The 141,356-nt window shown below is 44.2% G+C and overlaps 5 protein-coding genes across 6 annotated transcripts; all 5 read left to right on the top strand.

Moving 5' to 3' along the window:
- The first annotated feature begins 12,014 nt into the window (after positions 1-12,014).
- ERGIC1 (endoplasmic reticulum-golgi intermediate compartment 1) lies at positions 12,015-72,175 on the top strand. The gene is made up of 10 exons (XM_071570541.1): positions 12,015-12,158; positions 33,168-33,229; positions 40,379-40,451; positions 50,608-50,702; positions 51,305-51,429; positions 53,839-53,943; positions 57,500-57,560; positions 58,691-58,791; positions 61,479-61,601; positions 68,455-72,175. The coding sequence occupies exons 1-10, from the start codon at positions 12,139-12,141 to the stop codon at positions 68,560-68,562; spliced, it is 873 nt and encodes a 290-aa protein (XP_071426642.1). The 5' UTR covers positions 12,015-12,138; the 3' UTR covers positions 68,563-72,175.
- Positions 72,176-72,907: 732 nt separating this feature from the next.
- Positions 72,908-78,178, top strand: RPL26L1 (ribosomal protein L26 like 1). The gene is made up of 4 exons (XM_071570542.1): positions 72,908-72,932; positions 74,474-74,646; positions 75,558-75,698; positions 78,009-78,178. The coding sequence occupies exons 2-4, from the start codon at positions 74,479-74,481 to the stop codon at positions 78,135-78,137; spliced, it is 438 nt and encodes a 145-aa protein (XP_071426643.1). The 5' UTR covers positions 72,908-72,932; positions 74,474-74,478; the 3' UTR covers positions 78,138-78,178.
- A 1,894-nt stretch (positions 78,179-80,072) lies between these two features.
- Positions 80,073-91,259, top strand: ATP6V0E1 (ATPase H+ transporting V0 subunit e1). The gene is made up of 4 exons (XM_071570348.1): positions 80,073-80,222; positions 82,187-82,234; positions 88,008-88,135; positions 90,757-91,259. Exons 1-3 carry the CDS (start codon positions 80,119-80,121, stop codon positions 88,099-88,101), a joined length of 246 nt encoding a protein of 81 aa, XP_071426449.1. The 5' UTR covers positions 80,073-80,118; the 3' UTR covers positions 88,102-88,135; positions 90,757-91,259.
- A 2,141-nt stretch (positions 91,260-93,400) lies between these two features.
- On the top strand, positions 93,401-119,269 carry CREBRF (CREB3 regulatory factor). Of its 2 annotated transcripts, none has more exons than XM_071570002.1 (9): positions 93,401-93,488; positions 103,247-103,423; positions 104,320-104,445; positions 105,489-106,572; positions 109,248-109,442; positions 111,428-111,617; positions 112,059-112,132; positions 112,519-112,641; positions 113,414-119,269. In XM_071570002.1, exons 2-9 carry the CDS (start codon positions 103,415-103,417, stop codon positions 113,527-113,529), a joined length of 1,917 nt encoding a protein of 638 aa, XP_071426103.1. In that variant the 5' UTR covers positions 93,401-93,488; positions 103,247-103,414; the 3' UTR covers positions 113,530-119,269. The 2 variants fall into 2 exon arrangements, with proteins under 2 accessions (XP_071426103.1, XP_071426104.1); XM_071570003.1 differs by having other exon boundaries at positions 103,250-103,423.
- Positions 119,270-120,883: 1,614 nt separating this feature from the next.
- BNIP1 (BCL2 interacting protein 1) lies at positions 120,884-126,672 on the top strand. The gene is made up of 6 exons (XM_071570438.1): positions 120,884-121,008; positions 121,086-121,178; positions 121,642-121,733; positions 122,595-122,696; positions 123,404-123,522; positions 125,653-126,672. The coding sequence occupies exons 1-6, from the start codon at positions 120,925-120,927 to the stop codon at positions 125,847-125,849; spliced, it is 687 nt and encodes a 228-aa protein (XP_071426539.1). The 5' UTR covers positions 120,884-120,924; the 3' UTR covers positions 125,850-126,672.
- Positions 126,673-141,356: the final 14,684 nt, after the last annotated feature.

Genomic DNA, 141,356 nt, shown 5'->3' on the forward strand with positions numbered 1-141,356 from the left:
GCAGCTCTACACAGATTCTGCCAGATGCTCATTCACATCGACATCACTCAAAGTTAAACAGCAGTGACTGTAAATACAGCAAAATCTTTGATGCAAAATATTGTTACATTGGGAAAAAATCCCCATATAGAACTCCTGGGTTCCATCCACAGTATTTGCATTGCCTCCCTATCACAACTTAATCTCCCCCATCCTTAACTCGCTTGTTTATAACATTGAAAAAAATAATATTTAGCTTTCTGTTGTGGGCCATCTTAAGAAGTGGTGAATCTTCAGTGCCTGTGTGAAAGAGAACCAAATTAGTATTGCCTGAACAAATGAACTATTTGTATTAATGAAATAGTACCAATGGGATTCATATTATTTCATTTATGTCCTAGCTTTCTCAGCTTTTGCAGAATGCTAAAAATCAACTCTAAACTCCTTGTGTCAGGTGAAAACTGATGCTGAACATGTCATGATGCAGGTGTAAGGGAGTTTTATGGGTTTTTAGCTAAGGGAGCACACATAGTGAAGCCATAACACTGCTGAAGTTAATGGGAATACTCATAGTATATAATACAAAACAACTCCTTGTACAGCATCTCAAGAGCCTCACTGAGGCATAACTAAAATATCAAATCAAAAAGACTTCCAAACACTTCCTCAAGACAAGACTGGTAGGACAAAATTTCAGTCTACGGTACTTGAATGTATAATGAAAAATCCATTAGTGACTCACTTTTTCTAAGGATAGAAGGCAGCATACCTTATGAGTCAGCTTTCTGCTGAGAAAAAAGTCCTACCTTCAATGGAGCAGGAGCTACACTGTTGAAAAGAGCTCAATTATTAGCCATTACACGGTGGGACAGAGTGGGGAACAGGTAATGAAAAGAGCAAAAATACATGAAGGACTTAGCTCATGGAGGAGCTCTTAGCATCACAAGGCTGACCTTTAAATTCAGTGAAAAATTAGAGTTGAATCAATTCATCACCTGTCTGGAAAATTTACTGCAATTTCTCTGAAAGTCAAAGCACAGCACTGATGCTGTAGTTGCAATTCTAACAAGAGCAGGGTTAAAATAGGTAGGACTGCTTGCCACAGGTAGACGTCTGAATCAATTGGAAAAGGGATAAAAAAGGAAACAAAGGTAATAAACCCAATACACTGAACATACTAATTATCAAATTAGGATGAGTGCAAGGGATGTGAAATATTTGCTATAGTGTATGAGTCAGATAATATCTACAGATAAAGAAACAGAATCTAATACAAGAGAAAACGTGCTGAATACTGACAAAAAAAAGTTATATGGGCTCTGAAATGATTTGAGGGAAGTTACCTGCATCTCCCTGAAGAGAACTGCATGTAGTAAATGAAGGAAGTCACTCTTCTCTGAGATATGGGCTAGCAAGGTACACTTTTTTCATCTTCCACTTCAGCTCCCAAGTCCTTACTCAAGCAAAACTCCCACTGGAGTCAATTAAATCTTCTTACTAATTTGGAACAACATAACTAAGGGAAGAGAAATCCTTTCAAGTTTGCAAGCTTTTTCACACCTTTTGGCTCCCTGAAGTCATCTTCAGCAGTCAGACTATGCTTTATCTGCTCACCATACACATACACATGAGTCATGGCACCCTAGAAATAAAACAGCTAAAGAGGTCAACATTTTGGAGGTTGGCATTCTCTCTCAGATTAGTTTTACACTAGATTAATTCCATTGTCTTCAGTAAACTTCAGCGTGATTTTTGCACGGGTGAGTCAGAGCGTTTGGCCCTCCACCTGAAATAATATTATCTGTGACTCTGGAGATGCACAATTCAACTGAGCTGCTTTTTCACGCTTCCACTCCTCCTCAGGGCTTCTGCCTGGGACATGCTGCCTACACAAGGCTGTTAGGACAGAGAATGCAGCATTATGCCACTTGGCAACAGGATTTTTTCTCATGCTTTGGATAAGCTAAATTAGTTTCTTAGCTATATCAGAGATGACCCATAAATCTTACTAAGATGCTAAAACTGACTGATTTCCAGTGAGAGAATTCTCTGTCTAAATTCAATACTTCCCCTTATCTTGCTCCCCCTTACAGTTTACAATCAGTGGCTCAATCATTTTTGCCATAAACAGGAAAATGCAACAGAAAATTTTTTCCAGGCATTGCTGCTGGGAAGGAATCTTCTGTTTCAGGGGCTCACTACCAGCTTTGAACTTTTGCCCTCTCTGGGGTAACCACAGTTACTTTACCCCTTTTCCCTGCCCTGCCTCGCAGTCAAAGGGGACATGGGAACGCAATGTCACTGACGTGAACTTTACGTGGCCCCACTGGTACACGGGACTCAATGCAAGAGGTTCCTCATTTACATAAAGCTCCAGTCATGACTCATCTCTATCTTCTACAGCTCCAGCTTGTCACTGTGACGAGTCTCCGGATGGCAAGTGAACGCACTGTGTCGTTTGTCATCACACGCTCCCAACGTCGGCTCGGCTGTTCCAGCTCCTGCAGTGGGGAAACAGCAACATGTAAAATGTGCACAGAAAATTTCCCTGCAGTGTGGGAAACTTTCATGTCTGGCTTCTCGTACTTTGTTAATTGTCAAACTCACACTGTCACAAGTCAACATCTCAACTTCAAGCCTTTGCTAACTGTAGTTGAGCGTACATCAAGTGTCCATCAAATCTCTGTCCTCCTGGAGAAAGGTCTTACATTAATTAACATAATGATTTACATAATTTCCCATGCAGAAAACTAAGGCCAGAGGGCTCCCTGGTCAGAACTGCTCAGAAAAATGGCTCAGAGCTGGGAAGAGGACTGAGGGATGTGGTCCTGTACAATAAACCAGTGGTTACTCATCTGAGAACACCTCTCTCCATGTCGGCACAAAAGGCACAAGTCTACAACAGTGGGATTAGATACATGTCTGCTGTAACTCCCCTGGACAAGAGTGGATTTCAATCTTTTTAAGCTTTTAAGTTTTAGGCTTAAGGAGTTAATCTCTCTGGATAGTCTATGTTCTCCATGGAATGAGGTTAGTGCTCTGAATTGCCTCTGGAGGAAACCTTTCCCTGCACATAGGCCTGAGAAGGAATCTAGGAAAATTAGTTTCATCAGGTCAGTATTAACCTTTGTGAATGCCCTTGAAATGAAGTTTTCATTTTCCTGATGCTGTTCACACGACTGTCATTAACAAAAACTGATATGGAAAAAGGACATCAGGGAAATTCCATTGAAATAAATAGAATTGGAAAGTTGTCTCTTTTTATTTTTTTGCATAGGGTTGTTCCCATGATGATTTCAGGGAAGACAGTGTGTGAGTAAGAAGATGAGGAAGGGGCAGGGAAGCACCAAATACTTTCAGTGTACACCCTCAAATACTGAATAAAATCTGAAAATAGTTACAGTAGAATGGAAACATTTGGGACAGAGAATGGAAGAAAGTGAAACGCAAATGATGAGAGACTCATGTTTCAGTGCTGGAAAAATAATGATGAACAGGACACTCATCTTTATATGTTTGTTATACCCATACTATGAAGCCAACCAAAAGGGAAGGGGCTAAATATTGCACCAGTGAACCCAACCCAATATGCCAAGGTTTATTACCTTGGGCTCAATTCTGTGATAACCAAAACCTGTATATATAATTCAGATTGAGTACAGACCAAAGAACTTCCCTGGCCATTATAATTTTGGCAACAAATATCGCAGAATGATGAAATATGAACTTCAAGAGAACAGAATATGGATGTTTTCTAGGCCTTCTTACTCACAGAACCTTGCTGAATGACTGAAAATTGCACATCAGGCAATCACAATCTCCCCAAATCTCTGACATGTTCCCTTCAGCAGCCTCTGACTCCAGAGGTGAAAGGGTACAGACATCTCTACACCATAGGATGCACCATAGCCAAACTACATTAACATATGGCAGCTAAGATTAATGTTTGGAAGTAGCCCAGTCTCTGAGTCAGACTGATCCTTTCCGTTCATAAACTTTAAAGTGCCAGGAAAAAAGTTAAAAAGTCCAATTAAAATAAATCCTGGCTAACTCCAGGCGTATTATCACAGCATGAGGAGGGCAGGATTTTGTTGTTTTTTTCTGCAAGCAGCTCGAGCAAGAAACCTTGAAGTGGCCTCACAGGAGACAGGGTGAAAGGGGTCTTCTTTGGGGAGGGTGAAATCTGGAGACTGCTGGGCCTGGCTTCCTCTGAAGGATGAAGGAGTTTTATTGAAATGTTTATCTGTTGCTTTGTTCAAGTCATTTGGTTTAGTGATTTCTGATTTTGCACACTGTAATTCGAAATGGACCTTTCTCTTGAGCTTAATTTGTGATAGCTCAACTCCCCTGGTACATCTCCTCTTTGCTTCTGCCATAAGCTGAAACTTATCCTCACATCTAAGTTCCTGCATAAGCCTGCCTAGTACCTTCTCTCATTTGTTCCCAGTTCCCTAAATCATACCCTGCCAATGACACTTTGAAATTGCAGAGTCCATGGGATCCTGGTGAAACCAACACAAGGCTAGAGACAATGATTTCTAGCTTAATTCATTAGATGGTTAATAAAAACGCTTTATAGAAGATTTTGTGTAGCCACGCCCTGATTTCTGCAGCAGATTTTTTCACACTGACAAAACCTCCCCAATCCACTGACCATCACAGGCACTGCCAAGAGACCAAGTAAGAATGAGGAAAACACAAGTCCCATTTGCAAAAGAGGCAGCAATTAAAAAACCATATCCTCGCGATGAAAAAGATGAAAAAATAGGTATGTACCTCCTGTCTGTAATGTCCCACTGGGTTTACTCAGCTCCCTGAACACCACAGGGTATCTGGAGGAAACCACTGAGAATGCTGATATGGCAGCACAGAGGACATGCCAAAAGTAAGTCAGTGAAGTGCTACTCGACATCTTTCACACATGGCTGGCTCCAGTGGGTCCAGCGATGGGTTAGAACCTGCTCAGCCACAGCAGCACAACTGGCTGCCCCCAGTGCATGGCAGGATCTAGCAAGTCTTCCAACATAGCTTCCATTGCCTTATTTGAAAAATTCCTCCTTGTCAAGCTTTTGTTTTGGTTAACTTGTTTACTGCCTGAGGGCCTTTGTGATGACCCAGTGCTGCTGTGCCCTCACATACTCATTGCCTTGTAAAACGCTGGTTTCCATGGATTGCTGGCCACAGGATAGCATTCCCTTGTGCTAGACAGAGACCTGAGCACAGCCTAACTATTTGGGTGTCTGAGCTGGCTTCCACAGCTCATACCTAAAGAAGCCACCCATGCTGAGAAGGTCAGCCTTGATGCAACCAGCCAGGCACAGCATCCCCAGTTCCTGCTGAGCTTGTGCACTGAGTGCCCACAGAGACCGTGCCAGTGCAGCGTCTCTGGGAGAGATCCAAAATAGCACTCAGGCACCAAAGTGGAACTTCTGCAGACTGCTGGCGCCTGTACTCATGAGAGCAACCCAGGAAAGCTCTGCCTCCCCTCCTCAGCTACGTCAGATGCTGTAAGTGCCTACAGCTTCTGGGGAAAGCTTCCTTAGGCGCCACAAGGTCTGGTGCCTTTTTGTGCCCAGCTGCTCTGGGTGGGCTGAATTCTGTCATCTACTTCTTCTTGCCTAAGTCCATACAGAAATCATGTGGGGGGTTTTGCCATGAAAGTCCTAAAGACCAAATTTCCTAGGCATGCTGTATGGGACAGAAGGGAATTTAGGAGTACATAGAGGTATTTAGCATCAGTGAGTCATGAACCCCTACACCAGGATCAGGGAACTGTCAGTATCATCACTGTTTCCCAGCTAAAAACCCTAACTAGTCACTCTATTTTGACACCAGAAATCTTGTGCTCCTGGTTACACCGTGGCTCAGCTTTCAGAAGCTGGGCAGAGTACATTTTTCTCCCTTATTCACATGCCCTCAGGTTTCTCAGGGCACTCCCTGTTCAAAGGTCCAGAACTGGCTTCCAGGGCAGCACTTGGTGAGTATTTAAAGCAGAGGGGTGGCTCATCTGCCAGGCATATTTTCACAGACAAGACTAACTTAGATGTCAATGCCAAATGTGTTACTTAAACCCATAAGCAAACACTTTTTTGGTCCTCTATGAGTTTCACAGTGAGATATTCAGAGGTTCCTTTCTCCTGAGCATTTTCTACAGTGTACAGGCTACGTGCACTCAAAACCTGAGGGTCAGAGCTATTCCTCTCCAGTGTACAGGGAATTTTAGGCATTTAACTCACTTGAGAGCATTGTCCCTTTGAGAATCAGATTCTAATCCTCAACTCTCCCTTGCTGCTAATCTTAAATCTCTTTGAGATCTGGCCCTCAGTGTTCAAAGTCCTCTATCACAGGACTTCACCCTAGTTAACTGTTAACTTGCATTTGGCCATGACCTTTGGTCAGGTGTTTGCAGTTTCCTGAACTACACAGAACACTCACCGATATAGGATGCTAGGAAAGCATGAGGTAAGCCTGAGACAGGAGCTGAAACTTCCCTGTGGAGTTCCTTTCCATAGTGGAAAAAGAAATCAAACACAAAATTGTTCTGCTTGCTGTGACTTTCCCATAGCAAATTCCTTGCATCCAAATGGTGCCATAAAAAAACAGTTGAAAACAGACAAAGAAAAATGGCATTAAGACAAGGGTAAATTTTCTAGGGGTTTTAAGAGTGGCAGATTCCCCTTAGCATTGCCCAACAATGTACTTGCTCACTGTACGGGACAAGGAAGAGGCCATGTGGTTGCACAGACCTCCTTCTTCATACTCAAACGTACACATGGCAGCTGTATACAGTCCTGTGATCTATCAAATAATTAGATTATTTCTTCTGCCTAATAATATTTAGATTATTTCTTCTGTTCAATTGAACATGGAGAAGAGAGGTTGTTGTTATGTCTTCTTAAGAAAAAAGCTCAGCCACTCAATGAAGAAGGAACTTACACAGTAAATTGAGTAGATGTGAATTTAGTCTATTCTATTTTTTAAATCTGATCTCCCAAAAATAGCATAACTTATGTGATAATGATAAATACTTACTACACTTAAAGACTTAAGTTCTTTAAAGCAACTCTTCAAGCTTGCTTTTTTGTTCTCTGGAATTTGAAAAGTACTGCCAACATGTAGCTTACCAAAATCCTAAGAGGAAGGGCTGAGCTTTCATCACTGATTATACTTAGCACAGCACTTGTATTTGAATTCTTCACCTCCATGCGCATCCTGTTCCTTCAGAAAGATTTCCTCACACACTGTTATTTATATTTTTAAAATGCCTTATAACATTTTCTCTTCATTCTCTACAGTGTTTTTTCCTTTTCCTGAATGGCAGTTGTGTTCAATGCCCCATGCAGCCAGAGACACGCCCTGCAGAACACAACACATAATCAAGCACACACGCCCTGCAGAGCAATGCGCTCACTCCAATTCCCAGCCCACCCCAACACAAGCGCTACAAGCATATCCTGTGAATAAAAGCACAGGGGGAAATGTCCTGGGGTGGGCCCTGCCACACAGCATCCCCCCAAAAAAGCTGCAGTTCAACTGAGAGCAAACACAGCAGAAGTACAAGTGAATAAGCACTGCACCTTCTGTAACAGTCACTGCACATTCCCAATTGATGAACAAAGTCTAATTGACCTAAATGATGACTGTATGTACCCAGCTTTACCTTTAGCAAACAACGCTGCTCATGACCCAGTCACAGCACAGTTTTCAATGCAAGAGACGCAGCATGAGCCAGAGGCTAAAATAAAACTCAGCTGTGTGTAAGGAATCACAAACAAAACAAAAGAGGAAACATGTATGAGTGTTACAGGATATTATATTATCCAAAGCCACACTGAGCAGGTAAGGATCAAAGTTATACTTTTCTGAGAAAGACAAAGCTTTGAGATTATACAATAATAGATACACAAAATTCATAGAGTCATAGAATCAGAAAATATCCTAAACTGGAAGGGATGTACAAGGAGCTTCCAAGTCCAACCTCTGGCCCTGCACAGGACATCCCAACAATCCCACCATGTGCCTGAGAGCATTATCCAAATGCCCCTCCAGCAATGGCAGCCCTGGGAAGGCTGTTCAGTACCCAACCACTCTCTGGGGGAAGAACCTTTTCCTGATATCCAACTTAACCCTCCCCTGACACAGCTCCAGCCATCCCCTGGATCCTGTCACTGGTCACAGAGAGTAGAGTTTGATGTTGCCCTTACACTGCCCTTCGTGAGGAAGTTGTAGACAAATATGAGGTCTCCCCTCAAGTCTCCTTTTCTCCAGGATGAATTATCAATGATTAATATAAACTCTATAAGTTAATATTAACTCTATTAATGTGAAGTTAAAACTAAATAATGTATACTGTAGAAACTTAGAATATCTTAGAAACCTGAAGATGAATCATTTTACCTGTATAAACAAATTTATAACATAAACATATAGGAAGATGATTCAAACAAAGCACTTTTTGGCCACTTGTTTTTATAGTAAGGAGGTATCAGCTTTGCTGTTGTGAGGCATTAGTTAGGAATCCAGATAAAGTCATCCATGATCTGATTTATCTATAGGAAAGTGAACTGGAATGAGGAAAATATTATCTTTTTTGCATGAATTATGAACACAGAATTATGAATGAAGGGATTTGTTTGCTAATTATAGAGCTGAAGCTGATCTTACTCTGTAGTCTTTAAGTGAGTCAATTCATCCCCTTGTTTCGGTTTCTTCATTGTTAATGAGTTCTGAAAATACTGCCCTACTGATTTCAGAGTAGCAGTTTGGCTCATTTAATGATCCTAATGCAATTTAAAGAGAAACTATAGTTTTAGGTCTACTGCTCTCCGGAAAACGTTGGTGTTTGCTCACATGAAAAAGAAAGTTAACTTTTAAATCAGTTGTCAGAATCAGTTTACTCATTGCAGTTCTAATGATTTGACAACCACCTCAAATAAACCCCTTGCTTTTGGTTCCCTTTCTAACACACAACATGAGCTAAGCTGCCGCACCCAGCTGGACTGCCGACAAATTCCTGTTCTTATCTCAAGCTCGAGAGAAACCTTATGTAATTAAACAATATTGTGACGAGGGTCTTATCTCAGGGCATTAACTTCTTCTTCCCTTGGCAAGGATGTAAGTGAGCTGGACCCAACTGGAAAGTGGCTGTGAGCCCATTGCTTTCTTCAGACTTTGACCTTTTAGTGAAAAATAAAATGTCCACAATGTGAGCTCTTGCTGTGTTGTGCTCAGAAGACTCAAACATGCACGAGGCAGAACTCTTCAAGGCCACCTCCAGATCCGTCTGCTGTACAAGTGAAGAGGTTTTGTAAACCCTTCAACACTCTCTTGGCTCCTGAGAGTTGATGTCTTTGCACAGGACAGTTAATACCAGCTAATGATGTCGGGGCCTTGCCAGAAGTTCAATGAGCACTCAGTTGTGTAACTCTAACTTGATAGGCACTGTTTGTTTTGGTTTTTTCCACCACAGATAGTACCCGCTGGCTATGCCAATGCAATTGGTTGACCTCATGAGAAATGAGAATTGTCTCATTAATTTTAGTGGGTTGTCCAGTTTTGGAGCACAATGCAAAGTGCTGCAGGATTAATGGCTGATCTGTGAGCAATCTGCTGAATATGCTTGCACAATGCATATGGACAATTTAGGTGTCTGAGATAAAATAAAAAGAGAATTAGCTATTTTTATCTATTCCCTGGGGGCTTCTGAGTGGTTATACCGTGTTATCTCATACTAGTGATTCCTCCAGTTTAGTTTTTAATATTCCCAGCAGGAGTTATTATCTCTTCCTTTGAAAGACTATGGCATTGATTAACAACTCTGACTCTTTGGCAGTTTTTCTCTGCTTGTTTTGATCTGAATTTCCTTTTTTATCCAGGTATGTGCCTAGTTTCTGGGTGAAACTGAAAAATGGAAAGATGTGCATCTCTAAGTAAAGAGACAGCAGAAGGAAGAGGAAGAAAGCTGCAGAATCAATTAGAAATGCAGCATGTTGCACACAGCACATTTAGATTGCTGTCATTTCCCTCTGTCTTTTGTCAGGCTTTTAGACTTAAAAAGCAAGAGTAGCTGTATTTTGTTCCTGCACTGCAATCTAACATGCACTGTATGTGAGTGACAGCAATTCTGAATACAGCATGGTCACATTACCTGCAGAAAAAGTCCCCAATGGATGCTATTAGCTGGCAACACTGTTATGGGAAGGCCCTGGGGCGATGCATGAAGCATTGCAGGATTAGCCACGTGCATTGCACTGAACCTGGCAGGGATGCAAGAAAAAAGCATTCAGACAAAATGGCAGGACTGAGATTTCTCACCTAATAAATGGGGAGCTTTTTCTTATTTTAATCCCATGCATCCAATAAAATTGCAAAAAAGATTTTCAACAGCAAGTGAGAGCCATGCTGGCATCAAAGGAGCTCATAGAATCATAGAATGGTCTGGATTAGAAAGGACCTTAAAGACTACCTTGTTCCACCCCCCTGCCATGGGCAGGGGCACCTTCCACTAGACCAGGATGGTCCAAGCTCTGTCCCACATGGTCTTTAACACTTCCAGGGATGAGGCAGCCACAGCTTTTCTGGGCAACCTGTGCCAGGGTCTCACCACACTCACAGGAAAGAATTTCTTCCTAACATCTAATCTAGACCTCCTCTGTCACTTTGAAGCCATTCCCCCTTGTCCTGTCACTACAGGCTCTTGTAAATAGTCTCCCACCCTCTGCTGGGAAGGACACATGCAGAGGTGCAGGGATGGGTGTTCTTCCTTCCTTCATGGGCACTTGGAAGTGTGAGACTCTTCCCCTGCCTGTCACCGTGGCTTGACTCTGTCTCCAGACACAAACACAGGCTGTTATTACTGCGATGCTGAGGATGCAAAATACACTTGACAAAGCCTGAAACTCCGCATCCATGAGTGGCCACACTCCAGCCTGGGGGCCAGGGCAGTCCTGCTGGGCTGGTGGCCGCAGCCGAGTCTGCAGGCAGGGCGGGAGGGCTGCCAGGAGCCCAGTGACTGCGGGCAATGGCTGTGGACAGCAGGCACACTGAGTTGAGCCTGCTCCACCTGTGGGGGAACAGGTGCTGCACCTGTACAGGTGCTGAGGTCTGTGGGCACCGACAGGGCCCTTGGGATGCAGCAAGGGGACAGTGGGGCTGGCAAGGCATCCCGGGGGGCTCCCTATACTAAGCACTTCCCCCTGGCTTGGGCACTGGTGAGGCCACACCTCGAGTGGTGTGTCCAGTTCTGGGTCCCTCATTGCAAGGGAGACATTGAGGTGTTTGAGCATGTCCGGGAAAGGGCAATGGAGTTGGGGAAGCGTCTGGAGAGTCAGTCCTGTGAGAAGCATCTGAGGGAGCTGAGGGTGCTAAGCCTAGAGAAGAAGGGGCTCAGTGGAGACCTTCTCACTCTCTACAACTCTACAGGATAGGGGAGCCAAGTAGGGGTGGGGGAACAAGTGACAGGAGATGAAATGTCTCAAGTTGTGCTGGGAGATGTTCAGGCTGGACATCAGGAATAATTTTTTCACAGAAAGGGTTGTCAAGCATTGGCAGAGGCTGCCCAGGGAGGTGGAGTCCCCATCCCTGGAGGTGTTCAAGGAGTGACTGGACATGGCACTCAATGCTCTGGTCTGGTTGACAAGGTGGTGATGGGTCACAGGTTCGACTTGCTGAACTCAGAGGTCTTTTCCAAACTCAGCAATTTTGTGATTCTGTGATTTAATGCACAGGTTGGACCCGATGCCTCGGAGGTTTTTTCCAACCCAAACGACCCCGTGATTTCGCGCTGGCAGCGCCCGCAGGGCTGAGCAGGGCGCTCCGAGCCGCGGGCACGGCGGGGACCCCGCGAACTGCGGCGACCGCGGGCTGGGATCGGCTGCGGGCTGGGATCGGCCGCACCCCGCATCCCGCATCCCGCACCCCCCATCCCGCATCCGCACCCCCCGTCCCGCATCCCGCACCCCGCATCCCGCATTCCCCATCCCGCCGCTCCCGTAACCCGGCGGCGGAAGCCCAGCCCGGCCCGGCCGCCCAATGGGCTGGTGCAGCGCCGCGCCGGGGCCGGGGCCGGCCCCCGTCACTTCCTGGCCCTGCGGCGGCGGCGGCGGCGAGGCGAGAGCCGGGGCCGGGGGCGGCGGCGCCCGCAGCCCGCCCGCCACCAACATGCCCTTTGACTTCAGGAGGTGAGTCGCGACAGAGCCCGCCCGCCCCGCGGGCACCGGCCCGCCCGCCCCCGCCGCTCCCCGCCCGGTGGAGAGGGAGGGATGCGCGGATGCATGGATGGGTGGATGGATACATGGATGGGTGGATGCATGGATGAATGAAGCAGGTGTGGGCAGGGGAGGCTCCGTCCAACGAGCGGCTGTTGATCCACAAGAAGGTTGTGCAAGGCCGGAGGAGGGGTGTGGAGTTTGGGGCTCCCCGGGCAGGACCTTAGGGGGTGATGAATGTGCGTGTCCCACGGGGCGCTGCAGTGGGTGTCGGGGTGAAATGCAGGGACCCTTCTCCTGCCGCGCATCCTTGGGGTCCCATGGTAGCTTTGCGGGGTCACGGTGGGGCTCCCACAGCATCTTTAGAGGATCACGATGGAGGTCCCACAACAGCTTTAGTGGGTCATGGTGGAGGTCACACAGTAGCTTTAGGAGGTAATTTCTTATTGTGGGGCTCCCACAGGACCTTTCTGAGGTCACAGTAGGGGACCCACTGCAGCTTTAGGGGGTCATTCTGTATCATGAAGTTTCCACTGTGTGTGGAAAGTAGCACCATGTGCCTGATGGCTGGAACCAGCATTGGCGCCTCCACCTTTGGTTTTGGCATCTTGAGTAGGTGAGTTGTAGGATTTGGCTTTTCGATGGGGCTGCTGCATCCCCTGGATCATTGCAGGTAGTGTCAGGTACCAAAGCAGAAGTGAAACAGACACCTCTGACTTAAATTGAGCTGAAATAGCAACTGCGGGGTCATTTTCTTTTCGAGCAGTTCTTGAACCAACAATCTGTAACTTTCCAAGTTCAGAGGTGCCATGGGGAAGATGCACAGATGAGTTTTCTGATGTAGATTTTAATAGAGCATTAGTATTACAAAAAAACCCAAACATGCATCTTTGGGAATATACAGTTGTTGCCTACAGTCCTTTCCATGTAGGATCATCATGACCCGTACATGTGATCCCTTTGAGATGGCAGGGGGAAATGGTGATTATGCAGGTTTTTAGTTCTCCCAAATGAAAGCTGTGTGTTTTATTTTTGCTGTAATTCTAAACCAGGCCTCTCATTTATACAGGCTGACAGGATCTTGTGTGATCCATGGGGCACTGTTGAACATGGAGGCAGTTGCTTCTGAATGAGAACTTGTTGAAGCTGGAAACAGCATCTGCTGGATCATGTGGGATCTGGGGCCCAGAGCCTCGTTTCTGCTTTTGTTTAAAATTTGATAGAAAAGTTCTACTCAGCTTTGGAGACATTCTGCCAGCTGCGGATCCTATTGCCATCTGTTTTCAGACTTGTAAAATACATGAACTATAAGGGATCCTGGGTTGTGGCTGTCACTTCGTAATAGCACATAAAGCAAATGTTACTTCTGATGTCTTTGAAAATGTAATTTTTGTTGGGTCTCAGAATATGCATGTGGAAACACTGGCTCACCGAGAGCATAATCATCTTAAGAGACAGCACTAGTGCTTCACTTTGGAATGGAACAAAGACATTAAGTAAAGGCTAAATTGTAGGGTTTGTTTTAATGAGTTACAAAAACAGAGGCATGGTTGAGATCTGCATTTTAAAGATTCACAATTGCAACTAACTTCTTTGTCATTCAGATTGGAGGATTAGAAACAGACACTTCAAAGCTCTTTCTCAAATAACGTAAGCTTGCTGAAGAGTTCAGCTATTCTGCAAAGATGAATTTTTAAAAGGCTGTCATTGATAACAGGAATTTTATATTTAAAGTACAGAGAAACTAATGTCACATGCAACAAACCACTTTCCTGTTTTAGAAGCATGAACAGAGTTCAGGACCAAAATGTTGTAAAGGTTAGAGCCCTTTTTAGCTGTTGTGGGTTTCGTTCATTGTGGAGTCAGTGGAACAAAATCTGCTGAGGCTGGAAAATTTTACTGTTGTAGGTGAAGTGTGATGTGTATGTTTAAAAAAAAAAGCACAGGTACTTCCTGTCAACTCTGTAATGTACAGTACAGTGCTCTTAGAGAAATAAGGTTACCACCTTGGGTGAATTTCTGAATGAAGAGGTGATGCTTTTCATTATGTGAAATGGAAAGATTTTCTCTCAGAGACTTCAGCTGGATGTTCTCTGCAGGCACAGTTTGGCACCCTGCGTTTAGCACACGCTTTGGAGTGGGTGCTAAGCCTGTGTATGATCAGAGGATTGAATTCTTAAACAACTTGTAGAAGTGCCCCTACACATCTTCTAGAGTCCAAAATCCAGAGGTTCTAAGTGGAAAGGAGTTGTGTTCTTCTGGAGGCCACAGATTTCACAGGTCTGTGTTGCTAATGCAACTGAAGGAGACACTGTCCTTAACTGCTCTGCCAGGGCGTTTAGGAAGGCAAGGTCTGTACTCAGAGCTTCTGTTTTTGATGTTTTAGAGTGGCAGGATATTGACAGCTGACATTAGGTGTGGAGAGGGGCATAGTGGACCAGATACAAGTTTGAGCCTCAAGCTCTATTTCCACACAAAGAGCCCATAATCAAATATGTCCTTATTCTTCACCAACTAAAAGGCAAAGAAAGTCTTTCCATCCATGGGACTAAATCTCCTTTCTCTCCCATAGAATTATGGGTTCATATCTGGCCTTACTGAAGAACCCAAAGTGCTTAAACATCTTTCTTGGAAGTTGTCTCCATCTGTCAGTCTGAGCCGTGTTGGTTCATGTCATGGTTCCATATTGGAAGTAGCTTGTTGGAAGTAGCTTGTTTTGTTACTTGTAATTTTTTATACTATTTTTTTCCCTGTAAGACTTTTGTTTTCTTGACATGTTGGTGGTTCCCTTTGCTAATACCAAATGCGTTTAATTCATAAATAAAACAATAGTTTCACAGTAATGACATGTAAATAATAATCCTTCTGTCTCAAGTATCTTTAGAGTTTTCGTAATACTTAGTACTTACCTAATGCTTTTCATTTTTCAAAGCATTTCATTCACACTAGTCTCTCCAGTCCTGCTGTGATGTTGGTATGGAACCAAGTTTTCAGATTCCAGATTGGAGCCCTCGGTGCACGTCTGTTCTGTGCATGTCACAAGCCACCAGCCCTCCTACAGAGCTCCTAAATCAGTTTGTACTTCTGGAAGGCCTGGTTATTTCCTTTCTATTTTTTAAGCTCATTTGTCTGAAAGAGGCAGACAGATTTTTCCTTGTTTCCCGTCCCCACGTTCCTTAGAACCTGTATCAGCAAAGCAGCTTCCTACCTATTTTCTGAGGGATTTTGAGTTATCTCACTGGAGCTGTAAGGGTATTTCCCACTCAAGCCTTTAACGCTCTGTGTCAGCTGCACACTTGCAGCATCTGAGGTTGGTTAACATCATAATTAGATTAAACTGTAAGCTTGGGTCATCTTGAGTGGTGATTGTGGGCCAGGTTTCTCACATGTTGTGTGATCCAGGTAGCAGGAGGCTGAGCTGATTCTGGGTCTTCAGACTGCTCTGCTGTTGAGAATTACATAAAAATGAGGATGAAAGATGTAAAAATAAGTTACTCCTTTATAATCGATATGGACATGGTAGAAAAATGGCTGCAAGTTCTTTTGACTCTGGTGGCTTTTCTTTGCACCTGCTTATTTGCATGAGTTACTGATGAGTTTGTAAGATACTGAAACTTCTGAACTATTTTGGTAACTTTAGTTGGTTAGGCTGAGAAAAACTAAAATAGACCACTCTGAAATCAAGTTTTTGTTCTAATTCTGGGTAATTCTCAGTTGTGCCCTGGCCATCTGTTTGGCAGAGAGTGGCAAATATCTGTGAGTCCTTATTTTTGTATTTAACTGAGAAATTCACAATTCATTTCCCACAATTAATCACTGTGATGTTTTCATTAAGGATTTTGTTTTGGTTGATTGGTTGGTTTTGGGTTTGTTTTGTTTTTTTCAGTGTGATAACCTGTATGAAGAAACAGTATGTTATACCCAGATTTTGGATGTCATGGGGAAGGAGCCAGGCTTAGAAAGAATTTCAATTCAAATGCTGGTTTAGTGTGGAAGGCAAAGACTCTTATTCCATCTGCACAGTACAATATTCCCTCACTGTCAACTGTTCGTTGGCACATCTATGATAAATCATATTTTAATGTGGGTATTCTGATTCAGATATACAGAACATTTTTATTGTTTTGGGACACAGGCAGGTCTTTGCTTCAGTTCCAGAATGTCTTTTTTTAAATCCATTTGTTCAGTTGTAACTGAAGCTGGCACACTTCCAACCTTATTTTAGGAGAGGGCATATATTTGGTTTTAAATGAGACCTAGGAGTTGTGATGGTGATAGGCAAAGTGATGCTCAGACATCTCACCTGGAACAAGTGTGAAATCAATTCCTGATCAAATTAATGAGGACAAACCAGTAGATTGAAAGTGATTTTGAGTCTGAGGAGAAAAATCTTTTCTGAACCATGCAATCCCATGGACAACTTCTCATTCACTTCTGAGCTTAAGAAAAATAACTTAGTTTAGTCTTCAGGCTTCAGAAAAGAAGAAACAAAGCTGACTTTCATGATCCTATCATTTTCTTTTTGACAGTTTTGTGAGGGTCACAACTGAAAATCTTTCTGTAGCCCCTCAAATCTCCCTTCAGCTTGTCTGGGATTTGTTTGCCTTGTGTTTGAACATTTGCCAGTGGTGACTACGTGATGCCTTGGCACTGCCTAATAGATGTCAAATGTCAGTGTTTGCTCAGGAATTTTTTCATTTTGCAGTGTGAGCCAGTGTTGGATCCTGGTGCTCCGTGCTCGGTGCACCTGCTGGCACCTTCCCAGCACCTCCCTTGAGTGGCTGCATCAACACACACTCCCTCATTTGGCAAAACTACTTGCTGAATTTACTTTAGAGGAGAGGCACCATGAGCTCATTTGTTAGCAGGTGCACCGTGGTGATAGCAGCAGGTAGGTGTGTTCTTGGCTGACACAGAGTGGGGAGGATGAGAGAGAAGAACTAACAGCTCAGACTGGCTGGTGTGGCATCTCCTGATCTGATGGATTGTGCTACTGGTTTGTGCAAGCAGTGGCACATCAGGCAGGGGCTGTGTGTGCCCTGTGCTGAGCTGTGCAGGGTCACTGTCGCAGGCACAGGCATTGCCACTTGTACAATGATTTGGTTCACGGTCTTAAATCCTGTGTGTGGTGGAGCTGGTGGGCAGCACCTCCTAAATCAGTGTCTACACCTGTAATATTGGCTGTAGCACAGCTCTGTGTTGGGTAGTTGCCTTTCTACACTCTGCAGGACCTACATGTCCTCTCTGACTCCTGCAGCAATATCTGAGTTTTCCAAAGTGAATTTCATCCTGAACTGCAGCCACATCTGGAGACCAAGTTCCAGTTCACGTTGTGTAATGTCCCTGGTAAACAACCCTTCCAAGTGGTGTTGCTGCCACCTTACGTAATTACCAAAGTGGTTTTGGTGCCAGGCAGTACCATGACTAACTTTGTTTCAACAATAGCCCTTTGAGGGCACCTGAGAAATTAATTCTGCAGTCACAGCAGTCAGATGGGCAAGCAGAGCTGTACAGACAGAGTCTATTGATGTTTGTGCCACAAATAGCTGATTATACATAGAGTGCACGTATGTAGATACTTCTTCCTAAGTCTCCCTAATGCATCATTTATCCTAAAATATAGTTGGAGTAGAGATTTTTTCCTGAGTAAGTGTGGAAACATTAGTCTATCTTTGTAGGAAAGTTCTGTATTGTTCCTTCTGAGCTTTTTACTGTCCTCCGTTGTTCAGTCCTTGGTGACACAGATGCTTTCTTCATGCCATCATAGTTCATTGCTGTGAAAATGTCTGAATCACACTGTAAACAGAGCTGAAGCAATACCCCCAGCGTGGACTGGGCGGCTGTGGATGTTGTTGAGCTTGTATTTTGAAGAGTGCTTGTGTATTTTTTAGGCATGTAATTCAAATGGTGGAGGTGGTGAGAAAAGAATAGTCTTGCAATGAACGAAGAAATAGTGGAATGGTCTTGTTTTTTTTGTCTTCTATCCAAGCACAAGCCCTGAAGTGTTGTCTAGGTATTCCTGTACAGAGCCAACTGCTCTCAAAATGGAAAATTTGTTCTGCCAAAACATTAACCACAGTCTTGCCACAACCTACAGAATCTGTCTTAAACTGAAATGTTTTGAGTGTTTTAGTAGTAATCATGGCAAGACACACACACAAGACTAGTTTGTGTGACAGTGTGATTTGCTGCATTTGAATTGTGTGTGTTTGGATCTTTGCTTTGCTGTTGGGTTTTTTAAGGATATTTCCAAATCAGATGTATTTAGTTTCATTCAGAAAAGCCAGAAAGATTTGCATTTAATAGAAGAGCCTTCAAAATGCCCTATTAGTGTGTGTAGGTAAGTATTACTGCTGACAGGATTTCAGGAGGTCCTGGCTGCTTAGTGTTTATTTAACAATCATATCCTAAAGCAGATCATTTGGCTTCCAAATTGCTGTCCATCGCCAGTCCCTGTCTGAGCCTCAGTTGCTGATTTGTTTCTAGGGAACCTTCCTGTGCTGGCTCACTCTACAGAGCAGTGGTTGAACAGTTTTCCCTTGGCCTGGTCCAGCATGAGATTGTGAGCCTGGATAATGTCTAGGAGTTTTCCTTATTGATCTAGAGAATTCTCTGCTGTGCAGTAGGATATGGATTGGTCTGTGCACTTTTGAGGGAAGCTTTATGAATATGGAGCCATTTCCTTCACACATCGCTTGCCTTCTTTTTTCCTTCCCCAGATGGCATATTCATGCTCTTTTATATCAATCTCTGGTTTTTGTGCTGAGCAAGTGCAGCTGGGACTTAAAGCAGAAAGTAGCTTCCACAAATCAAATTTGCACATTTCTGATGCTAATTTTATCTTACCAGATCTTCAAAGTGTTCAGCAGTACAAGGCAGTAACAGAGTCTTACTGTTTTGTGATTCCTAGAAGCTGTGGGAAAGACTATGGTACAACTATTTTTTTTCCGTAGCTCTGCCCAGATTATGCTCCAAGTTGTGCATAGGGAATTTGTTGGAAATCACTGTCTGACTCTGAATTTTATTCAGTGTCTGCTGGAGATCAGGATCTGGTTTGTGGGGAGGGCTGAGGAGCTGGCCAGTGAGGGCAGTAGCCTGGCAGTACTGGGAACCAGCAGCTGTGGGCAGTGGGTTGTCAGGCATTGGCAGGGGCTGCCCAGGGAGGTGATGGAGTCCCCATGCCTGGAGGTGTTCAAGGAATGACTGAATGTGGCACTCAGTGCTCTGGTCTGGCTGACAAGGTGGGGATCAGGCACAGGTTGGACTCAATGACCTTGGAGGTCTTTTCCAACCTAAATGATTGTGGGATTCTGTTAATGTGGCAGGAGATAGAGGAATCCTGAGCTAGAAGGTCTCAAACTGGGTAAGGGAAAGATATTCAGGACTAGAGGGGCTCACAAAGGATGGAATGGGTGGCAGTGTGATGGTGGGAAGTGTTGTGATGTGCTGGAAAGCTGCAAGAACAAGAATCTCTGAGTCTTAAGTTTATAGTCCACTTAAGACATTCAAGTATCTGCACAATTAGTTGGTTTTTTTGAGCAGCCGTGTATGTTAATGATCTCTCTGATCTCCAGAATATGCTGCTCCCACTCAGGAGTACAATGGCTCTTGTTCACAGTCCAGAGAAGGGCTGGATCCCTTTGAATACCAGTCTCCTTACTTGAACATTTTTTCTTCATGACACTTTTCTCCTGTTTTGATGAAGCAGAGTATAATTTGTTCACTTTATTAAAAATACATTTCTCTTCCATCCTTCATTTTGGCACCTGCTTCACTGCCTAAAAGGATATAAAATGCTTGCTGGCAAGACTCCACCTTTGAGTATTTGTGATTATACTTTCCTCCTCCTCCAAATTTCATTTGAAATATGTTAGAGCCTAACATTTTATTTGGAAGGGAAAAAAAGTGATGTACCGCTTCCTGTCTTCCATTCTTCAGTGTCAACTAAAGTAGTTGCTCTCCTGGCATATTTCACCAATAGCAATTGCCGTGTGTGTTCCTGGGCAGCAGAGAGCAAGCTTAATATGCACTGAAAGAATAAACCCACAAAATTTAGAACAAGCCTGACAAAAAGGTGTTATGCAGGACAGCACAATGACTGGCAGGAGGGAGGAAACAGGAGAACCAGTTCCTTGGAACGGAATCAATTTAAATCACAGCAGAATATATGAATTTTTTGTACCCTTTTTCAGCAGCTGTTGTGGAGATTCGTAGTTTTATGTCCTTGAACTAAATGGGTTTGTTTTTCTGTCCCTGTGCAAATCCTTTGCCTTACCTAAGTAAGCAGCAGGCCAGATGACATAATGCTGCAGAGGCTGATGCCTCCGATGTTCTCTTAGCCCCTTTCCATGAGTGTCCAGTTACCCAAAGGCTGGATTATATAATTAATGACAGTCCTCCTGGCCTAACCCTGTTTTCTTGTTCTCAGTACTCCTCCTTGTTTCAGAAACTTCCTCTGTTAGTTTCATTATGTTCTTGGAATTAGAATTAAGAGGGAGGAGCCGGCTGGCAAGGAAACCTATTCCTACATTTCATTCCTGGGCTTAAAAGTGTGGAGAGCCAGCAGGTCAAAAAAAGTACTATTTGCTTTGAAAAGTGGTGTGATGTTGTGAGTGAGAAGTCAGTCACACAGAATTTGAAAACGGCAATCTTCACTTGCTTGTAGTCCAGATAAACTGGTTTATTAGCCCCTCAGCCTGCCTGTCTAGTCCTTCCCATATCAGAACTTGCTCAAAGTGGTTCAGGGTTAAACGGTTTCCGATGTAATTCTGAAGCCTTGCAAGTTTGTCTATTAAAGCTCAAGTTTTGCAGTGTGTGTTAATACACCATTGTGTGTAAATGAGGACCAGCTGATTACTTAATGATGTGTGTGTTATCTGCTGTTACGCAGGTGTTAATCTTATAAAATGTGTTAATAACTGCTCGGTATTTACAAGTATCGAGTTATTAGTCCTGCTTTGAATCTGTGTTTTCATCTCAAACTCACATTCATGGCCAGGCTTTGGTGTTTTCATATTCAGTGTTTACTTTTTGTGTGAAACTGAGATTAACAGGATCACTTATCTTACTTTCCACATGCTTCAAAGTTTGTGTCCCAATTCACAAAACCATGAATGTTGTTCATAAACGTGCTCTCCAGGCACAACCCTGTTACTGAACCAAGGTTCAGCTCTTGCAGAGCACATCCAGTTTGTTTTCCTAAGCCGCCTTCCTGCAGCTTTCCATGTACAGACCTTCAAAGAATCACAGAATATTCTGAGCTGGAAGGGACCCACAAGGTTCATTGAAGTCCAACTCCTGGCCCTGCTCAGGATGTCCCAACAATCCCACCCTGTCCCTGAGTGTGTTGTCCAATCGCTCCTTGAGCTCTGGCAGCTTTGGGTCCGTGCCCACTGCCCTGGAGAGCCTGTTCAGTGCCTGACCACCCTCTGGGGGAAGAATCTTTTCCTGATACTCAAACTAACCCTTCCCCTGACACAGCTCCTGCCGTTCCCTTGGGTGGAAGTTGGAGCATTTCTGAGTGATGCTTCATAAATTTGCAGTTTTTAATCCACATGCTTGAGGAAAGGTGGGCAGTTGTTACCAGATGCTGCTGTGCAAAATGAACAAGCAGAAGAAGAAGGATTTAATTGACTGGAACAGAAATTACGCAGTGAGTCAGCGCTGGGAGCAGAACAGAATTCAGGTCTGTTGATCCCACTGCTGCATCCCATCCCTGGGATCATAGCGTGGCTGTCCCAGAGCTGTCCTGAGCTGCTCTCTGCACATTATGTTCTCATCTCCCAGCAGACAGGAAACAGCGAAATGTCATTTAAACAAAGAATGAACAGAATGAAGGGCTCAAAATCAGTAGTTCCTATTTTCTTCCTCTGCTCCTGACTTCCTACCATTGTTTTCCCATTTGGTAAAACAGATTTCACCTGCTTTGTTGGATTGGAAAAAGAGTTGCTGCTTTTTATCTGTGCTGGATTGTAGGAGCTAGGTGTGTTCCTGCAGAGTTGTCAGAGCATGCACTTGTCTTTGTGTGGGAAGAAAAGCATCAGGAGCTAAAGAAAGGATTTCAGAATGAAATTTGGAACTAATATTTCTCCATGAAAATAGGAAAAGTAGTGCTTCCTATACATGTGTAGAGGAAGGATAAGAATAAGGCAGCTCTAATTCTTCAGTCTATTTTACGATGAATTTACTTGTGTGCAGAAATTGTTCTTTCCTTGCTAGAGCTGTGGAACAAAATTCTGGATTTTTGCCCAGTACAGGTATAGGAAGGACTAGAGGAAGCTGAAAATGCAGAGGGAATTGGAACTCACTGCTTTTTTAGAATAAAGTTAGAGTGATTTTACTTAAAATGATATGCTGTTCTTGATGTTTCCCCAGTTAAAGCCCATCCTTTCCTAGTTCAGAGACTTGCTCCAAACTGCTGGTCAGACCAGGTCTGACTTCTTCTTGTAGCAGCTTTCAAGCACATGGAGTACGAAATCCAGCCCACAGCATTGCCGAGCAGCCTCTCTCACCTGCCCAGCTGTCTGCTCATTCCTCTCATGTCTCTCTGGAATTTTGTGATGTCCAACCCCTCTCAGGGTCACCAGTCAGGGGAGAGTTGTGTCTCATTTGTTCCTTTATCATTCTTGTTCCAGATACCAGCTGTTCTCTAAGTCACTGTTCTGATTATTTTACATATTCTGTTTGGCACATGGAATAGGGTAACTGTTCTTTCAGGCCATCTCTGCATATCCCAGGAATCAGCCTGCTGTTTCACTGCTGAATAAAATCAGTTTGCCAAGTAAAGAGGTTAATCTTTTTGTCTCTGGTCCTGGGCACAGTAGTTCTAGGTATGGTTTTAACAACTGTGAGCAATAAAATCCCTTCAACTACTTCAAACAGATGTCTGGGATTTTATTTTTATTTTTTAAGTAAAAATGGTATTTTTTTAATCAAAAGAACACCATGTGTGCAAACCAGACTCAGCTGTGTTGTTTGTTCTACCTATACATTTCCTTCAGCTTAAACAGACACATTGAAAACTAAATTGATGGGCTTACATTTTACCCTTTATGCAGAAGTGCTTTTCAGGATCTTACCACAAGTGTCTGCTGTGCTTTATAGGAAGGAACAAAGCCAGAAAATATGCTCTGTTAGAGGTACCTGCCTGCGTTCGGTGGAGTGAGGGTGTATGTATAAGTCTGCTTGGTTTTATTTAGAGCTAAATGTCCTCTGAAGAGGTTAAAAGCCACCTGAGTGCCTGATGGCTTGTGCTCTTCAGCTGGTGTGGTTGGGCACCGACTGCTCGGCAGCTTTGTTGTCAAAGTGGGGATGAATTGTTCCAAAATCATTATCTGAGAGCAGTGACCCAAGGAAACAGAACAGTTGCTGCCTGTTAAACAACTTTGAAGCTCTTAGCTAAGGGATTTGATTTTTGTTTTGAAATCTTTTATTCTTCAAGTAGCATTGAAGTGTTCTCTATTCTAGTTTCTCTTAGTTCTTTCTAGCACATTGTAATCGATTGATATGCTTCAATTTAGGAAGTGAGAGAGATAAAGTCCTGGGGTAGGAATTTCAGGGACCACAGTGGGTCATCTGGTCCCACCTTTCTGCTCAAGCAGGGTCATCCCAGAGCACATGGCACAGGACCATGTCCAGATGGTTCTGGAATATCCCCAGTGAAGGGGACTCCACACCCTCTCTGGACAGTCTGTTCCAGTGCTCAGTCCTTGCACATGAACAAGTTCTTCCTCATGTTCATGTGGAACTTTCTATGCATCAATTTCTTCCCGTTGTCTCTTGTCCCATTGCTGGGCATGCCCGAGCAGAGCCTGGTCCATCCTGACCCCTCCCTGCAGACACTGACAGACATGGATGAGGTTCCCTCTCACCCATCTCTTCTCAAGGCTGAACAGTCACAGCTCCCCTGGCCTTTCCTTGTAAGGGAGATGCTCCAGTCCCTTCAGCATCTCCGCAGCCTCCCTTGTACCCACTCCAGGAGGTCCATGTCTCCCTTCTTAGTCTAGTAGAGCGTCTGGTTTACTTCATATTTGTGTTGTGGAGGATGGGGAGTGTTTCAGTGGGTGATCACAGGCCCACTGTACCTCGGAGTGGTGGGGAGGGAGGTTTTCTCTTATGTACTTGGTACTTCTAATTCTTACGCTTAGGTTAAATGACCAAAGAAGGTGCCTGAGAAGTGAACAGATCACACAGACAGAAATGCTCCTTGACACTGAGCAGCATGCCTTTGGTGGGAAGGCTTCTCTAGAAATACCACTGGGGATTAAAGGAAGGGTGTTTCTGTTTGGTCTTCAGTCTCCAAGCTGAATGATCTTGCTCTGACTACTGTCAGAGCTTCCTTTTGATTCCATGATTTCACATGGAAGATAACCAGTGTGGCATCTTTAGTTTTCCCTCCACTTCTGCCTTCAGGCTACACTGATCTGGGGAGGGGGAGAAGGAAAAATTCTGAGACAGACACAGTGGATAAATTCTGATCTCCACTAAAGTATTCCTGGAGAGAGAAAATGGAGTCTGTTTGTGCATAGTCATCTTTCAATGTCAGATGGACTTAATCCAAATTACGCTTTTCATGGCTGAGTTTCTTCCTGCCTCCCATGTCTTCCCATATAAATGATAAAGTGTTTTATGCAAAGTGAACTGCTGGATTCTCAGCTCTAAGTGGTATCTGTGCTAAGAGCCTTCATAGTAGCAGGTGTTGAAGGAATCTCAGTCTGTAAACTCTGCTGTCTCTAGGGGTGCTTCTTCCAGAGGTGGTAGCAGCAGGAATGTGAGGAGACAAAGCAGTATGCTATCGTGTGCTGGGGCTGGTGGAAGACTCTTTAGAACCAACATTCCAACTCATTTCATGTGCACTTAAACGTGTTTCCTGAAGTGGAATTGAGGTTGTTCATTCACTTCTCACTTGACACCTGCCTTGGTTTCCTGAACTGCTAATGCACTTGCTCTATCATGTAATCCAGTTTAAAAACATACAGTGAAAGAAATCTGGTAGGAAGAGCTGATTGTCTGTCTTTGCATCAGATCTGTAGCTCCTGTGGGGAACCAAATAAAGAGGAGGGAACAAACCATCTCTGTTTTCTGTCTGGAATACAGCAATATAACAGAAATATTCGAGGAGGCAGGTAGGAAGTGGTAAGAGGAAGAACAGAAGTGTACAGAGTCACAAATCCCAATGTTATGCCCTTGTCTCCAGAGAAAACTAATCTCTCTCAAAGCTGAGGATGATTTGTCTCCTTAATCGCAGCTGAATAGAAATTGTTACTTGGTTTGATTCACTGATGTCTACATGAGGTAATTAGGGAGTCTGGTGTAATTTTGAGGGATGTGACCTAAAAGTGAATTTATTTAGAATGTCTGAATGGTAGATGCTCTCAGAGAAGAGAAGACACAAGATGTTTTCTAACCTGTTATCAAACAGACCTGCCTCAAGACAACTCTTATCAGAGATCAAATGGTTGTTGGCATAGGCTTGACTGTCCAAGGTTGTGATTGGCAGCTGCCTTGCTCTTTGTGTATCTTCCACTGTGCATGTAGCTTTTTTGATGTAGTTTCCATCAAAAGCAGTCTGAGATTGCTGTTTTGAATAAATTTATGTTCCCAGAAATGCAGTGCAGCATTTCTTCTATCCACCTGAAAAAGAAAACTAGTATAACAAATAGAGTGCTTCATCTTCTTTTGACAAAAAGGACTTTTTTTTTTTAAGATTGAGTTTTTTAAAGCTTAATGTGTCTGCATGGGCTACCTCTGTGTCACTACATTTCTTGGACGTGGCAAGTACAGCGTGTTATGGTAGAAATTCTCTCTTCCACGTTGTAACTCCGTTTACTGGTGAGTGTGTAATGAGTGGACTTTGTAAGGAACAGGCGAGTTCTTTGTTAGGTTAGTCAGGAATTGGCGTGTGTGTGGAGAAAAAGTGACCTCATGCCTTCTCGAATTCTTGGTATTTGAGGTCTGCAGCCATACTCTGATCGCCTTTTCTTCGGTTTGCAAGAAGGACTCGACAAATGGAGAAAACCAGAAGCAATATTTTGCTCAAATTTGTCTCCAGTTTGCAGCTACTTGCTGTTGAACCGGAGAGGGGGATTACCAGCATATGAGCAGAAGGGTAAACAAGTTTGGGAAACTGCTTTAACTGGCTTGTATTCCCCTGTGGAGCGGCAAGGAAACAGTTCTTGCATGAAATAGTTCCTCAAAGACCAGGTTAATCTTGTTTCACTTTGTGGAGCAGAAAGCTTGGCATACAGATGCAGTGTTGGCTGCTGTGCCAGGTCTGAGGTTGCTTTCTTGGTGCACAAAAGGGTGAGGGGCTTTAGAGACAGTTTTGTTTTCAAAAAGGCTGTGAAAAGGCAGACTTGTTCCAGGTTTCTGATTTGGGCACCTACCTTGGGAGTGAATTAACCTGCATGGCAGATACATCAATACTGTGTGAGAAAGGAGAATCTCCACAGAAGTCTGAGTGGTACAGCCCAAATCAGTGCCCCACAGCCTCCCACTCAAGGGCTGATGCCACTAAAGAGGGGTTGTTATTTCTTTGCTTTGTGCTGTGATTTAAACTTGAGCCCTTGACCAAGGGCTTTTGTTGATCCAGGAAACCATCTCAGGTTGGGAAGGTGTATTTTTCTTCATTTTTTTGAGAGGCATCTGATAGATTGTGATGGAGATGTTGCTCCCTCTTCTTAATTAATGAGTGTTTGTGCAGCACTGGGTCTCCAACATGCTGCATGTTGGCACACAAACACTGGCTCCACAGTCCTTCAAATGTCTTTCTGCAGTAACAACATAGTCTCTGTAGTGCTTTCAAAGTTAACTTTTCTGTTTTTGATAATTCCCCCTTTGTGTAATTTCATCACATTTGCTGTAGAACTGCCAGTTATTTGGTTAACTTAATAGTGAAGTTCTGTTTCTGTTCCTCCAAGTTGTTCCTTGAAGTGAAGTTATTTGTTTGTGAAAGAAATTCATTCAGCAGCACCAGCTTGTCTCTTTTTTCAGAGATCTCAAAGCTACTGATGTGTAATAGAATGAAGGTAGTTGTTCACTCTACACAGGACTTGTTACTGAGAGTGAGTAATGTCACCAGGAATTAGTCACCTCAACTTCGAGTGTGGTATCTGCTGAAAAATAGATGCCACTTCTAGAAGCTGGTTAATATGGGAGGTGGAGAATCAAGTATTGTTTCAACATCCACATTCTTCTGTGTGAATCACAGCCATGGACCCTTTGCTGCTGAGACAAGATGACATGATGGATTTACACCACCATTGACCTGCTAAAGGTGGAATGTCAGTCATGATACTGATTGTTTTTTAATTTTTTTTGAATCATCTTTGACATGAAAAATATAATTTGCTGTAATGGATGCTCATGTCCTCTTAACTTTCAGGGCATGCTGCAGAAGTACCTATGATAGAGCCAGTATGCTTCAAAAAGGCTAATGTTTAAATATTCAGTTCTTCTGGGGTAAAACATAATCTGCCTGAAGAACAAAAGCATTTTTCCTCTGTCTCTGAGCATTAAAGCTAAATTTCTGAATCATCTGAGGAGAGGAAAGGGAGGAAAATTAATCTGTTTGCTTCTGATTTACAGTACCTGAATTCTATCTGTGACCAAGTGCTGCTTCAGAATGTGTTGCTTGATTAAGTAGAATCCAAAATACAGTCCAGGAAACAATCTCTCCCTTGCCTCTTAGTTAAATCAGTAAAACTAGACCTTGCAGAAGGGTATGTGAAAATGTGCCAGTGCTGCTCACTCCAGAGTTGTGTTCAGTGCTGCCTGGAGCTAAAGCTTCTGGTGTCTCTGCAGGAACTTTACACAGTGCATCAGTAATTTAGGGATAAACTGCTCTTGGGCCAGGATCTGGTTGGTCCCTTTCAACTCAGGAGATTCCATGATTAAATTTACTAACCATCCAGTTAGTTCTACTTAGAAGTATTTTTTTTAACCTCGAGTTCCTTCCTTCTTGCTCATGAAAAGGTTAGCAGCGTCTTACAGAGATGTTACAAAAGCTCTTTTCAGATTCCAGAGATGTCAGAGAAGAGTTTTCTGTTTGGAGGTGTGGTAATCTTCAGTGAAATAATGTATTTATTACTTCATTTCCTGAAATATTTCTGATCCAGACTTGAAGCTGTTCAAGTGTACATAAAGCACGCCCTGGCAGAAAGCCCTGCCTGTAGCAGCTCCTGCTGAGGGAGTGAGCTCATCCCCTTCTCAGGTGAAGTATCTACTCTAGAAAAAACTGCTGTGCTTGGGTAGATATCTTCTGCCCTGTCAACCATCCAGCCCTGTCAATCGCAGAAATTTGAAGGGAAACTCAGGAATCACCCCAGGGCTGATGATGTCAGCTCACCTCCTTCGGTTGGGTTTGACCTTCCATTACCTCTGCAGTGCCAGCCTTGGACATGATTGTGGCTCAGGTGAGCACTGCTGGGTCTGGCTCTGGTTTTTAGACACTTTGATGCTTCCTGTGGCTGCAGGAGATAATGAAAAGCAAACACGAAGAGCAAATGTGTGATGGCAGCCCAGAAACCCCCCGTGTGTGTCCTGGGCTGATCCCACAGCGTGGGGGGATTCTGCCCCCTGTCCCCTCAGGTGAGACCCCACCTGCAGAGCTGCCTCCAGCCCTGGGGGCCAGCACAGGAAGGACATGGAGATGTTGGAGCAATTCCAGTAGAGGCATCAAGATGATTAGAGAGATGGAGCAGCTCTGCTGTGAGGAGAGGCTGAGAGAGCTGGGGCTGTTCAGGCTGGAGAAGAGAAGGCTCTGGGGTGACCTAATTGTGACCTCCCAGTACCTGAAAGGAGCCCAGAAGGAAGATGGAGAGAGACTGTTTTTACCAGTTTGTTGACATTCCCATTGGGAACGTGAGAAAGTTTTTTGTCTCTCCTTTCAGGGAATGGATTGAGAAAAAGGTATTGTAGCATTCCCTCATGTTAGGTATGAATGTTGGATCCTGCGAACCTCTGATATTGCCAAACAGCCTTTTTAAATTTCTTTGTTTGCAACCCTGCTCTCCATTGAAAGAAAAGACAGTGTAGTGTGTCAGGAAATTCCTTTGTTATACTGATGACAGCCTAGTTCTATCTTTAGCCTCATATTCTGGAATTGCAAGGTCCAACCTCCTTTTTATGACCTGGAGGAAGAACTTTCCTAGCAGTAAGTTTGTTGTTTCCACTCTGAAACAATTAATTGATTAACTCAGAGATACTACTTCACCTTACAAGTCTTGCTTTTCTGAGGGGAGGAAGAAAGTTGCCAAAAGCTAAATATAAATATTGTGCAGTGGAAAATGCACATATGCCTGCTCTCTGACTGTGAACTGATGAAAGCTGAAAGCAGCATGAGCTGCTGCACAGGGCTGCAGGTTAAGGGAGTTCACGTAGCAGGGACTGCAGGACATGCTGTAAATCTAGACCCTGGTTTCTCATGGTCATTTAGGATATGACTGTCCTAGTGGATGTTCCCCATGTGGTACTGTGTGTTCACAGTGTGGTGCAGTGCTGTGAGCTGGTTGGTACAACCCTCTGAACATCCAGTCTTCCTCCAGTGTTACTAGGACTTTGCACTGCTTTGAATGGAGCAGGAATCTGTAAGGCAGCTTTTGCAATAGACAGAGCACAAGATTCCTCTCTGCTCCCAGGGTACAGATGCTCCTCCAAGTGACCAATGCCTCAGGAACCTGGAGGCTTGTTGGAATTTTTACTGCAGGTGCTTATAGGAACATCTGACCTGAGGGCAAGTAAAACCTGTTCCCCTTTACCACTCATACAGCTCCATGGCCTCCTACCTCATACGTTACAAATCATCTGTGCTGTCTAATCCTCATTCTTTCCTCTTCCCAGGACAGTGTAAGTGATCTCCTGAAGTTGCTTTCAGCTCTGTGAGGTAGGCAAGAAGCCAGTAGCAAAAGGAGAAAGGTCTGTCAAGTGGAAACTAGAACTTAATCAGATTTTTAACCCTTAGGCCTGATTGGAGTTTTGACAAATTTCTGATTTCTTTGGGCTTAGGGTCATTTGTTATAATATCTCTTGTCTGCTTCACAGATTTGTTTGAGACGTTTGCTTGATGTACTTAGTTATATAATTACATGTAATGAATGAAAGCTTATTTAGGATTTCATTCTCTTCTCATTGCTAGAATTTAATTTTCCTTGTGTCTCACAAACATACTTTTCAAGCTGTCATTAAATCCTATGCATTTCATATTTTCTTCTAAGTTGGAGTATAAATCAGAGTTTCCTGGCCATGCCATGTCCATCATTCTTCTCAGAGTTTGATGTCTTTTGGGCTTCCAGCTTGCCCTTCTCTGAATGTGTAAACACAACTGCTGTTTTCACCAGCCAGGATCAGATTGAATAAATTGTGTAAATTCTGGCCAATATCAGATGCCTTATGGGAGGATGCCTGGTAGTCTGAAGAGTATAAAAATTATAAACCCTCCTAACTCAGAACATGTTTTTTCCAAGCAATTGACTGTCTTGCCAGGACAGTTGCACATAGCCAGTCCTTTTTCCCTTGGGCTGGTAGTCATTTGGGCATGAGCAAAATTTAGTCAGCAGTGTTTGTCTCTTATTCCAAATGTGTCTTTTTCAATTTCCTTGTTGCTGATTGTTGTGATGATTTCAGCATCCCTGTGCAAGCTTAAATACACCTTTCCTGCTTGCCTTCTCTTCTCCCTGAGTGAGGCTCTGGATATCATCTTTTAAGCTTCTGCCTTTATCCATAAGACTTCAACTGAGCCTTCTTTCTTCCCACCATCCAGTCTGCTCTTGTTGCCTCTTTTCCATACATTGTCCATCCACGACTCTGTGATATTCCATAGTGTATCCTTATCTAAAGAGATGTTAAATCTACAAAACAAAGCTATTAAACCTTTATTCAGTTTTCCTGTCTTTTATACTCTTCTTGTATGTACCTCTACACTGTAAATTCAGACCAGGATGTGCTTTGCCTGATGTGTGTCATGGTAGTAAAAGAGAGGGAATGTAACATTGTGGTAGGAGAGGTGGGAAGCAGAATAGCACAGGGAGTGCACTGCTCCCTCTGCACTGCCTTTTAAACACTTAAAGCCAGGTGATAATTGTGGCTGGGAGCCACTGATCACTTTCTGCAGAGTCTTTGCCTAATCCAGGCTTACTTATGCCATGTAAAAGTTAATTTGTGGTGTTGGGTGTTCCTTACATGATTAAAATGGCAGCCTGAGAGGAGAAAACCCTGCCATGACATCAACTTTCCAGAGAGTTGTTTAAAAAGCTAGATTTTTTTCTTTTAATCCTGTGATGGATCATCTTTTTAATACTAGTAAATATTTCTCATTGTAAGACCAAACTTCCTTTTATAGTATCCACATACTGCTGTTTTTACTGAATGCAGCCTGGAGCTGTTCCCTATTTCTGATAGTTCGCTCACACTCAGCAGCCCCTCCGTGTTCACGTGCTCTGTCTCTCTCTCAGCTTTTTTAGCCTTGTTGATCTATTATTGTGACTTTGGCCAGATGACACCAGTGTTCAGCATTTAATGGGCTGAGAGCAGGAACGAGCAGCAACTTCCTCTGCCTGTGAGACCATGATGTCATCAGCTACTTTGGGTCCCTTTGCCATCCACTGCTGTTGCTTTGGTGTATGTGGAAAGAATGGGAATAGCACTTTCCAGATGTTCTCAGGGCAGCTGGAAAACCATAAATGGATTGTTTGGTTCAGGAATATTGCTGATCTGTTTAGGACATGGCAGTGAGTAGAGTCATAAAAACGTACAGCTCCTGAGCAATATTGCTGTCAAGCGTATCACAGTGGGTTGTTGGGATGTTAAGTAAATTTGTAGCTTATTCAGGATGTGAGCTGGGCAGGTGAATGATCTTTATACCTTCTCTGCTTTCCCTCTCTTCCCTTCCTTCCTCCAGCTTCAGCTCCTGAATATAACACAACCATGTCCTTCTGACCTCATGCAAGGCAAATGCTGTTTTTTTAAATCCAGAGTGTCTCCAAGTTATCTCAACAGTTAAAGAATGAATAAAACAAAGATGATATACTTTCAAACTCCCAGTATAGTATTTGGTGTAGTAAGAGCTACTGAGTAAACATGGGGGTGTTTCATCTTGGTGCCACATAGAACAGGAATTTGGGAGCCAGTGCCACTCCAGGGCTGGAAAAAGCATCAGATCTCACCCACTTGTGGCATATTCAAAAAAACCTATTTTGGGGGGAGTAGCAGTCACTTCCTTCTTTAGGGTGGGTGGGTGTTTATAATGCATTAATTAATTTTTATTGGGTGATGGAAAAACTGATGTCAGACCTGCTTTGTGGTTGGGCATGAAGGAACACAAAGTGGCAGGAAATAATACAGCCAACACATAAGGGCAGGGAAAGTTTAACCATGGGGAGTTTAAAATAGCAAAGCTGAGCCATATAGATATTAAAAGCTATGACTGAATAAAAACAACGGTCTAATATTAAACTGGATTTTGCTGGGGGAGTAGCAAACTTTTTGGGTTTATTTCTCTTGTGTATCCAGTGTCCAAGGGATGTTCCTTGTCTCAACACCTGGATTTCTGACTTTGGTGGTGTTGTCTGTTTCTGGCTATTGCAGAATACAAGCTATGAACTGCAACATAGATTGTGTCTCACTGTTTTGTTGCCAAACATCTTTATGCAGGAGTCTGCAGAGTATCCTTTTCCTTTCAGAGTGGTCTATAAACTTGTCCAACATGGCTTCTTCCCTGGCTTCTCTCACAGTTCAGATTGCACAGGTCCATGACAGAGGACGGAGGGAGGTGCTTTGGAAATTGGAGCCAGGACAGAGTGCAGTTACATAATTGTACAAACGCAAAGGGGGTTTTGTTTTGTTTTTCCTTCTCATATCCTCCTGCATACTGAAAAAAATGTTGTTGGAAAGCAGGGTGGAAAAACTTCGGCATCATTCATCCCTGTGGGGACTTGAAATGTATTGAAATGTTCCACCTGTTTATGGCTGTTGCTTTTCCTCTTTCAGGTTTGACATCTACAGGAAGGTGCCAAAAGACCTTACACAGCCAACCTACACAGGGGCCATTAGTAAGTAACTTCTTTTTGATGTCCTTGCATACCCCTGGTCTAAAATTAAAGATTGTTTGGCTTCTCTGTCTCCGGGGAATATTTTTAAAGGGATATTAAACATTGGAAAGGGTGTCCTCTGTTGCTGAAACAGCTTGTTTTGCCCAGTCAAAAAGTGGAGTAACTTGTATGCATTCAGAATTGTAGAATCACAGAAAGGCCTGGGTTGGAAGGGACTTAAAGAACATCTTGTTCCAGCTTCTGCCATGGGCAGAGACACTTTCCACTATCCCAAGTTGCTCTGAGCCCTGTCCAACCTGGCCTTGAACACTTCCAGGGATGGGGCAGCTGCAGCTTCTCTGGGTAACCTGTCCCAGTGCCTCACCACCCTCACAGGGAAAGATTTCTTCCTAATATTCAACCTACATTTTTGCTCTTTCAGTTTGGGCATTCTTCCTTGTCCTGTCACTTCAGTTCCTGATGAAGGGTCCCCCTCCAGCTTCCTTGTGACCCCTTCAGACAGTGGAAGGGGCTGTGAGGTCTCCACACAACCTTCTCTTCTCCAGCTGAACAGCCCCAGCTTTCTCAGCCTGTCTCCATAGGGGAGGTGCTCCAGTCCCCTGAGCAACTTTACTGACCTCCTCTGGATTTGCTCCAACAGTTCCATGTGCTTCTTACGTTGATGGCACCAGAACTGTAGACAGTATTCTGGGGGAGTCTCACCAGAGAAATTAAATTTTGACAACAAAAAATGGTAAATATATATTGCCCTGAAAGGGAACTCCTGAAAACTGGCACTGAAATTCCCATTCTGTCATCTCCTGAAGTAGCTAGAGAGCCTTTTGCTGGTCTCTCCCCATCAACAGAAGCTGGGAGTCTGCTCCAAACACTGGAATGGGGACGACTTCAGGTTTATTTACCTCTGACACCCCCTCAGTCACTGTGAAAAACTGGTGTTAATGTTTGCATTCACGGTGAATGTTCCTGGGCTTGTGCTTGCAGAAGAGATTTGAGGAACTAAACCACTGCAAACAGGGAATCCAGGTTCTGGATCCACAGGGAGCAGTGTGGGGGGCCATGTGCGGTGGCCAGTGGTGATGATAATTTGGCAAACATGAATTTTGCTCACAGTGTACTCAGGGTATTAATCTAATGATGTAGGTGGGACTAATGAGCACAAATCCTATTTTATTGTTATTTGTTGTGCTTTTAAATTATTAAAATTGCTCAGTCAGAAACCATTTATAGCAATCCACTCTCACTCCCGTGTATCAATGCACAGACTTGGGCTGATACAAATCTCTTGCCTTGGGCCCCTTTTCCTTCCTTCCTGCTCCTGAGAGAGGCTGGAGGCTGAGTAATGCAATTTCACACAATTATGTGCACTGAGCTTTTGCGCAGGGCAAACATCGATCAGGTTGATCCTGCCAGGCCTATAATTACCCTTCTAATGCAGCTTTCCTGTTGCATTGAGCAGTCACTTCCTTTGATCATGGAGCTGTGCTCCATTCATCCATTCTTACAGATGGGTCAGTAGTCTTGTATGTCATTGCTGATACGAGTGATGTCACATCCCTTGGTGACAGCAGATAGAACTGAGTCAGGACCAGTGAATCAGTGGACATGAAGGAAAGCCCTTTGTGGGCTTAAGAAACTCCTTGCTGTGAAGATGGTTGAAGACTGGAACGGGTTGCCCAGGGTTGTTTTAAGCCTCTGTCCTTGGAAGTACTCAAAACAAGTAGACTTGGCTCTGAGCAACCTGCTCTGAGCAGGGGAGGTGGATGGGATGATCTCCAGAGATGTCGCTGCCAGCCTCAACTATCCTGTGCTTCTGTGAAGATAACACATTACCCTAAATATTTGCTGTCAGAGTCCTTGTCCTCCGTGTTCTCCTGACTGCTGAATTACTTGTATCCTGACTCCCTTTTAGGCTTTGCTGAAGTTGTGAACAAAGGGCTTGACTAAAACTGTTTGGGAGTTCACAGGTGGATGAGATTTAGTGTTTTGAAAGAAGGCTTTGAACTTGTGAGTGATCCTGCCTTCCCTTCTGTTTTGGAAACTAAGAGTTCCCACAGTGTAACTGGGCTCCCTGTGAGAATTTGTCTTGTTATGAATCACCTGCAAAGGAGTATTTTAGAAACAAAAAAGCCCATCAAAGGCCATCCAGTGTTAGGCTTTCTGATCTGCAGTAAACAGCTCAAGTGATAAGTCTCCTGTGGGAAGGCTTGAAGGTTGTGAGTCAAAATTATTAGCTGACTTATTTCTCTGTATTATTATTTGCAGCTTCTCAGGCTTTGATTTTCTTCTCTAACTGGTTCTCCTTCTTTTTCTCAGAGTGGTTTTAGCCAGGCTTTAGATAGAAGCTTTTGAACCACACAGTCAGCCAACAAACTGGTGGCTTTGCCTGTGAGGATCTGGTGAGCAGCTTTCCTAATGGGCTTTCTGTCTGACCAAGCCTGTGGCTTGTAATTTGAAAGCCACTAGTTTTACGTGTTGTAGGAGGCCATGAATGAGACCAGCCCAATGCCAGGCCTGTCTGAAGCCAGTTTGAAGCCTGGGAAGGTTGCATGATTTTGTGATAAATGCTTTAGGAAAGTCAGCTCATAGCAATATTGGGGGCTTGAGCGTAGGGGAAGGTTCTGCCTCTCAAAAAATCTTTCACGTTTTAGTAAACATATGAAAAGAGTATGACTGCAAATGTATTTTGGCTTTCTTTAAGTCTAAGTTTTACACAGCAGATATAAAATAGCCCACCATAGTCAACTATTAATTTCGGCCTTTCCCACGTGATTTCTGCTGAAGATTTAGTTCAGTATCCCTTCTGGTGCTGAAGGCTTTCTGAAATAGGAATGAATTCAGTGCAGGATTTCTAGTGTGATTTTTGGATTGTAAAAAGGCCTTTTTAAAAAAAAGTTTGAGGTTTATTAGGGAAGAAGGCATAGATCAGATTACAGAAGAAAGGAGATGGAAAACAGCAGCTCTGCTTCTGACACCAGGGCTGAAGAGGCCAGGGCTTCGAGGGAGGAAGCATCTAAGGGGGAGTAAGTGTTCAGGAACTTTGGTGGACAAGAGCAGGTGATCTCAAACACGAGCAAGTTCAGAGGTCAACTGAGGGGGTTATTGAGGCTTTATTAGGTATGGTTTTGTAATTTCCAGAGGTGCAGTGAACACTGTGTACGAGGTGCTTCAGCTCCATGTAGCAAACCTTCCAGCTCTGAACAATTTTTTGTGAATGAAGTGACCAGAAACAGTCCATTGCAGTTTACTTGGAGTGAGGTTTGTGTAGAACAATGTACCCACTGCTGTGGACTTCTCTGAGAGGTGTGTAGAAGTTACTCATTCCTTTTTCTCAACAAAAATCTTTACGCAGCATCCCTGTGCTCTCAGCCAGTCATGCCATCCTTGTCCCTCTTCCACCAGTCCCTGCACGCCTTCCCACCCCTGTGTAGCATGTCCCTGGTGCCACACAGGGCCACTCCAGCAGACCTGAGTAATGTTGTGACAGCTTGGCCATGTTTGGGTATGGAGGCAGCAGCAGCAGCACATGCTCTGGCTGGCTGACAGTTGGCATCTGGCTGGACAGGAGCAGTCAGACACAGCTGCTGGAACTATCCTGCTATTTAACAATCCGTGTGGATGCATAGTTTGCATGCACATGTTCTATGCACACATGGAAATGTTATCCAGAAATACTCTGTGCTGTTTGGGGGCCGGAGTTTTAAATACACATCAGGAAATATCAAAGTTATGATTCACATGGTGTCTGTAACAAGACCCGTTCCTTGCACTTCATAACAGTTTGCTCCATTGAATAATAAATGCTATTAATTTTATGCCTTAATATAGACATAGATCCACGTTCTCAGTCTCTGTGATGTGTTAAACACTTCAACTTTCTTTCATTTCTTGTGGGGAGGGGTGGAAGAGCCAGTAATGTACGTAGATGGGGTATGTATCAGAAGGGATATGTACAAAAAGGTTAGTGTAGGAATGAAAATCTTGGCAGAATTTCCCATCCTTTTGGCATTAAAGATTAGCCAACAGCAGCATGTCTCTAACCTTTGATATATTGATTGTGTTATCATATTAGAGATTTAAGGAACCTGTCTTAGATGGTCCTTCGAGCTCTGTGGGAATGTTGCAGTGCTTTTGCAGTTAAGCTAAGCTTTATGCATGAATTGTTTGATTCTGTCTGATCCTAACCTTTAATCTACTTTTCCAAATATCATGCAGTTGTCAAATGTGGGTGGTAGAACTGCACATTTGCATGGCAGCAAGTGAAAGCCTTCACTTAAGCAGCTGAGGTGCATAAATTCTTACGATGGGAACATTGTCTGTACCCGCAGCTCCACACTAAGGACAGGAGCTCATGCTCTGCATCTGGGAAAATACTGTCTCTGGAGACAGTTTTAACACACAACACTTTCACATGAGTCTCATACCAAAGACACCCCCTGTCCTGAGAATGTGTGTGTGCCAGAAGAGTTTAACACAGGAATGGCCATGGTCAGTGCAAGTGTCTGTGCAGCCCAGTGTCCCCTTGCCAGGAGTGGTCAGCAGCAGGAGCCAGAGAAGGAGCACAGGGACAGGTTAAACACTTCACCAGGCTTTGCTTAGTTGGTTTCTGAACTTCTGACCTAGAGGTGGTTCCTTTGTGTTTAGTAGCCTTCAGTGGATTTCTTCTTCAGGGCATGTGTGATTCCTTTTTTGAAATCTTACAAATCTTATTTTTAAGCACCCTTAACAGCTGTAGTCAAGAATCTTCAGAATTTAATTGTGTTGTCTAAAAGAAAACCACCTTCTCTTTAACCTCCCCTTTCCCTCTTGTTCTAATGATGAAAGAGACAGTGAGTGGTTGTTGCCCATTCATCTCCTTCAGATCCCTCATGATTTTATGTCCCACTCTCATGTCCACACTCAGCAATCTCTTTTATGGACTGAAAACTGACTATGCAGTTTGAAGTCTGGCAAAAGCATTGAGGAGCTTTGAAAGTCAGTCCCTGCCAGGTACTTCAGGGCATTCCTGCAGAATTTTTGAGATGTAGGTTAGTGGAATTTTACTGTGCTGTATTTGGTAAGTATTGTCATGAGCCTTCCCTGCAAGAGCTGACTTGGAAGATGGACTTGAGGCAGTAAATACTTTCTGTACTGGAAAAGAAGATAATTTGATGATGCAAGTGGCAGAGAAGAAAGTTAAAAAATTGGAAGAGAGAGGAAGCTCTGGGAGATAAGTTAGAGTTAGTAGTACCAGGCTTGCCTGGAAGTGCTTGAGAGCAGAGAGGTCTGGCTGTGGAAATCCCTTTATGGGCTGGTAACAAGCAGCGAGGAATATGGGAAGTGTTTAAAGAAGAAAGAGTTGTCTATGTGAAACTCTCCCCTGCATTCTCCCAGAGCTCAGAGACCTCATGCCTCTGTGTCCAACAGTATGAAACACTGGATCTATGAGTGTTGTGCCTCAGTTGCTTTTTTTGGGCTCTTACATGGGTATGTGAGTTCTTGTAAGAGTTTGCTGCTGTGCTTTGGGCAGACCTTTCTCCTCCCCCCACGCTGTGTGGTGTCCTGTGCCAGGGGCTCAGCTGGGTCACAGCCACAGTGACCTTCCGTGTCCTGAAAGTCAGGACTTGGAAGCAACTGTGTGACCCTCTGAGGTTTTTCTTTAGAAATTAATATCGCTTATTCCTTCCCATTTTCCTGCTGGTCTTTGATTTTTTTTTCTCTTTCTTCATCCTAGCTAATGGATTTTTTGGCATCTCTTTTAATGCCTTGTGCTTTACAGAGGGTCAGTAAACGAATCCACCTTTGAAATTCTTCTGATGAGGAAGGGGAAACAACGCATTTCTTTTTCCTCAGAACTATCAACTGACTAACCTGAAGAATGAGGCACAAGGCTTTAGGTCACTCAAGGGTCTGTCTCAGTACTTGCCCTCAGTACCTCCTCTTTCCTTCCTGTGTGTCTCATAGGAACAAGGGAGTTTGGACTGGTGCAGTCTTGTGATAAAATTATTCCCCAGTTTGTTGTTGCCTGAGCTTCCCAAAGGAATGGGTATTCAGGCTTTGTAGGTCATGTGGTATAAAGCTGAGGAAGAGGGTTTTTCTTACCTGTTTCTCAATCCTAATCAGCGGCTCTGGTAAAGTGGCCATTTCAGAGTGTGCTTGGTCACTGCAGCTGTGCTGGGATGGAGAGATGAGCCAGACTGAGCTCTGGTTGTCACAGCCCTGGAAGTGCCTGCCAGTTCTGCTTTACTCTTTTCTAAGTGATTTAGGGTGAACTTGCGTATTTTATTTAATACAGATACACATTGCAGCCCTGTCTCCTTCACTTGGCACATCCTTGTCAACTCCAGTCATTCTTGCTCCATCCCTGTGTGGGTCAGTAACCCTGTCACTCCTGTGTGAGTGTCACTGCTCAATTGTTTGAACAGTTTCCTGATGAAGAGTAACCAGTAACATGCCAGTTACTTTGGGTTCCCTCCTTGGAACTCCAGGCCTGAATTCTTAGAAAAGACATGGGATGTGTTGTCCAGGTACTTCAAAATTCCTTCACTGGGAATTTTCCCTCCCTGAAGAGTCAATATATCAGCAAATGGAGAAACTGGAGAATATCAGACAGTGGCTACACTAGTCCATTATTGGCATGTCTCTGCTCTACCTGCTCTATCCAATCCAGACTGTGAGGTGACTTACATAGACCTTTGGAACCTGAGAAGGAACCAAAATGTCTCCTAATGCACAAAACACCATGTTAGCTGACTGTATGCTTTGAAAGCAAGGAGATGCTGATTCTTCTCCCTTTCTGGAGGTAATTAAAACCAGTAAAAATTTGGAGCAATGGCTGCAAAGAAGTCATATTGTCAAGAAACTCTGTAAAGAGGGAGAGCTGGCAGATTATGTGCTGGAGATAAAGAATGGAGGAGCCATGGGGAGATGGAATTCATGATGGGAAAAGTGGCCCAAAAATGATGATACCCCTCAGGATGCTGGATATCATAAGAATTTCGATGAGGTCACAGCTCTGGTGGCTCCTCTGGGTCATGAACTCTAAAGAGTCTTAGTTTTCAAGTATGTCTGAGTGGCAAATACATAGGGGGAATGATATGCCTGTGTGAAAACAGTTTTTGTCTTTGCTAGAGATACAAAACTGACCTTTTTCTCTCCTTGCCTCCGTTCCAGTCTCTGTCTGCTGCTGTCTCTTCATACTGTTTCTCTTCCTGTCTGAGCTCACCGGATTCATAGCCACTGAAATGTAAGTAAAAGTCATGTTTTCCCTTGTTTGTATATATGTGCATAAATTAATCTTTACAGCTTTCCTGAGAGAAATATTCCTGTAATTTCACTAGGTTACTTAGTTGCCTGATGAGGTTTGGATTCCTTTTGGTTGAGTCCAAATTCCGAAACATTCATTCTGTTTTTTAATTTACTAAAATACACTAAGCAAACTTGGTTCTAAAATGTTTCTGATGGAGAAAACTGTTCCAGACCTGCTTGATCCTTTAGTAGCTGTGTACTGGATTGTTCTGTGAGTAGAGTGAGTATTTTACATGTGACTACAGATCACATCAAAAGCCTCTGACCCTTTTCAGTGCTCCAGTGATTGGGTGTAAGGTAACATGAATGCCAAGATGATCAATGCCATCAAGTGCAGTTTCCCTCTTCCTCTTTGAGCTATTGATTTCTTGTCCTCATCTGAGATTTGTTTCCCCTCTCCCCCTCAATAGGCATTTTCCTTTGTACTTGTTTGATTCAAAGGGATTCTCAAGAACTCATGTATTTTTCATCAGTGAGGTGTTTAAATGTGTGGTTGGATTCACATGGATCTGAGACTGGGGTCCCATTGCAGATACAGTGGGTTTTCTGACAAGGTGTTTTCTTTCCCCTCCCTTCCCTGTGGATAAAATGGCTATCACATGTTGCCAGTCTTCACAGGATACTTCTGGAGATGCTTTTTGGAAAAATGAATTGCATAAAATATGAATAATTATTATTAGTTTAATATCAACAATTCCTTTTTTTAATGTCAGAGCAGAATCTCTGATACATGCAGATAGCTTTATTCATGCCTGAGTTCTTTCTTCTTTCTGTTGAGCCTTACTTGGAAACCTAGTTGACAGGTTTTGCGCCTGAAGACAAGTTGTCCCAGGTGGAGAGAGCTTTGAGCAAAATGAAAATAATTCCAGCTTTTAACAGTTATTCATAGAACAAGTATTTTAGTTAATCAGATTTTTTTTTTTCTGTTCTCACATTTCTCCTGCCATGAAGTAACCTTCAGTAACTTTGAACACCAGCACCTTTGTTTTGGGCTCTAGGAAACATTCTCCATCACCCTGCTGATGCAGCATTGAGCTCACTAGACTGTGATGCACAGTTCCTGGATAGTTAGGAAGGGTGGAACTTCTGTCAGACTCACATGATGGTCCAGGTAGCAACAGATGTCACTGCTGAGCAAAAGGCTCTGAAATGCACTGGCCTCCTGTGCTGTATTTAGATGGACCATTCTGATAACCATGAGGCTCTTTCATTGTTTTTGTGCAGCCCTGTCTTAGGTCAAGAATATAATTTCAGGAATAATTTTAACCTTCACTAATGTTTAACCTAAAGACAGAAGTGTAATCAAACTCTAGCTAATTTTTTGTGCCTGTTGCACCTTTCATTCAAAGATGGTATCTTAGATTTCTTACTCACTCACTGTTTCTTTGAATTCAGTCCTGTGTGTTTGCTTGTGAAATACTGGGGTCACCTTATCAATCACTTCACAGAATTTCCTTGTAAAAAACAGATAAAAGCAGGACAAATTGCTTCAAGTTAAACAGTGCTTTTTCTTGCTCTCCTCTTAGATCTCATTCTCTCATCTGGTTTTCTTTTTTCTTTCAGTTAATGCCTGCAGGAGAAATTAGTAATATTTTCCTAATTTTGATCCAGTTATTTGAGTGCACGTGCCTTTATGTGATACTTCCCTGACTAGAAATTTCTTTTTGAACAGCAAAATTGTATGATTCTCTGAGGGCTCTTCTTGCTTTTTCCTTAACAAGATGAGACATTTTCCACAAAGATATTGGAGGTGCTGTAAGTTCCTGCATGCTCTGCTGTCAAGTTCCTGATTAAAACCTCAGAGAGTTGATAACTGCCTTTCCCAGCAGGAGCTGTGTGGGGAGGAGGTGTTTGCAAGCAATAAAACAGTAAAATTTTAGAGGGGGTGTTGTGGAAGAGTCTGAGACAAATGACTGCAGGAACCTGGTTCGTCATGGACTGTCCAACACAACAGCTTGGAGAGTATGAAAACCTCCTTCTGATGAGTTACAAGTCATCAAACTCTTGCTGGGAACATTCACCCACAGCAATTGTGAAAAGGCTGCCCCGAAACAGCAGAAATACTTCAGAAAGTCACTTAAAGTGCTTCCCGGTTCAGTGACTTCTGAAGCAGGAGTAAACTTTTCTTTTTCCGTTTCTTACTCATTGCTTTCTCTTCTGAGAAACCCAGTACAAGTTGCTGTGAGTCTCTTGTGCTTTCCTTTCAGCCCAGTATTACTGGCAGTGCATTGTCACAGCATAGTCTCATCATTGGGAATAAGAAGCATTCTGGGAAGGTGTGGGAATTCTGTGCCACCACTTAAACTGGGTGGTAGCAAATAATGGGAGATTTTATCTGACAAAGGTTTTTGAGCCTTGTTTGCCCATGATTCAAATACTTAGGAAGGTATGGAAGATCCCTTATGTGCAAACTGTTCAATTCTCATCAACTTTTATTGCAAGCTTCAAGTTTCTTTTGTATTGAGTCTCTAACAGATATCTCACCCAGAGTGAAGTGTCCAAATATCAGCCAGGATCTGAATGATTAATGAGAGTGTGCAGTTACATGGGATGAACTTTCCTGCTTTGCCAGTGCCAGCTGTGCTATGAGACCGCATCACTCTTTCTCCTGTTGTGTCATATTTCCCTTAAAGCACTCAACAAAGCCAGACTGAGTGGGGATAGCTGCACATTTTTGATGGCAAAGTGAAATTGAGAGTGCTTGGCCTGGTTCCTTCCATCAGACATAGCAGGTTCTTTGCTGTGGACTCGTGGTTATCTCCCAGCACGATGACAGCAAGTGGTTGTGCGTGGTGTGTGTGCATGGACAGCCTATGCAGGGCTAGTCAGCACCAACCTCAGCAGTGGTGCCCACAGGATTCACTGCCTGACTCTCACCACCGAGAGGTTTCTTTGGTGTCTGCATTTGAAGCAAGAGGTTACTGTGGTTTGTAGAGCTCATGTTGCAATGTGAGAAAAGAAGGTCTGCTCTGCACCACACTAACCCCTAATACTTGCTGGCTTCTACCCACTGTTGGACTTTCTTCTACATTCATATGACTGTAGCAACTTAAATTCCTGGTATTACTAGAAATCTCAGTTTGGTCACTCTTGCCCAACCTCAAAGCTGTGTTTCCTTGACCAGCCCATTGTTGTAGCATTTATAGTCTCAACTGCTCAAAACTTGTCTGGGTGGCAGAAAGCCAAAAAATGACACCCTCATCTCGAGGGTCACAATCATAACACTAAACCCAAACATTACCTATGTGGGGAGGACAGTGTGCATCACAGTAGCTGTGTCATAACTCGTGTGGGCATTTCTAATGAGCACTAAGATTGTGTCTGTGCACAGGAGCTGACTCCAGTTAGGAAGTCAAACTAAGACTCTGCGTGTTCCAGCAGACACACAGGAAGTTCATGAAGCAGGTAACACTCTGCAAAGGCACATCCTATTTTGCTGCTGACTGTTTTCCTGTGGAGACCAGCACTGAGCAGGAGAGAAAACTCCAAGTTGCTCATCTTACAGATTTATTGTGTGACCCCACCAGACCTCTGGGCAGCTGTGAAGGAAATCAGAGCTTGGTTCTTAGGTGGGGCTACATCCTTCTCAGGAAAAACACAGTGAAGGGCTGGTGAGGGAACAGGTTTTTTCCTTTGCTCAGTCACAACCCATCATTACCATTAAGGGGAGGGCAGGTTTGACTCTGGAAATAAGAATCTTGATTTATTTTTGTTTTTTTGCCAGCCAGGCTGACAGTTACTGAAGACTTAGTCCAAACTTCAGGCATTGGAAGGGCTGCCCAGGGAGGTCATGGAGTCCCCATCGCTGGAGGTGTTGAAGGAACAACTGGATGTGGCACTCAGTGCTCTGGTCTGGTTGGCAAGGTGGTCTTGATGATCTTGGACTTGATAATCTTGGAAGTCTTTTCCAATTTGAATGATTCTGTGATTACAAACCAAGTACCTAGATGATGAATCTCCTCAATTCTGTAAAAGACAGCTAAAGAAAATGAGGTTTCTGTTCTGCATTTGAACCTCTGCAAAATGAACAGCACCAAACACTGTTGTCCCACTGAGCCAATGACTCAAATGGCTGAAGAAATGAAGCTAAAGTGTTAATTGTGTCTGGTATTTCCTGGGCAAGATGAGAGTAGTCTGAGGGCTAGAAATGGCTCGTCCTGCCTTTAGCAGCCATCCTCATTCTTCCTGCTGCTGTGTTGCAAATCAAAAGCATAGAAATCACCTATCTCTCTTCTAATTAACTCAGATCTGTGCTAGACGTTAATAGCTGGCAAGATGATAATCTTGCAGTTTTATCACTGTAATTAGGTCATGAATTATGTCCTGTTAGATCAATAATAGTTTTCCAAGTATTCCATCATTAAGGAGTAAAGATGTAATTACCTAATCTCCTCTGCCTTGCATTGACAGACAGGGGAAGGGGTAGGAGGGTATGAATATGGTGCTTGTGATGTTGCTGCTCAACACTAATTCATCTGCCACAGCAGACTGTAGAAAGCAACAGACTGTTCCTGACCATGTTTTCTTTCTTTTTTTCTTTTTTTTTAATAAAATAACAGACAAAAAAACTGTCTGAAGTGACAGGTTTGCTAATTGGAAGGCTGTGCACCCCCTGCAAGCCAGTTAATTACTTAAGGGGAATATCTGTACTAAAATTATTGCTTTTGCAAAGAAGTATAAATCACGGATCATAGAATATCCTAAGCTGGAAGGGACCCTCAAAGATCATCAAAGCCCGACTCCTGGCCCTGCACAGGACAGCCTCAACAATCCCATCATGTGCCTGAGAGTGTTGTTTGTGACCTCTGACAGGCAATACCCAAATCATTTATTCATTTAAGGTGACTGGATCATTCACTGCAGACCCTGCTTGCTTTAACCTTACAAAAAATACCTTGGCCAGTGTATGAGTATCCCACAACTCAGCCCCTCAGCTGGGCTGTCATCCCATACAGCACACCCTGACTGTTCGTGTTGAGTCTGTCAGGAGTGTGGGAGGAAGCAAAACACCGGGAGTTTCATAGACCAGTGTTACTTGTCCACATTGGATTAATTTGCATGCCCAAGACCAATCCTGCAATGAAGCAGAATTGTTATCAGACATGTCTTCAGAGATGTTTTGTCCCATATCTCTCCAAAGTGTGTGAGATGTGTCTTGTGGCTCTTGGCCCATGAAAATTTTAGCAGCCTGCACCTGCAGCAGGGTGTGATCCTGGTGCAGCCAAGGGTTTCTTCTGATGGAAACGGTAATCTTGGAGCATAAGCCAACAGGTGCCACAATTTGTGTGTTCTCACATTAAGCTGGAGATGCAACTCCAACTCTACCAGCTCATCCAGTTGAGGCAATGAAATGCTGGAGCAAACTGGACCAGCATGGGCAGTACAGCCTGTAGTCAAAGGGGAATGGGAGTTGTAATCCTACTCTTGCCACGTACTGACCTTGAGACAGACAGTTTTCTGTAGAAGGATGTAATACTTAGCAGCCCTGAGAGTCAGGCAGGTAAGAAGCTTAATTAATGTTTGCGTAGTAACTTGGAGATTACCTAATAAAAGGTGTTATACATTTGTGAGGGGTTGTTGTGCTGTCTGTGCCCATGGACGTGTGTGGGTTACAGGAAGCGGAAGGTCGTGTCATGATGTCACTTGCAATTTCTGACTCAAATCTACACTGACGTCTTTTGAACCCTTCTCCTTCTTCCTGCCTCCTGGAGAACTGTAATTCCTTCCTTTGTAGGACAGTGTGTTTTCTGTGCTTCACAGCTGAGCTGAGACCTAATCTGGGACAGAGACCTTCACAATGAAGCACTGATTGAGATTCAGGACACAGAAGGAAGATCACAAATGGCAGAGCAATAGACACTTGCAGAGTTTATTACGCAGTAGAGATTTGATGACCTGCTTATTGTTTCTTTGCACAGACTGAGAAGAAGATGTGTTTTTGTCCTGTGTTGGGTCTTCTCTGGTCTGGTACAACTGGGAAGATGGTAGTGCAGGACTATCAGCTTTTTGATGGTTGTATTTCTGGAAGGTGGTTTTTTTAGAGCTGAGATGGCAAGTGGAGCCACGAGTGCTCATCTGAAAAAGTCTTTTGAGAAGCCTCGGGCTGCCTCAAGAAAGTATAATTATTTTCCCTCTTAGGCTTGGGGTCCTGGAGACCAGAGAATGCCTCCTGGGAGTTGGAGGACAAGGTAAAATGCAGCTTTCTGGAGTAAGTGGTTGTATTTTCTCTATGGCTCATGACTTGGGAGGAGAGTGCCTGATTGTTTGCTGTGAAAGAGGGAGTAAAAAGGCTAAAACTTGAAGCAGAGACTGAGGACAAGGAGGGCAAAGGAGAAGGAGGATGTCCTTAGAGAGCACCCAGGCAGAGTGTGAAGCTCATAAAGGTCGATGCAGTGCATTCAAAGGGCTGCAGACTCTTCAGCTTTTGAAGTGCTCAAGTGTCTAATGGGCTGCTGGGTGGAAATAGGTTACTGGGGTAATTTTGTTTCTGGGGAAACAAAACTGTTGTGTCATAAATCTGAGACCTAAAGCATGGAGAATGGGTCTGACTTTCTTTGGATAAAATCTTAAAGCAGGGCCGTGCCCTCTCGCTGATGTTGCCCCCATCCCTTCATGCCATTTGCATGATCTGCACTCCTGGCCAAAGGGTCTCTTCAACTTTTTCCATATGATGCTGGAAAAGTTTGTAAGCAAACAAGGATAAGCAACTGAGAAGCACCACTTAGGAATGTGAAGTATTTCCAAGTGGCTCTTTCTAGAAGTGAAGCAGATTCCTTCTGTGTGGATCATGGCTCCTGCTGCGCAGAGAAACTTTCCTCCCTTTCCTTAGATCAGTGGTGGAAGGCTCCACGAGGTCAAGAGGTCCTCCTCTCACCTCTCCTGTTGCCCTCATTGTATTTCCAGAGCTCTGCACCTCACCCCTGCTGTATTGTGCTGCTTTTATTCAAATATTCCTTAGCAACAACCAGTGAAATACCAACTCCACCGTGCTTGGGGTATTTGGAGAAGGTACACACCGTCCTTGGAGTCAGAGTATGACCCTGTACACTGTCTCTCTGAACAGCCACAGGAGCAGCTGCATTTACAGTGTCCTTCTGCCTGACCTCAGTTTTTGTTTCCTTTGTGACCATCCCAGATGCACTGTTAAACCACTGTTACATCTGGAACACTTTATGTTCTGGGAGGGACAGCTGTAAATAAGAGCCAGCTTCACTTCTTCCACCAGAGACATTATTCCTTCAGGGAATAGGAGAGTGGCTGGAGGTGGTAAATAGTGCTTTTTGCAGCATACTAGGATAGTCTGATTTAATAAAAGAGAGACTGTGTTTTGGCTTCTGGGTCCTGGGGAGGAGGATAGGAAGGAAGGAAGGTGTGAGTGCCAGTCCTTTGCCAGCTCCATCCAGACTTGGATGGCAGTGGTTCATGGGGAGATCTTTGGAAGTTTGTTTTACCTGTGAGGTTTCCAGAATTCCAATATTCCAAATGTTTTGTAGTGAAATTTCCAATTTGTTGAAAACAACATTTCTTCTCAGGTTTTTCCCAGCTATAGTCTGTGGTGTGTTGTCATTGTGCCCTTGGTTCCCTGTAGTTAGAGGGAACCTCAGCAACACACAAAGGATGCAATTTGGAGCCCCTGATAGGAAATCTTGCCACATTCTGATGCTGCCATGAGGAGGCAGTGGTTGGAGATGGGATAGAGAAGCAAGACCCAGCCGGCTGGGTGCTCCATGAAAGGCAACACTGCAGGTTGAAGGGAGGGGAAGGAAGGATCTCCTTCTGTCATAAGCTGTCAGATGTCTCAGGAGTGATAGATATGGTTATGAAATTTGAAACATGAGTGGGAGAGGGGCAGGGGGCTACTGGGTGAAGAGGAGGAGAAGGAAGTGGCTGTGAGCCTTGCCCAAGGGACAGGTTGAGACCGTTGGTCCAGTGACCGGACTCCAGGACAGGAAACCAGTTTCCTTTATCTGCAGCTAATGGGCTGTGTGACGTGGACAAACTGGCCTACTTCTCTTTGCCTCAGTGATCCAGTCTGCAACCAAGTGACCTCACCACTGGCCTTCCTATGCGAGAGCTTCCATAGGCTCCCTGTGCACAGTTTATCCTGTGATTTCTACCAGTAACCACCTCTTATCACTGAAAGGCTCACACGCCTTCGCTGCCAGAGAGTGCCTGGACACATAATTTCTGACAGGTTCGGAGTCAGAAATCAGCAAATGCAAACACTGACCTTGCTAGAGCTTTTTCCGAAGAGCTGGGATGTTCAGCTGAGCTGCTGAACCTGCTATTCTTCCAGCCCTGAACACTCCTTTTGGCCACTCGAGTTGCCCGTGGCTTTGGCTGGGCATGGCCCCCATCTCAGACTGCAGAGAGCTGGGAAGATGCCAGGCATTATGAAATAGGTTGGCTGGCAACTGGGATATTGAAGGCAGGACTTGGGGAGCACTGAAAGGTGCACTGCTTTGGGGGATTAATGCCTGTCCTGGCTGGAGCTGCTCCTCCCAGCCATATTTGGACATATGACTTAATCCCAAGCCTACCCAATCTGTCAGTAATGAACACGTAGAAGACAGAGTGCATTCCACCGGGGAGAAGAGAGCTCAGCCAAGAAGATTCTAACTAGGTCACTGATGAGCAATCTTTCCCCTCCCTCTGTGTCATTTTTATTAATCACTTGAAAAATAGGTTGAGTAATGATTGCAAGCAACTTGTCAAGCCAATTAAAAACAGAGAAAGGTAGGGCTGTGAAGCTGAAGACAAATGCTGTGCTGGTTTAAAATGAGTGTCTGTAAACCCCACTGACCTGTGAGTAATTGCCTCCAAAAAACTGGCAGTGTGTGTATTTCTCAGTGTGAAGGTTTGTTTCTTCTGAATCCACAGGGCAAACAGTTCATTGTGGTCCAGAGATGTATCACCAGAGCAAAATCTCTTTGAATCTCTCTTGGAGCTGCCTTAGTCTGGTTTGACTATTAGCATATAGACTCTTCAGCAAGGGCTTGTCAAAGGGTTTCATTTGCTTTAAGCTTGAAATAAAATAATACAGAGCACTTGCTAGTGAAGGTAGTTTATTTTATGTAGCTTGCTTGAATGTAAGTTCCCATAATGGCTTTCTAATCTGTCTGACTGGAAGCTAAATGGCCAAATCTTCTTATTTGTTGAACAGCATTGGACTTTAAGGGAAAAGAGCTGCTAGGCAATCTCAGCATCATCTTGGTTCAGTGTGTTGAGTTTCCCCAGAGTGGTTTCTCTAGGTCCATTCAGCTAATTCAGCATTGGGTCTTTTTCATTTAATTTTTATGTGTCAGAAGGATTGTATATGCCAATAATAAATATTTATACTCTTAAATTCCTTTTACTCTCTATCTGTATTTTGTCTCCTGTGAAGTACGTGCCAGCACTGTGGGTGCTGTGAAACAGCATTACTCTTTGGGAGACTGTTGTATGGTGTGTTAGATCCTGCTGTCCAGGATGTTTCTTCCCATCTGTTCCTGGCTCCAGTCCTCTTCTCCTCAATTTTAGTCGTTGCTTTTGGTTACCATTCATAGATTGAAATGTGATATTAAGGAGGAATATCCAAGTATGCCATTCTGCCTTCTCTTGCTGCTGCGCTGTCAGCTGCGTGGCAGTAACAAAAGGCAATTAGTGACACAAATAAGCTTTCCTGGGGGATGGTTGAGAGCAGCCTTTCTCTAAAACTATTTATCAAACAAATGGAGAAGCACATGCTTCCCTCCTTCCTGAAAGGAGTAACAACCCAGGTCAGTGGAGGGCAGCTTGGGAGCCTGCCACGTCTTCAGCAGTAGGTTCTTGTTTTGTGTCACCACTGGATGCTCAGGTTAGGGAAGGGGGCAGGAATTTAGCTTTCTCTTGGGGCAAGGAACTTGTTTAAAGTCCCCTGTACTTGCCAAGTAGTAAGTAAAATTGATTTGCCTCCATGCCACTGTGGAGGTCTCTCCCTGCTCTCTGTAACTCTGCTGTAGCCATTACAGTCAACCCCTGGCTTCCCAGTCTTTTTTTCTCCCTTTCCATGCAAGTTTTTGGTTTTTCCCTGTGGAAATGTGTGCCTGAACCCACCTGTGTTTTCTGCCCTCCAGAGTGAATGAGCTCTATGTGGATGACCCAGACAAAGACAGTGGAGGTAAAATAGAAGTGAATCTGAACATCAGTTTGCCAAACCTGCATTGTGAATGTGAGTACCTCTTCTCACTTAGCAATTTTTCTTTGTGTTTTAAGTAGTACTTGAAATGAACGCAGACTGGTACAGTGGCCCTTCTTCTGTAACAGAGAGGATGGAAATCAAGTAGCTGCAGCCTTTGCCAGTATCCCATTGCTTTCTGTTGCAGGCCAGGACACTTGTTTTCTTGGACCTTGTGCTCACTCTGTGGCCTGTATTAGTGGCTGCTCTCCCTCACTGGCTTCTTTCTAAATCTCATTTCCTTTTTTTTTATAGTAACCTTTTTGTGTCTGGGAGCAAAAAACCTCCCAAGTTTCATTTGTAACTGAATGTACCAGCTGGTCATTGTTTTTTCCCAAATCACCTGCTTGTCTACCTAAAGGTTTTCTGTTTGTGTAATTAAATTGCAGTAGCTGGCAGGACATAGTAGGTATATTTGTGTCAAACAGGCAGTGTGAAAATTTTGGTGACAAAGTTCTTCCTGGTATAACAATATTTGAAATATCAACAAAAAAGATGTGGGTTTTTTCCCAGTAAAAGCAATGCATGCTTTTCCTGTGCAACTTTCCTGTTCTTTTGTTTTGATTTTTTTGTCTTCTCTGTTCCCACCCATGCAGTGGTTGGACTAGACATCCAAGATGAAATGGGAAGGCATGAAGTGGGTCATATTGACAACTCGATGAAGATCCCTCTCAATAATGGGGATGGCTGCAGATTTGAGGGCCATTTCAGCATCAACAAGGTGAGAAGGAATGACAGTGGGTGAGTGTGTGCTGGCAGGGGAAATGCTGGCAAGATCCATTTGTAAAATGCTCTTGAAAATCTGTGTGTCAGTGCCTCTTCTGCAGTGTGTAGGTTTATGTCCCTGATCAGTGGGAGGGTTAAGTCTCGGTGCTGCAGATGATGTGGGGAGAGGAGGCTGTGTGGCCAGACCCGCAGGGAGTGTGTTAGGTCAGAATTTTTCTTCACTCTCTAAAACAGATCATTGAGACAGAATTGCTGAACAGCAGAGAGCAGCTCTGTGTTGCAACCAGTGCTGCCTTTCAGTGCAGCAGCCGAATGTTCAGGGGATGTGTGAGCTCCCTACAAATGCCAAGTGGCTTCTGTGTTTACTTGTCACAACTTCTGCACCTCCAAAATGTGACTCACTGTGGAGAGGTCTTTGGCAATATCTCTATCCAAGCCCTCTTTTGTTCTGAGAGCTGCAGAATGACAGGAATGTTCCCTGCTGGAACAGAAGTGGCTCCTTGCTGGGATGTTTGGAATACAGCACGAGGCTTCTGCACATGCTTTGTCAGGATGCTCCGCTTCTGTCTCAAAGAATGAAAATCCAGGCCTGGAGGAGGCTCCTCTCTGGGATGGGTGTGTTCAGGATTGAATAATCTTGCTATGTAATGCTGGAGATGACTAGCTGGGGTGGGGGAGTCAGTACTGGGACCCACTGATGTCCTAAGAAGAGCACACCCTTCACTCCTCTCCATGTACCACAGGCTACAAAATCCTGCTTCCTTCTTTTTCTCCCAGGTCATGCTAAATCATATCTAAAAGTAACAGGCAGAACTTCTTACCGATTCTGTGGCATGAAAAGGATTAGGGACTTAAAAAGAGGACATTTGTTTCCTCACCTCTAAGCCACCAAGCTTGCTGGCAGCTGATAGTGCACAAAATTGGGAGAGAGCTTCTTGAAAGGTAGTTCTTGTTCAGATAATTCCCAAAGCACGGAGCTGGAGGATTTGTCTGCTAGATGTGGTGTGTCCTGCTCACCAAAGCAGCACAAAAGAAGAGTGCTGTATGTGGCAGTGAGGACTTTCCTTCACTGCTTAATTTGTGTCTCATACAGTGGCTGGGGCAGCTTTCAGAGGGAGGGGACCTGATCCAGGACTTCTGGCTCTGGCAACGTGAAGCATTTGTGTACAACCTGGAGGTCTTCATTCCCTTGGCAGGAACTGTCCAGGCTTCTGTGTGAGCTGGGATCTGAAGTGGGACCCAGCCAGGCTTTGAAACTTGACCATGGGTTGTACTTGGGTGTTACTCTCAAACCTGAGGAAGGAGGACAAGGTGACAGTGAGATGATTGTGTGCCACTTACTGCAGATCTGCCGCCCTGCTTATTGAGCTTGTTTATGACACAGCTGGTGTCCACACCTGAAAGTGTTCCCAGGAGTGCACTGCTGTTCCTCAAGTCATTACCTTAGCTTTCCTGAAAGCACATGGAAGCGGCATGTGGCCTCCCGTGGCCCTGCTGGTGAGGTGTCTCTGAAGGGAGCACAATGGGCACCGGTTGTATAACAGTCCTCCCACTCTTTTCTTAGGCCGTGCCACATTGCTGCTCAGTGCTGCTTAATTTCACAACCTTATTTCAATAGAAAAGTATTCTTGCACCCTCCATAACAGTGATTCAGCTGTATCTGCTGAAAGACTACACGGAGTAGGGCTGGTGACCTGAAAAGTGTGTGCATGCTGAAGTGGTCCCATCAGAATGACACCAGTGCTCGCTTTCTGTCTTGGAACTCAGTCCTTAAGTGAAATTTGTATTTTCCAGGACTTTGTATTTATCTCCATTAAAAAAAATTAAAAGGACGGGCTCCTGCTGCCTCCTGCCAGGGCTAGAAGTCCTGGATTAGTTTGTATGGGAAGGCCCTTTGGGTTTGGTGGGGTTTTTTTTATTTGCAACTCAGGCAGAATCTCAAATGCAAAGCTGCTCAGGACCAGTACTGCAAGAATATATCTACAGCCTTCTGGGCTGTTCTGCAGCAGTGGGGCCCATTTACAAATGCAAGATGTGGGAGTAAAAATTAAGCAACTGTTTGTTGCCTGTCAGAGACAGGAATTTTATTTTAATGGGGATGAAAGACATAGCCTTAAGTGTTAGGAATCCCTGAAGTTGGGAGTGATCCACTCATCACCTTCTAGTCAGCAGCACTAGCAGTGTGAGGGTGCCAGCTCTTGAGTTGGAGGATGTATCCAATCCAAATGTTGATCAAGTGCGGGGAGGTATCCCTGAGCCTTTCTCTGATGTGCCAGAGGTTGTCCACTGCTCAGTAGGTACAGCCTGGATGGATCTAGGCACTTCCATGTTATATCACAGAGCCAAGCAATGCCTTGAGGGGTAAAATATGGAATCCTGTCTTCCTTGTCTTGACTAATTTTAGGTCCCTGGTAACTTTCACGTGTCAACTCACAGTGCCACTGCACAGCCCCAGAACCCCGACATGACTCATGTCATCCACAAGCTCTCATTTGGGGACAAGTTACAGGTGAGTTCTCTTCCTTCACAATTGCCTGGCTGTAGGGGAATGCCATGAGAGTGATTTAATATTAGACACTTTGGTTTTATGGAGGGGCTGTGTACAGTGTGGAGAGGCCATAAGAAAGGAATGCCTGGGTCAGCAAGCCCATCCCTTGCGTCCATGCAACATCTGGAAGAGTTCACAGCTGGTTCACCGTCATGACTTCAGGGAGGAGCAGTGTCCAATATCATAGAGTAACTTTGCTGTTTTCTTCTGAAACTGAAAGTGCTTTTTGAAAAGTATGTGGCTGTATTCCTGCAGGGAGTAGGAATGAGGATTCATGGCTCAGCAAATCCTGTTTTCGGTATTAATAGAGCAAACAAATCTTTCTGCCTTTGTGGAGGAGCAGTGAGTGTACTCAGGGAAAATGTGTGCTTGCTACTGTCTTTACCGCAGCACCAGTCAAGTTCTTTTTAATTCACTTCACTGTACTTATGAAGCAGACACTATTAGTCAAATTTGTTCTATGAGACACAGGTTAGACTTGGAACTGCCAATTCCCTGCTGGGAAGAAGCTGAATGTGTGCACTTGCCCAGTGGATAGAATTTCACCAGGTGTTGCAAGTTATGTAATATTGTCTGATTTCTCAATAAGGGCAGATTACAGCACTTCTCTAGCCTACTTCCAAGGAGCTGGCATCACAGGTGGGAGTTATACATGTGCACACCCAGTTTGCGACTCACCCTAAACATTGCTTGCCCGTAGTCTCTCTGTAATCTTCTTTCCTCAGCACAGACGTCTCATTAGTCTGCTTCTTGTACACCCACTTCCAAAACCCTTTTTCATGCTAACAAGTCTAAGCGTTGCTTTGTAGTCTTCGGATTCTGCTCCCGGCTTCTTTTAGGAAATATCTTGTGTGGGAACGGTGAAATATTAGCATATAAATAAGCTTGGCTTAATGTCTGTAAAGCACACTGAGATTATGAAAAATATTAGGTAAGTGCTAATAGGGAGTTCTGCAGTTTACGTGGGAAATCAGTGCTCTGAGGTAGCATTCCCACTGTTTTATCATGGAGTCTTGGAGTAAGGGAGCTGAAGTGTGAATCAGCATGAAGGAGGAGCCTGGACAGCTGGGGGCAAAGGAGCAAGTGTCTTCAGTTCTGGGGGTGAGAAACCAGTCTAGCAAACATGTAGTTGGCTCCTGATTTGGACAAGTTCAGGTTAGTATTTTCAGAGTTCAAAATAACTACTCATCATCTCCATACACAAGAAGGGAGCACACAGGTGCTGCTGATCCTGTAGGCAAACAGGAGTTCAACAGCACAAATTACAGAAGGATATGTTCACTAAACAGCTGCTACCAAGACTCAGCAAACACTGAAAGCCAGTGAGTATGGAGAGCTTTAAACCTGTCTAGATACACCTTTGAATATTTTGGGTTGTCTCCACCAGCTTTGATGTAACACATGCTTATATTTCTTAAAAGAGGGTGAGAAGCTTCTCATTCACTTGTGTCATCTGCTGGGAGTTAGTTCTTTGTAGGTTGTTACTGCCCCTGCCAAAATGATCTACGAAGGTATGGGCTGTGTTCTCCAGAAAAACCAGTCTGTTTGAAACAGAGATTTGAATCTCATCTGCCATTGAATGAACTTCAAGTCTTCATCAGTACTTCATGCACAATAATGGCAGACTTTTTTGTAGGTTTTCCCCATTTAGATGAGGCCGAAATTGAAGCCAGTGAGTTCTTGCATGTCGGATAACCCTGTAAAGAGAGAGATATGAAAAGTAGGAGATTATGCGTTTTTAATTGTAGATTTCTCTGGAGTGCTGGATCATGGTGTTGAATAACTCTAGTTTTAGCCTTGTGAGGAGTCTTGCCTTCCCTTGATAGTTGCAAGGTTGGAAGTTATTTTAGCCTGCTGTTGGTCTCTGCCCAAGTTATATGTGCACATATGTTATATGTCAATGCTTTATTCTTCCATAACATGGACCTCAAAAAGCTGCTGACCAGGACCTTGGACACCCTGTGCTTTAACCTCAACAAACACATGCAAAAGACATATAACTGGACAAATAGGCAGTGACCAACAGCAGAATGAAATAACTTCCAACCTTGGACTGTCAAGGAAAGAACAAGACCTCTCACAAAGTTAAAACCAGGATTATTCAACACCATATCTAGCACTCAAGAGAAATTATGATTAAAAAGGCCCAATCTCCTACTTTCCACATCTGTCTTTACTGGGTTACCTGGCCTGCAAGAACTCATTGACTTAAGTATTGGTCTCATCTACATGAGGGAAAAACCTACAAAAAGTTTGAAGTGGAGCTTAAAGTCCCTGGCTCAGATATGCTGTGAGAGACTTACTTCCTGTACCTGTACCAAGAATAGAACATAATACTGTAGCGTAAAACTAAAGAAGGGGCTTCTCTTTCTTCATATGCCTTTTACAATGAGTGAAGGATAAGTACAGCCTGCACATGTAGCTTGGAAATGGTTGCTGTTATGTAAAATATCTGAAATGCAACAAAAGGCACTGCAGCAGGTTCAGCTGTTGCTTTTGTTCTGCTCCCATTACCAGCACCTTCCACTTGAACTTTCTGATGATTTTGTCTCTCTAGAATTTCCCTTCTGCTGAGCAAAACTGGTTTGTGTGCTGCTTCCTCCAAATCCACTCCATAGTGTTCAGAGTAGGGAAATGGCCATCAGGATGAGACAAACACATCCACCTGCTCTCAGTTGTTGAGAGGGTCTGGGAACGAAATTGCATTGCCCTGTTGGTGAGGAGAAACTCTGTCACACCCATGCCCAAATACTTCTTCCAAACTCTTCTTCCCTGTTTGACTAAGGTCAGAAATTTCCAGGCTGTGGAGTTGCCTGTCCTTTCTGTGTAGCTTTATGTACCTTGTGTGAGTGACACGATGTCTGACCTACAGCTCTTGCTGAGAGATTTGCCTGTCTGGCGAGTTCACAGATTGATTATTCTGTTGATGAACATCAGACTGCAGTATGGCAAAGGCATGGGATGGAAATCCTGTTATTCTGAGCAAACAGATACTTGCATGCTTGGAATCAGATGCAGGAAGAGTTGAAGGGATGGTAGTGCTGGCATGTGTCCTTCCCATCTCCAAGTGCACAGTGTGATAGCTGGGCTAATGAGTGCAGGCTGTAGAGCCCAGCTGCTCTGACATGAGCTACCTTTGCAGGAGAACTCAATTTTAACCTGAGTGTGACTCTCATTTATTTCTCTTTCAGCCTGATAAATGAATGTCACAGTTAACTCTGCAAAGCTCTTAGGAAATGTCTTAAAATGAAATTTCACAATTGGCCTCTTCCAACTGCAATTCCTTTGGCTTTGGAGTGGTTTTGGAGTTTCATCTTGTAAAATGTTGTGAAATCAACTTTTTTACTTGGAGCCAACCTCTGAGATGATGGTCACTGAAAGATATTTTAGGTCATCTTTTACTGGGTTGAGGCTTTGTTTTTGGAAAGGTGGAATCAGGCTGTTCAAGTTACAGGATAGGGAAGCAAAGATCAAGAGTATCAAGTCAGGTTTCTTCATGTGTGTTTTTCCTTTCCAGGTCCATAATGTTCATGGAGCATTCAATGCCCTGGAGGGAGCAGACAAACTCAGCTCAAATCGTATGTATTCCTGGTGATTACAGGCCTTAGCCACTCTCTGCAGGAGGGAAAACAGGGCCTTTCATGCAACACTGGTGTATCCAGAAGTCTTTAATTTGGCTCTTTAGCCAAAATGATCCAGATGTTGCTTACTGACATGTCCGTTTTCTCCAGTACTACAGAGAAGGCTTAGCCCAAAAGGTCCTTTACAGCTCTTCTGCAAACTGGACATCGTTTCCAGCTCTGTTAAAACTGACTCAGAACTTTGGAGTTTTTTATCCATATCCTATTCCTATAGTTATCCTTTACTGCTGTCACCACCACCAGAATTTATCCTTATTCTCATGTTGCAAGTTAGCTCCTACCTAAAGTTTTACCCTGTGGCTGAAAGGAAAGGCATTTTCATTCTCCTTTGTGACCAGCAGAGAAAGGGAAATTTCCAGTGCATGCTACAATTCAGCATAGAGTTTTTGTCTCAAGTGTTCAGGCTCCTGCAGGAGATCAGTCCTGTCCATTTCTTGGAACAAAACTTCTGTGGGTGTTCCTGAAGCTATACAATTGTGGTTTGAGGGTTTTTTCCTCCAAGAGCCAAATGTCATTGTGTTACACTTCGCTAAAGGATCATGCAGAGAAGTCATTTAGAATTCTGTTTTAGAACTGTTTTGCAGACACAAAAAATGGCACAAACCATTTAAATAATGAAAAAAATGGTTAAGCAGCTGTAGGAGAAGGAAGAAGAGAAAGAAAGATGGATACACAAAGAATGGAACTACACAGATTGTGATGCCTCAGCTTCTGTCAGAAGGAGCTCCGTGAGCTGCAGCTGTGACCTTAACTAGTTTCTGATTTAACCAGGCTTTTGTGATGATAAATGTTACCATTTATAGTTGCAAGCAGTTAGGAAGGTTCAAGTAACCCAAACCCCGTGGGCTGTAGTCCTGTAAAAGTGATGGGTGGGTTCTGGTGTCATCCAACTGCCTGACAAAGTTTTGTACAAAGGACATAAATGTAAGATGTGAAATTGTCGCTTTGGCACAAAACTTGAGATAAAGATGAGGGAGATACCTTTTTTGTGATTTCCTTTACTTTGAATTGTTGTGTAGGCTGTGATTTCTTGCTCTGAGTGCATTCCTGTCCTTTCTTGACCGCAGCTCTTGCATCTCATGATTACATACTGAAGATTGTCCCGACGGTGTATGAAGACATGAGCGGGAAGCAGCGATACTCCTATCAATACACGGTAGCAAATAAGGTAAAGAGGCAGGTAGTTCTCAGGGAAGCTCCTCATCGCAGCCCAGTGGACGTGTGGAGGATGTTCAGTCACCATTCCTTCCCCCTCCTGCTCTGTGCTATGCCATGTACGTGTGTTTGTAGGTGAGCAGTAGCCTCTGCTGGGAGAAGGAGGAATTGAAGCTCTTTGAAGTGGGGCTTCCTGGTGCTCCTGTGCTGACAGTTACCAGGGTTGGGATTGGGAGGGCTTGTCAAAGCAGGTAGTGGTGTTGTTTTCATTGCTGTGAAAGGTATTCTTCCTCCTGACTTTTTCATCTGTCAGTTTAACTGAGCCAGATTTCTGAGAGGTTTTTACACACTGCAGGAGCTCTTGTTGTTTATGTCAAGATGCATCTGAGTGAAAACTGTAATCCAGCTGAACATAGAAAACATCATTTACACCGGGTTGCAGTTATAAAACACTCTCATTTTTGATGGATGTATCAGGCACATAAATTAGCCCAGTTTTTAGGTTTTTACAAATGTTGTTTTCTGACATTAAGCTCCTGAACCTCTAATAGCAAATACATACTGGTTGACTGTTTCACAGTGCCTGCTTTGTTATAGTGGATGGTCACAGAATCACAGAATCATTGAGGTTGGAAAAGACTTCCAGGATCATTGAGTCCAACCTGTGACTGATCACCACCTCGTCAAGTTGACCAGAGCTCTGAGTGCCACAACCAGCATTTTATTAATAAAATGTGTAGGAAATTTTTTTAAAGAAAAAAAGGACCCTATTTACTCTTTAAGATGAAAGACATCTTTCAGTTTAAAACTAATTTCCAGTTGTGTGCTAAATGAAAGTCCAGAATCTGTTAATAATGTCTAATTACTGCTAGTTCACCGTAACTGATAATCAAGCACACACTCTCCTGGACGAGTTCTCAGATTAATGTTTCTGTCTTTCGGCCTTGCCTGTATGATGTGTCCCAGGGATTTGGGCATCTCCTTGTGTTCAGATTGCAATGTATTTGTTCTATTTAATGTCACAGCTGCTGTTCTGATAAGACTCTTGTGATAGGAGTTGTGAAAGTAATTTGGAAAATAGACATGAGGTGCTTGTGACACTTCTGTGAGCTTGGCTGCAAATGTGGCCGTTTGGCCAAGACTGACTCATTAGGGCAGGATTGCTGTGGGGAAAAGGGGAGAGGAAGGAAAAAATGAGGTCAGTTCTGTTAAAACTGAAGTGCAGAGAAATAATGCTGCCTCGGCATTTTCATCTTTTGGTTCTTCAGTCCTTTACTCCCAGACTGATCAGTGGGAAAGAGAATTGGGAGGCCATTGGAATAGTCTGGCACAGAGTGATAAGTATGAAGAGATGAAGAGAGTCTTAAGAGTGGACTGTGTCTTCTCTCTTACCTCCTGCACCCTCTGTTTCCTCACTTCCCCAGATAACCACAATCCCAAGATGTGCCACAGAACTCCCAATGAGAGCCTTGAAAATAGTATGACCAGGGAATTCTTTTGTCATCCACGGGAAAAAAATAAAGAGAGGGAAATTTGGGATTTATATGAGGTTAATGAAGAAATGCTGTTTCATTAGCTTCCTCAGAGCTCATGGAGAGCAAAATGGTATTTTTTGTATCATGCTCGTGAGTATCCTATTGCTTGTCTTTTCTTCATCTTTCTGAAGTATCTGCCTCTGTGTAGAGGAGATTTGAAAGAGAAGAGGTGATCTAAGTTGGCAGCATGTCACAGGGCTAGAGAATGAAAGATAAGGCATTGTGTGCCATGCTGGGGCATCCTTGGATTGTTGGGTCCCTACCCTGCTTTTCTTGGGTTTTTCTTCAGTCTCTGAATGTCCTGATCATTGAAAACTGCTATCTATTTCCACTGAGAGCACAGATAAAATATTAGCTCCAAAAAATGTGACTTTTGATAGTAATATGATGTTAGTATCTATTTTGTATGGGCACTGTGCAGTGTGTTTTGCTGTGGGGCTGGCCTGTGGCTGATGGCTCTGTACCTGTTAGGTAAGAAATGGATTAAAGGAGATTAGCACTGGCAATCTGAAGAGTCTATCCCAAACCAGCCTGGGATATTTTTGGAACCTTTGCCAATATTTTTCTCTATACAGCTCCATTTTGGCTTTCAGCATGGTTTTTAAACGTGGTTTAAACATGATTCATACTGAGTGGGCAAAGGATTCCCCTTGTTGATCCCAGTGGGAAGGGAGCCTTACAGAGGAGGGCAGGGACAAGGAGGAATTTTCAGGTTCTTGCAGACTAGATTCCATTGCTTTGATAAATATCCCAGTATATGATTAATATACAAAATATATACAGACATATACGATTGACAGTACAAAAACTTCACCTGCAACCACTTAGAGGCTGTTTGTATTTAAATAGAGCAGCTCCAAACCAGAGAAAAAATGACAGTCCTGTTTACTCCTGTAACTTTGAATGAGGGTAAGAGTAATCACCATCACCCAGCTGCATATCAGACTATATACCATTATCACTCTATAAAGAGCTTGTTTTCCTGTTTGATAAGGATGGGGGGTGGGCAGTCATACAGGAATTCACTGTTTGCTTCTTTACATCTGGTCATTAGTACAAGACAGTGGAGTAAGGGCCAAATCCACAGAAGCTATTTTATTGCAGGCACTCTCTAGAATGAGATTGCTCACATTTCCTGCCATTTTTCCTCCACTTTCCTTTCCAGGAGTACGTAGCCTACAGCCACACTGGCCGCATTATCCCAGCCATCTGGTTTCGCTATGATTTGAGCCCCATCACAGTGAAATACACAGAGAGACGACAACCTTTGTACAGGTTTATCACATCGGTGAGTTACTCTAAACCTCTAATTTTCCCTTCTCCTGCCTGCTTTTCATTTATCTTCTGAGCCTTTCTTGTCCAGAAGAATTGAGTTTCTGCTTCAGAGCATTGTGACATGATGGAGATAAAGGAGCACATCACTGCAGTTGTACTGAAGTGTCAGTGAGGTGACTGGTAAGTCCTATGCTCTTGACAACTTGATTTAATAGCTAGGCACAAAAAGAAGGAAAATTATGCTATTCCAGAGGTGCCAGGCTCTGCCTAAGCAGGATGGGCTCTATTGCAGCATGTCAGAAACTTGGAAGTAAGGCTAACATTGTGTGCAGTAAAGCTGCAATAAACTGCTTGCTAATGATGAGATAGAATGTGCAGAGAATCACAGAATGGTTTGGGTGGGAGTGACCTTAAAGCTCATGTTGTTCCACTCCCTCCCATGGGCAGAGACACTTTTCACTAGACCAGATTGCTCTAATTCCCATCCAACCTGGCGCTGAACACTTCCATGGATGGGGCAGCCACAACTGCTCTGGGCAACCTGTTCCAGGCAAAGTCAATCCTATTCTTACTTAGTGCAGTTTGCTCTGTGGAGAGTTCATGTGAGGGAAACAGAACTGTTTGGTGACACAGAGCTGTCAGTCCTGGTTATTTGGCTGACTTTTACAGTATAGAGGAGCAAAACGGGCACCAGAGATTTCACCACCAGCCACATCTCTCCCCTCCTACAAGTCACTGAATGCAGGGCAGTTGTTTTACTCAGTGCTGCTGCTTGGCTTACTATGGGGATGTCAGTTCCAGGCATTTACTCCTGGGCAGAGGTGGAGAAGAGTTGTATTATTGAATTCCAGAGGTGTTTTCCTGACAAGTTCCATTTTGATCTGTCCAGATGGCTTCCTGCAGTACTGATTTCAGCATCTATGACAAAGCTGTGCTGCCCAAACTGCTGGTTAGGAAAAGAGCTATTTAAAGATGCTCCAGAACTTTAAAAAATGTGTCCTCAGGGAGTTGGCTTAAAATTGAAGCTGCAGTGTGCTGTGCCAGTGAGGCATGGTGGAATGTGAAGGAGTTGGCAAATTGTCTGGAATGAAGAGCTCAAATTTTAATTTTTAAAATGTTTAACTATTTTAATTATAAGTAACGTAAACAGTGTAGCAGTGTTGCACTTCAAGATTTTGATTTTACGACTTCTGATAAATAGCAAGGTCCTTTCACTTAACTTCAGATATGCTTGTGATCTCTAGGATATACAAATAACAAGAGAAAGGGACTTGAAGCAAAATCTAAACGTTGTGGTTTAAGACTTTCTCTTCTTAGCATGTCTGTTTGTCTTTGAAACATAATCCTAAAAAAGGTCAAACATCAGCATTTCATGACTTGGCATCTCATTCTGGTTCTACATCCTTCCTTCACAATATACTCTGAGAGGTTTGTATGCATCTTGTTGGGGGTGAGGGTGTGGAGGGGTTTTTAATTGGGATCAGGGTTTGAAAAGATTGATGGCTGAGATTATTGTCATGTTCATTGCAGCATTGATTCACTGCTGATATTCCAGTGTGCATATAAATAGCATCTTTGTTTAATTTGATACTGTGCTTCCAAGCTTACATAGGGGGTCCACAGGAGATGGTTTTCTCACTGCTTGCCACAATGACCTTTTGGATTTGTATCTCATCTGGATTTGTATCTCATAACCTCAAAAACTGGAATGTGTGTTTCCTACTGAGAATCCAAAAATAGAACAAGAGATTCACTTCTATTTCCAAAAGCATTTAAAGGTTGATTAGCTTTCATCAAATAAGGACTTATGATAAAATAAGAATTTCAGTTACTTCTCTCTTCCTCCCCAAGATAACAGTCCTCTCCATGAGCCACATTCCTTGCTGGTCTGAGTTCTGAATCACTGGTCTCAGCTTGAATTTTGCCCCATCTTGTCTTTAAAGCTGGCCAGGCACTTGCTGGCTGCTGGACTGCTTAGGAAGAGTTTTACAGTTGATTTTTGGCTACTTTATTTGGTCTTATAAAAGACTGTAGTGTCAGGCAGCTCAGTTGGGGCCATTCCAGTTGAATATCCTTCCTGTGGGGGCTGTGGGTGACGCTGGTGCTGCAGGAGCTGCTGCAGTGACCAGACCCTTGTCAGATGTGGCTGACGCAGAGGAATATCCTTGTGCCAGGTGCTGTGTCGTGGCTCTCAGTCTGGCCCATCTGGCTGTGGTACAGGTGACCTGCTCTTGCTCTCATTTAGGCCAGGAACGTTGTACAGAAGGGCAGCCTTGACTGTGGATGTGCCACATGTAGAGCTTTACAGCGTCCAAGGTGGCATTGAAGTGGCTGGAAGGAGGGCAGAGCTACAGAGGATCAAAACACCTTTGTCCTTGGTTTCCTTGCCCTGTTCTGATGACACGATCCGTTCCGTTGTGCTTTAGCCCCTTCCTGTATCTCCAGCGTGGCCTTTTGCATCACAGTTTCCCTGGAGACCAGTTAGTGATGATCAGCACTGGGCTGAGGGCCAGACAGAGCCTGGGCTGGGGCATGTGGAGTCATTCCCAAATCTGGCTGGCCATGGAAAGCATCAGCCTGTTCTCGGCAGCAGCTGTTCAATTTAAAAACCACAGGAGAGGCTCTGGGACAGGGGCTCCAGGATATGGGCTCCTCGATTGTTTTCTTGGGCAACCTTGTGGCTTTCAGTACATTTAAATTTGTCCTGGGGGTTGGGGATGATCCTCAGAGTTTGAAAGAGACTCTGGGGAGGAAATGATGTCAAAGGGAACAACACACTGTTGAGGGATGATCCCATGTGAAAGATCAGATGAGACAGCGGTGTTAGCTGTTCAGCAGAGAGCCAAAGGCATCTCATTCTGGTGCTGAGAAGGTTATCTTTGATATGGTGATCTTTGATAGTAATGAGTTTGCCCTCCAAAACTTCAGCATGCTAAGAGCAGCATTATAGCTCTGTAACAGCATTCCCAGTTCTTCTCTGTTCCCACTCTAACTCATGCCTGCTCCTTAGATTTTTGTGGTATGAAAAATTATCCTAATTTTCTGTACAATGCGAGAGGTGTTTCCTGTGCAGGACAAGAGGCTTTGGTTTAGCATAAATGTACTCCAAGAAGTTCAGTACTAAGTGAGATTTTGTGTTACTTGTGGGTCAGTGCTGCCTCTGTCACTGTTCTGTGAGTTTTCCAGGGATCCTGGGGTTAACCACAGATACCTGGCATAGTGTTAAACACAGTTGGTTTTGCCTGTTGAACTGTACTGATTAAAAGCAAGACATCTCCCCATAAAGAGAAGCTATTCAAGACCTCATGGCTGAGGTTATGGAGCAAGGGGAAAAGTTTCACTGCTGAAAATTTATGAGTTCCTGTAAGTGGCCAAACTGAAAAAAAGTTTTATCATGAGGTCAGTCTAGGAGCTGGGAGGGGAGAGCAGGCAGAAAAGCAGCCAAAGTTCTGCTGAAGCATTCAAAATCCAAAGGAAGTTTTTTTCCCAGTATATGGTCTCTAGGTATGAGAAAATTAAACTAGAAATAATGGGATGAAGGGGCTAGAACAGAACAGTTGCAGGCAGAATAATTTCAGCCTTGGGAGCTGTTACTGACAGGTATCAGATTCAACTCTGTGGTGCTTTTAAAACCAAGACAGCGTTCTGCAAGATGTGCTGCAGGTCAGCCAGAAATCTCTGTGTGCAGTTCTGCAGCTTGCCTTACTAGGAACTACCTGAGGGTCCTACTGGTCCCCTCTGTCCTTAAAAGTAATTTTCACACTTTAGGACATCCCCGAGGTCACAGTCACGTGTCCGACACTTGACTTTCTGTCACTTTGATTGCAATCTTTCTTCCTCCTACATATCCACTCATGTTTTCCTTTAGACTCTAGTCTGCATCCTGGCCACTATGCTGTAACCACTTTCTGTTCCAGATCCTTTTGCATTCCCCATGTTTCATGAGCTCTCACTGCTGGAATTACTCCACTTCTGTGTTTCTTTTCCATCATCCTTTAATGGTCTGGGCTGAGTCAAACCGTAACCTCATGGAGCCAAACACAAATCATTCCTGGTATAAAACACCATTAAATATAAATTAATGTCTGATGCCTACCTTCCATATGTATTAGAACTGTGATGATAAAGAAATGTTGTGGTGCAATTCCTGTGCTGACCTAGAGCCCAGTGCTGGGGCTGCCTTTCTTTTCTCTCAAGGACTCAAGGCTGTGTGTGCTGGGGTCAGGCCCCAAGTGGTGCCAGGTGTGTGTGACTCACACTCAGCACTAAAGAGCTGTGCAGATGAATGTATTTTTTTCTATTTCCCACCCTCTTGCACTGCTGCACTGAAATCAGATTTTCCTGCCATATGATGCAAAATCTTTGTGTTGGGCAGGTTTTGTGTTTGTGGTGTGATGTCTCCTGTCAGCTGAGCTGCTCTGGACTGAAATAACCCTATTCCATGATGGTCATTTTTCCCTGAAAAGTCACCCTGTGTCATGCTCTGAGAAATAGCAAGGAAGGGTGTACAGGGGTAGGAGCTGGCCTTGTCTCTTACAAATACTAACTTTGCCTCAGGCTGGTGCTCTGGTTTTAGAAGCCTTGTTCTGCTGGAATGCCAAGTGTCCTGCTAAGACCATTTTTCCTGCAGCTCCTTGTTTCACTGACCTCACTAAATGCTCTATCTCAGTTATAAATATACATGGAAATGAGCTTTAATTATTGCTGCCTTCACTCACTGTTAATGAATTGTTTGTTCCTTTGCCACTGTGAATCCCTGCTGAGCTGCTGCTGCACTTACATTATTTTCTTGTCTGTGATTTTGCCTGTGGGGGTTGGTGCTGTGTGGGAGACATGGCACAGAATGTGTGGTGTGGCACCAGTTGCCTTCTGTGCCAGTTGTGTTGCATTCTTGTTATATATGTATATATCTCACAGAATCACAGAATCATTCAAGTTGGAAAAGACCTCCAAGTGTATTGAGTCCCACCTGTGACCCCCACCTTGTTAACCAAACCAGAGCACCGAGTGCCATGTCCAGTTGTTCCTTGGACACCCCCAGGGATGGGGACTCCACCACCTCCCTGGGCAGCCCCTTCCAATGTCTGACAACCCTTTCAGTGAAGAAATACTTTTTGATCTCTATCCTGAACTTCCGTTGGCTTGAGGCCATTTCCTCTTGTCCAGTCCCTTGTTCCGTGGGAGATGAGCCCGACCCCATCTGGCTCCATCCTCTTGTCAGGGAGTTGGAGAGAGCAAGAATGTCCCCCCTGAGTCCCCTTTCCTCCAGGCTGAGTCCCCCCAGCTCCTCAGCCACTCCTCACATGACTGTCTCTCCAGACCTTTCCCCAGCTCTGTTCCCTTCACTGGACACGCTCCAGCATCTCATTGTCTGTCCTGAACTGAGGGGCCCAGAACTGGACACAGCACTTGAGGTGCCTCAGTAGTGCCCAGCACGGCGGGACAATCACTGCTCTGGTCCTGCTGGCCACACGCCTTTTGATACAAAAAGATATGAACTTATGTTCAAGACTGAGTTAATATAAACCATCTGCTCCTAAGGAGGCAGCAGTCAAATACCACAGGATGGGGGAAAAACTCCCAGGATGCCACCCCAGCCCGGGCACTGCACCGGGCAATGTTCACACGGAAAGTATGATACACGATAACATAACCTAATAATGTTAACAGCCAAGTTCTAATTACACAGGACCTGGCATTTCATATCTCCCACATTTTTTATGTCTTAACTGTGATGCTCTTTTAATTTGGTGTTCTTTATTGTGTAGGATTAGGTGGTTCTGAGAATAACAACACTAGGTCAGTGAGAAGGGCACAAGATATGGAGCTTATCTCCTGACGGGCCTGCCTAGGAGAAAACGGGGATTTTGCCATGAACTAGAAGCCAGGAGAAAGAGAGGAATCCCAAATCAATGAGCCAGTGTAGCAGGGTATCAGGGAAGTATTTTGTATTGCTGGTCTTTTCCAACCTAAATGATTCTGTAATTCTGTTTCCACAAAGTCTCTGAGACTACTGTTGTGCTATTGAACCCTTGAAATGTGTTTTAATTCAGTTTCCCTCAGAGGCAAGTTTGGCATTGTCCCCATTTCCTAGATAAGGAAATTGAAGCAATGTTTTGCAAAGCACGCCTCTGGTGCCCTCCCATTTTTTGGTGCTCCAAACCATGGTACCTTTGGTTTGACATGTCAGAATATTTCTGTTTTTCTAACACTTAAGAAGTGGGCTGTATGCTAATCAAGAGATTAATTTTTTTTCCCCAACTCTCTTCTTGAAAATGATTATGTGTTTTTACTGGTGTTTAAATAATTCAACCCAAGACATCTTTTGTGGAAAACTTCAGCCCACAAAGAGTTAAATTGACTGCTGTGAGCAGCCCTTGCCATGGAAAGTGTTAGACAGGCTGAGCTGTGGGTGTCACTGGGAGCCGGGTTTCTCTGTTAGTCACTGCCCTTCACGTGCTATTTAAGTGGCTTTTGCCTGTTTGCAAATGCTGTATCTTGTGAAATAGGGAAAAGACTACAAGGCTGTGGTGTTTCTAACAGAAAACAGTAATAGGAAGATATGAACAACACAGAGCTTCTAGAAAGCTGAGTTAGGTGGAGTTTAGCCTGGAAAGGAAGAGAATTCATGCTCTAGGAGCTGGAATTTATGTTTGGCTCAGGCTATAATGAGTTCAGGATAGCACTAATTTATTCCGCAGTAGGGAATGGTTTTTCTGAATGCTTGTCATGTAATTCCATCCCCAGTACTGTTACCCAGTTCTTGCTGTACTTCCAGAAAATACCCCAGTAGGATCCTGCCCCCAGTTTAAGCAATGTAAAAGTTTCCCTCATCACTGACAAAGTTGTTTCCTCTGTAATTTCAGATATGTGCCATCATTGGAGGAACATTTACTGTAGCTGGGATCCTCGATTCCTGCATCTTCACAGCATCAGAAGCCTGGAAGAAGATCCAGCTGGGGAAAATGCAGTAGCAGTGAAACTCTACGCTTGTCTCCAAGGACAGGAGCAACAATTGAGAAATCTACCACTACCTGTTTTTGTCTTTATTTTCTATTTGATTGAATCAGTATGTTTTTCTCTAATCAGGCTGTTCAGTGAAGATGTCCTCAACAAATCAATCTCCATGCATTTCAGGGCTCTGAGAGGGAAAAATCAGTGGAATCAGGGTGTGGATTTTGATTCTCTCCCCCCAGAAAGAGAGGTTGAAATGCATATAGGAAATACACCATCAGCTCCAAGAAGGATGACAGTCCGTTCTCTGGGGGGTTCCTATGGCAGTGTCCAAACTAAGTAGTAGATTTGAACTGTCTTGTGGCACTTTTTGGAGTTCTGTTGGATTTGCATGATTAGACAATCGACTTTTGTATAGGGCAAAATTATACATTAGGAAGAAATTCCACCCATGGTGCCAAAAAGGTGATGTATCTGTTGGTGAGGAATGGAAGGTGTTAGTCCCCACAGCAAACTTAAGAGACAGAGGGCAGAAATAACATCAAGAAATGTTTTGTGCTTTTATTGAAAGCTCAGTTGTTCAGATACAACCTTTTAATGAAATGAGCAAATGAGAAGAGAAGCCTTCCCCCAGTTACCTTTTTCTGGGTAACCTGTGATCCCAGCAGTGGAGGGCATTTCTTTTACTCTGGATGTAAAAGTGGTTTTATTTCTTCCCAGAAACTGAATATCCAGTCTTGTGTTTACAGGTGGCATGAAGTAAAAACCAAACTGAGCAACACAGTTTTATGTGGCCTTTGCTTTGAAAGGGAATTGTTGTCTTTACAGCATAAACTTTTCTTTTTTCTTATGTTTTTAAACACAGACCACCCAACAGTCTGGATTCTGCACTTCTGCTTTATTTCTGTTGTTTTTTTGAAAAGAGGTTGCATATTCTCTGTGCTCAGAAAAATGGTGCAGCCTTCTGGGTGGATCAGCACAGCTTTCTTTCTTGCTTTGTGTGTGTTTATTCAATACACCTGTCAAACACAGGAAGTCTGACTTTTCAGGATTTAAGGTGCCTCCCTTTTCCTTAAAAACTCAGTCAGGGATCGTTTCTGAGCCCTAGACTGACACTGTTCTCCCATAGGTACAGCAGTAGCAGGGCAGCATTCCCACAGGCTGCAAAACCCCTGCTTGGGCTTTTGTTTTATAGCTTCAAATGGTACCTGATCTTCCCTGTCCATTCCTTCAAGCCTTGTCTTCTGAGGTCTCCAATAAATGGAGGTGTGAGGGGAAACTACTGCCAGGTGTGATTTGCATGTCATGGTGGACATGAGGTCACTAAAATTAGACCAAATGGCCCCCAGTGCTTTTTCCATGACCTCATCAATGTTCCTTGAGTGGTGACAGTCTCCGCATGCATTGTAAATGTCTGAGCTGAGGACACACAAATTTTGAGTGTTCCAGGATGGATAAAAATCCTTAAATCACTCAGTGATGTAAATTCCCAGATGGGTGCAGTATTTCTCTGTGATACCTACTGCCCACTGCATTTTCCTGGAGGCGAAAGTATCCAGACTTTATGCTGTAATGATATGAATTTTTGAATATTCAGTGTTACTGTTAGAGTCAGATGCATTTCAAAAGAATCCTTAATATGTGTCTGTTGAAATTGTCTCATTGCTTTGGAAGTAGGGAAGGTGTAGACAGTTTTATCCATGCACCAAAAAGAAGCAGCCAACCACCCTCCCCCTGCCATCCTCTGACCTGTAGTGACTTTGGACAAATTGACAGCATTGAAATTTTTTCCCTATTCTTATTCTGGACTGTTTGCTATTATTTTAGGTGTAAATTGGATTGTGTAACTTCCTGTATCTGTTCATGTATGGATAGATTTTATACATTTTTTTTCATTTACAAAAATGAACTTGAAAATTAAATGCTTGTCTTCATTTGGGGTGTGTGTCCATATGCCTGCGAGTGGTACCCACTGGATGGCTGGGATTTTCCATGGCAATGCTTCCCTTGCTGCCTGAAGGATTCCCTCTAATCCAGTGTGACCAGCTGAAGTTTACAGCAAAAAATGTCCTGGTTTTTCCTTTTGGATTTGAAGAGTCTGGTCACAGCTTGTGAACCCAGTGGATTACAAAGATGGGATTTTTAATATCTGAGCAGTGCATTCTTCTCCTGAGCTGGGCCAGGGGAGATCTTTGCAGTGCAGAGGATTGTACAGTTCATTTTATGAAATTTCCCCCTGGTACAGTTTCTTAGACACGAAAAAGTGAAGCTGGTCGGAGATTCCTTGTGTCCTCTGGTGTGTTATTTCTGTCCTTCCCATTCCCTGTCTGTATTAAACTGCCTCTTGTGCAGTCCAGGCCAGTTCTCTAAACCAGACCAGTGAAATTGTTTGGCTTTGGTTTTGATTTTTTTTGTTTTTGAAATAACATGCTTCAGTGTGCCTGATTTCTCTGCCAAAATCTCCCCTGCAAGAACCTCATAAATCACAAGGTTTTTTGCTAGATGTGGAAACCAAATTGTACTCAAGTTCTGGCAGAACTCAGCTGAAGAAGAGCTGGACCTTGGTTCTCTAAACCAGGTCTAAGCCTTTGAGTGCTGCCAAGCCAAGGCCACCTCTGGGCTGCTGGAAATTGTGATGAGCTTGTCCTTCAGATGTGGGTCACACCATGGTACTGCATCTTGTGTTTACAGAAGAATCTGCTCTTCAACTCTCCAAATGTGAAAATGAGGGTTACTGCCCCTGCATATGTCTCATTAGGTTTCACTTTTATTTTCATCTTTCTAGAGACAAAATGAGCTTAGTTTTGCTTCTAAACATCATTGCAAACAAAACCAATTTCTGGTCACAGTGGGAGGAAACCATTGGTCGTTGGTGCTTGTCCCTATTCTTGACTTTGCTCTTTCCAGTCAGTGTTGATAGAAGTATTTGGATTTCCAAGACATCCTTATAGGAAGTAACATATTTGGAACTTCCAGTTTAAATTAATTTAAATTCATTTAAATTCCCTGTAACTCTAGACTCCATTCTGTGGTGAGAACTTGAGGCATGGGATGCTTTGCAATGGTGGAGTTAAGACTTTTAGCTCTGGGGAAAGTGTTCTTAGGTGTGTTCTAGGCAGTGTGTGGACTGCTGAAGATGAATTTTAAAGAAAATAAAATGGAAATGAGGTATGAAAAATTGAAAGAGAAGCATTTGTGAATGTTTGATCTGATTCATCAAATACTTGCATTCAACTACTGCGCTGTAAAAGGTGAAACCTGCAGTTTGGATGCCACATCTGCCATCAGTTCCTGAGTATTTCTCATTTAAAGTTGTTCTTTCTTTGTGCGACACACAGACTGTTGGGGCTGACAATGACTGTGATGAGTCTCTGCTTTAGAACAGTGGTCTGAAGTTGCAGATTGAGGATGTCAGTGAGGTGTTTCCCCTTGGAAGGCGGACGAAGGGGCAGGGGAGGAGGACTCGGCCCTGCGGTGTGTTATGGTGATGTTCAAAGCACAAGTCTTTTACATTTCTACAATGGAGACTATTAAAGAGTTCTGGCATTTGTCTTTTAATTTGCAACCTTATGTTAATAAAATATTAGCCTTTTTAGTTCTATGATTAAAAATAAAACTCGTGTTTTGATTGGCTTCTTGTTGCACTACTATTGCAAAATCGATCTAAAGGAGCTTTCTTCTTTCGTTTTTAATTATGATATTCAGTGAACTGAGTGTTATCACACGGTGAAATCACTTAAGCCAGGTCACTGTGATGAAAGTTATCACAAGGCTCTTTTGTAATAGGCCCTGAGTCATCTCTGGACATTCAGTGCTTGGTTTTGTACAGTACCAAGTGTCCTAAACTCCCTTTTTTAATGAAAGGTGAGTGGACTCTGCTTGGGACTTGCTGTGCTTGGCTTTACTCACTGTGCCCCTTGGTATATGAAACAACCCTGTTTGTGTTCCCCCCTGCCTTTAATGTCCACTTAGCCTTGATTCGTAAGTATTTAGAAATAAGTGTCTGAGGCAATTATTAAATAGTAAAGGGTTACAACACAGTGAATTTGGCTTGAGAATCTGCACCATCTTAAGGAACCAATTCCCTTTGCACTCTGGAGTTGCTAATTCATGCTGGTGTCAGCTGTACAACATCTTGGTGAAGGAAGAAATCCTGCCTCTTCCAGTGATTGGAAAGCAGACTTCCAGAGGTGATGGGATGGTGCTGAAGGTTCCTTACTCCATAAACAATGAGTAAAGGCTCTGGAGAAGGTGTTTGTCCAAATCTCAGCCTCCTGCAGCTCAACAGTCCAGAACTTTTCCACCTTCTGTTTATAAGTCCAGACCCAGCCAAGTGTCTGTGCCCTGAAAATGGGACCACATCTCCCTGGAAGGAGAGTGGATTATGCAGGTGAGGTGGTTTATGGAGGCAGGGCTGAGGTGACGGGGCACAGGAACAGGGACTTGGAGCAGAAGCCCAGGGGGGACTGGTGTTCTTTGTGCTGGGGGAACTGGGCTGGGCTGGGCAGGAGGCACCAGTTGGATATTCCTGTTTTCATCCATGTTCAGGGAGGGGCTGGACGTGGAGTGAAGTCACTGCTGTGGAGCTCTGAGGGACAGGAGGGGGTCCCAGGTGTGACCCCCAGGGGACACTGGGGGTGATGCCCAGGGGGTTCCCAGGGGATGATGGCAAGGTCGATACCAGGGATGATTCCCAGGTGGGTTCCAGGGGGAGGATGCCCAGGTCTATCCTAGGTTTGTCCCATGTCTATCCCAGGTCAATCCCAAGTTTATCCTGGGTCTATCCCGTGTCTATCCCAGGTTTGTTCCAGGTCCATCCCAGATCTATCCTGGGTCTGTCCTGGCTCTATCCCAGGTCAGTCCCGGGTCGATCCCAGGTCTGTCCCAGGTTTATCTCGGGTCTGTCCTGGCTCTATCCCAGGTCTATCCCGGGTCTGTCCCGGGTCTGTCCTATGTCTATCCCAGGTCTATCCCGGATCTATCCCGGGTCTATCCCGGGTCTATCCCAGGACTCTCTCACGTGACCTCCATCCGCCAGGGGGCGCGCGCGGCCCTGCCCGGCGCGCGGATGTCGCGAGACTCCGCTGCCGGAAGCGGAAGCGCGTGTGGGTCCTCTTTCCGGGCGGGCGGCGCAGCGGAGGCAGCGGGTGAGGGGCCGGCGGGACCATCCGGAGCCATCCCGGGCCATTCGGGGCCATCCCCGGCCGGGACCACGCGCAGCGCCCGGTGGGGGGTGCGGGGAGGGGCCCAGGTCGCTGGGGGCCCGCCCGGAGCCGTGGGGCGGGTGTGCCGGGCCCCGGGGAGAGCTCCGACTCCTTCGGTCTGTGCTTTGGATATGGATTATTGAGTTAATACAGCCCAGCTCAGGCGGGAAGTGCCGGTGTGTGCACTTGGGAGTTGTGGAGTTGAACAGAAGCATCCTTTGATTTAATTTGCCCTTTAACTTAATTTATCCTTTAAGTCATGCTTTGCCATCAGGATAAATGGTGCCCTGGCAGACAATGCCGTAGTGCAGTTGTTAATATTTAGGAAAAGCCAGAAGTGTCGGGTTTGCAGGTGTGTTCCCTGTGCACTCTGGTGAGGGAGACGCCGGAGCAGTTCGAGTTCCCTCTGCGAGCCCAAAATGCACATCGAGTTGGTCCGTGAGGGCGGTGCGACTGCAGGGCAGGACCCTGCAGGGCGTCCTGAGTGCTGAGAACGGGCAGGTTTGGGTTGGGAGAACGGTGTGATGTGCTCGTGTGTCACAGTCAGGGGGAGGCTTAAACCTTCCTTGGAGTGCAGGCCGTGAGGGTCCATTCCACAGAGAGGGGATTCAAAATTACTTTAAAGTGCTTTTCTGTGCCCGGGCAGGCTCTGGGGGCGGGCGATGCAGCGCGGGGTGTTTGTGTGTGAGCTCTGGGCATCTCCCGAGCTGCCGCATTCTCTCTGCAGGCAAAATGAAGTTCAACCCGTTCGTGACCTCGGACCGCAGCAAGAACCGCAAGCGGCACTTCAATGCCCCCTCCCACATCCGCAGGAAAATCATGTCCTCGCCCCTGTCCAAGGAGCTGCGGCAGAAATACAACGTGCGCTCCATGCCCATCCGCAAGGACGACGAGGTCCAGGTACCTCCCTGTGCTGCGCTGGGCTGGCACACGGGGAATTCTGGCTGGGTTTAGTTTGCAGGAGGGATTTCCTCAGGGAAAGGGTTGTCAGGCTTTGGAAGGGGCTGCCCAGGGGACTGGTGGAGTCACCATCGCTGGAGGTGTTCAAGGAAATGACTGGATGTGGTGCTCAGGCTCTGGGGCTGGGCTGGTTGGTACGTTGGTGATTGGTCCCAGGTTGGACTTGATTTCAGAGGTCTTTTCCAACCTCAGTGATTCTGTTTCCATCTGCAGCCTGTGCAGAAGGGAAGGACCAGACAAATTCCCATCGGTGCTGCAGCTTTGCCCTGAGTCTTGCAGAAAGAATCCAGTCACGACTTGACCTTTTGTCAAGCACATTTTGTTGTGTTAAATTCGCACAAGTGTGCTGGCTGTGCTACTGCACTTCAGTTACATGCATTGATTATTGAGCTGGATTAAGAGCTTTATACAATAAAGCACAAAACAAAATTGCTTCTTTTATTATAGACTATTTGCTGCCCGTGATATTATAAAAATTGGTTTGGAAATGAGTCCAAGTTAAGTGGCTTTTTTATATAAAATGCAATGGTGGGTGAAAAATTGAGATAAAAGCTGTTCAAGTTGAAGCCTTAGGGCTGAAAATTTACAGAGCTCCTTCATTAGGGCTTACTGCTGGGAAAAGGAGGGGGAAGTGGATTCTGATCCATTATATTTTCTGTTTTGGTGATGCAGAAATTTCCAGGCCACTGATGCCTTTGTGGCGTGTGTGTGCACAGAACAGAGTTGGGATTTCAAGCTGAGCAGCTCTGGGGCCCTGCTGGATAATGCACTAGTGGTTTATGGGGCGTGGTGGTTGTTCAGGGGGTGTTTTTGGAGCGTTGGGTCAGCCTGTTCCCTGTGTTGGTGCTCAGGTTGTCCGGGGTCACTACAAGGGGCAGCAGATTGGGAAGGTGGTCCAGGTGTACAGGAAGAAGTACGTGATCTACATCGAGCGTGTGCAGCGCGAGAAGGCCAACGGCACCACCGTCCACGTGGGGATCCACCCCAGCAAGGTACGGGGGCGGCACGTCTGGGCAGGGCGGGGGCACAGGAGGACCCTGGGAGGAGTAGAACTTGTCACCAAGTGCTGGTGCCGCACCTGGGTCGTGACAACCCCTGCGATCAACACAGGCTGGGGATGAACAGATGAAGGGCAGACCTGGGGAGAAGGACCTGGTGGTGCTGGTGGGTGGGAGGCTGGACAGGACCCATCCCAGAAACCCCCGTGTGTGTCCTGGGCTGATTCCACAGCGTGGGCAGCAGGTGAGGGAGGAATTCTGCCCCTCTGCCCCCTCAGGTGAGACTCCACCTGCAGAGCTGCCTCCAGCCCTGGGCCCAGCACAGGAAGGAGGAAGCAGCTCTGCTGTGAAGAAGGGCTAAGAGAATTGAGGTTGTTCAGCCTGGAGAAGAAAAGGCTTTGGGCTGACCTAAATGTGGCCTTCCAGTACCTGAAAGGAGCCAACAGGAGAGATGGAGAGAGACTATTTACAAGGGCCTGTAGTGACAGGACAAGGGGGAATGGCTTCAGACTGACAAGAGAGTAGGTTTAGATTAGATATTGGGAAGAAATGCTTGTCTGTGAGGGTTGTGAGGCCCTGGCACAGGTTGCCCAGAGAAGCTGTGCCTGCCCCATCCCTGGAAGTGTCCAAGGCCAGGTTGGATGGGGCTTGGAGCAACCTGGGCTACTGGAAGGTGTCCCTGCCCATGGCAGGGGGTGGAACGAAATGAGCTTTAAGGTTCCTTCCAACCCAAACCATCCTGTGAATAATGAATGAAGATGCTGCAGCAATGATGGGTAATAAACCCAAACCAAAATTAAATGTTACATGTCATGAGTAGAGAAGTGGGTTGAAACCAGTAGCTCCTCTCTGTTTCTAAGGCTAGAAAGCTGCTAAAGACTCCAGTCTTGCTAAAATACTGTGAAGAGTTTGATGTTTTAAAGCCACAAAACAGATCTTTCAGAATGATCCTTCATCTCTGCCCTGTGGCATTTGCACTGGCTGAGGAGGTGTTAGAAATGTTTAAATTGATGCTCAGAACCAGGAGTTGTTCTTGTGGGCTATTGTGGACTAAAGTCTTCTGAATCTGGTTTTAGCCTGAAGTGTTTGGAGTCAGTGAAAACCAGCAAAGCCTGTTTAGATCATAACAGGAAACATTTCAAACTAAACAGAAGCACTGGCCAAAACCTGGTTTGAAGCAGATTAATTTAGTCTGCTTGAGCCTTGCCATGTGGGCACACAGAGGAAGTGTTGGTGGAAAAAATCCAGTTGTAACAGGTTTGCTGCTGTAAATGGTTGGTGTGTTCAGCAGAGGGAGAGCAGAATTATTCCAAAACAACATCATGACTTGTGTGCTGCAACAACATCTGATGGACAAGGTGACATTGTGGTGGAGCCAGTGCACATGTTTGTGTGGTGAACAGCAGTGAGAGAAATTGAATTCTGATTCTTTATTTCTGGGAAAGTTTTCATTAATTGGGAACCAGACCTTGATAAAGCTTTGCAAAAAGCTTGTGGCTCTTAATGCAAAAGGAGCAGAGGAATGTTTTGTTGCAGACTTGGAGTGGGCTGCATGAACAGTTTGTACCTCTGCTTTGTAAAGAGGTGGGAATTGCAATTAGAAGAGGCCTAAATACACAAGGAACTGAGGAGGAGTGTGGAGCCCTCCTGCCACCTGTATGAGATTTGCAGGATTTGTCAGTTGTGTTTTTTAAGTACTGCTTTGTACTAACACATTTATTTCTTCATTCTGTGATTCAAGAGAAACACCAAAGGCTGCTTTGGGGCTACAGATCAGAGCTTCAGTTTGCTGCTGCTTTGTCTGCAATCCCATCAAGGCTGTGGCAGCAGAATTTCTGCACAATTTACCCTTTATGTGCCAGTCATATTTGATAATCACAACTGTTCTACAGCAGGTGTTCTTTGAAGAGTCTTTTTAGTCCCTGTGGTGCTTTTACTGTTGCCTTTGTTGTGGGGGGCTCAGCTGTCCTGTGTTTCAGGTGGATGTGTTATCCATCATGTTTGAACAGAATAATGGATATTAGAATTCCTTCAGAGTCATTGTTTTATTATGTAGTTAAATAGAAATTCAACTGCTCTTCACTTTGTTCAGTGTTTTGGCTGTGCATTGAAACAACTGTCCATGTGCTCTGAGCCCTGAGCCTGCCTGGGAAAATCGTGGAACAGTCAGTTCAGTACCTCAGTTTTACTCAGACTGAATGAGATAATCTTTGGGAATAACAGGACTGATCTGCAGTGCCAGGGGTCCATTGAGCTGCTGCCCTTAACTCTGCAGGGACACTGAATCCCTTGTTCCCTCTCCAGGTGGTGATCACCAGGCTAAAGCTGGACAAGGATCGGAAGAAGATCTTGGAGCGTAAAGCAAAATCCCGCCAGGTTGGGAAGGAGAAGGGCAAGTACAAGGAAGAAACAATCGAAAAGATGCAAGAATAGATGGTTCCTGTTTGGCACCATTAAAGAACTGCTCAACTCAACCTATTGTGTGTCTTCTCATTTACAAAGTCTTGATCTGTTGTGTCCTGCTCAGCCTTTAAGTATTCCTTCTCATTTTCACTACGTAAAAAATACTCGCATTAAATTAAAAAGCTTTTTATACCTGCTTTTGCTTTTAATAAAACTAAAGGGTTTATCTCTATAAAGGAATACTTCAACCAACCTCAGAAAGAGCAGGGAAACCCTGAAAACACATCTAACAGCCATTGTACTTCTCTCTCTTCCACAGATCTTTGACACTCGTTTAGATGTGTTCATGTTTTTAATTAACATTTTAGTTCTGTGCATTGTACATATTTAATATAATAGCTTGTTTGACATAAGCTATTGCTGGCCATGCATCTCTTAAGTTATTTTTCAACTGTCTTATGAATTTGACAGTAAAAGGTGACATTTTAGAGGTTTACCAGGCATGTTGTGGCCAAACACAGGCACAGAATTTTCTATGTGATCTCTTCAGGCCTTACGTGGATGGCAGAGCTTCAGGACAGGGGTGATTATCACCAGTGCTGAGGTGGAGCTGACTGGTTTGAGAAGGGTGAAGCAGTCTCAGTACTGCTGATGGTGCTGGTTTAGGTGAACTCTTCAGTAAGAGGAAGTTCTTTTTAGCACTAAATGATTAAGAGCTGCTGCAGCATGTTGTAAACAGCCCTGCAGTTAAGAGACTTCAGTGCCTCAGTGAGTGGCCCTCTGATTGCTGATACAGAGGGAAAGAAATCCATGTGCCTGAACACCACCAGGATGCTGTGAATCGAGAGAAATTGCATTTGCACTTCGGAATTTGTTCATCTGCTTTGTTTGTTGGGCTATGAATGGGCTTTTCGTGCAGGCTCAGAAGTTTTGTCCCTCCAGTTCCTGCTGCTTAAAATGGGATATCTTTGCCTTGAGTCTGTGCTCAAGGAATTCCATGGGATTCGTTTGCTGCCTGGACCTTTCCTGGTGTGGGTCTGCCCTGGGGGACCCTGCCCCATGTCCCCAGTTTCCTGAGGAGCTCAGAACCAGCTCTTACCCCGCAGGAACTCTGTGTCCCTCACCCAACAGCCTGTTCTGGGGTCTGCAGTTATGAACAAGGAACGGAGATGGTTCAGCATCGGGTGGGTGGCAGGGCAATTGAAAGAGAAGAGACCAAAAAAACCCTAGTTTTGTGAAATTTCTAATTCAGCTCTGCAAAATGTTTGCACAGCACAGCCACTGAACAGCATGGAGTCCCTAAATTGCTTTCTTCTAGTGGGTACTGTCTAGTAATTACAGAAACTAGTGTACCATGTGTTAAAAGTCATACATTAAACTAAGCTAGACATTTCAATAGGATGAAATGGTAAAGATCCAAGATTTTGTGGAGTTGAAGCCAAGGTTTTGCAAGCTAGACAGGTCATGTCACTGAACAAAGAAAAAGCAGTGATGAAGACGCTTCAAGAACACCCCGAGGGATGAAGTCAGGAGACCACTACCCCAAATTCTAAGCCAACAAGAAAAGCTTCGCCCGGTTACTAATATGGAAATTAGAGAGTGTTAACTATGAACTTAACACTATAAATGGCTTATTCTACTCAGCTTGGGCAAGTTCTTCCCCAGTATGAACTGTCTTGCCTCCAACGTCAATAAATAACCTTGCTGCTAATAGATACAAATTTCGCTTTCAGCAGTTATTTTTTGCGGGGTTTTCGCTTATCGGCAACTGGAGTGCAGGGAGCAGAGCGGTGTCAGTCGGCGCCAGTGACTCCTCCTCGTTGTTTTTGGGGGCTGGAAGTCCGGCAGGGCCTTTGGAATCCTGTTGAGATGCTCCTTTGAATCAGCGGCCGGCGCGGGGCGGGGGGCGCGCGTCCCCGCCCCGCGCCGGCGATGACGTATCGGCCGCTGATTGGCGGTGGCGGCGCGGGGAGAGGCGGAGCGGAAGGCGCCGGTCCCTCTGAGAGCGGCCATGGCGTACGGAGGCCTCGCCGTGCCCATCATCGTCATGAGCGTGTTCTGGGGGGTGGTCGGCGGCGTCTTGCCCTGGCTCGTCCCCAAGGGCCCGAACCGAGGGTGAGTGTGCGGGGCTGCCCCCGTGGATGTGGGGGGAGAGGCCCCGGCTGAGGTTCCCCGCGGGTTCCCCCGCAGTGTTGGCGCAGCGCAGGTGGGCCCGGACGGGCGGAGGGGCCGGAGCCGAGCGGGGCCCCCAAAACCCCTTGCGGGTTTGGGTTTTCCCCTGAGGCCCTGGCACAGGTTGCCCAGAGGAGCTGTGGCTGCCCCATCCCTGGAAGTGTTAAAAGACCAGGTGGGACAGAGCTTGGAGCATCCTGGTCCAGTGGAAGGTGTCCCTGCCCATGGCACAGTGTTAGAACTGGATGATCTTGAGGGTTCCTTCCAACCCAAACCATCCTGTGAAACCTCTGCAGACACAGCACCCTGTGCCAAGGAGGTTCATTGTTAGTCAGGTGATATTGGAGCAGTAACTTCCTCTTTCTTTCCTTACGTGACCTTTCCTAACTTAATCCACCGTCCTCTGGTTTCACACTGGGTGAGACTGGAAAAGTTCCTGTAGGAGATCTCAGTTCTGTGTTAAATGTGTGCTGGTGCCCTTGTGGCTGAGGCCAACAGTGGGTCTCACCTTGGCAGGGGGTTTTCCTGCAGTGATTGTGGCTGCTCAGATTAAAAAGCAGACAAGTTTTTGTCTTTCTTTTTTCTCTAGGAGATAATGACTTCTTAACCTCTTCCTCTCTCTGACACCCCCTCTACTTCACAGGTACCAACTATCTTTTCTCTCAGTTGTTTATCCTAACTCAGAGGAATATTCCTCAAGCTCTGATATTTCCTGCCTCACTTTGAAGCCTTTTATGCCTGGAAACCTGCCTGACCTTGGAAATACCTTGGAAATACATCTTCCAGGCATGAAAGTATGGGAAATATGGGGGCCACCCACAGATGTTGTATCCTTATTCCAAAGTGTGATTGTTTAACAAGTACAAATAGAGCACTGCTGTGTTCTGATTCTACAGCAATACCTTGTAGTCTGTTTGCTTCCCATCTTAAAAAAAATTATGCAAAGCCTATTTCTGAATAGGACTGTTCTTTTTCTAAGAAAAGATGTTAGTGCAAACTTTGACTGACCTAAGAATTCTGGGTTAAAATTCTCAAACAGAGGTTTTGGAACTCCCTGCAAAGGTTCCTGAAGGTTAATCCAGACTGTGTTGGCTTCATAGCATTTGTTTGAAAGTTGGCAAAGTGGATGTGTATTGATGGATGAAAAATGTTGAAGTTATTTTGTCACAAAAGGGTGGAAGTTACTGATCTACTGTAAGTTTTTGTTACTCAATTGGGGAAGGAAATACATAGAGGGAAATTCTTTTTTATAACTTACAAAAAGCCTCTCCACTTTGCCACTGAGTTCCATGAGCTGCAGAGATCACTGTTAGAAAATCTCATTTCCTTTCCTCCCATTTCAGAACCATCTGTGTGTGGAGCTGCAGTTTTACCACGTTCAATTTCAAGGGCTTGGATTTTCTGTTCAGCTTCACTGGGGCTTCTGACACAGTTCTCTGTCAGCAAAAAAGGGAAATCTTACACTGCAGATCATTTCATGTTGCTTTGAGATTCTATCCTGCATTTGTAAAATCCTCATTTGTTAAATATAATTGAAAGTTTTAATTTGATACTGAAATTTCCTGTACACAGAATTCTGCAAATGAAGAAAGTGTTTATTGTAATATCCAGTTTCACAGACCTGGCTGTGAAATGGAGCGAGGACACTTGACTGCATCAGATTTTGCTCCTCTTCAGAGTGATTTTTGTTAAATACAGCTGTGAATTTCTCTTTCCAGAGCTGTGTCAGGCCTTTTGCAGACTCTGCAGTTTCCTTAGCTGGAAGAAGTCGGATCACTCGCGTTGAGTCATCTTTCATATGATCAAAGTTAAACTCGTTCTTGTTTGCTGGGATTTTTTTTCCAGCGTATCTTGTGGTCAGTCACAACATGACACTGATCAGCTCTTTCTCTCCTTCCTCTTTGCAGTGTTATCAACACAATGCTGGTGACCTGTGCTGTTTGCTGCTACCTGTTGTGAGTATCAATAATGTCTCTAACCAAGGCCCAGTTGGGATGTAATCAAAAGTTCCTTTTCTGCAGCCTCAGAACATTCAGGAAGAAGCTTTTTGAACACGTCACAGAGATTTAGACACATGGAATTCTTTGACAGCTCTTAGAATTCTTAGTTCTAAAGACCTCCAGTGTGCTGAAGAAAACATTTTCCCATTGCAAAACACTGAATTAAAATGAACCTGAATTCCTTTTGTTGTCCTCTGACACACAACTGAGCTGTGCTTGATATTCCTCCTCTCCAGTTTCCTGCCTCATTTGCTCACAAGTACAATGGCAGTTGCTCAGTTCCAAGATTTTTGTGATTCAGATTGTTTCTTTGCCTTTTTCCTTCTTTGTACCTTACACTGATTTCTGAGGTGTTACTAATTCAAACCTACTGAAGAGTTTTTGCCTTTGGTTTGGTTGAATTTATTCTGGAAATGTGGTAGAGCAGTGGGTGGAAAAACTTCTGCGTGGGTATCTTTTAGTGCTCCTTTGATATATTAAGGCCATTTCTTGTTGAATGCACAGCATATTTCGAGGGTGCCTCTTTTCTGCAGGAGATTTGGTAGTGGTAACAAAGTGACTGGCTGAGAGCTCCTCATACCACGTTATTTATCAGGAGGTAACTGTAGCTGGAGTCTGCAAGAGAAAGTGTTACTGTTTTCTCTCTTTTTTTTTGATACTCTAGAGACTTAGTTTGTAAAAGGAAGTGCTGTGCAGAAATAACTGGAAAGAATTTGTTACAGAGACTAAATTGGTAAAAGTCTGGTTCAATCTTAAGGCTTAACTGGTAATAAACATCATTATTTAGAGTCCCATTTGAACCTGAGTAGTGTTTGTACTTCCCTGAACTATTTAGTCATTATTTATGCTGCTCAAAGCAGCTTTATATTCATATTTAGAGAAATGCATCTCTGACCTCAAGGCTCATTCTGAACTGGCAGCCAAATGCCTCATTATTAGTGCTGGCATGTTCAGGAGAGGTTTGTTTCATTTTGGGCTGGGCTCAGGCTTATAAAGGTCTGGTTTAGTCTAATAATGTGATATTCAGGTTTTATACAGGTGAGGTCTTTTTAAAATTTATTTCATTAGTCAGAGTATTTGGCAGGTGAAGTCTTAAGAAATCATTCTGTTGGTTAACTGTAAAAAAGCAAACTTTGTTCTGTGTTTTATATCCATAACAGTTTTTGAATTAAAGTTTTGCTGAGTGGGTGTGGGAACTTGAGAAGAGCTTTGCAGTGGAAGCAGCTTCAGTTTGGGATTGAACTCTGTGATCTCAGGGCTGTGACAGTTTCCCTGCCTGCACATAAAGTTTGTAGCAGCCCAACCTCACAGCAGGTCCCAAAAGCCTGGCTAAGAAGGGGCAGCTTTTTGGTCATTTTTGCTGGGTTACTGCACTTGGGTTACAATAATTTGGGTGATGTTTTTGTCTTAGGGGGAGAATTGAGCTTTGTTGTGGTTTTGCTTTAAGTTTAAAGTTCTCCCTTGTTTTTTCCTAGAGAAATAGTGTCCTACTCTTCTAAAATGCTTAAAGTTTAGGGTTTGTTCTCCTTACTGTTTGAAGGAGTTTCCTTGAAGTCGAGGCCACGGGGCATCTGCAGCATCCTCTGCATTATGAGGAGGAATGTGTTTGTTGTAGAATTTATTAACTTCTGACTGAATGCTGTGAACTCTTCAGATAGATGGTGATATTTCCCTTGTAAGTTTAGTGCATTTTGTACCTAAATAGGCCCATTACAAATCCATGTGTCATTAACATGTTCTATAATCTGTTCTTGCCTGTCCAGTGAAGGAGTTCTTTGGTAATTTTGTAGGCTCTGACTTATTCTCTGAATTCCCTTTGGCTTTCTCCAATTATACCTCAAAATCAGCAAAAGATTGGGATGTTTTAAGCCTTTAGTAGTTGTACCCAACCACATAATGACATTTGTAGTGTCTGCTTGCCAGAAGGCAACAAAAAGCAGATTTTTCTTCTCATGTTCCAAGATAGAGATTGCCTCATCACGTAGTCTGTATCTTTTTTATTGATTTATTCTGTATAAAACTGTAGAACAGCCCTTGAAAGATCATCTGGTCCAACCTGTCTTTCCTGTTTTATTCAAACCTATAGAAGTTTGTTGTTCCTGTAATCTCTTCCTTTTGGGGGAAGAGGCATTGAAAACATTTCAGACCTTAATTTTGGTGACTAAAGAAAGACACTGATTTTTCAAACCATTCTTGAAGGAAGCCCAAAGGGTGGTTTCTGAGGGTTCTTCATTAGATATGTTAAGAATAAAATAATTTTTATTGTCCCACGTATGGTGTTCTGTATCTGTGTGTCCTTAGCAGGTGGCTGGTGCTTTTATCTACTTCTTTGTAGAGTTCAGAGCTCTGCTGGACCCACTTTCATGGTCATTGAGTTACCTTTCCAGTTAAAAATAGGAAAAAAACCAATTTCCTGTGTTCATTAACACCATTTGATTGACAAATTGATTTTCATCAAACCAAATCTGTGCTAACAACATTTCAGGTCAGTCATGTTTCAACTCAAAGCCATTTCTTCTGTGTTTAGATTTAATGGTAGTAATTTTGAATAAGCATATTGATTACATGGTGTTAATTTGGTTGTTCTGTAGAAGGTATTTGCATGGGTAAGGGCCTGATTTGTGTACAGATCCTGTACCCAGCAGCCTTTTGAGGGAGAATATACAGCCCTCAGGAACCTGATAAAATAGAAGGCAAAGCCTAAGGAGTTGCTGCTGCAGAAATTACAGGCTGCACCATGTTGGGAGGTATTGTCAAAGTCTAAATCTATTTTGCTGTTTGCAGAGCAGTTCCTGAACAGTACCACGATGTCCTAATGGAGGGCAGGATGCTTGGAAAATGGCATTATTTTTTACTGATTCTAACAGGATTAAAATATGAATGCCCAAATTGACATTTAAACAGATAGCAGGACCTTAATTTGCAACACAAGCATAGACAGATGGCAGTTATGCTGGAAAGACCTTTTAAAAAATCTTTCTGGTACAACAGAAGGGACTTTAATTTCCTTGTCTGAGCTGGGTAATTAACAGTAACTGTTCTAAGTGGGATCTGGTAGAATTTAAGGGCCTGTGGGTGGCTGGAATCCCATACCTGCTTTCAGCAGCTCCAGGACATTGCATGTTGGATACAGAGGCTTGTTTTACTCTGAATGCTGTTTTGTTTTGTGTTGTCATGAGGGAGCATTTTATAAAGCAGCAGAGCTCGAGCAAAACATGGGAAAAGCTTTTCCATGACTGATCCTGAATGCAGGGGAGTCATAGAGTGTTCTAAATGAGCAGACCCTCACAGAGCAGGAGGAGGAATGTACAATTGCCCTGATGCCACCAGGGCTCAGAGCTCAGGAATCCAGCATGGCCCAACAAATGCCTTTTGAGAACTGCACTGTGCCTTTCCTAAAGGGTGATATTCTAAATGTGTACCCAGCTCATTTAATGCACAGCCATGCTGGGCCTGAGCTGGGGAAGCAGCAAGAGGGGGAGAGGGTTGGGGAGAGGGTTGTGCATGGAGAGCAGCCAGGCAGAAAGGGACCTGGGGGTACTGACTGGCAGGAAGCTCAACATGAGCCAAAAGTGTGCCCAGGTAGCCAAGAAGGCCAATGGGATCCTGGCCTGGATCAAAAATAGTGTGGCCAGCAGGCCCAGGGCAGTGACCCTTCCCCTGTACTCTGCGGTGAGGCCACACCTTGTGCGTTGTGTTCAGTTCTGGGCCCCTCAGTTCAGGAAAGATCTTGAGGGGCTGGAGTGGGGACGGAGAAGAGCAACGAGGCTGGAGAAGGGACTGGATGTGGCACTGAATGTCCTCTTAAACACCTCCGGGGACAGAGAATCCACCATGTCTTGATCCAACCCCACTGTGATCACCAGCCCATGGCACAGAGTGCCAAAGTGATCAGAGTGGGGTTGGATCAAGGGTTGGATTTGATAATCTGAGGTCTCTTCCAACCCAACTGAGAAGAGCAACGAGGCTGGAGAAGGGACTGGAGCACAAGTGCTGTGAGGAGAGGCTGAGGGAGCTGGGGGTGTTTAGCCTGGAGAAGAGGAGGCTCAGAGGTGACCTCAGCACTGTCTAAAACTCCCTGAAGGGAAGTTCTGGCCAGGTGGGGGTTGGTCTCTTCTCCCAGGCACTCAGCAATAGGACAAGGGGGCACGATGGGCTCAAGCTCTGCCAGGAGAAATTGAAGTTGGGTATCAGAGTTCCTTCCTGCTGTACAGTGAGAAAGAATAATGTGCTTTAACAGGCTTTTAGTGTTCCTCCCTCCCTCCCACTTGTGTTGCTTCAGGATGCTGAAGGCAGATGGCTCAGGGCTCTGGCACCTTTAGATCTGGCTGTTGTAGATGAAAATTAACCCTCGCAAAAAAAGTCCATGATCATTTTAAGAGCTAATTTGCTTTCCCTGTAAGTAGATTTACCACAATGATTAACATGGTCTCAAAATACATTGTTGTCACTGCTTTGGATAGCAAAGTAGAAACGTGTCACCCTAAAGGTTGTTGGCTGCTCTTAGAGGTGTCTTGCTGGTGTTTTAATTCCTCTGTAGAGCCTGCTACGTATTCCAAGGCTTGTGTGACTGATGGGCTGCTGGAGGCTCAGCTCCTTGTTTTAACTAGAGTTCTGACTCCAGTTAAAAGGGGCATTGCAAATAAATATTTGTAAATTGTAAGAGGATTGATGTATTTTCTTTAAGTCTGACCCACATCTTTTGCCTGTGGCTGTTCCAGGCGTTTTGCAGCCAACCTGCACTTGGTGTGCTGGTCAGAGCATCAAGGTTTGTGTGGAATTTTCCATGACTGCCTAAGCACTCTGGTACATTTGTGGCAGCTCCCATTACAAAGCTGCTCTGCTTTTTCTCCTCCTTACAAAGCATTCTAGAAATAGCAGACAGATGAGCCAGTGTGTTCACTAAATGTGTTTATATAGTTAGTATTTAACATAGATTTAAATCCATGGAAGCATCTATTGCTTTCTCTGACTCTTGTAACATTTACAAAGCAAATGTATCTGTTAACAGTGGAATATTTATTTCTGTTTAGCTTTCCTGGATATTTTCCACAAACTACATTCCTCTTGTTCTCAGTTCTAGCTGTGACTTCTGCAGCATTAGTTTGTGCTCTGCTCAGGGTCTGGGGTTTGTTCTCATAGTGAGTTTGTTCTTGTGGGATTGTTTTTGGTGTTTTTTTTCTGTTTTCCTATAGCATTGTACCCTTTTGCTTCAGGTCCCTGTTTCTTGACCTCTGGGCCGGGTTTAAATTCACTTCTGTCCAATCTCTGAAAATATACCATGTCTGCAAGGACAGGTTGTCACACACTGAAAAGCAAATGAGAGAGAGGATGTTTCTCAGAGGTTTTTGTTTAAAGGATGCTTCAAAGGCACTGAAAAACGGTCTGTCCCTTTTATGTTTCTATCTTTGAGCCCACAGATACTTCAGTCTTGAAACACTTTCCTGTCAAAAGAAAAGTATGAGGGAAATGCTGTCAGGTGGTTTTGTGTTGCTTTAAATTGAACAGGACAATTTATTTCAGTTGCACAAAGATTTGGTGCCATAACTTCATTGCCAGTGTCTGGTCCTTGTGGATGAACTTGAGTTAAATTTTTATTTGTTGCTAGACCTTCCTGAAAATGATCTTTTCTCTGCCAGTCCTTGTGCTTCAGACAAACCTTTCCATTATCACAAGCTCTGTCATTTGGCTGATGTTCTCTCTGTTGGGTTTGGGGGTTCTCTTGCAGTTGGCTGATTGCGATTCTGGCTCAACTCAACCCTCTCTTTGGGCCACAGTTAAGCAATGAAACAATCTGGTATCTGAGATATCACTGGCCTTGAGCATGTCTGTCCTCTGCTGCAATTTATTGACTAGGTGAGTATGATCTGGTTTTATTATTATGCTGGTGTTTATTATGGATGTTTATTATGGTGTTTATTGTGGATGTGTGGTATGTTAAAGCTTCAGGAGGAATTGAATGTCCTGTGATCAGAAATGCTGTAGCCCTTTTTCAGGAGAAACCTGTCTATAGTCTGCAACAAAACATGTTGTGTGTGATAATCTTGACTGGATACATGAAAAGCTTGGACAGAATTCTTTGTGGTTATTTTTCTTTCTATCCTATCCTGTAGTGCTGTGTTAATGGGTTTGTAAGAACAAAATATTTCTTCTAAAAATAAAAAAAAAATTGGGCTGGGGTGTTTTTTGATAGCCAACGTAAGTGGATTTCCTAATCTTGAACAATTGTTAAACCTCTCCTCAAGCCTAATACCATTTCATCTAAGACCTGTCCTGATTTCCAAGGCAATGAGTTGCCCTCATTCATCTGGGCAGTCAGAGTGAGAACAGTGATTAGAATGTTCTTTATCTCCTCTCAGTGTATGGCACTAACCCCGAGTTCACAGCTGGCTGGTTTATTGTGTTTTTAATGACAGCCCCTGTGCAGCTTTAATCCCAGGTGAGCCCGGAGGTTGCTCTCTGGGCTGTGCTGCTGGAATGTGGTTGTTGCAGTTCCTGAGCTTTCTGACAGTGCCAGCAAAAACAAAGTGTTGTTCTGAAAGTACCTTGATGCTCTGGGGTTCCTCCAGAATGGCAGCATTTGGAGTTGAAGGTTCACATGGAGGAAATGTGGGAACAAGCACATGACTTTAGTTTTTATGCTGGTAACAGAATAATCAGACACTCGTAGTTTTTTACCTACGTTGTTCAGGTTTTTTGTGCTATTATTTTAACTGCCTACTTCAAGTCTTTTGCTGGTATTGCTTCTGTTCACAGAAGTCCAGTAAAGCAGAAAATGAGAGTTGATGTTATAGGTCAGATAAATGCTGTCTGTAAAGTGTCCTGGACATTGAGATTGAGGCAAAGCTCCACTGTCTCAAAGAAGGTTTCATATGACCCTGAGATTAGCTTGGTTGGCTAAAATTGGTTGAAATAATGCCAGGGTCACGGGTTCAATCCCCTGTGTGAGCCATTGACTTCAGAGTTGGACTTGATCCTTGTGGGTCCCTTCCAACTCAGAATAGTCTGTGATATGGACTGTGGTGTTGTCAGACTGGGGACACACGTATGGATGTGTCTGTAGCTGCTTTTAAGCACCAGGCAGAAGCTGAAGGTAGACTTGGCTCTGCTTCAAGTCAAGGCCTGTAATTAGCTAAGTCAGTCAAGCAGAATTTCCTAGGAGCAATTTCACTGTTGGGGTGTTAACATATAATTAGTGAGCTAAAACAGAGAACAATGCATTTGGTAATGGGCATACAGATCCCTGAATCCCATAGGGTGGTTCAGTCGCCCGGGATCTTGAAATGCAGTTATCTGGACAAGTGAATGCCTTGGATATAAAAATTTGGGTTCATGGTCTGTGTGTTGAAATCAGCAAGGACAGCCTGGCAATGAGATACAACTCCTCAACTCTTAAGTGCCTGCTAAAAGACTTGGGCCCTTCATCCTCCTTTTCAGTGAAGGATTTTCCAGAGAACTGGAGTTAAATTTGTACCAAGGAAGAGAGGGAAGTAGTGTGTTCAAAGATGGCCAAAGAGTTTATGAGAGCTGTCGTTTTTAAACTTATCACTGGAATGTGACATCTGCATAGCACGTGCTGTCGTGTTACATGCCATAGTTTGTTTTAACCTTTGGTGCCTCTGATTTCATTGGCTTAATTTTGGAATCAGGTTCTTCCCTCTGTGAAAAAGAAGGGTTTAAGAAAGTAAAAGCATATAATAATCCTCAAATATCTGTTCATTTTGCTAGAAATCTGCTGCCACAGGACACACCACTCTACATGGTCTTGTTTGAATTCCATAGTGTTGAGGGAAGTGCTCTGTGTCCTGTTCTTGCTCCTGTGTGCTCTGCATTTGGAGCCTCGTGTGAAATTTGACTAGACAGGAGCTGTGAATTAAGAGTCCATCTGATAAGGGTTGGGATATTTCTCTCTAACTCTGCACATATTCCCACAAATAGAGCAACCAGTTAATTTTGGCTTTTAAGATGTGCTTTTCCAGCATTAAATGTAGACATATTATACTTTTTCCTGCCTTCTGTTTCTTTCATTTGAGGTTTAGATAAATTAGTATGGACAGGGCAAAGAGAATTAACTACTGGTTACCAAAGTGGAGAGATCTTGTTTAAAAACAGGGGTGATTGAAGCAAACCCATTTTATTTTACCAGCTGAGCAAACTGAAAATGCTCCAGTGAGTTCCTCATGTTTTAGCAAGGAGCTCCACATACTCTGACCTGACTGATCACTGGATGTTGTTACAGCAGTGAAAACATTCTGGTGAAGTAGTTGTTCTACGAGCTTAGAATGTAACTAAAACCACTTGCAGTAACTCCAGAAATGAAACTGCCAAGAAAACATCCACGTAGGTGAATTATCTGCAGTTCTTGACCATTTCTCAGTGTGTTTGTGGAATGGAAATAGTTGTGGTTACCAACCAGGTCTTCAGTTAGTAAATTGTCTCCATGGGAAGGAATGATGAAGTTGTCTCTTGCTTTGCAGGTAAAGAAGAGATTTCCTCCAGATGAAAAACTGCACTGACCCAAAGATGCCCTTTACTTACTGGTTGGATACCAAGCCTGCAGTAACGCCTTAACCTTTCTATTGTGCTTCAAGTGGCTTCTTCAAAGCCCTGCACTTTTTCTACTATACTATTCAACAGTGTGCCTGATGCAATTTATACTCCTCTTTGGTACTGTCAATTTTTGACTGTTAACTCCAGATTAAAGATTTTACGGGTCAGAGTCATTTCCTATTGATTTTCCTCACTCTTTAGGAACACTTTATGTATCTTGCAGGGCTTAGGTTGTCGGTCACTGTGCTGTTCATCCCTGTTCTGTTGGCACTTGACAAAAAATGTGTGCAATAAACTAGATGAGGAGAGGAGAAACGGTGGTGCCACGTGCTGATGGCATTTTTTTCCATATGAGTTGTATTCCTGAGAAATTTGATCTTAAATTTTTCTCACGCCTGGAAATAAAACTAATCCTCTGCTTTATACAAAATGTAATCGTGCCATGTTTAACTGTTACAATGTGCCTTTCTGTGGGTTTGATCAAACAGTTGGAGTTCAGCTGAGGAAACTTAGATGATGGGATGGATCTGGCAAGTCATTTGCCAAGGAGCAGCTTCCAAGGATATAAATGCTGCTGCATGCACAGGAGCCTTCAGGAATGTTTCCTTACCTCCTTCCACCATGTCCAGATAAATTGCAATTATTCCCTGCTGTGTTTCATTGTTACGTTCAAGGACATAATGGAGTGGTTCTTTTCCTTTCTCTTCTTGGATAGCACCATTACCTTGTTCTGTGGGATAGGACTCACTGCTGTACAGGAAAATCCAAGATCCTGACGTGTAAATGGCAGTGATCAAAAAGTGGACAGTGTGAATTGCAAAAGAAGGAATAATGTGCCCATTATTACAAATAAACATAAGAACTGTTGGGACTGGAATAGTGGATTTTTTGTTACATTGCCTTCTACTGAGAGCTGTATTTTACCAGGCAAGACATTGTACACCGTCATGTTCTATGGTCTGTAGCAAACAGTTCTTAAGAAAATTGAAACCAAATGATCTTAAAAAAACTTAAGTGGTTGTTTGGATTTTGAAGTGTGTGAAGAATAAGATGTGTTGACATTGTATGAGGAAGGGAGGAGAAATACTTCAAGACACTGACAAGTTTGAATATGCAACAGATTTTAAAATATATTGATCTGCTTGTCATATTTACCCTGAAGTGAGATATCCAAAAAGGAAACACTCAATGACAAACAGTGCTGTTAGTATATTGTATTACCACTTTCTTTAACAACCTTTCTATTTTAGGTTCTAAGCTATTGCTTGCTGTAGAAGAGAGAAGTAAAACAGAGTTCCCATGGTGTGTCTCACTGTTCCTGAATTTAATGGAAAGAGCTATTCCAAGCCTGGACAAACAAGTCTTAGAGTGATTTTCACTTAGATGCTTCCCAGAAAGAAATTCCCCTTTTTCAGAGTGGTTAATGTTTCCTCTGAGCAGATATCAGGTAGTGGCATGGCTGAAGAAGCTGAAAAAATACTGGTTTGTCTCCATTCTGCTGAATGTTGTGGACCTCCTGTCTGCACTGTGGTTGTGGAATGGTGTGTCCATGTGTGGCAGGAATTAACAGTGCTTGGGATAATTTCTTTGTTTTGCACGACTGCAGGAAATCAGAGCAGATTCAGCCACTGGCATTTAACAAACAATGTAGAGACCAAAGCCTTTAACCTCTTGGGTTTGTGACAACACAAGAATACAAAATAATTAAGCATAAATGAAGGAAGCTTGTGATGCTTGCAATAGAAAACCTATGTCTGCAGTGAAACATAGCTGGGTGAAGCCAAAAAATTAGTAAGATTAAGGAAACTGGCTCAATAGTCAGGTCTTGAAGACTGTTAAGTCATAAACACTCACAGTGTGCAGAGTGACAGTTTAGGTCAGGGTCAGTTCAAATGTTTGCAACTGCTTTTGTTGATATTGTTCAGGAAATTCAGACATCTGCATTACTGCCCTGCCCAAGAAATTGTTCTGTAGAGTTTATGGAAGTTTATTTCTCCTCTACTGTAAATCCTGGAAGCATTTTACTCCTGTCGCAGATGGGGGCCAGTCCCTTCTTTCCAGAATTAAGTGCTATGCAGTTTCGGGGGCAAAAGAGGGAGAAATGCAAAAAGTTATCCGAACATTAGAAGAAATGTTCGTTATAAATAGCAAGATAAGAACGGCTGGCTCTATTTTTTATTATTTTTATAAGCAGCAATTTCTCCAGTTGTGTCTTCAGCAGTCCAGGCCAACCACGAGTCATGTGGAAGGTGGTTGTGTGGGTTGCTGGAGACAGTAGGAAAAGTACTGAGCTGCAGATACAGGCTGGGAGGACAGATGACGGAGGTGAGTACATACCCAGGGCCCGAGGGTGGGGTCAGATCCGGGTACGGATCGCGGGGCAGATCCCGGGGCAGATCCCGGTGCGGCCGCAGCAGCACCGGCTCCCTCGGGGTCCCCTCCGCTCGCGCTCCGCCGTCACGTGACGCGGCGCCCCATGGCGATTGGCTGAGGCGGCCCCCTGGCCCCGCCCCCCGCGCGTGCCCGCCCCCTCGGGCCACGTGAAGGGCGAGTCACGCGATTTCCGGGAACCCGTCAGGAAGGGACATAAACAAACAAACCGGGGCCGCATGGAGGGGCCGGGCCGGGGCGCGCCGGGCGGCGGCCCCCGCTGAGCGCCGTGAGTGGGGGCTCGGAGGGGCACCGGGGGAGTCGGGCAGACCGAGGGGGGCTCGGGGTTGTCCGGCGGGGGGAGGCGGTGTGGCCGGGCAGGGGGCTGCGGGCAGCGGGAGAGGGAATGGAATGGAATGGGATAGAGGGAGGGCTGTGCCTGCCCGGCTGCCCAGGGCAGCGGGACGGGGATGGTGCCGCGGCCGCTCGCTCTCCCCGCGGGGGGTGTGGCTGCCGGGAGAGGGCAGCTGTGCGCGGGAGGTGTCCGGTCCCGCAGCCCGGGGCTGGCGCCCGCGGTGGGAATGGGATGCAGGGACGGGGCACGGGCGGAGTGGAGAGTTGTCGGCGCTGTGGCCTCCGCCTGGCAGGAGCAGCCCGTGCCTTTACAAGGAAAGCGAAGCAGGAGAGCAAAGCGCCGTCCTGACGGGAGCGCTGGGTGTGCGGGCGGAGGGGCTGCCCGGGGAGGCAGAGGGGCTCGGCAGTCCCTGCGCTCCGCTGCCTCTCGGGCTCGTAGTCGCCTCCTTCTCTTGCGACCTGTTTGAGTGCCCGGGACGGCCGGGGGTGACCCGAGGGGTGCGGGCTGTCTGTGCGCGGGCGCGCCGGTGCCTGGCGGGCGGCTGCGCTCCGTAGCGAAGGCTGCGGGGCAGAGCAGGCGGAGAGGGGTCCCCGCGCTGCGAGTGCGGGGCAGGGCGGCGGGAGCGACTGGCCCCGCTCCGGTGCGGCGTTTATGTAACGACGGCGCGGGGGGGACGGAGGTTCTCTGGCCAACGGGAGCCCCGGGAAGGGGCTTTCCTCGGGGGCGCCCCGGCCGCCGCAGCCCTGTCGGGGGGGCCGTTCGGGGGGCTGTGCCCGGGGACAGGAGCCCCCCGGAGTCCCCCCGGTCCGGCGGGGCCGGGGGCGGCGCGAGGGGCGCGCGGTCGCGGCGGGAAGGGGTTTGTTTACATGGCGCCTCACCCTAGCTTGAAAGGGCCGCTGGGCGGGTGAGCGGCGTGCGCGCCGGCCAATGGGAGCCCTCGCGGCTGCGGCGCGGACCAATGAGCGGGCGCGGGGGGCGGGGAGGCGGTGGCAGGGGTAGGCTGCGCTCGGTGCCGAGCGGAGGGGCGGCCATGTTGGCCGGAGGTGTGTTAGTGGGTCAGGGCCGGGCCGGGGGACGCGGGGGGGACGCGGGGACAGTGCGGGGCTGTGGCTGCGGGGGCGCACCCGCGTCCTCGGCCCTCGCCGAGCTTTGTCTCAGGGGGTGTGTCCCGCCCGGGGGTCGGGAGCGGCCCGGGGCGGTGCCCGTGCGCGGGGGTCCCGGTCCCCGTGCGGAGCAGAGGACGGGGCGCGCTCCCCGCGCCGCCTCCCTGCCCGTCCCCACCGCTTTGAGTTAAAAAACGTCGGTGTGTTCCACGGGCCGTCTCAGGAGCCGTCTGTGGGGCTCGGCGTGCCCCTCGCACGGGTCTCCGACAGCTCTCCGCGTTTGGATTAAGCTCACTCGGGCTCCCAGTTGCTGTACCTTGGAGAGAGCCCCTCGTGTCAGCGAGGAGTAAAAACTAAACTTTATTTCCCCTGTGTCCCGAGGGTCCCCAGCCTGGGCGTTGCTCCATGCCCACACATCGCTGCCGTGTCAGCCCCGCAGGTCTCGGGCAGCGGCTGCGGCACCTCATCCCGGATCGCACAAACCTCGCTGTGCACACTCGGTATGAGACACGCGGTGCTTTTTCAGGCTTCTGCAACAGCCTGAACGGCTTCGAGCATTCAGCTCTGCCACCTGAAATGTGCAGTTCTCCATGGAAATGATCATAATCTTGCTGTTGCCGCCACATGAGGGGCAACTTGTTGCAATCACGCAGTACATAACCTGCAAAACAGAATCAGATTCTTGTATTATGTCAAACACTTCTAAATGTTTTAGAGTTTGGGATTAAAAAGCCTCTGGCCTAAGGTTGCTTAATCAAGGGCTTCTAAGCATCCATATGGTGAGGATTAGTTGTGATTATTATTAAACATATGTTTTCATAGTAAAAATTACAGAGGAGCACACACAGGGGCTTTAGAAACCTGTTTGATTTTTACTGTAGGCAACTTAGGTGAGAAGCCAGAATTTGTATGGCAAATAAACCATGGAATCATAGAATGGTTTGGGTTGGAAGGGGCCTTAAAGATCATCCAGTTCCACCTCCCTGCCATGGGCAGGGACACCTTTCACTATCCCAGGTTGCTCCAAGCCGTGTCCAGCCTGGCCTTGGACAGTTCCAGGGATGGGGCAACCAGAGCTGCTCTGGATGTGATTGTTCTTGCAGGAAAGGGTTCTTGCATAAGTGACATCTTGGTGAGAGTCCTCTTTAGAGGCACGAAAATAGTAATTCAGAGGCCCCACACAGTGTCCTTAGCCAGTAGGTTACCTGAGGCAAGAAGGAATTGTCCTGTATTTGATGGGAATATTCCCTGATAAGACCAATCTGCAGCTGAGATGTCAGGCCATTGAGCATCCTCCCCATGTCTTTTTTAAATAATGAGAGAGGCCAACAGCTTTGTGAAAGGCAATGGTTTGATGTCACTTATTATTGGAACAAACAGAAGCTTTTGTCCAACTAATAGACTGATAGTGTGGGATACATAAGGGGACTCAGTGTTTTAGGTTCTCATGGCCTGCACGTCCATGCTGTGTGGTTTGGGAAGCTTAACTAAAGAATGTTTTAACATAAAACTCCGACAAGGAGATTTGACAGTTCAGATTGGCTAGAAAGTTGGCATTGACTTGAAAGTAAAGGCAAAATTTTCTTGCAAATTGTAAATTTAAGGTTTAGACCTCAATTTCATTGACTGTATATTTTTTAAATCCTCCTGTTTTTGGCATTAACACCTTTTTTTTCTCCTCACTTGCTAGAGTATTTTGACGGATGCATTTTTCAAATTTGTTGCTGGCTTTGAAGTATTCCATCCTAACCCATTCCTAACAGAAGTATAACAATCATAATTTCACAGTATGAGCAGTAGATTAGGTTGTACCATTTCCTTCATCATAAGAGTTGTGTTGTTTTTCGGTTTTTTTCTGGGGACTATGGAATTGATTTTTTTCTTACCCCAAAAGGCTTTGCCCTGTCAGAAAAAGAATACAGAAACAACATCCTGTAGGGACATAGAATATTGCTGGAGATTGGAAGCTGAATTGTTGTTTGGTTTTGCTTTTCTGTTCTTTTTGCATTAGCCCCACTCTGCTTCAGGGGAAATCTGTGGCTCAAAAAAGAATCTGAATGTTAATTTTACTACCGATACTCTTGTGCAAAATCTGCAGTGTTATTTTAATAAAGGTTTAATATTAATATTCTAACTGTAATAAGTTTTTTAAATTAATTGAAGTGTGTTAATATAGTTCTCAAAAGTTTAACATGCTGCACATCCCACTCTTGGCACTAAAATAATAGCATCATCTCAGTCTTTGTTCCAGAATGTACAGAAAGGTGCTTCTAGTAGGAATATATTAATCTTGACATAGTTATCATAAAATACATAAATGCAGTGTTTCTTGGTTTAAAAAATAACTACTTTTCTTAATTCTACCTCTTTCATCATGATCATTATCAATCCAGGCTGGGGTGCCAACACAGGGTGGGGTGAACAGGAGAGCAAACCTGGGGGGAAGGACTTGGGGGTGCTGGGGGGTGAGAGGCTGGACAGGACCCATCCCAGAAACCCCCGTGTGTGTCCTGGGCTGATCCCACAGTGTGGGCAGCAGGTGAGGGGGATTCTGCCTCTCTGCCCCCTCAGGTGAGACCCCACCTGCAGAGCTGCCCCAGCCCTGGGGGCAGCACAGGAGGGACATGGAGCTGTTGGAGTGAGTTCAGAGCAGGCACCAAGATGATCAGAGGGCTGGAGCAGCTCTGCTGTGAGGAAAGGCTGAGAGAGTTGGATTGTCCAGCCTGGAGAAGAAAAGGCTCTGGAGGGACCTCACTGTGACCTTTCAGTATCTGGAGGGAGCCCACAGGAGTGATGGAGCAAGTCTGTTTACAGGGGGCTGGAGTGACAGGAGAAGGGGAATGGCTTCAGACTGACAGCGAGTAGGTTTAGATCAGGTATTAGGAAAAAAATTGTTCCCTGTGAGAGAGGGGAGGCCCTGGCACAGGTTGCCCAGAGAAGCTGTGGCTGCCCCATCCCTGGAAGTGTCCAAGGCCAGGTTGGACAGGGCTTGAAGCAGCCTGGGCTGGTGGAAGGTGTCCCTGCCTGTGGAATGGGGCTGGGACTGGATGATCTTTAAGGTCCCTTCCAACCCAACCCATTCCATCATTACTGAGATCTACCTGTTTGCTGACACAGCTGTGGAGCATCCCCAGGCTGGGCACTGCCATTGGCACAGGGGCTACACAAATGCTGCTCTGGTGGCTCATCAGCTCTGCTGTGTGAGGTTTTGCATGTCTGAGTGGAGACCAGAGCTTCTGTTTAGTGGTATCACTTCCAGGTCTTGAAGTCTGTCTGCTGGGGGCAATTAGGGTTAGAAAAACAGCGTTGGAGGGGGAAGGGATGGTCAGCAGAGCAAAGGGAACAAAGACAGTGAAGTTGCAGTTTCCCTCTCCTGAAGGGAAAAGCCTTAGCAGAAGTGAAACAGTCTGCCTGTCTTTAGTTCTTTTACATGGCAGTGCTCCATTAAACTCAGGGTCTGGGTGTCTACCAGATGCTGTTTGCTGTCCAGGATAGAAAAGGCAAAGGGCATAATCATGCCTGAGATGCTTGTGCTGGCATTTTAGTACAAATCCATCACTGAGAAGGTGGTGGGACTTGGCTGCTTTGGTGAGAGGGTGAATGAGGCCGCGGTGGATGGAAGCACAGGAAGACCTTTTACAGGAGTGTCTTTGCTCACTGCTATGGAATAATGATAATAAAAATAAAAAGTAGTGTCTTTGTGGTGGGGGAGAATAGTAAAAGAATTTTTTCAAGTCTGGCAAATAATTGAAAAATCATGTAGAAAATAAAACCAAAGAACATTACTCAGAAACAAAACTAGGGGAAATACAGAATCACAGAATCATTGAGGTTGGAAAAACCTCTGAGATCAAGTCCAACCTTTGACCTATCACCGCCCTGTCTGCCAGATCAGAGCACTGAGTGCCATGTCTGGTCATTCCTTGAGCACCTCCAGGGGTGGGGAATCCACCACCTCCCTGGGCAGCCTGAACATTCTGAACTTGAAGACTGCACTGAGCAGAGGCTGTTCTGTAATAGAAAACAAATTGGCACAAACTCTGGAAGGAAAAATAGTTTTAAGAGATGCGTAGGAGAACTTCTTGAATCTCTAACTCTTGTGCTTCATAAAATGTCCAGATACAGCAAACCCTGCATTGCACATAATAGTTCTTTTCAAACACATGGCATAGCTCTTGTGCATTCTCTGCAATTCAGAGTTGGGCATTTGGAATGTTTCAGCCTGAGTCTGTAAGTTTGGTATTGACAGGCTCTCGTGAGCTATTTTTTGTGTCTGCATCAAAACTGTGACTTTGACAAGCTGCGCTGTGTGATGCAGTCACCATCATGAAAGTGTAATTGTTCATGTAACGCACTTACAGCAGGCATTTAACTGCTGGGATAATGAGCACTGTGCAGCCAACAAACCAGCACAGCCACACTCCAAGTGCCTTTCCAATGGCACAAAACACACGTCTGAACTGGGACAGAAATAGCAACTTTGGCTACAGCACAAATGATTCATGCAGGTGGCTGAGGAAGACTCTCAGAGGTGCCAAGATGAAAGCTGCAGTTTGGGGTTTTCTCTTACAGAGGGACCTCTGGAGCTGCTGTATTGTGGCAGAATGTTCTGCTGGGCTAGGGAAGTGGCACTTGCATGGGAACTGCAGTGTCTCCTTCCTACAGCATGTTTGGAGTTTGGGTCACACTGTCTGCCAGGTTAAATGTGCTGCTGCATCAGTAATCCCAAGTAACTCATCTCCTGTCCCACTGTTCAGCCTTCCCAGACATATTGGGACCACTGTTCTTCAGAAAGTAAATATTAAATACAGAGGATTATTTTTAATTAGGATTTGCCATTAGGTTAATTAGTTATTGGTGACTGATGGGATTTTAACCAATGTATATATGCATGCCTCCATCAGCACTACAGATTCTTAATTGTTAGGGGAACAGAGCTGTTCCCGAGATCACAGAATCCCAGAGTGGTTTGGGTTGGAAGGGACCTTAAAGATCATCTCATTCCACCCCCTGCCATGGGAAGGGACACCTTCCACTGGACCAGGTGGCTCCAAAGGCCCATCTTACCTGGCCTTGGACGCTTGGAGGAATGAGTCAGCCAGAGCTTCTTTGGGCACCCTATGCCAGGGCCTCCCCACCCTCACAGGGAAGAATTTCTTCCTAATATCCCATCTAACCCCACTCTCAGTTTGAAGCCATTCCCTCTTGTCCTGTCTCTCCAGACCTGTGTGAATAATCCCTTCATGTGTCTTGTAGGCTCCCCTCAGGTGTGTCTTGCCCCTCCTCACACCCCAGTGAGGGAAAGAGCCTCTTCCCCAGGAGCAGGAGCGCGGGTCTGCACTGATGTGACTCAAGAGTGCAGACACAGAACCAGCTCCTAGACTGGCTCCTTAATCACCCTGATCTGATTTCCCTGCAGGCGCTGCCAGAGGAGCCCCAGGCTGTGTATTCCACCTGCGGTTCAGTCCTGCCTGCAGAGTCTCACCTCTGTTTTGGGGAGGGCTGATGTAAGGCATTAATTGTCCTGAAGTGGACATTCCTGCTATATTTATCTTCAGTAATTCTTACCACTGCTGTTCTTGAGCTCTGCCACAGCTCTTTCAGTTCATTCAAGGCTGCATTCATTATAGACAACACAACAGCTGGACTATTTTCTAGCTCAGTCTTGGACTGAAAGTGCCAGGAATGATAAATTCTGTAAAAACAGAACTTTAACTGCCATCTACAAATTACTTTCCCTAATAGCATGTTGCAGTTCTACATCTGTGCTTCCATATGTGTCGTTGACTTCTACTATACATCTTTATTTACCAGTTCATGACAAAATCCTGATGGTTAAGTGTGTGTACCAGGAGTCTTTTAATGAAGATGTTGATCATTCTGGGGTATTTGTAAAGATGAAATTTGAAAGATGGAAGTAGGGCTGCTGTGTTGGGAGCATGAAGCATGCCTGGCTTGTTCCACTCCCCGAGGCAGTGTCTTTGTTTTTATGTCCTCACCATATTTTCCCCCTCTGTAAAGCTACCAAGAAAAATCCTACATTGTTGTATACTTGAATAGATCCTATTGGGATTCAAGTCACATTTAAATATTAATATTATAAAATAACAAGAATGAAATATAAAGAGAATTATGGGAATAATCAGACTAACTGATACACAGCTTTGATCTGGGAGGACATGCACTGTCATTCTTAAATGGTGCAATAAGTTTATCACTCCAGTGTTTGAGATGATAAAAGTATTTTGAACATTTAATGTTTATTTGAGGATTTGTAATGATCCCAAAGCTGACACCTGGAAGCGTGGGTTGGTTGTTATTGAAATCAGTGTCAATACAGATGGGGTTTCACCCTTCTTTGCTATTTGTGTGTGGAAGAAGTAGCAAATGTTTCTTTTCTTTTGCCTGTGGCTGAGCTCTGGCAGTCTCCATGTGAACGCAGGTGGTGGCGATCTGGTGGTGATGTCAAAGTATTTGATGTTCTGCTGAAAAAGGCATCAATTTCTGCTTGAAAAGAAAGTGCTCAGGTGTAGATTGATATTAAAGATTACCCTCCTTCTCACCTCTCTTTGTGTGTCTGAGAACATAATTTATTTGTTTTAAAGAACAAGCCCTTTCTCCTACATGAGGTAAGGCTGAGAAGTGGCTCAGTTGTCCCTGCCATGTCACCAGTGTCAGAAGGACCAGTCCTGCTGTGGTGTGGCCTGTGCTGGGTGAAGGGAGATGGGGGTTGTTGAGGCATGTTGCCCTGGGCCACAAACTTTGCTTTAAATGGCACTTAAGTAAAGAGTTCCCTTGAAGTTTTAGAGCAGAAAGAAACTTTTCTCAGGAGGAACTGGCTCTCTGCGTTGGTGAGGCCACACCTTGAGTGTTGTGTTCAGTTCTGGGCCCCTCAGTTGAGGAAAGAGATTGAGGGGCTGAAGTGGGTCCAGAGAAGAGCAACAAGGCTGGAGAAGAGGCTGGAGAAGGGACTGGAGCACAAGTGCTGTGGGGAGAGGCTGAGGGAGCTGGGGGTGTTTAGCCTGGAGAAGAGGAGGCTCAGAGGTGACCTCAGCACTGTCTAGAACTCCCTGAAGGGAAGTTCTGGCCAGGTGGGGGTTGGTCTCTTCTCCCAGGCACTCAGCAATAGGACAAGGGGGCACGGGCTCAAGCTCTGCCTGGGGAAATTGGAGATCAGAAAAAAATTCTTTGCAGAGAGAGTGCTCAGGCACTGGAATGGGCTGCCCAGAGAGGGGATGGATTCCCCATCCCTGGAGGTTTTTAAACTGAGATTGGACATGTCACTGAGTGCCATGATCTGGTAAAGGGACTGGAGTTGGACCAAAGGTTGGACTTGATGATCTTGGAGGTCTTTTCCAACCCAATCCATTCTATGATTCACTCCCCACAGGGCCCCCTGAGGACTGGCTCAGGCAGGGGTAGTGTGGGTTCACTGAGAACCTGTGTGTAACTGGATGTGTAACTGTTGTTCTTTATATGCCAGCTGCTTTTTGCAAAGCATGTTTTGATAAGTAAAGACTTCTTTGCAGAGCGTCTGTTTTTTACCACAGCCTGATGGTGCATATGCTGGACAAAGCCAAATAGCTGGCACACTATCCCAAAGTGGGAATAATCATGGGGATGCAATCGTGTGCTGCTGGGAGGAGGGTTCTGAGCGGAGTTCTTCTGTAGAAGAATATTACAGTTTACTGTTTTCTTTTTCAAAACAAGGGAATAAACACAGCCTGAGCAGATTGCGCCAAAGTCTGACTTGGGAGCAATGCTGAGTGAGGTTTTTCCTTACTTTGTTAAAAATGCAGGATTAAGCAGGATATGAGGCTCAGAAGAGTCTTTAGGCAAACATCTGAAGTAGAGCAGGACTATAGAAACTACTAAACTGGTAAAACTACTAGCAGATAAATTGGTCCAGTTTCAATATGTGCCTTGCTTAAATTAAGAGAGAAGGTATTTTATTAGACAGCTGTGAATTTGGCACCTTTTTTAATTAGTTCTGTTGAGGAAGTCTGTCCCTCCCTCTCTGCTGTTGGACAGTGAGATGCTTGCTGTGTTGCTCTACCACTAGATGTTGCTGTGTGAGTGATTGATATAATCTTATCTGATGCTGCACAGATTCATATCCGAAGCAAAGGAGGAGGTATTGTTGAAAACAGTATTTCTGCCTATTCTGAAATTTGTATTTTGAGACATTTGCCTGAGACATTTTTAGAATTTATTGGCTCCGTTACGTTAGTCATAAAGATTATTTCTCTCTTGGGTACCCAGCAGTGTGCTAGTTGTTATTCCCAATTTGGCAGGGTTTTCTTTTCAGGTGTCTATAGAGCTCGTGGTCTCAGCAGTGGGGAAAAAAGGCAATAAAATATAACTCGGCCAAAAAGGCTTTTGCAGTAGCTGTTCTGCAGCATCAGTGGCTTTTCATTCAGTGAAAGATGGCAAGGGAATAAAATCCCTATACATTCTGGCATGAGGAAAAATCACTTTTTTGGGGGAAATTCTTGTCTTTACTTCAGTTTGGCTGTTTTTTAACCTTTCACCTTTTTTGGTGAAGGATTACTCACTTGCTTGGGGGTTTGCTGTGTTTATTCTGCACAGAAGTCTACAAATAGAAGAGATCCATCAGGGTGAGCTGAAGTTATCCTAAGGAAAGATTTCCTTGCATGGATAGTGTAAACTCCCGAGACTGAATTAAAGCTGGAAAGGAGTCTACAAGTGAATAAAACAAAAAGTTTGAAATTGGATTTGGGGAATCTGGGCTTGGAAATGCCTCAGGTAAGTCTTAAGATTTTGCCTCTGTGAAGAATTTTGCTTCCATATTAAAAAAAAGGAGAAAATTTAAGAGCCGATTTGACTGGCGACAGGAGGGAGAATCTATAAGAGATTAAATGGTATATATTTTATAGAGTCTCAGTGTCTGTGGTGGGAGCTGTGGTGCTGCTCTTGGGACTGTGTGTGCTTAGGATTCAGCCAGGCTGTCTCCTGGTGAGGGCTGATGCCTGGGGAGCACAGCAGCCTTTCTTACTGCAGTGATTCACACATCAGCACACTGGATGACTTTCAGCAGCACAGTGTTTCTCCCTTCCCAACCCTCAGGGCGAGAGTGTCTAGAAGAGAAATAGAGGTCTGCAATTAAATGTAGCAGAAGGCCTTGCTGCCTATTCCCTGTATGCCCAGTCATGCTGAATAATATTTTTTTGCTACAAATTCCACTTCTTTCTTGAGACAGAAGTAACATTCTTGATTTAGTTGTCACCAATGTTGCTTTTGCTATAATTTCATATGGAAGTTTTATGAGTTTTAATGGTTCTAAACACAGTCAGCACTGCATTAGTACAAAATTATGTGTATTAGGGGAGTGTATCTCAGAACCTGGTAAATGTGTGGGACTTTCAAACTCACAAGAAAGAATGAATGAGCAGTGCTGTTGCAGCTCTGTGGTGAATAGAAGTGTATCCTTTGATTGAGGAGCTGTATCTTGCTGGCTGTTCTTAAAGCATTCTCTGGCTCTGGGAAATGACATGCTTATCTGTGTAGGTAAAAACCTTCCAGATGCAAGTAGAGCACGAGTTCAGAGTCTTGGAGGAAATGTTGATGCTCTTTCTTTTTTGTTGAAGATGATAACGTGCCTTTTTATAGCATGTTTCAAATGTCTGTCAATTGTGTTGTAGCCCAGTGTGAGTGGAATGGACCCTCCTTTCGGGGATGCCTTTTGGAGCCATGTGTTTTCAGAGCAGACTCTGATGAGCACGGATCTCTTGGCAAGCAGTTCGGATCCAGACTTAATGTATGAACTGGTAGGTCACATTTCTGTGTGTACAGAACTTCCTCTCCTTGACTAACAGCCTGAGTTCCTGTAGTAATAAAGGGTTATTTGTGCAAGAATGGTGGAAGATTATTCATTATTGCTGGATACTGATTAGGGAAGAGCCCAGCTGCTTGTCCAGCAAATGTGATGCTTCCTCAATAGGCACTTGGTCAATTTGGCCATCAGGAGAGGCTCAAATAGAATCTCAGACAGAGTTGTACTGGTGGTCTGTGATGGTGCTTGAGACTCTTTCCTATAGTCTTTTCTGTAAGAGCAGCCTTATAGAATCACAGAATGGTTTGGGTTGGAAGGGACCTTAAAGCTCATTCCGTTCCACCCCCTACCATGGGCAGGAACACCTTCCACTATCCCAGGTTGCTCCAAGCCCTGTCCAACCTGGCCTTGAACACTTCCAGGGATGGGGCCACAGCTTCTTTGGGCAACCTGTGCCAGGGTCTCCCCACCCTCACAGGGAAGAATTTCTCCCTATTGTGTGCTACTTCACCCAAGCTGTGAATGCAGGAGAAACAAAGTAAAAGTTGACTCATGAGCTACTTATATGAGTATTCTTTATTTTTAACCCCTGCATCAAAGCAGAAAGGTCAGTCGTAGTCATTAATTGGTCATGTTAGAATGAGGTTTTCCCAGGAACTTGAGCATATTCTGTTAAGCACACAGCAAAGATTGACCTAGATTAATAGAGACTTAGCTTGCCTGTGATGCCTTTCATGTTTTAAATATATGGATATTGGTACTAATTTAGTTCCTGATGACCAGGTGAATTTGCAATAGCAGCAAAAGCATCCAGTGTCATGGGAAGAGGAATCTTTTCAGAAGGATCTGTTGCTGAAGCACCAAAGCTGGACTTCATTCAGACCATCAAAAGAAGCTTTTAGTTGAGAGTTGAAGAATCTTCATATGTTCCCACTCTCTCACACTTCTGGAATGGAGCTCTCCATATTAGATGAAGTAGAGAACAGAGATTATTGGTATTTTTTTCTATTAATTTTTAACTTGTTCTGTTATGCACAGGATAGAGAAATGGACTATCACCAAAGCTTCAGGGACAACTTGCTTCCTGTGGAGGACTGCAAAGACCTTGAGAACTTGGAGTCTTTTACAGACATCCTGGACAAAGAAGCTGCTTTCACCTCCAAGTGGGAGCAGTGGGATACCTACTGTGAAGACCTAACTAAGTACACTAAATTAACCAGCTGTGACATCTGGGGAACAAAAGAGGTGGATTACCTGGGCCTTGATGACTTTTCAAGCCCATACCAGGATGAAGAAGTGATAAGCAAAACACCGACACTGGCTCAGCTTAACAGTGAGGACTCCCAGCCTGTTTTGGATTCACTCTATTACCCTGAGTTGCTCTTTGGCGTAAAACAAAACCCTTTGAATTCTTTGTTACCTGGCAAAAAAATTGCAACCAGAGCAGCAGCCCCGGTCTGTTCCTCCAAGAACGTTCAGGCCGAGGTGCCGTTGTCGGACTGTGCTCAGAAGGTGAGCAAACCTGCGGCCCAGCCTGCTGCCAGTACACAGATCATGGTGAAGGCCAACGTATACAGCAGTGAAAAGGTGAACATTCATGTTGAATATAAAGACTATGTTAAAAAGGCAAAGGTAAAGATCAATCCTTTACCACAGAGCAGACCAGTGCTGAGCCAGGCACATGCTGATGCAGTGAAAGAAAACACCTGCTACTGTGCTGCTATAGCAAAGAGACAAGAAAGAAAAGGACTCAAATCCTCACATGGGCACAGCACACCTCCTGTTTTGCCTTTTAAAGAGACTCAAGAACTGCTCCTCAGTCCACGCCAGGAGACCCCAGGGCTTACTGTGGGGGAGAGCAGCCTTTCTGCCAGCACCTCAGTGTCAGGTTCTTCACAGAAGAAGGAAGAACACAACTATTCTCTTTTTGTAACAGACAGTTTGGGTGAACAGTCAGTCAAAGCAGAGCCTGAGGAAGATGAGGATGATGAGGACGATATTGAAGATGAGGACCATGATGAAGAATTCGGCACTGAGCATGAGCTGTCCGAAAATGATGATGAGGAAGAAGATTATGAGGATGAAAAAGACGATGACATCAGCGGTACTTTCTCAGAACCAGGTACCAGCAGTGTTGGGCTTTGTTAATGTGAGGGTGAATGGATTTGTCTGTTGAGTGAGAAAGAATGCTTTTGAACTGCTGATGGACCAGTGACCTAAGTTGTGAACTTCCATCCCAGATTTTCTAACTGCTTTGCAAAATGCAATTAATTCAAACTGTACAAGGTCTCTATTGCCCTGTTTGATGCTAAGCTACTTCATGCAACAAAAATAATAATAGACAATACAGGAAGTCCAGCTGGAGCTTCAGGTTAGAGCAGCTGCAACAAGTGTTGTCTTCTTTTCTTTTTTTTTTTTGTGGCTTGATGATAAGGTTTGCAGAGTTTTCTTGTACTTCTTGTTGCTTTGAATTTATCCAGAGTTTTATCTCTCATGAAATCATATCCTGAGTGAAATGATTTCATAATTACCCAAGTCCTGCTGTAGGTAACAGAACTGTCGGTAGCACTGGAGAAGAAATAGCTGAAAGGGAAAAGAGCTTGTGAAGACACAGAGATTGTTTCAAGGAGCTGCATTGCATCAGCTTTGAACACCTGGACCATCAGCTGAGGGAAACATCCTGAATGATTTGACAGAAGTCACTGTGACTAAGCGGTTAAGAGGGAGGGGTTTTCTGGTTTTGTTTTGATAGGGCTATTTTTGCTTTTAATCTGGTAAAATGAGGAAGTAAGGGCTATACTGCTCTCTGTTTTGCTTTATTTAACCCTGGCAAATTTAAACCTGAAGCCACAGTAAGGGATGTGAAAAAAGATTTTTAGGAGGGGCTTGTGAAGGACTTCAAATACAAGAACCTTTCAGATTTCGTAGAAGCCTGCCCTGGTGTATGATCTTTGCTAAGAGGAGGAATCAAGGAAGAGGAATAAATACGGCCCAGAAAATCTAAACAAGTTTGTGTGTTACAGCCCAATTCAGGACACTGTGCAATGGTTTATTTTATGTAACTTTAAAATGATAGCAAGTCAGTGTGCGAGTTGCAGGACAGGATGTATTAAGTCAATGTAATTTAAGTTCATAACTTAATTACAGTTTAAATAGGCAAACAGGAAGTCTTGATTTTAACCTTGTTGTACATTTATACACATCAACTCTTACAGATATTTATTTTCCTTGGTTGGATTAATTCTGTGTTGTCCTGAAGATGGGCTAAATCCACACATTTCTATATAATGAGTTACATAGCTTGGCATGTTTTTTCAAGGAGAAAGTCAGTGAGCTTTTTGGGAGTATTTTGATACTTATGTCAAACAACATTTGGATAAAATGGAAGTACAGTTGCAAATATTTATGGTATTTGAAACTATAATGTAAATTGTCAATAATTTTGGCTATACAACAAAAATGTTTATAAAATTAAAAAGCATGTTTCATTGTTTGATTTGCCTTTAAAATCCTGTCTTTTAGTAAACTAGAGAATCAAAGTAAATGAGTTGATGAAATGATTAGAAACAACTTTAGATTGGATTTCATCCATCTGCACACCAAACTCTTATTCGTACTTCGCGTTACGAGGTGAGAGTCAGACCAAATCAAGAAAGTTTGTTTTTCCTCTTTCAACTGGGTTTTTAAGTGCAAACAGACTAATTGAATGGACTGTTTTAGAAAGAAGAAAGTGTTCTTTGTGCTGCTGTGAGAAGATGAAGCAGAGCTGAAGCATATGGGGTCAAGGCTTGCTGAGCATGAAGTTCATGCAGTGGCTTTTCCTTAAGCTCCATTGGAGTATGTGATGCTTTGAAATGCTTCTGTTCTTAAGTAAATGTAAACTCTGGTGTAGCAGTTTAGTACAAAAGGCAGTGCAGTTGTTTGGGATTTTTTTAACCTTAGTATAGGTTATCTTTATTTCTAAAGCATATCAAGGGTTTTTAAACCTGTGGTTTGTGTTTACATAGTCATAGTAAAATATTTCTGTGATGTGGAACTGCATTACCATTTCCATGACCTTCCTGAACAGTTAATCGTATCAAGTGCATCATAATTCACCTCTAAAATATGGTATGGAGGATCATTTCACTTCGTCCCACTAAAGAGGAGAAGAAGAGATTGAACAGCCTGTGTCCAGATCCCTTCAGTTTAGAAGATCTTTTGGTCACTGTCTTGATAACAGAGCCTGCTTTTTCCAGTCTGATAGGGGCCAGTGCTTTGCTTTATTCCCCAAAGCTGTTCAGACTCAAGGAAGAGCAGGAGTTGGACATGATGTTCCTGGAGTCCCTTCCAACTCAGAGTATGCTGTGATGGAATGACTTATGTTTTTTTGTTGTCTTTTGCTAACCCATCTTTATTATCTGCCTCTCTTTCCATGTGTTTTGTGAAATGTGGAGGTGAGTTAGGATTATGTTCCTGCAAATTCATGGAGAAAGTTGTAAGAGTGGAAGAATTCTGTCCAACAGCTGCTGTTGGTGGGATTGTGAGGAGCAAGATCTTAGGGAGTCAGAGAACATAAGGGGGCTTTCAGTGCATAAATATTTTGTCTTTTTTCAACTAATGAAGCACCATCAGTGCCTCAGTGTCTATCCCTGGATTTAAGGCAAGCACCCAGGAGTAGCTGAGGCTGAAAACCAAGTCTGTTCGATAATGTAAAACAAACCTTGTCTGTGGCTTTGCTCTTAACCTGAATACTCAGTCCCACTACAAACAGGTTCTGTCACCAGTATATATAAACGACGCAATGCATCCTTTTAGGGTATGAAAATGATTCAGTGGAGGATTTAAAAGAAATGACTGCAGTGTCCTCTCGGAAAAGAGGCAAGCGAAGATACTTCTGGGAGTACAGCGAGCAACTGACTCCATCCCAGCAAGAGAGGAAGCTGAGGCCATCCAAGTGGAATCGAGACACCTTGCCCAGCAACATGTATCAGAAACACGATGTCCATCATGGTAAGAAGAGAGTCATAGTCACAACTGACTGTCTTTCATTCTGACACCTTCAGTAGCCAAATTCCCATACTTGAAAGTGCTAAGAAAGTGATGTTTTGGCCCTGAAAATCAGTTGTTTAAACAGTGTAAGTCTGTTACTCAGTAAGCAGAGTTCTGCAGTGTCCGAGGAAGGCACAGTGAACACACAGTAGGGACTTTCAGTGTGGTTTCTTCCAGAGGAATGTGGATGAATTGAGAATTGTAACTTCCAAGGCCTCTCAGTGGAAGCCCCAAGAGTTCGAAGTTTTCTCAGTGCGATACTGTAAACATTGGATGGGTGGTTTGACTGATAATTGCTCCTTGTAGCTGTGGGTTTCAGTCCTGCTTGTGTTTGCAGGAAGCTGGAAGGGATCCGGGGTGGATGCTGAGTTCAGGGTGACTGTGGTATGAACTGAGGACAAGCAATAAGGCACAACTGTCTCTTTCTCTCCCTCCCTACCTGTTTCTCCCCACTGTGTGAATGCAGCACAGTGAAGCAGTTATTCCTCTGGGAATAAACTATTTCCTTAAAATGCCCACTTAGAAACTTAAACCAATTGCTCTAATAACTGTGATTTATTCCCAGTGAGCAATTACTGCACTACAAACATGACTAACATCACCCCAACAAACCCCTCTTAGGGATATTTTTGTTTTCTTGTCACAGGACCTCTGTTTGATTTTTGTCTTTGAAGGAGAAAATGAAACCAGCTTCCCTGGTTGTGAGGTTAATATTCCCTGTAGTTGAAAATTGCTGTCTTTAACATGGCAATTGACCTTCTCTTAAACCAAAAGCGGTTTTTGTTATTGTTAATTCTAGATTTATTCAGAGAAGAAAACATTTTTTTTACTTTAAATCTTCTTTGTTTTTAAATGCTTATTTATCTTGTAGTGAAATATCAGTAGCTAAAGTCCCAGTCCCTGCTCGTTCTCTTGATGGACCTCTGAGCAATCTGGCCTGACACAGGGAAGGTGTCCCTGCCCATGGCAGGGGCTGCAATGAGATGAGCTTTAAGGTCCCTTCCAACCCAGGCCATTCTGTGATTCCAAGATTCTGTATTTGCTATTAAACAACAAATAACCAAACATACCTTGAGGACTCAATCCCACCAGAGACGTGGAGCAAGTCACCTTTCAGTCAGGTGTTTGTGCAACAGATTGGTCAGATCAAACACTGTTTAACATCCAAAAGCTACAAATACAACATATGCTGGGGTTTATTTGTTTTATATACAGATAACACACCAAGGTCAACGAGCAACTACCTCACATAAGTCCTGCTAACATACGACCTCTCGAATATTTCTGGAGCAGGTTTTTTATTTTTATCAATATTTTCCTGCAAGTGTATCTAGCAACCCAGCATTTTTAATGGAAATCTAGAAAAGCAGTGGCAGAGAATCTTAAGGAATAAAGATTTTGTCTTGAATATATGTATCTCCTCAGGAAAACCAGGCCTTAAATAGCTTCAAATACATATGAAAGGGGTTAACTGGGATTCATTTATGCTCAGCATCGCTCAAAATCATTTCAGGCCTCAGCTCTTTCTTAATACAGAATTTTAGCAATAGGGTTATTTAGGAATTTAATCAGCTTGAGTGTGCAAGAGAATATATTGGCTGAACACAAGAGTTAGCAAGTTTACAGCTGGAGCAAAACAACATAGTTTGAACTTCTGACATTTTTCAGCACAGTTCTGTGTATAATGTCTGTCACATCCAGTAGCCTGAACAGCAGTATTTGCTCTTATCTGATCTGAATAGAATATGAATTGTACAAAGCAGTTTGTCTGGAAATGCTCTTTCTTTTGTGAAGGCCACAGGGATCACATGATTCTGGCCCATTCTCTTGTAATGAACAAAGAACTTCAACTGCACCCAAAAAAATGACATATTTAAGAATTTTCTCACAGGTTTGTGTACCTATTGTGTCACTTCTCAATGCATTTTTCTGCATATTTAAAACAGGAAAATATGCAGCAAAGAAGTCACGGAGGGCTGATGTAGAAGACCTGACTCCCAACCCCAGAAAACTCTTACAGATTGGTAATGAACTGAGGAAGCTCAATAAGGTGATCAGTGACCTGACACCGGTCAGTGAACTTCCCTTAACTGCCAGGCCCAAGTCAAGGAAAGAAAAGAACAAGTTGGCTTCCAGGTATGTGTGAGCTGAAGCTGCAAGGATGGGAAAATTTGGGATTGCTACAATTGCATGGTTAAGGTCTAAGTGATTTTTGCATGAAGAAATCCTGCTTTGTGTGGCAGCACCTACCGTGGGCTAATTACCAGCTTATCCCAGGGCAGCTGGCACTTTGGAGCTCTGCCTTGCCTGTTCCATAGGTATGCATATGTTTCCACTGGAAGTTGGCTTCCTTAGCTGCAGGGCAAATGGCTGATACAGTGATAAAATTCACATGTGTGAAATATAATCAGGTGCAGGTAGCAGTGTTTTCAGAGAAGGGCAGTGAGTAGATGGATGGTTTTGTACATCTCAGCTCTGGGAGTACTAGTTAAGAAGTTAGTGTAGCAAGCAAACAGATGGTCTTAGTATTCTGGAATTTTTGGAAGTGTTCTAATTCTTCCCCTCTTCTTACTATAGGGCTTGTAGACTAAAAAAGAAAGCCCAATATGAAGCCAATAAAGTAAAACTCTGGGGTCTCAACACGGAATATGGTAAATACAACTCTTCACATATTAATTTTTCTTTTGTCCAGACAAGTCTGTGTTTTGCACTGTGATGTTACCTGGGTGATAGAGAAAACGGAGTTGGTAGAAATCCAACAATTCTGTTGGTACAAAACCAGTCCATTCCATAAAGTGTATGTAAATTTGGTTACCTGCGATGCTGAGCTACTTTACAAATGTAATTATGTAAATGCATGTAGTGTAAATATTTTTGAAAAATATTTGTAATATTTGATGTAAACTGTTGCATTTTAATTTTATAGTAAGCGTGATGTGACACCTTTGGCACAGATAGCTATGTGTGGATAACTCTGAATTTCTTTTGCTCCAGGGGGAATGTGCTGTAAATCTAATCCAGTTTTATTTCTTTGCAGATAACTTACTGCTTGTCATCAATTCCATTAAACAAGAAATAGTTAATCAGGTGCAGGTATCTAAAGATGATAAAGAAGTCAACATGGAACAGAAGTTGAACATACTTATTGAAGACACTCTTGGTAAGCAGTGGAACTTCATTATTTACCTGTATGTGGAGAGACATAGAATCACAGGATAGTTTGAGTTGGAAGAAACCTTAAAGACCATCTCATACTACCCCCTGCCATGGGCAGTGCCAGTACTCAGCCTGGGGATGCTCCACAGCTGTGTCAGCAAACAGGCAGATCCCACTAACTGATGGAATCACAGGATGGTTTCGGTTGGAAGGAACCTTAAAGCTCATCCAGTTCCAACCCCCTTCCATGGGCAAGGACTTCCACTATCCCAGGTTGCTCCAAGCCCTGTCCATCCTGGCCTTGGACACTTCCAGGGATGGGGCAGCCACAGCTTCTCTGGGCAGCCTGTGCCAGGGCCTCACCACCCTCACAGGAAAGAATTTCTTGGTAATATCTAATCTAAAACTGTCCTCTGTCAGGTTGATGCCATTCCCCCTTGTCCTGTCACTCCAGGCCCTTGTGCACAGTCTCTTCATCTTTCTTTAGGCTTCCTTCAGGTACTGTAAGGCCGCCCCAAAGCCTTCTCTTCTGCAGGCTGAACAATCCCAATTCACTCAGCCTTTTCTCATAGCAGAGGAGCATCATCCTTCTAATCAACTTGGTGACCACCTTTGGACTCACTTGGTCAGAGTGCAAATATTTTCTGAAACAGAGAAAAGAAAGAACCCTTTCTTGTTTTCAGTTCTCTGTGGCAGATCACTGACCAAAGTATTCACTGGCTTTGTGTCACTTGTATTATTGTACAAATCCATGCTATGACCTGTTCTCCCTTTAGGACTTCCTGTAGCTGGACAGACATCAGAATTCGTGAATCAAGTCTTGGAGAAGACAGCAGAAGGAGACCCCACCGGAGGCCTCGTAGGGCTGCAAATACCAGTGTCAAAAGTTTAAGACGTGACTTGAGCTGTTCACGGGTCAGATTCCACCTGTGCTGTTGAGTTCTTTGTTGTAAATCCCATTCTGGTCTGCATGTCAGCTTAGCATTCTGTAAACATTCACCATTAGGTTCCATTGTTTGGAAATAACAATGTAGTAAAACAAATCAAAGCGTGATATAAAATGCTTCATAGCATTTTTGGACCATAAACCAGATAGTTTCAAAGCTGCTTTAAGCTTCAATACAGAATTGAGACTTCTTTTTCAAATGATCTAGGACCAGAATATTATCACTTTCGTTTTAGAAGCAAAAACATGGTTTTACTAGTAGTGAGATTTTTTTAGCATGAGCCAGACATTGTGACAGGCTTATGGTCCAAATAAAATAAGAGGATGCGCTTTTTTGGTAAAACTGTAAATTTGGGGAGTTTTTTGTTCCTTTTTTTTTTAATTGGATTTTCTTTTCTTGTTCTTAAAAACCAATAAGCTTTCTTTGCAACCATTAACTTGTACATAGCACACATGGCATTAGAGCTAGTGTGCCATATAAGAGTTATTTTTCTGAGCTTAACATAGTATGTAAATGTCTGTGCAAGCAAGAGAAAAAAAAAGTATATTCTTTGTGCCTTGTATTTTGGGGGAGAGCTATCAGTATAAGCTGGTAAAGTTTTGTATGAAGAAAACCCTGAGGGGCAAAACCAAGCTGTACAGATGGTAAAATTTTAGGTTTTAGTGTATTTGTTCCAGCTCTTAAAATTTTTGAATGTATATAGGAATATGTTGAAAGTGTAGATATATGCCACAGAGTCTATGTATTGTATAAAAGATGGCTCTAGAAAACTCAATTTCGGTACTTTGGCCGGAAGAAAACAAATACTTGCACATTAATGCGATTGTTTATTTTTGTACCAAAGACAAATGCAACTGATATGGCAAACTGCCAGTCTAAGTAAAGTTTTGCACAGCTTATATGATACTGTACTGAATGTAAAAACAAAAGAAAAAAAAAGAAAAAAAATTAAAGGTCAGGGTTAGGGATCTTACTGAACTGTGAATTTTTTTGTTTGGGTCCAATTATCTACAGAAGGAGCATTCATACATAACTATTATTTTGCTGTTCTTGTAGTTCGCTTCCATGGTAGATAAGTTGGTGGCCGTCTTGGAGTCTTTAAATCTTTTTTCTCTGCACTTACTTTAGGAGATTTTAATATATTTGGATTTTAGTAAGCTATTGGTAAAATAGTTTTCAACTTTGAGAATTTAAAAAAAAGTATTTAGTTTGTTGTAGTATACTTCCACCAAACAACCAAAATAAAATTATTTTTATTGTAATTTGTATATATGTAAAAAGAAAAAAAAGAGCTACAAATATCTAATTCCTTAGTTGCCACTTTTCCAGTCGATGTATTATTATGCATGTGATGTTTCCAAGGATCAACACAGGCTTCAGACAAAACAAAAAAAAATTTATAGACTTTTATATTTTTGTACAGGTATTTCAAAACTAGCTTCTTCAGACTTATATGTGACTTATTCTTGTTAATTCAGTAGTTTCTATGATTGAGGAATATTAACACACAGTTCTTATTTGCTCTTCTGCTAATAAGAGTTGGCTTTGTAGTCAGTGTTAACGTACAGATTAAAAGCTTTAGCCTTTGATGAGAAAGTCCTTTATCTCAAGGCAAGATCATTCTCTGGTTTCATGGACCCCCCCACCACCTTTTCCTCCCTATTCTTTCTCTCCCTATTTAAAAATGACAAAACACTGTTTACTGAAAATAGAAATACCAAATATTTTCAAATGTAGCTGCTGAAAAAAAATGCAAAAGTCCATGAAGGCTTTCTCCCCACTCCCTTTGGGGAATTTCTCCACTTCATTTCTAGTCTGTCTAAGTTTGTTTGTACTGTGATTCCGTTTTGTTTATAAGTAGATTATTTTTGTACACAAGCTTGTATTATAAAAAAAATCGGTAACAGTGCAGTAAGAGTGGCCGAGGAGGTGGTGGCCCTGCCACACTCGTGTGCACACACAGCTTACTTTGTACCTAAATATTTTGGAAGACTCAAAAGGGAGGAGGAGGCCAAAATACCACTACTGAACTGTACAGAAAGTCTTTCCTACAAGAGACTGAACAAATACCCAGGGCAATTTAAGGAAAACTTTGTAAATCCACTTAAGACTTGCAAAATCTGAGTGGAATGTGGGTGTTTTCGTTTGAGGTGTTTGTGTTGTTGTTGTTTGGGTGAGGTGAGAGTTGGCTGCTGCTTTACACAGTGGGTCTGGTGTATTCCTATTGTAGTTGTTGCAGTTTTTCTGGAGCTGCAAATGGCCCATAAAACCCCGACAGAGAATGTCTCCTGAAGTTCAGGCCGTGTCTGTAGCAGGGCTGGCACTGTTGTTCCTTTCCGATGGACTGCTGGGATCCCAGAGCTCCTTGTGCTCCATCCAAACCCTGCAGACAAGGCAGAATTTCTAAACATTAACAGAGAGCAGTTTGCAATCAGGTAAAAATTTCCGTGACAAATTAAACTGACAAGGTATTAAAAAGCCCCTTTTTTACTGCTCAAGAATACTGGGCAAACAAAACTTTATAGCTTTTTGTCTGAAAACCAGACGATGATTTTTGGTCTCGCATTTCAAAGTAGACTTTGAATCTTTAGTGAGTTCCATACCCTCTCATTTCAGTGTTTCCTATGTATTATTTTAAGTTAAAGCTTTGAAATAGTTGAGCTTTTTAATGTTGACACTTTATTTTGTAACTATTTATATGTATGTATATCTTAGAAAAGCACTTTGTTTAAAAAAAGAAAAGAGGAAAAAAAAAAGAAACTGCGTTTTATATGATTCCTGCCACTTGCTGCTAACTCTGGGCTGGTCAGAATGCTGCAGCGATACTTGAGATAAATAAACCTGGCAGTAAAATGTAGAGTAAAGATAAGACCTTTTGCTGGTTTAACTTTATCATAAAGGTGACATAGGCAAGCTGTGCAGCTTTACATTTTAACCAGGGGACTCTGTGGCATTTAAACCGTCTAGAAATGGTTGTTCTTTAATGCCAGTAACAATCTGCTTCCTCTAGTGTCATTAAAATATATACATTTAGTGTATACTTATCACAAACAAAAATCTTATAAGGGTATAAAACCCAACAAATGTACATGTTCTGTTTTTTGGCAGTTGTGGCATGCGTTTTTGGGTGATCTTTAGAGAAGACCATTTTCTAAAGATTTTCAGTGTTCATACATGGTATGTGGATCTTAAAGAAGTCCTGGGTTTTTTTGTTTGTTTTTGAGTGTAGGCATTGTGAATATTCACTTTTAATCCTATATCCAAAAACAATTATATATTTTTTGATTTAATACAGACAAAAGCTCTTCCTTTTTCTGATACACTGGATTCTCTAGGATTTGTTTCCATATTAAAAGCATGCTGTCATAACTGCTCTTGTTGAGATCTTGTCAGTCTGAGCGTTGGTGCCACACTTGGAATCGATGGGCTGCTTGTTCTGCTGTACCATGTATGACCCTCGTCCTTCCCCACTTCCTTCATGACAGATGATGATGTGGCTTTATATTGTGCCTTACTTGTACATCTAGAACTAAATGTTTTTCATTCCCTCTGAACTTGTCAAACCTTCTGAAATGGAATCAGAACTAATGAGAGTACGGATAAGTCTGATTTCAGTTTCTCTCACTTGTCCTTTTCTATTTATATGGAAGACCAGTTTTTGAATGGCCTTGCAAAATGTGGGGGTGCTCATGAAGGGTGTTTTCTAGCCCGAAACCCCTTTTGCTAACACTTCCTTTTCTGGTTTATTGAACACATTTACCATACTTGGTGAGTACTTTTGTTTTTTGGATGAGAGAGACTTACTACTAAAGCTATGTTTACGTGTGGATGGGCTGGATTTTCTTATCATACCAGTTGAAATCTTTGTGATTTAATAAAGTTGCGTTGCTGTAAAGCTGATGCAAGAGTCAGGCTCAGCTGTGGTCAGGCTCAGCTGTGTTCAGTTCCTAATTCTTATAGATTCACTTTTTGCCATGCTAAGAGGGCCAGGGAGAAGTTTGTTGTTGTTGTTTTTTAAAAAAGCACACAACAAACAAAAACCTAAAATGGATAAAAGGTCTCTTAAGCAACTTTAAAAGCAACCAGACACTTCTGAAATGCAGTGATGTCAGTTTTATTTTTAAAAGAGTTCTGGTCCCAGTATGTATCTGATACTTGCCTTCATTAATTATAAAACAGCATATTCCATAAACCATATTTATTTCCATAAACCATTTAAACATAGCTATTTTTTTAAAGCTCTAAAAGGCTTTATCAGGAGAATTTCTAAGGGTTGTGTACAAGTTGCCTTCAGCAGAAATAGCAAATGCAATTCTGTTCCTCAAACATGCTTGCTCGTCTTCCTGAAATTCTGTTGAGGCACAACCCATTTATGGACCGTGAATGTCAGGATCTGTATTTGGCCTTGAGACCTGAGTTTCAAGAGTGCATCTAATCACGATTTTATTTCCTTTCTAAGTTGAAGGCTTCAGTTGGAATCACTAGTGAAGTGTGTGCTGCTAGATGTGGTCTTGGCTTATTGACACAGCCTTGCACACAGCTAAGGTTTATTTTGTTTACCCCAGGGATCGTGTGAAATACATTTCAAACAGTTACTCAGTGACTGATCCTTCTTGTAACTGTATTAAGGGCATTAGTATGTTGAGAAAATACCACTCTTTAATTTCTCCCAGTGTAAATTGGGATTCTTAAATGTCATTAATGAAAGATGGCACTTTTTAGGTTGTATCTTCTTTGCAGCATACAAAAATGTCTCTACCTTTCTACAATTTGCATTTCACAATATGCCATGTTTTTCCCCCAGTGCTTCTTCTAGAAGTTGTGTATGTGCATTCTGAATTATAATCCTCAGCCTCTTAGACATTCATGAACTTCCACAGGAGCAAATACTGACTCTGCATGTATTGTCTTTCTAATGAGCTGTACAGCCAGGGGTATTTTAAGCCACACTTTTTCTCGCCTCCCCCCCAAAAAAAAAAACAGAAATAAACCTCTGAACTTTTACATAACAACATTATTCAAAGTTTTTCCTGGAGTTAAAATATTTTATGGTGGGTTAGTTTTGGAAGTCAAATTTGGATGACTTAACTAGCCCCTATAAGGAAAACTTCTGGATTGGATTTGGTATTGGCAAAAGCACATTCCACCCTATCAAAATCTTTTCATTAGGAAACAGAATTTATTAATCTTTCTTGTAATTATGGATATTCATACATTCTGATTGGAATAAGTTATCTTCCCAGAATATCATGTCCAAGGAAAACTTCCTGCTCAGTATTTGTGGTTGGGTGAACTCTTCAGGCTGATGGCACCTGCAGATGCAAAAAAAAAATGGTATTTTAAACAAAACATGGCATCCTGTTCCATCTATGCTTGAGGTCATGATTGTAATGCTGTCCTTGATATTCTATAATCAACTTCCAACTGGAGCTCGGAAAAACTTAATGAAAGTCTTGTCTCTGTTAGAAAATAAATTTACCTTGTTCAAAGCATGATCTGTTAAGAGTTGCAATGTTTAATGTTGGTTAATAGTTGTGCAGTTTTATTTTTTGAAAAGAGGCACAATGAAACTATTGACTTTGTTTACTCTGTCACCCTTGATTCCTAGCACTTCTATTCAGATACAAATTCATCAATGTATGCAACATCCTTTGTAATTTAAAATAAAAATCATGGAGGAAATACTGTTCCGAGTTACTGTGTGTGTGGAGTGGTAGTGACTGGCATCTGCTCTCTTGAAGTAAGTGCCTTTGGTGTCCTGGTATTTTCAGGAACTTCCCTGTGGAAAGGATGAGAGGTACGAACATTTTTCCCTCATGCCAAGAGCTGCCTCCCAGGGCTGCTGGATCAGCGTGGTGGGACCAGCAGAAGCTGGATAGGTGCCCACTGGGTCATCCAGCTGGCTTCCTGCAGTGCCTGTGAAAAGGGTCTCCAACACCTTAACCCAAAGAGTTTGAGGGCAGGAGAGGGAGGACACAGCACCAGGGAAGAATTTGTGGTAAGAGCAAAGGGCCATTGCCTGACCTCCTGTTGTGGGGGAACAGGGGAAACCTTGTGCTGCCCACCGTGCTCATGGCCAATGTTGGCTTTGGGTCTGTACATCCAGAATCCTCAGGAGCAGGTTGGATGTAAACCTGGGGATTCTCAGGGGAGAACTCACTCTCTTCAATTCCGTGGCAGGAGGGTTGAGCCAGAGGAGGGACCAGGCTCTGCTCCTGGGGGACAAGGGGCAGGAGGAGAGGAAATGGCCTCAAGCTGTGCCAGGGGAGGTTCAGCCTGGACAGCAGGAAGAATTTCTTCATGGAAAGGGTTTGTCAGGCATTGGAAGGGGCTGCCCGGGGAGGTGGTGGAGTCCCTGTCCCTGGAAGTGTTCAAGGAAAGACTGGACATGGCAGTGTTCTGGTCTGGTTGACAAGGTGGGGATGGGTCACAGGTTGGATTTGATGATTTCAGGTCTTTTCCAACAAAAATGGTTCTGCAGTTGTGTGATTCCAAGCCTGCTCCAGCCCTGGAGTGACCCCTGGTTCTCGCAGGTGTCAGGGCAGGTGCTGCTTTGGACCTTTTTTTACAATGAGTCCAAGGGACCCCCATTAGCCACTAACACACCACCCTGTGTGCCTCACTTGGCACTTGGCAGGATTTCATTGCCTGAAGAACGATAAAATGTGCAGTCCCAGCAGCACTACAGGAACAGTCTGTGTGGTCTGCAGTGCTGTGTCCAGTTCTGGGCTCCTTAGGACAGGAGAGACACGGAGGTCATGGAGCTGGTCCAGCGGAGGCTGTGGAGATGCTGAAGGGACTGGAGCATCTCCTTTATGAGGAAAGGCTGAGGGAGCTGGGGCTGTTCAGCCTTGAGGGGAGATGCTGAGAGGGGACTTGAACAATGTCTGTCAGTGCCTGCAGGGAGGGGTCAGGATGGACCAGGCTCCGCTCGGGGGTGCCCAGCAATGGGACAAGAGGCAAAGGGCAGGAACTGGTGCACAGAAAGTTCCACCTGAGGAGGAGGAAGAACTTTACTGTGCGAGTGACAGGACGCCCTGAGAGGGAGTGGAGTCTCCCTCACTGGGGATATTCCAGAGCAGCCTGGACACGATCCCGTGCCATGGGATGACCCTGCACGAGCAGAGGTGGGACCAGAGGGACTCTGTGGCCCCTTCCACCCTGGCCCACCCTGAGACTCCGTGTGGATCCTGTGGATCCCCCATTCCCTGTGGATCCCACACTCCCCGTGGATCCCACACTCCCTGTGGATCAGCCCCTCCCACCGCCCCCTCAGGGCGGGTCTCCCCGCCGCCAGCAGGGGGCGCCCGCGCCGCCGGGCCCGGCCCGGCCCTGCCAAGATGGCGGCGGTGGCGGCGGTGCCGCTGCGGGTCTGTCACCAGGAGATTGTCAAGTTCGACCTGGAGATCAAGGCGGCCGTGCAGGTACCGCCCCGGAGCACCCCGGCACGGCCGCGGGGGGAGCCGGGGAAAGTCGCGCTGACCGCGCCGTTGTGTTCCAGGACATCCGGGACTGCCCCGGGCCGCTCAGCGCCCTCACGGAGCTCAACGCCGCCGTGAAGGAGAAGTTCCGACATCTCCGAGGCTGCATCCAGGTGAGGGGGCCCCGGGCCGGCCTGGACGCTGGGCAGGAGTCCGGCCCTGGGCTGGGAGTCCCGGCTGTGGGGTGGGGGGTCCAAAGTGTGGGTTGGGGGGTCCCAGGTGTGGGTTGAGGGTCCCAGTTGTGGGTTGGGGATCCCAGCCGTGGCGTGGGGGTCACGGTTGTGGATTGGGGGATCTCTGCATTGGGCTGAGGGGTCCCCGTGGTGGGTTGGGGGTCCCACTTGTGGATTAGGGTGTCCTCGCTGTGGGTTGGGGGTCCCAAGTGTGGATTAGGGTGTCCCCACTGTGGGTTGGGGGTCCCAGGTGTGGATTAGGGTGTCCCCGCTGTGGGTTGGGGGTCCTGCCTCCGGGCTGGGGATTTATGGGATCACTCTGCTCTGAACTCGCTCCTGACCGGGCTGGCTGTGCGAGCTGCAAGGGATTGGTGAGGGTTTGTGTTTGTGCTCTCCAACAAAGGAGCTGGAGCAGATGGCGAAGGAGCAGGACAAGGAGTCAGAGAAACAGGCCTTGCTGCGGGAGGTGGAGAACCACAAGAAACAAATGCTCAGGTGGGTCGGTGGGCTTGTGCTGTTCTCATGTGCCTTGTAACCAGAGATAGTGTGACTTCAGTAAATTGCCTCTCAGATTCTGTTTTGCAAATACAGTTGCTGATTTTTTTGTGGTTTCCACAAAACCAAGAGGTCAGGGATGGAAAGGTTACGACTCGTCCTTTCCAGTTTCCTGTTCTGGCTCCCTAACTCTGGTCTGTCCCTTTGAGCACTTGAGCTCAAAGTAGGTGGCTTGAGAGTCTGTCATTCAACAGCTGGCAGAGTTTTCTTCTCTTGCTCTGTAAATGATACGCTGAGGAGAAGGAATGTCGAGACAGTGTATCATTACTCTGTGGTGTCATACAGAGAAAGTGAGCAGCTGAGGAGCTGGGGGGGGGCTCAGCCTGGAGAAAAGGAGGTCCAGAGGGCACCTTCTCATTCTCTACAACTCCCTGACAGGAGGGGGAGGCAGATGGGGGTCGGGCTCTGCTCCTGGGGAACAAGTGATGGAAAAAGAGGAAATGGCCTGCTGTGCCTGGGAGGGTTCAGGCTGCACAGCAGGAAGAATTTCTGCATGGAAAGGGGTGTCAGACATTTGAAGGGGCTGCCCAGGGAAGTGGTGGAGTCCCCATCCCTGGAAGTGTTCAAGGAACAACTGGACGTGGCACTCAGTGCTCTGGTCTGTGTGACAAGGTATTGATGGGTCACAGGTTGGACTCGATGATCTCAGAGCTCTTCTCCAGCCTGAATAATTCTGTGGTTTTGTGAGGATCTGTGCACATGTCAGGGATGCTCAGTTACAGTAGTGATCACTTAGTGAAAATTGTCTGTGCTTTCCAAGTGTTACCATTATGTTACAGCACTCTGCTCTTGTGATTTTAGCAATCAGGCAGCTTGGAGGAAGGCAAATCTGGCCTGTAAAATTGCTATTGACAACTCTGAAAAAGACCAGCTGCTGCAAGGAAGAGACTCCTTAAGACAGAGGTATCAGACTGTCCCACTGTACTCTGAGATTCAAACAGCATCTGCTGTATTCACTAGTTTTAAATGGAAGTGACATAAAGTTACTTAATTATATCTGAAATATGACTTTTCTTTTATGAGTGCATTTCCCTTTTGTGAAGATTTAAACTATTAAGGATTGTGATAATTTCAGGTTTTCTTGGCATGGGCATATCTAAGCAGAAAAAGGGGTAAGTTAGCCCTTACAGTTTTTCTTACTGTCTTTTACATTAATTTCAGTCGTGATTCTAAAGAAGTAATAGGTCATTATCCAAGCTGTTTTTACATGCAGACCTGGATGTAAGTGTGTGTAAGTTGTATATTGAAAGCAACAAATTAGTGCTTCTATAGCAGCTCCAAGTTACACAGTCCTGGGTGAGTAAGTAGTGAAATGTGGACCCATGATTCTGAGCCACTGGCTGGTTTTTTGGGCTCAGTACTTTAATATTTTGTGGGGGTTTTTTTGATTGTTTGTTTGTTTGGGGGGTTTTTTGGTTGTTTTTGTTTGTTTGTTTAGTGAAGACAATATGAGTTTCTTACGCAGTGAAAACTTGCCATGTCTTTTGTACACTGGCTGAGATGTTTGTTGCCAAGCTCTCTTCTAAGCTCCCTGGCAGCAGCATTTTCTCAAAGTACCCAAAGAAATAATTTTATCCCTTCCTGCCTTACTTTTTCCATTTCCTTTCCAGGAAGACTACGAAGGAAAGCCTGGCAGAGAGTGCAAGTAACATCACAGAGAGTCTGATGGGCATCAGCAGGATGATGTCCCAGCAAGTGCAGCAGAGCGAGGAGACCGTGCAGACTTTAGGTACAGATGGTATTCTGGGTGTGGATTGAGTGATGGAAGCACCTTTTGCCACTTCTGTCAGGATGGAGAGAAGCAAACTACCAATGTGGAGCAGAGTGGAAACCTGCTTTGCTGTAGGAGAACATGCTACAGTGATAATTAAAAGACTGTCCAGCAGAACTTTGGTAGCAGTTGGACATATACAGGAAATAATTGTGTACTTTGTGTGGAGCTGTTTGTTGGAGTTTCTGTTTCATAATTATGAAAAGGGGTCAGGATGAGGAGCTTTTGTTTCAGTTTCACATAAATGCGGTTGTAAAAGCAATGTGAGCTCACACAGTGCCCAGAGGGTGTTTGATGTTATTCTGTGCCACTGTCCTGGCATGGGTTTGGTAATGGCAGAGAAAATAAAAGCATGGAACAAGTCCATACCCAGAGGAAGGAGTCTGGCTGGAAGGCTGTTCCCACCCAGGCTCCAGCTGGGATGGCTGAGAAACGAGGAGATCAAGTGACTTGAACCTGAGGTCACTTGCTCTGTCAGCAGTGCATCAGGGACTGTGAAACCAAGATTTCACCCAGTTCTTTGGCTTAGACTCTAAAACAATAAATCAAGTGACCTGTCAGAAGTGGTGATTCATGAAGCATTTAAAAGTTGAGTCTGTGCTGCCTGGGCCTCTTCCTAAGCGATGCGCTTGGGCAGAAGAGGGAACAGTTTAAAGATGAGGATAAATAACACAACTTTGCCCTGCTTGCTTTCTGCCCTATCTGAGGTGGCAGCTGGGCATGGTTCGTTCCTGCAGAAGCAGCGTGTTCCTTCTCCAATTAAAAAGACAGTTTGGCTGACACTTTTTCACCCTGACTGAACAGCACTTGGAGTTTGTCAAGGGAAAAACTACCAAAGATCATTTTCAAAATCCAGCTGCAAATTCTGAGTTAACAGTTAGAATTCCTTTTTTCTAAGCAAGTCCTTTGCTTAGGGTGCAGTGAGTGAGGCTGTGGAGTAAGGAGGCTCTGCTTTGTCTTTATCTCTGGTAAGCAAGTTTTCACTTGGATCAAAATACCTCCTGAAATGGGATGTGATGGGACACAATGTTTTGCAAAATACTGTAGACTTGTTTCAACTCTTGCTTGTTTTTGTGCAATAGACAATGTTGGATTTGACCTTTCTGTAAGCAATCAGGGCAGTGTAGAGTGAGGCACTTTGCACTGTCCAACAGGGTGTGCATTCTGTAGGGGAGGAAGAAGAATTCCAGGGCTTTTGCTTTCATTGAGTAATTTGAAATGAGGAAGGTTGAGGAGTTTGGGGCATTTGCTTGTTTTCTCACAGGGAAAGAGAAGCTGAGACTAATCAACTTAAGGATCTCTTACTGTTGCTTGCTGCTTTTTTTCTTTTTGCAAACCCATGTGAATCTCACTGATTTTGGGGGAGCAGTTTCAGTTGTGCAATTAAAAAATTCAAATATTGCCCTGTCCTTCTGCTGCCCAAACTTCTGCTGACAGTGCTGGTGATTTCTCTCTCTTCAGCTGGTGGTTCTTGCACCATTCTTACTTCACTCTGCTTCCAGCAAAGTCTCAGCACTGACTGAAAAGCGTGAACTAGATTTCACCTGGTAACCTAAAAACTAAAAATTCAGGAACTTTAGTAGGTCTTTCAGTTTATCTGTGCTTTTTTTTTCCTTAGCACCACTGAATCGTGACAGTTCTGTGAGAACAGTCTGTGTGTGCCTCATCCACAAGTCTGTCTGACCCAGTGGGATATCTCGGGCACTCTCTGTATCGCCAAATCCCAGGCACTCAGCAATAGGACAGGGGAGCTCGGGCTCAAGCTCTGCCAGGGGAAATTTAAGTTGAAGATCAGAAAAAAATTCTTTCCAGAGAGAGTGCTCAGACATTGGAATGGGCTGCTCAGAGAAGGGGTGTATTCCCCATCCCTGGAGGTTTTTAAACTGAGATTGGCCGTGGCACTGAGTGCCATGATCTGGTAAAGGGACTGGAGTTGGACCAAGGGTTGGACTTGGTGATCTCGGAGGTCTTTTCCAACCCAACTGATTCTATGATTCTGTGATTCTGTATTTCATCCTTACATACTTTGCTGTGTAATTTTGAAGCACAACTGGATGATTTTAATTTCCCCCCCCCCCTTAATTTCAGCCAATTCTTCACGAACCATCCTGGAAGCAAATGAGGAATTCAAGTCCATGTCTGGGACGATTCAGCTGGGGCGGAAGCTCATAACGAAGTACAACCGCCGGGAGCTGACGGACAAGCTGCTCATCTTCCTGGCCCTTGCCCTCTTCCTGGCCACGGTCCTCTACATCCTGAAGAAAAGACTCTTTCCATTTTTGTAAAATTCCAACACTAATCTGAACTATTAAAAAAAAATCAGAAGAGATGATTGATAATGGTGGGGCTTTACAATGAAGTAGTGAAGGGATATTGCAATAACTGGAGGAGCGTTAGAGCAGGCAGGACTTTATGCTGTCCCTGTGGAGCATCTGACCTTCCTCAGAAGAGCTTAAATGAGCAGAAGTTGGGAAGAAGCAGGTGGATCCTGGTGTGGAAAGAAGAAATGCTAATTTGCCTGTAGATTTGGGGGAATCAAACAATTGAGCAACTGGTCACTCAAAGGTGGCAGTCTGAACTTTAAACCTCTCATTGTTTTTTGCCTTGAAATTAACTTTTATCCTTAGCTTGGACTAAAAACTGCTCTAGCATCTGCATTAAGGTGCTGAGAGTAAGAAAAATGATGGAAGAGAGAAATTCCCATACATTCCATTAATAAAGTATTTATTGTACTCATGTAAACACGGTTTTGTTTAAAAACAAAGTCTAATGGGTTGAAAGAGCCTTCCAGTGTAAAAATTCCTACTTAGTAGCAGTGGTTGCTTATGGATTGTTATTCCTGGGAGCAGAGCACATGTGCAGCCTGGCTCTGTTCCTCTGGCCTTGGGAGGGCTCTGAGCAAATGAAAAATGGGAATCCCATTTCTTACTATTAATTCACACAATATATTTGAGAATTATATTGAAAATCTGTTGAAGGCTTTTTGCTCCTTTATAAAATTTTACTTAATGCTTTATTTTTGCAAAATACTGCAAAGTTGTACATTTGAAAGTTAGGGGGTTTCTTCATACAAATGATCTCAGTAAAATCTTTACCTTCCGCATCTTTTCTGCTTTAGTAATGTGAATTTATTTGAATTAACATAAATACCAACTGCTACATTTCACATAGTACCTTGAGGTACCAAAAACTGCACTGCAGTCTTCTTAAGGTTGATGTTTCATTGCTTCTTCAGAGCTGGCTAGTAAAGTTGAGTTTCTGTTTAGGAAATTCTCACAAAATGATTAAATACTGCCTTAATTTAATAATTAGTGAATTTTTAAAAGGCAGTGCTACATGTATCTGAAGAGATAAGACATCAACAAATTACAGTATGTAAGTTGGAGGCTTGGTTACCTTTGTAGTCAGTTTTTGATGGGACATTTAGGGATAAGAGGTGACCAGTCGATGATCTTGTCATTGTAACTCATTCCCTCGATCTCAGTAGTCACAATTTACCCTGTGAGAGGCTTGGTTAAACACAGAACTGGCAGTGGGCTGTAGTAGTCCAGCCCGGAGCACAGCACTGTCCAGTGGTACTGGTGTGGCGGTGTTTGAACTGGAAAAGTTGGAATGTGCAATCGAGTTCTGCCTGAAGAGTTGATACTGAGCCCTTCCTTCTCTCTGGGGCAGTAACAAGGGATTTGAAAACCTCTGCTGGAGGATGGAGCATCCCCCAGAGGGCACCACTGCATGGGAGTCGGGAGCATTGTCTGGCCCTGGAATATGTGGATTAGACTGAGTGAATGTGGCTTTTCCATATAATTTATTCCATGTATTTCAGTGCATCCTTCCTAACTGCCTTTCCTCAGATATGGAATTATGCATAGATTGAAATAAATTGACAATGTGCACATTCTGCTTTTGAGTAAGAAATTATTCAGCATAAAAAAGATGCATCACAGAAAGTCAACACATGTGCTTTATAATAATAACAATAATAATGATAAAGACTTTGTTTGGAAGAGGTCTTGGAATGAATGGAGTGCTGACTGAGGAAAGCGTTGTGGAGTCGGCAGAACGAAGTTCCATTCAGCTCAGTGACTCTGGCTCTTGGGTGTCACATGAATCATCCCCAGCTCCTGCCCTCTTGGAGCCGCTCATCCCTCTGCATGGATCTGTACAAACACACAAAAGGTGATAAAAGTGTGTCTGCCTCTCCCCCAGTCTTGTAATGTCATAAAATCACAGGATGGTTTGAGTTGGAAGGGACCTTAGAGATCAGCTGGTTCCAATGCCCTGCCATGGACAGGGACATCTTCTGCAAAATATGGCTATAAAATAATATTTAAGACATGAAGATTATTTAGATTATAAATATATTTCAGATGAATTGCTGTGCAGCAGTTCCTGTTTTCCAGATCAGCAGTGCAGTGCTGGTTTATGCAATTCTTTTTATGGAGACTTGCTGCTCCCAGGCCACATGTAGCAGTGTGGCTTTGTTTTGTTCAGTCAGCTTGAAAACAGTGTCATCCTTCTGAAACGTGGTCACACTCTCTCTGACTGCACATGTGTCAACCTTAAAAAAGGCAGCAGCTTTCTCACAGTGCTGAGAATTTCAGTGAAGTTTGTTTTTAAAGGGGTGATATTTTTGGGTAGGAATCCTAATGTAGTAGTTATGAGGAAAAGAAAAAGGGCCGTTGCTGTGTCTTGGTTTGTGCTCTGTTGTCATCTTGTTACTGAAATTGTAGCTTTCAGGCCTTGACCTGCTGGCATGGTCTAAGGGTGAAAAATAGCTTTTGAAAACCTTCCTTATGACATTTTCTTTCTCTTGCATCCAGATTTCATTTTAAAAAGTCCAGTCTTTTTGTAATTATACCTACCTACCTAAACTGACTCAATTTACAGTCCTGAGAGACAAGTGAATTAGTGAAAAAAACATCAAGGACGGCTGGACCTTTTGTGAGAGGGGAAGAGTAGAAATACTCCCTCCCCCCTCTCCCAGGATGCAACAGGTTGATCTGCAGTACTTGGTACTTGAATCATTTCCTTCCATTGGCAGCCAGAAATTATCCAGGCTCCCGATGGACCACAGATCTGGAAAGAAAGAATCAGTGGAGACAGCAAGATAAAATGTTACTTCCTCTTTAGGGCATGAAGGGTGATTTTGGTGAAGCAAATAATACGTGGGGTGAACCAAATTAAGTCATTCCTCAAGAGACAGCCTGGACTGGAGCAGAGCCAGGGCTGTGGTAGTGCCCTGGATCCCTCCTGGCACAGTGGGATGCCCCAATCAGCCCTTACGACCCACAGCTGGGGGTGGCTGGGTGGGTGTGCTCAAACATCCCCCCCTCCACACTGCAGTGTGGTGCCTGCCTTGGTCCTCACCTGCAGACTTTGCTCTTGGCCTGAAGGTAGGGCTTTATATTTTGTTTTTTGAATAAGTGAGTGGGAGCAACACTGGGGGAGGAGGAGATGGTTGTGTCTGGCTTTTCGTTGTCTGATTTAGGAAGTGTGGAAAGTTGTGCCTGTGCTGTTTTTCTGTGTCTGCAGAAGGATTTATATTTGCAAACAGGATGGTGTGTCTTGGGGTCTTGCTGCTGTGTACCCAAGGTTGTGTTGGGAAGGGTAAAAAATGGCATCACACCATTTTTTTGAAAGGGATTAGCATTTTCTTAGGTGCCTCACCCTTTAAGTTTGCCCTGAAGTGCAGCAGAGCCACTGGGAGGGGGGGGGGGGGGGGGGGGGGCGAGAAAGGAGTGGCCTGTGCTCCCTCTACCCTTTTGGGCTCGGACATGACTTGGGGGCCAGGGGCTGCAGCCCTCCTGAGGCCAGGAACTCCAGGACTGCAGAAGCAAAAAGTGTCTGGGAAGGATGAAGAAAGAAAAGAGGGCTCTGGGGAAGTGTTCAGGGCTGTCCTGGAGGGTCCATACATAGGTGAAAGCAAGCAGGAGTGCTCCTGTTACTCCCTGGGCTGTCCCTCCCCAAAAGGCAGCAGATATCAGATGTGGTCCCTGCAATCAGATGGTGGGATTTACTGTCACAAAACAGTTGCAGTAAAAATTGTTTCCCATTGAAGAGTAATACTCCTTTAAAACAAGGAGTTAGGAACCACGATGAGCTTAAAAAGAACCTGCAATCTTGTGGTGGAGTCCAGGGACTGAGATAGGCAGCTGGCAGCAATCAAGCAGCTGTGGGTTAATGAACTCATCAGCTGAGTGGTGGTTCATTAGCTGTGTCCTCCAGGCAAAGGGGGCTGAAGCCGTTTAAGGGACTGATGGTGTTTGGTGGTGCAGCTGGAGCCACTTAGGGATGAGGATGGGGCAGCTCTGATGCCTCAGTGGATTTAGAGATTTAGAACTTGCAGGTGTGTGGAGTTTATGTCAGGTCCTGCCTATGTAGTCCAACCCACTCCAATAAGAGCAGTTTGATTTTTCTGAGCACTTGCGGAAAGAGGGAAAATGTCTGGAAGTTGACCCAGACAGTGCTGTTGGCTATTTATCTGTGTTGCCAGCACATGGTTACTGGGCTGTGGATGCAGATACAATCCTGGTCTCCATTCCTACATGGCCATGGTGAAAAGCCTGTGGACAGGAGCAGGTGCCTCCCAGGTATCCAGTATATCCCTGAAATCTGCAGCATGAAGGTCACTTCCTAAGCATTTAGTTAAATGTACATTTCCAAGGAATGTCACCTTTTAGTGGTTGCGATAAAACATGGACCTGAGGAAAAGAACTGGAAACAGTTTTAACATGTGGTGTAGCTATGCTGAAAAGACTGATTTGATTTGACTTATAATTATTTTGTTATTGATTATGGTGTCAGCAAATACAGAAATATTACAGGATAACTCTGTGGGAAAATAAATGGCAAATGGAATATTACATATTCCCCCTCCCATGAGAATTGAGGAGAAATTAATTTTCAGTCAGAAGTTGTGCTTTTGAAATGCTTTCTACATAACTGGCTTTACCAAAATGGAAAGGTGAATTCATAGCTTGGAAGTTTCTAAAAATGTCTCTTCCAAATGTGTGTGGCCGCTATCACATGCCAAGTGGCCCAGAGCAAGCCAGGCAAGTCAGGCTGGAATCTTTGGGGGCTGAGAATATCCAGGGGGCATGTGCGTACTTGTCTGTAAATATGTGGGGCTCTTCTTTGGAAAGGGGGGACAGAAATCAGCTTATTATTGCTTCTCCTCCATATTTGTAACAGTGTGCTTTTCCCAAAAGAGGTATCTTAAGCAAATATTTTGCCAAGATATGATGTCTTTGTGGCTGTACGTTGCTGCAAAAAACGTGCACCAAACTCTTCCTTGTAGCTGGTCCCTGAGTGTTTGCTGTTTCTGTCCCATAAAGTTGACATAAGCATTCTCCAAACAGGCAGCAGGATTTTTTGTATCACAACAAACACCCTCAGTCCTGCCAGAGCAAAACAGCAGCCATAGTGTGGGACAGTCCCAATGCTGAGCCATAAAAATGCCAAGTATTCCCCAAGGCTTTTTTCAAATTGCTGAAAAATTGATGCTGTTCTTGCTTTGAGGGGGGTTGGTGAGAACAGAACTTCGTCCTTTAAACAGGACTGAAGTTTCCTCTACTGTTGTCCAGTTTCCTGGTTATCCCTGTTTCTCAGGGTCACAGAGTAGTTGAGGTTGGCAGGTACCTCTGGAGCTCGTCTTGTCCAAGCCCCTGCTCAAGCAGGACTACAGAGAGCTTTCCCCAGGACTCCAGATGGATTTTGAGTATCTCCAAGGATGGAGACCCCACAGCCTGTTTGGTAATCCTCAGTGCCAAAACATGGTTCCTGATATTCAGAGATCCTCTTCTATTCCAGTTTGGATCCATTGCGTCAGGTCCTGTCACCAGGCATTGCTGGAAAGAGCCTGGCTCTCTCCTCTATGCCTCCTTCCTCCAGGTATTTATATAGCTAGATAAGATCCCCTTCCCCTTGATAAGAAACCTTCTCTTCTCTGGATTGCAGAGCCCTGGCTCTCTAGACCCAGGTTCGGCCCTTATTCATAGCTCTAAATATGGTATTTTTACAATAGTTGAGAATAATTTTAACTTAAAGAGGTGGAAAGAGCTAGTATTATACTTTATATTTTAGGACAATATTTGGTTCTCTGATCAAATGCAGCAGTTGATTATATCATTGAGTATTTCTCATGTACATCTTAAGTTCTGCTTATTGGGCAATAACAGGGTCAGTTGAGGATGTAATCTTTTCAGTATTTGATGGCTGCAGGAATTGTCATTTATCTATCAATAAATAAGAAGGTTAATCGAACATAAATGTTTAAAGTGGAGAAGTGAGACTTCTGCTCTTTCTCTGCTGTGTAGAGCATTGCTCAAAGTTTGGTAGGAAAAAAAAATTAAAATGCCAGTGGAAACTTCCTGAAAACAAGTCTCAAATGACACCAATCCATATTGTCTGAATAGTGTGGTACCTGGAGCAGTATTACCTTTATGTTTCCAGGTTGCCCGGCGTACTCTGAATGTTCCTGTTCACATCAAGTATTCACTGAGTATTCACTTCCCAGTCAGGGAAAACTGATGTTCGCCTGGTTCCAGGCTGTGCTGGGATCTTTGCCTAATGGACTAATTGCAACTGTGAGTCACAGAACCAGTTGTTACTCTCTCTGCTATCTCTGCATCTGTCCCGTTGTGCCGCTGGGTTTTCAGCCGTGTAAAACACCAAATCCAGGGCCTCTTGCATCATCCTGCCACTATTGAAAGTTGTTTGTGGACAGCCTTAATGCAGCTGGTCGTGGGCTTGTTCAGGCTGAAGCTGTTACACTGAATAAGTAAAACTTTATTATTGTCTGCTTTCTTCTGTGAAATGGCACAAACAGGGGTTGGGCTGCTCTGGGCCACAGGGTGAATGACAGTCCCACCGAGCTGAGGTTTTGGTTTTCTCACAGGAAGGATGGAGAGTTTGTGCCGATTCCTTTGGGTGATGCTCTGACTGTGGTGGTTCGCTGTAACTGTAACTTGAAGATTTGATCCTCTTTCACATAGAGAGAGAGCTGCAGTCTGAGGGAGGGACTGGAATCTCAAGTTAGCAGAACTGCAGCACATGTGGTTAATTTTCAAGTTCTTTACTCTCTATAATTATTCAGATTCTGCAGTGTCTCTGAACAATATTGCCTAGTTATGCCTCTGTTTGTGCATGTAAGTGCACTTGGTTCAGTTCACTGATCTCCCAGGTAAGGTCCCTCCTCTATGCTGTGGGCTGGGGCTGCTGCTTCCACCAGTGTAAGCACTGGAATGAACTCCAAGCTTTTGGCACCATGTGATCATGAGAAGTATCACATTCTGCACAAGCAGATATATGGTCTTCACAGTAGCAAACATGAAAGAGCATATCTTAATTTTATTTGACTCTGGTTTGGGGTTTGCTTTTGATGTTATGATTTTGCAATTGCCCATTCCCCTTTTCCTGGCTATATCCTCACCCACTGGGTATTCCCGCTTACACCATGGCAGCAGGAGCATTCCAGCCCTTCTTGGGCTCACCTGGTGTTGAGGCAAATGTCACTGTTCCAGGGTGGACCTTGGACCCCAGTGCAGCGCCAGAGCTAATCATGGTCATGCATCTGCCTCAAAGTGGTGCCTTGGGCATCAAAATGCTGAGTGAATCCTGATGTTCCTGCAGCCCTGTAAAGTTATTAAAATAATTGGGTTGGAGTCGAGAAGCAAATCAGGGGAAGGTCTCCCTGGGGTGCTGTGACATCATGCCATACCTCAAACCACCACAGCCTCTTGCTTCCACTTGGGCTTCCTTTTATTTTTAACCTTGCAATGTGAGGCTGATCAGATGTTATCCTTCCTGACCTTTGTCTCCTGCTGCAACATCAGAGCTGATTCCTGTGTCCCACTTATCTCCAGCTCCTAGAGCCTGCCAGGCGGGGTCGGGGCTGTGCTGTGGTGCTGTGGGATGCTTTGCCCTGTGCTTGGTGTCGGTGGCTGCATGAAAGGAAAATGCCACTTGGCTGCTCCGAGCCTGGCCCGGTGATAATGCTGCGTGTGTCCCTCCGGGCCCGCGATAAGCGCCCAAAGGGCAGGCAGGGAGAACGTCTCTGCTGGCATCAGCACACACCAGGCCCTATAGATAGAACCACATATATATAGAACAACATGAAAGCTTTTTGCTTTCTTCTTTTCAACAGCATGATGGGTGAGTGTCACATCCAGGGATGCTTTCGGACCTGACCCCGCCGGGGGTCTGGTCTGGTTGTACACACAAGTTCTTCACTTTGTGTCGTCCCAAGGGGACTGGAGAGTTGAAATCGGAACCCACACGGGCTGCAAAGTGATGTTTTGTAGTCCTGATAAAGGCACTAAGACTGGGGAAGGGTGGGTCGGTTTCCCTTTATCTTCAAAATGGACAGCGGGAAAAATATTCCTCTTTGGGTTATTGGCTTTTCATAGGTGTCACCCAAGCACCAAACAGTTTTTGCTGCTGCTGATGGGAGATAACTCTGTCAGTGGCATCTGGGTGCTGACGTTAAGGCCAGCCAGCCTGAAATGAAGATAAGATTTTTCTATATTGAGTAAGTCTATTGATCCGGTTGGCCTCCTGTCCCGTGTCTGATAATAACTTGATGTTTCCAAAAGAAGCAAGTCTTCCCCTGTTCTGGATATTGGTATTTGTGTGTGTGTGTACATATATATATGTATATAATCTCTCATATATATATCAATGTTGTGTATTTTGCATTAAATAATGAAGAATACCTTTCCGAGCCATGTTCTTAGAAGTATGCTGGTTTTTCTTCTCTTCATTTGGATATAAAAATCAAATGCTGCTATGAATCATAATGTTCATTCCATTCGTTTACATGTCAGAGATATTTGAAAACAGCTGATGCAAAAATGCAAATAGTTCAATGCCAGCAAGTCCCCACTTTCACTGAGTGATTTGTGCCAGTAAGCTGCTTATTCAAAACCAACCAGCCAAAAACAGGAGAGAAATAAAAAACTAAAATTAAAAAAAAAAAAGGAAGAAAAAAACCCACAAGCATCCTCTTTATCCTCATATTTGTTTAAAATACTTCTGTCTTTGGTAATTGCAGACTTTGACCCAAACTTACTTCCTGATGTTTCACAGACTTAATGGTAAACAGTTTTGTAGACAATAAACTGAGTAATATTCATGCCGAAAGAACAGGATGCAGGAATTGGAATTCTCATTACTGCAAGTTAATTAATTTTTATGAAGCTGCATGTGAATATTTAGGTTTGCAGATTTCATCAAGAGCTTCTGGTCTTATCAGCTTTCTCAAAAAGAGGATTCCAGGAAAGATAGAGAGGAATTGCCAGTTAGGAAAGAGTAACTCCTGGAACAACAAGCAGTAAATATAGAACAAGAAAAAGCTTTTTATGTTCAGTACTAAACTGTGGATGAAAACAAGAGGGGAATAGCAACAGAGCTATTTTTGTGGTTTAAAGCCAAAAGATAGTAACAGTCCTTTCTGCACTCACCCAGGGCACTGGAGTCAGCGTCTTTGTAGCAATAACCATACGTGTATTTATTGTTAATTCACTTATCTCAGTCTTATTCCTGTGAGGCTCCTTGTCCATGACCACAGGAGGAGAAGTTCCTGTGGATGAACAGAGCCAAGGGGTTTCTGTACAGTCCAGGCTCAGCAGCTCCTCTCTGAATGTGTTCATCAGCCCCAGATGCTGCTGGTGACAAATGACATTTTCTTTGCCTTTGTACTCCAGGGCATAAGATGTGACGTTTACATCCAAGATCAATTATTTTTAACTGAAGAACGATAGCCCTGCGTCTAAATTATCTTGGGGCTTAATTCACATCAGTTAAAGCTTTTCAAAAGCTTATTAAAATTCCTTAAGTGTGTCCAACTTATCAGCAGTTGAGTGTCAATGGCATTATACAAATGTTGCTATTGGAAATAACTGTTAAGTATTGTTTGACTGTATTATTCTCATATATATATATTATGTCTGTGACTATTAATACTACTTAGTACTTACATGACTCCTTTCATCTGGTGATCATAAGCATTGCCCAGAGAAACAAGGATTGTTCTCCTCTTTCTAAATATGGGAAAACTGTCCTGTCTAACAGCTCTCTCTCATACTTGGATTTAACATCTTCCACTGAATCCTGCCAGCCTTGGCTGTCACTCTGACCTGCTGGTTTTAAACAGGTCTTCATTTAGTTGTGGTGCTGAAGCATCTAAACCTTGTGTTGTGTGGGCAAACACAGGGCAACAGCATTGCTCCTTTGCCAGGACATCTGTGCTGCTGGAAAATGCATGGATCAACGTATAGATCAATACAGACTGACAGATGTATGACAGGGAGGAGGTGACACTGAGCTGCCTCAAGTCAATTCAACCACTTCTGTTAAGGAGAAGGAAAGTTTGAGAGGAGTGTGGAAGGGGTTTTGGAGGGGAGGAGGCTTTGTTGCCCTTTCTTATGAGCTTCCCAATACTGGCAGGAAATCTGGGAAAATCTGGTCAACAGAGCTGGCATCAACATTTGGTGCTGTGAGACAGGATGAAAAGGGCAGGGACAGCCTCTGAAGGGCTGTGAATGCCACCAGTTCCATATTCCTTTGCTAATCCCTGGCAGTGGTAAGGTAGGAAAAATCCTGGTTGTTGTATAAAGGTGCTGCCTGTCCTGGCATCTGCTACAGTTGCAGAAGGTTGGGGTGGGGTTGTTGATGTGCTTGTGTGTATAAATATCCAATCAGAAATCCTTGGGATTAATTTGCAAGTGTTCTTTGCAATTTTGCCTTCTTTTTTTTCTCCTCTCAGCCATTATAATTCCTATCCATTTCAGGCAGTGGTGGAAGTATAGAATTGATACATATTTGTACTTCACACAGGTTCTGTCTGGAGAAGCATTTTGAGGAACTGATAATTTGTTTCAGAAACCACTAGGTAGCACTGTGAAATAAAGTTCTGCAGTGCGTTCTGCTTCCCTGCTCTGCTGGCCCCAGCAGAACAAAGACCTGCCAATTCCAGGGTGGTTGGGCTCAATATGGGAAAAGGCAGCAAGAGTGGGATTAAAACTTTCTCCAGTATTGGGTTCATAGTCAGGTATGTGAGAAATGAAGGTGTGTCAGGAGAGATTTAGGCTCAATATTAGGAAAAAGTTCCTCACCCAGAGTTCTCAACCATTCTCTGGATGAAGAACCTTTCCCAAACTTCCTCCACAAACCTCCCCTGACACAGCTTCATATCATTACCTTGGGTCCTGCCACTGCTTACCAGAGAGAGGAGATCATTGCCTTGCATTGTCCTGATTTAATACTTTAAAAGATTATTCTGTCAAAGGGATGGAGTCTGGTATATAGTTGGGTTTGATTATTAACTTGTTTTTATGAAAATTACTTCAGTGTTTGGTTTATTAATCCTGCAAAATTACTCAAAATAGCCAACTTGGCCAGTTGTATCAAACTTTTTAGCTTCAACAAGTTAGTAAGTTATCTTGCTGCATTTTAATTCAAGTCCATAGTCACTGTACAATATCCCAACTGCAGAGCAGTTTATGCCCATTTCTATTTCAATTCCCACTGCAACGTGTGTGCCTGCAGCAGGACCATATCACTGCTTTTTAAAATTAGCCCTCACTCTGGCTGCCACAGGGAGAGGAGACATGATAAAGGGATTGAGCATCACGCTCTGCCAGAGTTGCTGGGCTTAAATCATTGCATTACAGGAACCCTGAGCTGCTGCTGGAAAGAGGCTCTGGTCCTGGCTCCAGGGGTCACAGTGTGCATGCCGGTCACTGTCAAATGCTTTGGAGAACTTCAGCATCAGAGTTGGCTGAGGAGCTGGAAATTCAGATGAGGAGATTCTCTTTGTATGTCTGCTGTGCCTGTACCTGATGCAATGGGTTTTCTATCTGCAAGATCACACAATCAGACTAAATGGTCATTGTGTGTTCCTTCCAACTGTTATTGTATTCTAAAATGATTCTAGAAGGGCATGAAGCTGTTGGAGTAAGTGCAGAGACCACAGGGCTGATAAGGGGACTGTATCACCTTCACTTTGGAGACAGGGTGAGAGGGTTGGGGCTGTTCACCTGGAGAACATAAGGTTGTGTGAAGACCTCACAGCCCCTTCCAGTGTCTGAAGGGGCTAAGGGATGCTGGAGAGGGACTCTGCATCAGGAACTGGAGTGACAGAATGGGAGGGAATGGCTTCAAACTTACAGAGAGTAGGGTTAGATTAGATATGAGGAAGAAATTCTTCCCTGTGACAGTGGGGGGCCCTCGCCCAGGTTGCCCAGAGAACATGTGGCTGCCCCATCCCTGGAAGTGTTCAAGCCCAGGTTGGATGGAGTTTGGAGTAACCTGGTTTAGTGGAAGGTGTCCCTGCCCATGAGAGAGGGTTGGAAGGGGATGATCTTTAAGGTCCCTTCCAACCCAAACCACCCTGTGATGCTCTGCACAAAAGCACTTTTTGATATGGGTATAATTCACTATTGTCAGGGAAATGCATGGAAAGTGCTGACCAAAAAAGGGCAAAATGTTTGTACTAAAGATTAGCTCTCATCTTGTGCAAGCCAAAGACATCCTAGTTTGAGATGAAACAAGTGCGTTTATTTTGCCCTAACAAGGGCCTCAATTGCTTGATGTTTTCACCTTTTTATAGGTTTGGCCACCCTGGCTTAGAGCAAAATAACATTGTGGCATCACCTGCTGCTCTAACGGTGTCTGTTAACACTTGCTGGGTGGATGCTTTTCTTTATTTGGTTTCTTCTGCAACATCTGCAAGCAAGTTATGTGGTATTTTCATCTCCCTGAGGATTTATGGGGACCTCAATCATTGGATCAATACACTTCTAACACCTGTAGATCAACATAAACTTGACCCTTGGTCTTGACAAATCTATCACCACAATGCCCTTTCTGTAAAGCCTCTCCATGGCAGGGAAGGGAGGGGGTTCGGGCTGGACGGAAGCAGCGATGGTGGCACAGCAGAGCCCTGTCCATCTCAAGGTCAAAAGTCAAAATGATAAAGGAGGGGAATGCTGGGGTAATAACAGGGGAAGGTCCTTCCTGGTGTTTGGGGTACAGCCAGGTCCCCAGAACCAGTGACTCACCCAGTGGGCCATGCTGGTGCAGGGGAAGAGCTCTCTGAAACTCCATGGTGGTGGAAGTGCTGTTCCTTCCTCGGGGATTTGTGATAAGGCAAGGTCTGCTGCTTTAAAAAGCTGCTGCTTATGACCATCCTATCTTTAGCTCAGGCCAGCAGAAAGTGTTTTCTCTTTTGAAAAGTCAGTTCCTCTCTGTGCAAAGGCTTTCCCGTGCTCACCCCCCACTCCATCCATTTTTCCACCCAAAGCGGAGATTTCTGTTCGTATCTTTGCAACCTGCATGTGTTTAACAGGTGATGGAGGATCCTTCTTCCTCACCTGAACTCTCTGCCTCTTTAATGCCACATGAGAGATTAAAAGACCATCTCAGGATACCACAAAGTAATGTCAGAGTCACAATTAAAATAGTCTTCCCAATTTCAAGGTCTTGCCATGACCAAGAAATCAGCCATTCAAATGCATTGGCGAAGTAACCTTCTGTATCATGGTAGTTAAGTGTAAGTGTGTGGAGTCAAAACAAAACTGAAGTTCCTGTACATCAGTGGTCCAAGAATCAAATTGTCATCTTCCAGGAAAAAAAGAAGGGAAACTGTGTGTAAAAGGAATACCATTTTTCCTGTGATTTTTATGGGGTTTAAAACAAGAGTGGCATCTAAAAATGGATTATTTCATTCAGAAATCTGCACTGAGGCTCAGACATCAGTGCAGGAGCTTTAATGTGAAACTTTGGGGTTTCAGCTCTAACACTCTCTGGTTTTCTGAGTAACTTGAGTTCAGTTCCTCTTTCTGGATGTGTCGTTTCATGGGCATGTGAAATGGTGGTCCCAGTAGCTTGCAGGTATGGTGGCACCCAGAGAAGTAACACTTGTGTGTTGAGCAGGGGAGGGAGGGGATTGAAATTCTAATCTGAAAGAACTGAAGAAATGTAGTTCATTATTGTTTCCTAACAGAACCTAAAATAGGTCTTTGGTGGCTGCAGCCATCGGATGCTGAGCATGCCCTGCTGATCCCCCACAGCAGATCCCCGGATTCTGCCGCACAGGTTGATTTTTGGTGTGTACAGTCTGGACACACACTGCCAAAAGCCATCCATCATCTCCTGCTGTGACCTTGTGCCACCTGTCCGTTCTGTGCAAGGCCAGCAATTAAAATGTAAGGTAATGAAGACAGTGAGACATGAAAGTGCTTTTCAGTAGCTGATCAAAGGAGCAGAGCACAGTGTTTTCACAACCAGAACATTGAGACCAATAGGACTGGAAATGTGGTCAGGAAAGACAGAAAAGCAAAGAGAGATATTTGGAAATTAACCTACAATTGTCCCTGACATTCCAGTGTGCTGCACTGGGAGTGATTCTCTCATGTCCTCTTACTTTTCTTTTGGTGGGGAAAAATACCAACTATTTACTTTCACCTTGTTACATGGGAAATAATCTTTATGTGTATAAAAATGAAATGCTCTATAAAATGTTACACTGAGGACTGAACAGGGAAATTTGATTTCCAGTTCTAATGATTCACTGTGTAAGAAATTATTTAGGATTAAATACTCAAAGTGAAATACTGGTGGGCTCTAAATTGGTGTCTAACCAGGCAGATGTAATCACCTTAGGCCTGGCTCTCAAAGAAGCCAATGGCCAGGAGCTCTCACTGATTTTTAATTTTTTTTTATTATTATTAGGGTTTTGGTGTGCATCTAAAAGGAAAACTCAGCCTGCAGTCACAGACAAGCACATTGGATGCCTGTGTTAGATGAGCTGTATGGTTGAACATTTCTTATAGCAGCAATTGCACTTTCATGTCTTCAGAACTAGGGTTAAGTAAATCTTTTTTTGTTTTTGGCATTGCTTGAAAAGGGCTGTTTATAAAGACAGAAATGAGGAACCTGCATTCTGAGCAGGGCTGTGTGTTTAGTGGTTCTAGGATGGGGGCTCCTGAAATCCCTAGGGATGTACATGTTTTTTTGGTCATGGAATGTGATGGAAAAACTCAGGTATGACCCAGCACAAGTAGGAAAACTCCTCTAACTCTCATAAACAGAAATAAATAGCAGAGGGATACAAGAACCTCAGCATGGGGGTTGCCAGATATGTAACCAAGTGTCAGCATGTCTGTACTTCCACTCTGAGCCCTCATATGCTGTCTGTGTTGGTATGGAATCTTCAGTGGGATTAGCCATGTCCGTAAAGTGAAGTGTGTGTAATTGCAGGATGAATCTGGACCTGTTTCTGGGTATGTGGCAGAGAGGGAAGCAGCTGACACTGCACAATGCATAAAGCAGCTCATGAAATCTCAAGGCAGCCAAGACTGGTGTATTCCTCCTTTGAAATAGTGTAAATTATCTCCTTGATATCATTAGAACTGACTTGCTGAAGGCAGGCAGTAGGTCTTCAATTTAATTTTCTTGGTACTTAAAAATATAAGGAACTTACTTATTTGACTGAAATGGGTTTGAATTTTTTTCTAGCCTGTATTTTAACAGTATCTCTTGCTGACAGACAGCACCATGCACATGTATGTCTGTGTGCTGCTCCTCAGCTGACTGCAGCCACTGCTCTGAAAGCAACTTTTCCACAGATAGTAAGGAGTGCAAAAACATCCTGGCCAGGAAAATGGGACTTGAGGGCAATTTCTAGGAGCCAGTACTGTGACTTATTCAAAACTTACGCTGAAGGACAGTGCAATCTATTTAGGAAATGTCTGCTGTGCTAAAATAAACTCTGGTGTATTCTTGTGGCAGCA

The sequence above is a fragment of the Pithys albifrons genome, chromosome 15 (genome assembly GCF_047495875.1).
Source record: "Pithys albifrons albifrons isolate INPA30051 chromosome 15, PitAlb_v1, whole genome shotgun sequence".
Classification (NCBI taxonomy): Eukaryota; Metazoa; Chordata; class Aves; order Passeriformes; family Thamnophilidae; genus Pithys; species Pithys albifrons.

Excerpts from the sequence above, each read along its gene's own strand:
- CREBRF (XM_071570002.1), top strand. Across the intron at positions 111,618-112,058 it reads AAGAACAAGTTGGCTTCCAG|GGCTTGTAGACTAAAAAAGA; the intron begins GTATGTGTGAGC and ends TTCTTACTATAG. Across the intron at positions 112,133-112,518 it reads GGGTCTCAACACGGAATATG|ATAACTTACTGCTTGTCATC; the intron begins GTAAATACAACT and ends ATTTCTTTGCAG.
- ERGIC1 (XM_071570541.1), top strand. The coding sequence starts at position 12,139 with ATGCCCTTTGACTTCAGGAG. Across the intron at positions 33,230-40,378 it reads AACCTACACAGGGGCCATTA|TCTCTGTCTGCTGCTGTCTC; the intron begins GTAAGTAACTTC and ends CCTCCGTTCCAG. Across the intron at positions 57,561-58,690 it reads AGACAAACTCAGCTCAAATC|CTCTTGCATCTCATGATTAC; the intron begins GTATGTATTCCT and ends TCTTGACCGCAG.
- RPL26L1 (XM_071570542.1), top strand. The coding sequence starts at position 74,479 with ATGAAGTTCAACCCGTTCGTGACCTCGGACCGCAGCAAGAACCGCAAG. Across the intron at positions 74,647-75,557 it reads GCAAGGACGACGAGGTCCAG|GTTGTCCGGGGTCACTACAA; the intron begins GTACCTCCCTGT and ends GTTGGTGCTCAG. Across the intron at positions 75,699-78,008 it reads TGGGGATCCACCCCAGCAAG|GTGGTGATCACCAGGCTAAA; the intron begins GTACGGGGGCGG and ends TTCCCTCTCCAG.
- ATP6V0E1 (XM_071570348.1), top strand. The coding sequence starts at position 80,119 with ATGGCGTACGGAGGCCTCGCCGTGCCCATCATCGTCATGAGCGTGTTC. Across the intron at positions 80,223-82,186 it reads CCCAAGGGCCCGAACCGAGG|TGTTATCAACACAATGCTGG; the intron begins GTGAGTGTGCGG and ends TCCTCTTTGCAG. Across the intron at positions 82,235-88,007 it reads GCTGTTTGCTGCTACCTGTT|TTGGCTGATTGCGATTCTGG; the intron begins GTGAGTATCAAT and ends GTTCTCTTGCAG.
- BNIP1 (XM_071570438.1), top strand. The coding sequence starts at position 120,925 with ATGGCGGCGGTGGCGGCGGTGCCGCTGCGGGTCTGTCACCAGGAGATT. Across the intron at positions 121,009-121,085 it reads AGATCAAGGCGGCCGTGCAG|GACATCCGGGACTGCCCCGG; the intron begins GTACCGCCCCGG and ends GTTGTGTTCCAG. Across the intron at positions 121,179-121,641 it reads ATCTCCGAGGCTGCATCCAG|GAGCTGGAGCAGATGGCGAA; the intron begins GTGAGGGGGCCC and ends TCTCCAACAAAG.